General features: G+C 49.4%; 34 protein-coding genes and 1 non-coding gene across 35 annotated transcripts; 22 read left to right on the top strand and 13 right to left on the bottom strand.

Moving 5' to 3' along the window:
* Positions 1-6139: 6139 nt before the first annotated feature.
* Positions 6140-9379, top strand: EI90DRAFT_3287335 (uncharacterized protein; the record flags this gene model as incomplete). Its single annotated transcript, XM_039067048.1, has 5 exons — positions 6140-6289; positions 6346-6491; positions 6547-6697; positions 6758-8350; positions 8408-9379. The coding sequence occupies 5 exons, from the start codon at positions 6140-6142 to the stop codon at positions 9377-9379; spliced, it is 3012 nt and encodes a 1003-aa protein (XP_038919693.1).
* Positions 9380-10547: 1168 nt separating this feature from the next.
* On the bottom strand, positions 10548-10797 carry EI90DRAFT_3044610 (uncharacterized protein; the record flags this gene model as incomplete). Its single annotated transcript, XM_039059348.1, has 1 exon — positions 10548-10797. A coding segment is annotated over one exon (221 nt), but the record flags the coding sequence as incomplete, so codon positions are not given.
* A 4709-nt stretch (positions 10798-15506) lies between these two features.
* On the top strand, positions 15507-16146 carry EI90DRAFT_3044595 (uncharacterized protein). Its single transcript, XM_039059347.1, has one exon. It carries the CDS (start codon positions 15674-15676, stop codon positions 15995-15997), a length of 324 nt encoding a protein of 107 aa, XP_038919691.1. The 5' UTR covers positions 15507-15673; the 3' UTR covers positions 15998-16146.
* On the top strand, positions 16120-16799 carry EI90DRAFT_100930 (uncharacterized protein). Its single transcript, XM_039051364.1, has 4 exons — positions 16120-16394; positions 16483-16547; positions 16607-16702; positions 16762-16799. The coding sequence occupies exons 1-3, from the start codon at positions 16242-16244 to the stop codon at positions 16644-16646; spliced, it is 258 nt and encodes an 85-aa protein (XP_038919690.1). The 5' UTR covers positions 16120-16241; the 3' UTR covers positions 16647-16702; positions 16762-16799.
* A 398-nt stretch (positions 16800-17197) lies between these two features.
* Positions 17198-17787, bottom strand: EI90DRAFT_3044590 (uncharacterized protein). Its single transcript, XM_039059346.1, has one exon. It carries the CDS (start codon positions 17657-17659, stop codon positions 17222-17224), a length of 438 nt encoding a protein of 145 aa, XP_038919689.1. The 5' UTR covers positions 17660-17787; the 3' UTR covers positions 17198-17221.
* Positions 17788-18339: 552 nt separating this feature from the next.
* EI90DRAFT_3119362 (uncharacterized protein) lies at positions 18340-18992 on the top strand (the record flags this gene model as incomplete). Its single annotated transcript, XM_039063207.1, has 3 exons — positions 18340-18471; positions 18532-18628; positions 18700-18992. 3 exons carry the CDS (start codon positions 18340-18342, stop codon positions 18990-18992), a joined length of 522 nt encoding a protein of 173 aa, XP_038919688.1.
* A 695-nt stretch (positions 18993-19687) lies between these two features.
* EI90DRAFT_3044585 (uncharacterized protein) lies at positions 19688-20497 on the bottom strand. Its single transcript, XM_039059345.1, has one exon. The coding sequence runs from the start codon at positions 20436-20438 to the stop codon at positions 20085-20087; it is 354 nt and encodes a 117-aa protein (XP_038919687.1). The 5' UTR covers positions 20439-20497; the 3' UTR covers positions 19688-20084.
* Positions 20498-20528: 31 nt separating this feature from the next.
* EI90DRAFT_101526 (uncharacterized protein) lies at positions 20529-21925 on the top strand. Its single transcript, XM_039051376.1, has 5 exons — positions 20529-20586; positions 20649-21303; positions 21365-21504; positions 21559-21800; positions 21847-21925. The coding sequence occupies exons 2-4, from the start codon at positions 20680-20682 to the stop codon at positions 21731-21733; spliced, it is 939 nt and encodes a 312-aa protein (XP_038919686.1). The 5' UTR covers positions 20529-20586; positions 20649-20679; the 3' UTR covers positions 21734-21800; positions 21847-21925.
* Positions 21894-22340, top strand: EI90DRAFT_2832597 (uncharacterized protein; the record flags this gene model as incomplete). The annotated part of the gene is made up of 1 exon (XM_039053629.1): positions 21894-22340. A coding segment is annotated over one exon (447 nt), but the record flags the coding sequence as incomplete, so codon positions are not given.
* Positions 22341-22765: 425 nt separating this feature from the next.
* EI90DRAFT_101528 (uncharacterized protein) lies at positions 22766-25128 on the top strand. The gene is made up of 3 exons (XM_039051377.1): positions 22766-23283; positions 23340-23387; positions 23443-25128. The coding sequence occupies exons 1-3, from the start codon at positions 23224-23226 to the stop codon at positions 24835-24837; spliced, it is 1503 nt and encodes a 500-aa protein (XP_038919684.1). The 5' UTR covers positions 22766-23223; the 3' UTR covers positions 24838-25128.
* A 2587-nt stretch (positions 25129-27715) lies between these two features.
* Positions 27716-28979, bottom strand: EI90DRAFT_3044580 (uncharacterized protein; the record flags this gene model as incomplete). The annotated part of the gene is made up of 2 exons (XM_039059344.1): positions 28579-28979; positions 27716-28527 (listed from the first exon to the last, which is right to left on the bottom strand). Coding segments are annotated over exons 1-2 (1125 nt in total), but the record flags the coding sequence as incomplete, so codon positions are not given.
* Positions 28980-31795: 2816 nt separating this feature from the next.
* On the bottom strand, positions 31796-32431 carry EI90DRAFT_3013978 (uncharacterized protein; the record flags this gene model as incomplete). Its single annotated transcript, XM_039056721.1, has 2 exons — positions 31796-32090; positions 32151-32431. The coding sequence occupies 2 exons, from the start codon at positions 32429-32431 to the stop codon at positions 31796-31798; spliced, it is 576 nt and encodes a 191-aa protein (XP_038919682.1).
* Positions 32432-32748: 317 nt separating this feature from the next.
* EI90DRAFT_2968768 (uncharacterized protein) lies at positions 32749-33194 on the top strand (the record flags this gene model as incomplete). The annotated part of the gene is made up of 3 exons (XM_039055630.1): positions 32749-32792; positions 32847-32898; positions 32947-33194. The coding sequence occupies exon 3, from the start codon at positions 33033-33035 to the stop codon at positions 33192-33194; it is 162 nt and encodes a 53-aa protein (XP_038919681.1). The 5' UTR covers positions 32749-32792; positions 32847-32898; positions 32947-33032.
* Positions 33195-36247: 3053 nt separating this feature from the next.
* On the bottom strand, positions 36248-37118 carry EI90DRAFT_100664 (uncharacterized protein). The gene is made up of 2 exons (XM_039051361.1): positions 36982-37118; positions 36248-36928 (listed from the first exon to the last, which is right to left on the bottom strand). The coding sequence occupies exon 2, from the start codon at positions 36893-36895 to the stop codon at positions 36434-36436; it is 462 nt and encodes a 153-aa protein (XP_038919680.1). The 5' UTR covers positions 36896-36928; positions 36982-37118; the 3' UTR covers positions 36248-36433.
* A 1808-nt stretch (positions 37119-38926) lies between these two features.
* Positions 38927-43078, bottom strand: EI90DRAFT_3119358 (uncharacterized protein; the record flags this gene model as incomplete). The annotated part of the gene is made up of 5 exons (XM_039063206.1): positions 38927-40813; positions 40871-42466; positions 42527-42677; positions 42736-42872; positions 42929-43078. 5 exons carry the CDS (start codon positions 43076-43078, stop codon positions 38927-38929), a joined length of 3921 nt encoding a protein of 1306 aa, XP_038919679.1.
* Positions 43079-53478: 10400 nt separating this feature from the next.
* On the top strand, positions 53479-54805 carry EI90DRAFT_3044538 (uncharacterized protein; the record flags this gene model as incomplete). The annotated part of the gene is made up of 4 exons (XM_039059343.1): positions 53479-53963; positions 54014-54440; positions 54625-54686; positions 54739-54805. The coding sequence occupies 2 exons, from the start codon at positions 53479-53481 to the stop codon at positions 54438-54440; spliced, it is 912 nt and encodes a 303-aa protein (XP_038919678.1). The 3' UTR covers positions 54625-54686; positions 54739-54805.
* Positions 54806-55404: 599 nt separating this feature from the next.
* Positions 55405-57471, top strand: EI90DRAFT_3044532 (uncharacterized protein). Its single transcript, XM_039059342.1, has 7 exons — positions 55405-55434; positions 55498-55920; positions 55976-56035; positions 56096-56131; positions 56190-56245; positions 56304-57366; positions 57387-57471. Exons 2-6 carry the CDS (start codon positions 55814-55816, stop codon positions 57251-57253), a joined length of 1209 nt encoding a protein of 402 aa, XP_038919677.1. The 5' UTR covers positions 55405-55434; positions 55498-55813; the 3' UTR covers positions 57254-57366; positions 57387-57471.
* Positions 57472-57622: 151 nt separating this feature from the next.
* Positions 57623-60368, bottom strand: EI90DRAFT_2992207 (uncharacterized protein). The gene is made up of 4 exons (XM_039056130.1): positions 59931-60368; positions 59826-59873; positions 59706-59760; positions 57623-59642 (listed from the first exon to the last, which is right to left on the bottom strand). Exons 1-4 carry the CDS (start codon positions 60000-60002, stop codon positions 57739-57741), a joined length of 2079 nt encoding a protein of 692 aa, XP_038919676.1. The 5' UTR covers positions 60003-60368; the 3' UTR covers positions 57623-57738.
* A 1779-nt stretch (positions 60369-62147) lies between these two features.
* Positions 62148-62958, top strand: EI90DRAFT_99380 (uncharacterized protein). Its single transcript, XM_039068314.1, has 3 exons — positions 62148-62259; positions 62344-62557; positions 62616-62958. The coding sequence occupies exons 2-3, from the start codon at positions 62370-62372 to the stop codon at positions 62875-62877; spliced, it is 450 nt and encodes a 149-aa protein (XP_038919675.1). The 5' UTR covers positions 62148-62259; positions 62344-62369; the 3' UTR covers positions 62878-62958.
* A 2354-nt stretch (positions 62959-65312) lies between these two features.
* On the bottom strand, positions 65313-66139 carry EI90DRAFT_3044521 (uncharacterized protein). The gene is made up of 3 exons (XM_039059341.1): positions 66008-66139; positions 65848-65851; positions 65313-65561 (listed from the first exon to the last, which is right to left on the bottom strand). The coding sequence occupies exons 1-3, from the start codon at positions 66012-66014 to the stop codon at positions 65414-65416; spliced, it is 159 nt and encodes a 52-aa protein (XP_038919674.1). The 5' UTR covers positions 66015-66139; the 3' UTR covers positions 65313-65413.
* A 293-nt stretch (positions 66140-66432) lies between these two features.
* On the top strand, positions 66433-68384 carry EI90DRAFT_3144623 (FAD dependent oxidoreductase; the record flags this gene model as incomplete). The annotated part of the gene is made up of 9 exons (XM_039065169.1): positions 66433-66711; positions 66770-66805; positions 66866-67094; positions 67150-67283; positions 67342-67359; positions 67412-67462; positions 67527-67813; positions 67875-67947; positions 68007-68384. 9 exons carry the CDS (start codon positions 66433-66435, stop codon positions 68382-68384), a joined length of 1485 nt encoding a protein of 494 aa, XP_038919673.1.
* A 2404-nt stretch (positions 68385-70788) lies between these two features.
* On the top strand, positions 70789-71883 carry EI90DRAFT_3144622 (Cupredoxin; the record flags this gene model as incomplete). Its single annotated transcript, XM_039065168.1, has 4 exons — positions 70789-70863; positions 70922-70969; positions 71033-71087; positions 71150-71883. 4 exons carry the CDS (start codon positions 70789-70791, stop codon positions 71881-71883), a joined length of 912 nt encoding a protein of 303 aa, XP_038919672.1.
* A 2752-nt stretch (positions 71884-74635) lies between these two features.
* On the bottom strand, positions 74636-76647 carry EI90DRAFT_3144624 (FAD-binding domain-containing protein; the record flags this gene model as incomplete). Its single annotated transcript, XM_039065170.1, has 10 exons — positions 74636-74648; positions 74701-75074; positions 75145-75259; positions 75292-75578; positions 75653-75703; positions 75759-75776; positions 75847-75980; positions 76046-76274; positions 76341-76376; positions 76444-76647. 10 exons carry the CDS (start codon positions 76645-76647, stop codon positions 74636-74638), a joined length of 1461 nt encoding a protein of 486 aa, XP_038919671.1.
* Positions 76648-77819: 1172 nt separating this feature from the next.
* On the bottom strand, positions 77820-78510 carry EI90DRAFT_3119350 (Cupredoxin; the record flags this gene model as incomplete). Its single annotated transcript, XM_039063205.1, has 4 exons — positions 77820-78118; positions 78198-78252; positions 78330-78377; positions 78436-78510. 4 exons carry the CDS (start codon positions 78508-78510, stop codon positions 77820-77822), a joined length of 477 nt encoding a protein of 158 aa, XP_038919670.1.
* Positions 78511-80531: 2021 nt separating this feature from the next.
* On the top strand, positions 80532-82429 carry EI90DRAFT_3152407 (uncharacterized protein). Its single transcript, XM_039065788.1, has 3 exons — positions 80532-80645; positions 80709-81504; positions 81556-82429. Exons 2-3 carry the CDS (start codon positions 80789-80791, stop codon positions 82265-82267), a joined length of 1428 nt encoding a protein of 475 aa, XP_038919669.1. The 5' UTR covers positions 80532-80645; positions 80709-80788; the 3' UTR covers positions 82268-82429.
* Positions 82430-83158: 729 nt separating this feature from the next.
* Positions 83159-84497, top strand: EI90DRAFT_3152406 (uncharacterized protein; the record flags this gene model as incomplete). The annotated part of the gene is made up of 5 exons (XM_039065787.1): positions 83159-83418; positions 83481-83516; positions 83572-83651; positions 83706-83786; positions 83870-84497. 5 exons carry the CDS (start codon positions 83159-83161, stop codon positions 84001-84003), a joined length of 591 nt encoding a protein of 196 aa, XP_038919668.1. The 3' UTR covers positions 84004-84497.
* Positions 84498-86545: 2048 nt separating this feature from the next.
* EI90DRAFT_2968735 (uncharacterized protein) lies at positions 86546-87180 on the bottom strand (the record flags this gene model as incomplete). Its single annotated transcript, XM_039055629.1, has 2 exons — positions 87126-87180; positions 86546-87065 (listed from the first exon to the last, which is right to left on the bottom strand). The coding sequence occupies exon 2, from the start codon at positions 86921-86923 to the stop codon at positions 86546-86548; it is 378 nt and encodes a 125-aa protein (XP_038919667.1). The 5' UTR covers positions 86924-87065; positions 87126-87180.
* A 1555-nt stretch (positions 87181-88735) lies between these two features.
* On the top strand, positions 88736-89619 carry EI90DRAFT_3119346 (putative polysaccharide biosynthesis protein; the record flags this gene model as incomplete). Its single annotated transcript, XM_039063204.1, has 8 exons — positions 88736-88792; positions 88839-88880; positions 88948-88997; positions 89056-89193; positions 89250-89338; positions 89394-89407; positions 89488-89502; positions 89554-89619. The coding sequence occupies 8 exons, from the start codon at positions 88736-88738 to the stop codon at positions 89617-89619; spliced, it is 471 nt and encodes a 156-aa protein (XP_038919666.1).
* A 293-nt stretch (positions 89620-89912) lies between these two features.
* EI90DRAFT_3119345 (superoxide dismutase [Mn], mitochondrial) lies at positions 89913-90874 on the top strand (the record flags this gene model as incomplete). Its single annotated transcript, XM_039063203.1, has 5 exons — positions 89913-89918; positions 89979-90174; positions 90336-90572; positions 90649-90722; positions 90788-90874. The coding sequence occupies 5 exons, from the start codon at positions 89913-89915 to the stop codon at positions 90872-90874; spliced, it is 600 nt and encodes a 199-aa protein (XP_038919665.1).
* A 363-nt stretch (positions 90875-91237) lies between these two features.
* On the top strand, positions 91238-93039 carry EI90DRAFT_3119344 (ribosome biogenesis protein Nop53/GLTSCR2; the record flags this gene model as incomplete). Its single annotated transcript, XM_039063202.1, has 7 exons — positions 91238-91443; positions 91503-91567; positions 91640-91974; positions 92035-92409; positions 92513-92764; positions 92832-92908; positions 92970-93039. The coding sequence occupies 7 exons, from the start codon at positions 91238-91240 to the stop codon at positions 93037-93039; spliced, it is 1380 nt and encodes a 459-aa protein (XP_038919664.1).
* A 1598-nt stretch (positions 93040-94637) lies between these two features.
* EI90DRAFT_3013961 (Cupredoxin) lies at positions 94638-95359 on the top strand (the record flags this gene model as incomplete). Its single annotated transcript, XM_039056720.1, has 4 exons — positions 94638-94718; positions 94774-94821; positions 94901-94955; positions 95031-95359. The coding sequence occupies 4 exons, from the start codon at positions 94638-94640 to the stop codon at positions 95357-95359; spliced, it is 513 nt and encodes a 170-aa protein (XP_038919663.1).
* Positions 95360-95709: 350 nt separating this feature from the next.
* Positions 95710-96920, top strand: EI90DRAFT_98796 (uncharacterized protein). The gene is made up of 2 exons (XM_039068313.1): positions 95710-96263; positions 96683-96920. The coding sequence occupies exons 1-2, from the start codon at positions 95769-95771 to the stop codon at positions 96806-96808; spliced, it is 621 nt and encodes a 206-aa protein (XP_038919662.1). The 5' UTR covers positions 95710-95768; the 3' UTR covers positions 96809-96920.
* On the top strand, positions 96740-98940 carry EI90DRAFT_2968723 (concanavalin A-like lectin/glucanase domain-containing protein). Its single transcript, XM_039055628.1, has 11 exons — positions 96740-97051; positions 97131-97184; positions 97245-97342; positions 97500-97603; positions 97671-97710; positions 97764-97793; positions 97885-97986; positions 98092-98240; positions 98325-98453; positions 98544-98695; positions 98756-98940. The coding sequence occupies exons 1-11, from the start codon at positions 96948-96950 to the stop codon at positions 98919-98921; spliced, it is 1128 nt and encodes a 375-aa protein (XP_038919661.1). The 5' UTR covers positions 96740-96947; the 3' UTR covers positions 98922-98940.
* Positions 98941-99307: 367 nt separating this feature from the next.
* Positions 99308-100749, top strand: EI90DRAFT_2968719 (uncharacterized protein; the record flags this gene model as incomplete). Its single annotated transcript, XM_039055627.1, has 9 exons — positions 99308-99432; positions 99492-99737; positions 99816-99842; positions 99907-99930; positions 100043-100049; positions 100095-100145; positions 100229-100339; positions 100415-100477; positions 100627-100749. Exons 2-9 carry the CDS (start codon positions 99580-99582, stop codon positions 100747-100749), a joined length of 564 nt encoding a protein of 187 aa, XP_038919660.1. The 5' UTR covers positions 99308-99432; positions 99492-99579.
* A 908-nt stretch (positions 100750-101657) lies between these two features.
* Positions 101658-101730, bottom strand: EI90DRAFT_t72. Its single transcript has one exon. It is a non-coding gene; the product is annotated as a tRNA-Thr (tRNA).
* Positions 101731-121896: the final 20166 nt, after the last annotated feature.

The raw sequence follows: 121896 nt of genomic DNA, 5'->3' as shown, positions 1-121896 counted from the left end.
CAAACACGTACACCCTCCAAAACGAGTTGATGCGGTCCATGTCTCCCATCAGTAACACCAAACGGCTATCCGTCATCGGCGACTACAGGAAAGAACATTGAGCACAGTACGGTCACTTAGCGTTGGCTACCAAGACCTATGAAGCACTCTAAAAGTAACGTGTACGCGTCCAGTGACGGACAATGCTAACGATCCGCAGATATGAAGCCTCCCCAGAGCGTGCCCCGGTGTCCATTCCCGTATTCCTAACGGTATGAAGAATGACAGCCACAGCACAACGAAATTTCACGACAGCGGAGCATGGTAACGATCCGTTTGATCAGTGCTAAGAGGGTATTCGAGGCATCATCATTAATCGATTGCACAGAACGGGTTTCCTGGAGTGGAAAAGTCATCCAGGAGAGTCCTTGATTCCTTACAGGTCCAAGCGTCCCTGAGCCATCCTTTATAACTTCGGGAGAATGGCATGGGGTGGGGTGTGGCAGCGAAGTGAAATCCCGGTTAATATGATGAGAGTGTGAACGTGCTAGGTCAGGAGATGGGCAGCTGGATGAAAGGTTTCGGGAGTGGGTGAAACTGGTTCTGGAAGGCATTTGGATGGAAGCTAAGGACAGTGACACGATAGGGTCGTTGTTGGAATATCAACGCTCATCGACAACAGCCGAGCTGCAGCGTGGATTGGGGAGTCTTTATTTTAACTTAATATCGTCGTGACTAACAACGACTATACCTTTTTGTTTCAGAGTCGCGGTACCACGCGCTCCCAATTTACTTTGTCTTATATCGCTAGTTGTCACAGACAATCGCTTTAAGCGATATTGGCTCCAGTTGTATAAGTTACGCTGGACGCCGTAATTTTTCTCCCTCCCTCAGTTCTCTATTTCGAGACTGAGGTGATACCATTTCTTTCCTATCTGTGTTTGCGCATAACTCATTGTATTTTCATGTTATAGTTACGCGCGATAGGTAAACATCTTAATACTAGTTCTCTATTTCGAGACTGAGTTACGCGCGATAGCTCCTATTTCATTAGGTTGTGATCCCAGCCATGGCCACCTCAAACGATAGTTCTAAGAATATTTACAACATCGAGAAATTAAAGAACGATGGTCGTAACTATCGAATGTGGTCTATTCGCTGCCGCATGATTCTCGTCGACAGAGCACTCTGGGAATTTGTCGATCCCAGTTCCAAAACCTCCGACAAACCTTCCTCATCTTCCTCTTCCTCATCTTCCTCCTCATCGTCCTCTAGCTCTTCTGGCAAAGCGGCTGCTACTTCCCCTGATCCTGCTGTTGTCGAATGGGATAAGAAAAACAGCAACGCCCTTACCCAGATTGCACTCACCATTGAAGACACCCCTCTATCTATGATTGAAGGGAAAGACTCCGCTAAAGAAGCCTGGGTTGCCCTGTCGAAACGTTACAATGGAGTCGGTGCACAAGATGCAGCTAGAGTGATGACTCAACTTCATCATTACCAACTAGACGATTCCAAACCTCTTGAGCCTCAGCTGATCGAGATGCGGGGACTTCGCGACCGACTGACTAGTCTTGGCAATACTTATACTGACGCCAAGTTTGCTATGATAGTGTCCGAAGCACTACCAGAGTCGTATGATACCCTTAAAACGATAACGTTGGCGGATCTCGACGATGCATCCACGATTGCCTGTGACAAACTCATCGCTCAGATTCTCCAAGAAGAGAAACGGAAATCCAAACCTAGGTCGTCTACCGCTCTAATTGCCAAATCTGGAAAGGTTGCTAGCAAAGAGTCAGATAAGTCGGACGGGAAGAAATCTAAAAAGACTAAAGATCGCCCACGTTGTACAAACACTAACTGTAAATGGAGGTTGGGACACACCTTCAAACAGTGTTGGGCGGAAGGTGGTGGATCTGAAGGCCAACGGCCGGCAAAGTCGAGTGATAAACAAGCCGTGAAGGATAAGAAGAAGGACGCCAAGATCGACCTTTTTCTGGTAGAAGAACAGGTGGCGGTTGCAGGGAGCGATCGTGCACGGATGACTGAATGGGTTATAGACTCTGGGGCGTCATCACATATCTGCGCTAATCGCAATTGGTTCTCTTCATACTCACCTTTACATCCTCCTCGTCCTGTCTACCTCGGCGACAAACGTGCCCTTTTTGCCACTGGTCAGGGCCAGATCGAAGTCATCCTCCACAATGGGACCGAAGATCGTTGCGTCATCATCACTAACGTTCTCTATTGTCCGAAAATCGGTACTAACCTTCTCTCCGTGGCACGCTTGACCTCAGTTGGGATACAAGTTCATTTCTCCGTCCACAGTTGCCGGATCCTCAATCCAAACGACGAAATACTCGGCATTGCCAAGACTTCTGGTGGCCTTTATAGGCTACCTTGTATCGTAACCGGTTTAGATTGTGCGTACATCAGTAGAGATGTCGAGGACGGGAATGTCGAAGCCGCGCTGGTTGCTCGAACAACCACAGCGACAGCGTCTCTTGATGTTTGGCATGCCCGACTCGGACACATCTCGACGCAGTTGATTCTGAAGATGGTCCGGAGTGGAATGGCCAGGGGAATGGAAGTGATCGGGGATGGGAAGGGAAGTTCTACCTACTGTGAAGAGTGTGAAGCGTCAGGCCATACACGTTCCCCCATTCCAAAGTCGACACTTACCCGTTCTGACGAAGTTCTTGGACGCGTTTTTTCAGACGTATGTGAGGTACAGACCGTGACACGCGAAGGGTATCGATACTTCATCACGTTCGTTGACGACCACTCGCGATATCTCACTGTCTACCCTATCAAGAAGAAGAGCGACGCCCTCGAGAAGTTCAAGGAGTTCCTGGCTCAAGCTGAACGTCAATGCGGGAAAAAGCTGAAAATCTTACGTACCGATGGTGGTGGTGAGTACTTCTCTAACGACTTCACCCAATACCTCAAAGACATCGGCATCGTCCACGAGAAAACCAATCCCCACACCCCCCAAGAGAATGGCGTAGCCGAGCGTGTTAACCGGACTCTCGTTACAATGGTGATTGCGATGCTTGAAAGCGTCAAATCCCTTGTTGGACGGACCGCTTGGCCATACGCGCTCAGGCACGCTGCACTCGTCAAAAACGTCGTTCCCCATTCCACCCTTCCTGATGATGTTTCTCCCTTCGAGCTATGGACAGGCAACAAACCATCAGTATCCACGATACGCACCTTTGGATGCAAGGCTACTCTTGCTGTTCCTGAAGGTCAACGGGATAAACTTGCTGCCCGGTCCATTACGGGAATCCATCTAGGTCTCGCCGTCGGCAAAAAGGCCTTTGTAATATACGACCCCGACGCTCGAAAAATCCACGAGTCTCGCGACGTCCACTTCTTCGAGGGTTCACCTGATTCTGAACGTGTTACGATCGAATCTCCTGTGGTGGATTCTCTCTCGCATGTGGTTGACAGGGGGAGTATGGTTGGATCTGGTAACGGGGAGGTAGAGAGGGAAGATGATGATCACAGAAGTTGCATGGATGGTGACGAGAACGGTGGGGAAAGGGACAATGATGATGATGGACAAGTGGATGGATTGAATAGTGTGATCGGTGGAGATGTCGGGGAAGAATCCGTACCGGAGGGACCGCGACGATCGAGACGCGAACGACGCGCGCACACGAGAGATGATGATGATCGATATTTCGTGAGTTCCTATAGCCGATCCAATCAGCCCCATTCCACAGACACCCAACCAGTGGGCGAATCCCACGCCTACGTCGCCCAATCCGATATTCCACTCACCTACAAAAGCGCCATGAACCGCCCCGACTCTGACGCCTGGCTCGAAGCTTGCCAAGACGAACTATTGTCCTTGAAGGAAACCCGGACCTATGTTCCGGTTAGTACTGACGAAGTTGATGTTCGAAATGTCATCGGTTGTCGTTGGGTATTCGCCTTGAAGAAGGGAGCGGACGGCTCCGTTGAACGTTACAAGGCAAGGATTGTTGCTAAAGGTTTTGGTCAAATCTTTCAAGTTGACTATGATGAAACTTTCGCACCTGTGGTCAAATGGGTCTCTATCCGGATCCTACTCGCCATCGCCGCGCGACTCGATCTCGAGGTCCACCAAATGGATGTGAAGACCGCCTTTTTGAATGGCGATCTCCAACATACTATCTACATGGATCCACCAGCGGGGAGCGCGGACTATGGGAAGGAGAATGTGGTATGGAAGTTAGAGAGGAGCCTGTACGGTTTGAAGCAGGCCTCGCGGGAATGGTACAAAAAGGCTAAGAAAGAATTCGCGAAACTCGGCTTTCTCCGGTGTGATTCGGATCATGCCGTGTTCATCCATCGTGGGAAGGGACATGTCTTCTGCATTATCGCGCTATACGTCGATGATCTGATGATCTTATCCAACAATGTCAAGGTTCTTAACGCCAAGAAGTCTCAACTCATGATGGCCTTCAAGATGAAGGATCTCGGGGACATTCATTGGTTTTTAGGACTTGAGATCACACGCGATCGATCCCGGCGCCTAATCTCAATATCCCAGACCCGCTACGTAAAAGACATTCTCTCACGTTTTGGTTTTGCTGACTCTCGTCCGATTTCCACTCCCATCGCATCCAACTTCAAACTACCCCGTCTCGATGCCCCTGAAGTCAATGTACGCGATTATCAATCCCGAATCGGTAGCATCATGTACGCGATGCTCGGTACACGTCCTGATATTGCGTATTCAGTGGGCGCGCTGAGCCAATACTCCGCCAATCCTGGGAAGGAACATCTCGCCGCCGTTAATCGTGTATTCAGATACTTGAATTATTCACGGAACTACAAGCTAGTCTATAACGGTAAAGTTCCCGATGATGATTTTACAGGCTATTCCGACTCCGATTGGGCGGGTGACTCGCGCGATCATCGATCCATTTCCGGCTTTGTGTTCAAGATTGCCGGCGCTGCCGTCTCTTGGAGTTCAAAGAAACAATCGTCAACGGCTCTTTCCAGCACAGAAGGTGAATACATGGCATTGACTCACGCGTCTAAGGAAGCCATTTGGATTCAGCAATTTCTTGGCGACATCCTCAAACCCCCTTCTATTCCTCACACCATCCTCGGCGACAATCAGGGTGCTCTTGCCCTTGCCGCTAATCCCACCTTCCATGCGCGGACTAAACACATTCGCGTCAGACAACATTTCATTCGAGAATGCGTCGACAATGGAGACGTAGAGCTCGATTACGTCCTGACGGCCGATCAGGTGGCCGACGTTCTTACTAAAGGACTTGCGCTGGCTAAACACGACAAGTTCACCAGAGGTATGGGAATTATCGATGGTCATGATCGTTGAGTGGGCGTGTTGGAATATCAACGCTCATCGACAACAGCCGAGCTGCAGCGTGGATTGGGGAGTCTTTATTTTAACTTAATATCGTCGTGACTAACAACGACTATACCTTTTTGTTTCAGAGTCGCGGTACCACGCGCTCCCAATTTACTTTGTCTTATATCGCTAGTTGTCACAGACAATCGCTTTAAGCGATATTGGCTCCAGTCGTATAAGTTACGCTGGACGCCGTAATTTTTCTCCCTCCCTCAGTTCTCTATTTCGAGACTGAGGTGATACCATTTCTTTCCTATCTGTGTTTGCGCATAACTCATTGTATTTTCATGTTATAGTTACGCGCGATAGGTAAACATCTTAATACTAGTTCTCTATTTCGAGACTGAGTTACGCGCGATAGCTCCTATTTCATTAGTCGTTAGCCGCCGTGGTAATGCCAAATACTCCCATTCCACTGTGTTCTTGCATGTTGCTTCTGGGGTGCATCACTATACATTTCGCGAACATGGAACAGTCCATCTGCGCCTGGCGCTGGCCTTCCTGCAAGATCGGGGAGTGTTCGTTCCTGCTGCCGAACTTTACATCAAATCTCACGTAAGGAACCTAGAGCTGAACCAAGATATCTGGATGGGTGTCAGCAACTAGGGTGATTTCTCTGCATAAGAGGGTGGAATCTGCCGCAAGACTTTCCAATAAGTGCGCAATGGGATGAATTACGCTTTGCGGCGATCTCTGGCTGTGAACTGCGCAGCCTCTACTTGAGTGTCACCACCCACTGCGCGGCCGACCTTTGCTCCCTATCCTTCCACCCACCCATTATTGACCATGTCGCTGAAGCAGAGGGTCAATAATCTCCTCGCCGTGGGGGGTGATGTTGCAATTCCAGTTCTCGCCACCGTCAATTCCGCGTCAGGCGTGTTCCCTCCCCTACAGGCTGCCACTAATGCTGCACTCTTCATCCTCACTGAAATCAGAGTTAGTAGCAATTTACTCCGATCCTGGAACGGATGTTGACAATCTGCATTGTGTAGAAGTTCAGGGGAAATAAGGAAGAATGGGAGCGTTTTGGGAAGTATATCGGGGACGCCATGATGAATGTGGTTAAAGCCATCGATTCGTATGATGGATCCAACGAAGAGCCTAAGCCATGGATGGAAGGCGTCAAGAAACTGAGCGAGTTAGTATCTGCTCTACGCAGGCCATAATCCTTCTATAACGTAGGTACTTTGTAGGGCGCTGGAGCGCATTCGGATTGACATCGGTCGATTGCGTGGGAAGATGGAAAGGCAGTCTGGTATCCGCAACCTCTTCTCTCATATGAAGAACCCTAGTAGGATCGATGATTTAAAGAAAGATTTTAGCGAAGCCTTGGCAATGTTCCAGGTAATTCCATTTGATCCCCGGTTATGTTTCTGCTCTGATTTCATTATCGAAACCACATAGCTGCAGACAAACTTGACGGTTGGCGCAATAGCAAACAATCAAGATCGGTTAACTCGTGGAGTAGAAGCCTCAATTCTGAATGAACTCAAATATCCCATTGTCCCCCATCACGATTCAACTCAGCCGTGCCTGAAAGACACTAGGATTGATCTGATTGAGCGTATCATGGCGTGGTGTCGTACCACGGAGGATAGCAAGAATCGTGTATTACTGCTAACGGCCGTGGCTGGTGCCGGCAAGACATCTGTTGCGCTCTCAATCGCAGAGGAGTGTAAAAGAGAAAAGATATCATCGTCAAGCTTCTTTTTCAAAGCAGGCGAGCAGTCACGGCCGGACCATCTGTTCAGCGGCATGGCTCGATCTCTGGCAACCCACGACCCTGCATACCGTACCTCGCTCATATCGACTCTTCAGAAGGACCCAGCCCTCTCGACTGCCCCGTTCGCGACGCAATTCGAGAAACTAGTGGCTGAGCCTCTCCTTCTCACGACAGCACCATCTAGCCATCCTATGGTGATCATCATTGACGCGTTAGACGAGTGCGACATAGAGGCATTCCCACATCTTGCCGACATACTTCGAAAAGAAGTGCCGAAACTACCGCCCAACATCAAATTCTTTGTCACTTCCAGGCACTTCGACCTTGTTGACCGTTTTCTATCGTTGAATTACCCCATCAATCGCCTCACCATCAATCTGTCCGACGATACTAACATGCATGACTGTGCTATCTACATCCGATCGCAACTGCGTGCACTGGAGGATGTGCATGATGATTTGAAGATCGGAATGGGGGAGAAAGATGAATTGGTCCAATGCATATTAGAGCGAGCAGGTGGCTTGTTCATTTGGATCCGTACTGTGTTTGGTTACATGAAGGTCACCGGTGGAGATGCCGCGAAGATGCTAAAGAAATTGCTCGATGATGATTCCAGCCGATCAAAGACCTCTGCAGAGGAAAAAATGGATAGGCTGTATGCGAGCATTCTGGAGAAGTGTAACTGGACGAACGACGATTTCGTGCATGACTACCCGATTGTGATGGGAGCAATCTTAGTTGCACAGCAACCACTATCTGTTGCGGCTTGGGATGTTATTCTGTCACCTCTCCTGGAGTCGGACATCAGACATACATTAGCTCAACTTGCACCCCTTGTCTCAGGAGTAAGGGAACCTAACAAGCCGATTCGTATTCTGCACCAATCTTTTCGCGATTTTCTCACGGACCGAGTCGATCCACAATCACCCATACTTGGTCGGTTTGCAGTGGATGCAAGGAGGGGGGATGCCAGAGTAGCCTTGCGCTGCATTGAAATATTGAATAAAGATCTTCCCACTATGACAGATTTAGGGCTGATTGAGGACTTATCCGAAACGGCTAAGCTGCCACCCATTCCTCAAGAGGTGCTGTCCGAACACGTCCATTATGCATGTCGGCATTTCGTGCATCATCTCAGCCAATTTCAGGAGCCGCTGGAGGCGCCCAATGGGCATATTCACGCATTTCTCAATGAGCAGATATTGCGCTGGGTGGAAGTCTGTGTGAGGACGGAAGGGTACATTAGTATATCATCATTCCCTGAATGGGCCAAGGTGCGTATCATGAGTAGTGATCATTTGGGGCTCTTGTTGAGTCTCATGTTCCTTCAGTTGAACATTGATCGGGCCTCCAAAGAAGTCATTCACATGTTGGTCAAAGCGTTTGGCAATGTGAGGGGAAATCTTGTGTTCTTTTTAAGATTGCAGGAGGCATATGAGTTGGCAAGTGATTCAGTTGCACTGTGCCGTTGCCTTGTGTATATGGACTCAGATTCCTACACCCCGGATTTGGCTCGAGCGCTCCTGAATCTTTTTGTATCACTTAACAAAGCTGGACGCCATTCCGAGGCACTCATGGTGATCGAAGAAAGTGTGAAACTCCGGCGCGAGCTAGTTGCCACCCATCCAACATCATACACCCCAGATTTGGGTCGAGCGCTCCAGAATCTTACAGTGTCACTCTCCAACGTTGGACGCCATTCCGAGGCGCTCATGGTGATCGAAGAAAGTGTGAAACTCTGGCGCGAGCTAGTTGCCACCCATCCAATATCATACACCCCGCATTTGGCTGGAGCACTCCAGAATCTTAAAGTATTGCTCTCCAAAGTTGGACGCCATTCCGAGGCGCTCACGGTGATCGAAGAAAGTGTGAAACTCTGGCGTGAGCTAGTTGCCACACATCCAACATCATACACCCCGCGTTTGGCTCGAGCGCTCTGGAATCTTAACGTATCACTCGACAATGTTGGACGCCATTCTGAGGCGCTCACCGTGATTGAAGAAAGTGTGAAGCTCTGGCATGAGCTAGTTGCCATCCAACCGACATCGTACACCCCGGATTTGGCTGGAGCGCTTGGGAATCTAGATGCATCGCTCACCAACCTTGGACGACATTCCGAGGCACTCCTTGTGAATGAAGAAAGTGTGAAGCTCTGGCGCGAGCTAGTTGCCATCCAACCGACATCGTACACCCCGGATTTGGCTCGAGCGCTCCAGAATCTTAAAATATCACTTGACAATCTCGGACGCCGTTCCGAGGCGCTGCTCGTAAATGAAGAAAGGCTCAGACTCCTGCACCAGTAGTGGTCATTTATCTCATCTCATCCACTCCGAGTTCGGCACAATCATTCTACAGCCTCACCAGCTCATGCAAAGCCATCGTTATGCCAAGCCCCTTACTTTCATTGAAGATTTCGTTGCTATTTGTCGTTCGCTGTGTTACTTGCCCACCATCGTGTGTGTTTGGTGTAGCCTTGGCACTGCAGACTCCATGCCTTGGGCACCGTGTCGACGCACTTGTGTGGCTCCGGAGTCATTATTATACGATCACTAGCTTGATTCCCAATACTCTGATACAAGTCTTCATATTCCCGCGTTGCTCGTGCACCAGATGTATCCATGTCTTGGAAGACGCAAAAAAGCGAGCATGTCTGCAAGCGTCCAGAGCAATATCACGAGGTGTGTTCAGGGCAATCACCCATTCCCCCAAGCTCAAATACAGGCCCGCAAGGCTGAACTCTCCATCGCCATTGTCACATCGCCATCACTCCTCCCAGAAATATACTTGATCAGCCAGAAGACCGACAATCATTCGCCGCATTGAGTGGAACTGGGAGTGCCAAGTTGGCAACCTTTAGTCCTGCCGCGAAGAGGATTGTCCCAGCAACAAAGAGAATTGCATTGCCTAGTTGTGATGTGAGGTGTATCAGCCCAGACGTATGGCAGAGCAGTCCCTACCGTCCTTGTTAACTTCATACTCCATTAATCATGTAGGACTTCAGTCTCGATCTCCATGCACATCTTATTGTCACATCTATAACTACCTGCTCTAAGCCTCAGCTGGTAGGGTTTTCGCGATGATGCTACAGCCCCGAGAGGGCTCCGCATGTCTGCGTATGTGTCTGTGCGGCGTCTAGCTCCACGGTTAAAGATTGGCCACAAGCATCGGTCCAGAGGCCATGTGAAATTCGCGGTGCGACCTCAACGTGATGTCATCAATTGTTGGCCATCTATCAACTAAGCAACCTGGAACTGTGAGGTAGCGTGGCGACGACCCCGATGAAAGTCGAAGCCTCTCAATATGAAGCGACCCGGTTAAGTACAAGTACAGTAATTTTAGGTGGTACAGGGGATGGTGGCGGGTGAGGCAAAAAATACAGAAGATAGCAACAGACGAAGAGAGAACAAAGAGAAGTTACAAGCAACAAGGAAGAAACCGAGAGGGCAAGGGCACCTTCAGTAAGACCGAATACTTACATTCGGAAACAAACGGTTGAACTGTTAACAAAAAAAAGGCAAAGAGTCAGAAAGAAGAAATAGCAGCACACAACCAGCGAACGGAATAAGCATACGGCGGATGCCAGAAAAGATAGGCTGATGCATGCCATAGATGCAAAGCGCTAACATGAACGCAGGCACAGAGGCCGAAGCGCAAGTAAGCGCGAAGGCACGAAGGCCGAAGCATCCAATAGGACACGAACAAAGAAAAAAGAACAACATACCCAATCAAAGAAGCAAGGAAAAACACCTGAAAATGATAAGAGACACAAGCAAGGTCTAATTAAAAAACCCAGGTGTGCGGCGGACACGAGGGAAACCGAGGTGAGCGGGTTAAGCAAACATCAGTTCATCAACAACCAAAAGTCTAGGCAAGATTACGCTTTCGATCAATATACTACCATCACATTTTCTGGAACTACTTCATTCAAGAATGGCCATCCAGGATTTCGGCGCTTCTCCCTGAAGGTAGCCCTGGCCTGACACCCACAAAGTGGCTTACGCAGCGAAAGACATGGAGTCCCGCTTTCATCTGTACGCGTATACGATCAATTTGGCCAGCGACGAACCATTCTTTAGACAAAATTCTTGCTGTTTTCCCTCATCCGATGCTGTCCTTCTGCGGTAAGTACGAACCCGTGAGGGGTGCTTAAAATTTCAACTTTCCGTTTCCTCGGGAAGTTTCTGGCCTGATGACGTATGTCAGACTGAAGGAAGAACGGACAGTCTGCTGACTAACTCGCGCGGAAATCCTCGATTTTCTATGTCGAAGAAGGGATACGCACCAGCGCCTGTGGAGGTCTCCATACATCGTGAGGGCTGGATCCCGACTTTGTCTGAATCGACAGGACATCACCAAGTTAACCGATGCTGCGCACTTGATGACTCATTTCTCGAGGCTGGCGTCAGATCATGAGCTATCGATAATACAGTCATCACCAACAATAGGGATATCATTTAAACCCCGTGATTAGACCGGATTCTCCATGGTCATGCACGGAAATTGGGGATCTTGAAGGTGCCAAGAAAGAAAGGTTCCAAATTTGGACAAGGATGATTGTTTGGCCAACGATACGAGTGGTGTATCTTCGGCCACAATCATGTCAACAGCATTTGTTTTGACCAAGGTCACGCAATGGTTGTCTGTCCCGGCCAACACGTAATACTCGTCCTGAGACCACCAGATATTTACAGGATTGACTAAGACAGCGAAGACAAGGCGTCTCATCATGAGTAGATGGTCTCCTATTGAATTGTTCGGGTACTGCCTTGCTACGCGCTTGAGGCTCCAACGACATCACTTGTAACTTGGAGCCTGAAGAATCATTACACTCGTGCTCTGTCAGACTGTGCTTTCACACTCTCGGATCATTCGTTGCGCTACCCTGTATCTACTTCCTGGTTAGGTCGCCATAATCGCTATTCCCAAGACGAGAACAGCATATTTTCGTTGCTGGTTACCAGTAGGCTGAGTAAACCAGGGGAGGAAGTGCCTCAGACTTCACAGTATATAATACGTTCTTGGTTGCCGCAGTTGCATTGAGCCTCGCGGTGACAGCACATTCTTCGACAAAGGTTTTTTTTGCATGGGGTTCCGCAAATGCAGAGACACGCTTCTTGGACGTGCGCGGAGACACCGTCCGTTCCGAGGATGGGAGTATGGGAATCTGTTCCCTGGCTCCATGAACTTGGACCAAAAATTGCGTAATGGCCACTCCTCACCGTGAAGCCGTCCCACTGGGCATCATCTGTTCAGGGACCGATTTTTCAACAGAGTGCTGACCTCTCGTCTTGGTCCCATTGGGAAATCGGCTCCGGTCTTTAGCTGTAGTTGTGGAGGCTACTCGGTAAGGCCTATGTGCTAGCTGCCTCTCTTGTTCTATCATTGGCTGACGTTCGTGCTTGTGGTGCAGCTCGTTACTATGATCCTTCCCCAGTGCGTCCCATCAATCGTTTCATTTTCCCCGGGGATCATGACTTGAACTGGGACGTTGACCAGTGACAAGAATGAAAGCGTTTCCGGAACTCAGTCCCATTTCTGCCTTTTTTCCGTCTTCTGATTTGTATACGCTTTGTGATGGATTGCGGGTAAAGACGGTGATAGCTCTGACATGGGTTTTATGGTGGAAGGGTCTTCCTTCGAGTCAAGCGATGCTTCACAACAATCCTCGGTCTCCCCCTCATCTGTCTTGACCACGACTTGAAGATTTTTCATGGTGCTTCAGCCTGCCTCACAATAGTTAATCCAATCGACGCTGTTTCTCAGGTAGTGCCTGCGAGATTAATATTACTTTGTCTATCGTTCGCTGTCGGTGTAACCGCTTCATGGCGTAATGCACTGTGTGATGTGTTGTGAGTCCGTACCACGAGATTTGGTTCGAACATTTTCCGTCCGTTACTGATGAGTCCCCAGGTGCAATTCCTTCATTCATTGCTGTGTATTCCGTTACCAACTGCCTTTTTTCGAGAGCGATGCAGGGGGGAGCACATAACTATTGCCTGAACACATCGCGACCGAGTCTTCTCCAACAGTGGCCACCTTCGTCGGGAGGTGATCTTGAATTCCGATCAATGTGTCTGTTGCCAAGCCGGATCCTAATGGCAAGGCAAACGTGCCAACTGGGCCAGTTCTTCCCTCTCCCATCAATGTACGATTTCCGGGTTCCAATGCCCTCCTTCCCGGTTACTTACCTGCAGTTGTTACTGCACTGCCACGGGGGACAGTGAGGGACATCGACATGATGTTTTCCGCCGCAACTTGTTGTTTGGATGAGTTTCTCTCGTGTCGGCCAACACATTCGTCCCCGGGGCGCTTCACCTGCGGATTCCTGTTTTCATGTATGACTCTGAAAATTCCGGTCTAATCTATCTGATGCCCCGAAGTCAGAATCCGTCCTCTACAAGTTGTGTTGCCTTCACAACGAATGGAGACTTCACAATTCAATACCTCAGTGAAGTCACTCTCGCATCGGCTAGAAGATTGACTCTGTAACAGTCCAGCAAGTGCAAAAGAGGCTGATGCGGACGTCTCTCACTCGGTCTTGGCTCTGATCAATTATATGTGACAATTCAAAGGACTCCCCAATAACGAGTCACATTCGATCATTTAAACCATCTGTTCACCCGCTCTCTCACTGTGGCCTCTATATATAGTTTCTCCAGGCGCCGATCCTCTGTTCATGCGCCATGTTGGACGTCAAACCATGACCACGTCAAGGTACGGATATCACTTGTACCCTTTTCCATATGCTATATGTTTCGTCATTTCACTGCACTACCACGTCCGACGTGTAGCGCTTGTTTCCATCTTATTTCCTTCATTCCTTATGCCTGACATTCTCTTTGTTGTTAGCTACACAAACCGGGTCCACGGTTACATGCTATCTATCGGTCCATTTTCCCTCTTCCTCCATCTCGAGTATCCTGATTGAGTACCACGTATCAAGTCACCATGTGCTGCATACATCACTACCCAAGTGTTGGGTTTATATTTTTCCCTATTCGTTGGCTCATACACAACGTGATCTTTGTTGTTGATGTTTGCGTTCAACCGAATAGAGCCTGAGGTGGAGTGCCCCTACCGCAATTAGCGTTGGGCACGCGCGCTTCTCCAACATAGTTTAATTCACCGAACTGACAACCTCAAAAAAAATGACCTCCGAGTCAGCACGAGCTTAAGACGTCTGCCATCTGCCCGACCTCCAACCTGTAGGTCCATCCTCAGTGCAAGGTTCGGGCCAAATGCCACCAACCCCCTCTGTGGCACATCTGAGGCTGAATTTTCTTACGTGTGAGCGGCAGCCGAGCTGTAATAATATGTGGAGAATGCAAGGAGGACCGGCCCTGGTCGACTTCACCTCAGGGCCAGTGATCTGGGAGGCCTCGGAGATTTGCTTGCACGCCATATACTCGGATGCCATACTTGACTACGGTGGTCATGCCCAGGTGGTATGAGTGCGTTCGTCTTTGTGCACGCTCTGTATAGGCTCGCACCCCCCTTGATCGAATCATCATTGAATTTTAGTAGGAAACTAAAGTGCAGAAAAGGAGACATGATCGAATTGATCAAAGGCAGGGCAGAATTGGACGGCTTGTCCTAAGATTTTATAACAATGATCATCAACACAGATGATCTTCCTAGCGGAAACTCGTGCTTGGACCCAAAATCCTACTGGCATCTCCGCGGACTATTCCTATTGAAGAGCTTCTGCATTCAAGGCAATGTAAGCGCGAAGACTGATCTATGCGCTCGACCTTTTTACGTGATACGAAGATATATTACTGATGACATTTCAAGGTTATCTTTCTTTGATCAAGTCGGATCATGGCTAAGACATCCAGGGTCCACCCACAGCTTCTTGAGGTTCTGAGGAGTTCGGATTAGCAGTCGATGAGGAGATGAAAAAAGCACGAGTAGCCGATTGACCAACATCGGCCAAGCCCGACCCGGGCCGGAAACACTAAACGTGTACTGGCTAACTGTCCTTGCTCGCGCAGTGGTACTCGACTGGGATATTTCTGGGACTGATTCCAGATAGATATTCATAACTAGTTCCAGTAATTGATCATGATCTGCGCCTGGAGATAGCAAATCCGGGACAGCAAATGTGGACTGGGTCAGCACAGTTCTGTGCTTCTGTTTCAGCCGCCGGTCTCGCAGCCCCACCAATAACAGACCACGTTACAGTGAGAGGCGCTGCGACAAGGGTCAGGGTACATGACTGTGGAGGCAGTGGCAAAATAACTAAGTGATCTGTCTGCAATGCACCCGGGAATGCGAAGGTTAGGCTAACTCAAAGGGGTCCTACCTCCTTGGATACCACGTCACGGGAACGCCGGACAAAAGCAAACCAGTGACATGTGTTAGAATGGCCATGAACTCGTGGACGTGCGGGTAAAACGATATACAAACAACCTGCGCGACCCGGCCTATATATTGTTCGAGTTGTCTCACCGAAGCGTTTATCTTTCCTCAATGCCGGGACAGAGTTCACACATATAGTAATAATGGACCTCTGTCACGGCTCGGGAAACGCAAAATGGCAGGTGTGAGCCACATGAATGAAATTGCAAATTTGCCCCATGCCTTGCGTATGATGGATGCGAGGAACAATGCGAGGCCCATTCGAGAAATATTGTGTGGGACGTTTCGTTTTGATGTTGCGTGGAGTCGCAAGAGTGATCCCTTGGTTGGGAGAGCAACTCGCCGGTTTGGTCGCTGCTGCCATTGCGATCATAGTGGGAAATCATTGGTGTATATATTTTCCGATAACGTCTTCGAAAATTTGCTATGCGAATCAACTCAAAGTTAGATATGGAAAAAATGCTTATAATCTGCTTGGAAATGGAGGGGATAGCGGTGCGAGGGAGTCATCTCTTCTTCCGCTACTAGCACCATACTCACATCTGCTACGGACATTATAACGTTAGATCTTCTTTCTCCCTTGTCTCCATTTCATCCAACTTTGCTTTCCTCTCTTCACTGCCCCTGGATTCTCAGCGTACAAGTAACATCTGGAACAGATGACGCCTCACGGCTCGCACCTCCTTAACCCCAGCATAGACTGCGATCGTATCAACGTTCGAGTGAGCATATATTTCATCTTTCTAACTTATTTAGTTTTTGAGATATTAAATCAAATCCTTGTCCTATTGTACTTTCCCTCCCATGCTCTCGATTCCAAATCCGCTGGTACCTGTCACTTGGTTCCCCTGCCCCACTCTGGTCATTCTGTTCGTGGACACACAGGTTGGAAGTCACGTTGCATTCTCTGAAGGCGAAGCCCTCATACAGGGCTTCGTCGATCGTATATGCCGAAAGGTGTGCAACGTTTCTTCCTTGCTCCATTTCCATGAACAAACTTTCACCATACTGGATTCTTCGTCTTTACTCTTGTTCGTTCCTGCAGCCGGAGGTCGTCACCCCGTGTGCATGGGTGTATGTGCCGCCAAAAGGGCACTTCAAGATGGTCCCGTGCGTCCTCCTGCCCTAAATTAATCCCCTTCAGTTTCCATAGCACTGATTTTCAATAGGCTGTGTTGCCTCATGGACCCATCGGGACGCCCACTCTAGCGGGGCCTCACCCTGGCGCTGAGAATCCATCTGCCAGTTTGATGAGTCAAGTGGTCGTAAGTAATTCCCAATCGATGTGCAAGAACACAGCGGACAGATCCTTTCAAATGTGCAGATGCAATGGTGCCTGGGGCGTTCGGAGCCATTCGGTTGTTTCCATCCTGCCACTCGCCAATTCGCTCGTCTGTCGACGGACGGGCGCTTCCATCTTACCTGAAACGGGGAAGTGAGTGTTAGGCAGGTGGAATGAGGATGGTGAAAGGATTAATGGGGCCCGTTTCCGTTCTTAAGCACCTCATCTCGGATCATTCCGGGTATGTAGCCGACCCAAGATTGTTCTTCCCCTGATCGCATCGCTCGCTTCACTTCAGCATGTGCATTACCCGCGTTGATCATGCAACGTGCCCCTCCTGCATAGATCCCGAGCTCGAGCCGCTGTTTCTCCCAGCACCCATGTCTTATGGATGGTGAAGGTGACAATATTGACCTTCGGGAACATACACGTCTCGGTTATATATAGCCGATTCCAATTTCTCTTCATATCTTTTCGTCAGTTTTTCTGTTGTGTCGCTCTGCTACCCGGCTCTATCCCCGGTTTCTTCCTTCTCCGCATGTGGTGTTTTCTGCTGTTCGTTCGATGTCCCCGCGGCCGTGTATGTTTCTACCCCCACAATCTGAATGAGCTCAATCCAGAAGTGCCAGTGCTCTTTCACACTACAACAGCCTCCGTACAATGCAACAGCGTTTGCTTGACATCCCACTATGTAACTCTGCGATCCTCCTCTTGTGTCTAAATGTCGAACCCTCGCCCCTGCTTCAGAAGTTGCGCCATATTCCATTCCCAACGATACCTCACCATTCTCAGGTATGGTATGCGACCTGTGAAGATGATCGCTCTCCTCGGTGGGAGTTAACCTGCTTGCAGTATTGGACAACGGTCCGATGTGTGTAAGGGTCACGCGGGATCGTGACAACCATTGGCACAATGCTCGTTTGGCGTCTTGCCTGTCCATCCTCTCCTTCCTCCGTTCAACTCCATTCCATATCCTCTTCCCTATTTACCACTGATTCTCTCCGGGAGCACGATACGTTGACGCTTTGACAGAGGCAACCCTTTCACTCAATCACCCGAGTGGTGTGAGCATGTTCCGCATTATCGTGTGGGGGGCGTTTCAGGATTCAAATTCTCAATCCCCGTGTTTCTTCTCACTCGCAATTTGTCCCCGTCTCTGTGCCCACTCGACCTTGCTCCTCTGAAAAGTAACGTGTAACATTCCAGGGCGGACCTTAGGCATGACCCAGACAAGACGCTGCTTCACGATCAGCAAATAAGTGACATAGGAACTGTCTGAATGATGCTATCTATCGCTTTCGGGTTTGAGAACTATCCAGGTAGTTGAGTCCTGACTGACTACCTTCTCTGGAGCTAAAGTCGCCGGCCTTCGCACTGAGCATTCATCGGTGTCCTTATTGCTTTAGACTCAATCACCGCTACTCGTTGCTGAATCCTCAAGACTTCCGCGAGCCCCAGCCGAGTATACGTGCGTGGCAGGCAAGTCAGATTGCCATCCTGGCACGCAGGTCGGGATGCAAGAATCGATACTTGATCATTTAAAGAACCGGTTTGTTTGGCTGCATGGTTCTCCAGTGACTGCGATCTTTATGAGCGTGGCATCTAGTCTAGAGAAACAGGATGCCCTGGCGGCGTTCTTCTTTTGAGATAAGAACCGAACGGGCACACGCCTTGATTCCATTATTTAACCAGTTCCCCTCTACCCTTGCGCACCAACTTACAGCCCTCAACGATGACTTCAAGATATCGCTTGTCAGATAGCTTTGCCAATCAGGCTTGGCCTTAGTCCAACATCTCCCTCTGGATCGACAGATGAAGGCTCCCACCGTTGAGCCTGTGCGGAACTTGATGGAGACTCTGCCTCCGGGGGTAGACCACCTCATTATCGTCTTGGATTGCTTAGATAAATGTGAGAACCAGGAGGTGCTCAAGACCTTGTATTCGCGCTTCATCACCTACTGACCACGTTTGCGGCACTAGCGAGTTATCGGCCGGAGCCTCGAGCCGTTCCGGCTCTTGCCCAAGCTAACTACGTCATCCCATGTGAAGACGTGGGTCTAATCGACAAGGATGAGGCTTCTTCACTATCCGTATGGTCGAGGAAGGGCTCCGGGATTGCAGCAAAAAATCCGGGTGGAAACCATCTGAGGAAGATCTCGACGCCTCTGTTTCGGCTTGTCGTGAACTACCCATTACCGTCTCAGGAGTCGGGAAGTGTGCTTTCAGACTCAGCGTGGCCGTGCTCTGCAACTGGAGTCCCAACATTACCGTGATCTCACGGATACAACTCAGAGCACCTGCGGATACTGCTTCCACGAGCCCACACGGTTGATTCGTCCAGAATTCATCCAGACGTAGACCAAGGAGTATCGACTAGTGATTAGGATGATTGTGGCCGCTCGCAAGCCACTCGGTGTGTTATTCATTGTCTAAGCGTCTCAAGATTCCCAAGGGTAAGGTTCATGCGATATTAGACCCAGTTAGTTTCATCGTTGACCACCCAAAGAGGTCAAGTTCTGCCTTGCAAAAAGAATTACTCATTACTGGCCCTCCAATCGGCAATGAAAATGACCGTGTGTTCTTGATAGTTTAGGATACCGACTTGGCGTGCCAAAGTTTGTGTGTCATGATGAAAGCATCGACGCAGGAGATGGACTGCTGGGCTGAACGGTAAAATGTAAAGGTCTTGGGGAGTTGGAGAAATTGGTTATAGGAGTTTAACTCGAGCTTCGTGCTAAGGACAAATGTAGGGGCAGTATGAAGAATTTGGGCCTGCCCGATAACTAATGGTGGGATCAACCAGTTCAAGTGGACCTTGCCACCCTGTGGGCCGAGAGTCAGGCGGCAAGTTGGAGATCATCATGGGATCGTGCTCGCGGTTCTTAGCGTTGCGCTACGAATGTTTCCTGACGGACCAGGATGAAAAGGTGGGGCTTGGTTTAGTCGATCAAACTATATTATGACAAAGCCTGCACCTATGGATCCCGGATAAGTTCAAGGGGAGTCGGGATGCTCAACCTCAATTCTCGTCGAGAGCACACTTCTATGGCAAATAATCCATGTGGGTTAACGAATAGAAAAAGATGTGAACTCAAGACTTGGGTAGGGGGACGTATTAAATGGCGAGCGATTAGAGAATCGGTGCCAGGGCCCATCCGTAGTAGAGACCACAGCAGAGGACCGGGTGAGGAGATGATCTAAATGAATACGATTCATAATTGGGTCAGCGCGAGGGTGCTGTCAGTGACTAGTGGAATCCTCCTTGGCGTGCCGATCTGGAAGAAAGCCCAAAGATGTGGGTATCCACTGTTATCAAGGATCGACAAGGGGTGCATGGATAGAGGAACAGGAGCATTTTATCTTTGTTATAAAACTTGCGGTAAGCTGGTTGTGTTGACGTCAGGTGGAATGCTCCGGTGCCCAGTGAATACCATTATCATTCTCGACAGCAGCGTTCCACCCACGATGATCCCAATCCCTCCAGCGTTGGAGAAATGAGCCATCAGTGCACCGTTCATGGCTTGGTGATGTCCTGTCGATTCAGGCGAAGGTGGGGTTCGTCGTTGTGTGACCCTCACTCCACAAGCATATGTATCCCCTTTTCGATAAGATGTTCGGTACAATATAGTGACCGCGAACGTCACGGGTGATGCCGCATGTGTATCGATCACAAAGCCGCCGACATGAGTGCCAATTAGCAAGCTTTGCTGGGGATACATGAAACAAACCCGATATCTCTCTAGGTGTTAGGGGCTAGGACCAAAGGTTGTCCTTACACTTTATATCTTATCGTTCACACTCGTAGGCAGCCCGACACTGTTTTGTCTACGTTGCAATCCACCCGTCAAAAGGCTTGCTCAATAGCTAGTAGGATTGTCTTGGTGCATATTACTTAAATGGGCTTTTGAATACTTATTCTGTTTCCCAAGATGGAAACATGTTGCCGACTGCACTGGTGCCATGCCTCGCAAAAGAAAAGCCCCACAACCTGTGGCTACACCCCATCACAGTGGCGAGGAGTTGCTACAGCCCTCGACTTCCTCACCTCGGGTTCCTGAGATTCGTGTCGTCAGAGCTCGGACAGCCCAACCCGACGACGAAAGTGGTCATGATGAACCGGGTGGATCTTATCTTGAGCCTCCCGGGGCTCGTTCCCGTTCCAAGGTTTCAAGGTGGTATATGAGGAAGCTTTCACGCAAAAGCTCGGGTCCCGACCGACCGGGCACACTGGATCCGCAAGATTCTGTTCTTCCATCACTTGAGGACTCGGAGCTATCGGAGTCTCAGTGTTCGTCACCACAGAACATCGATAGTTCTCCTTCAGCGCCTAGCACACACTTAGTCCTTGATGCGAATACGAGCCTGCGAACACGACTTGAGCACGCAGGTATGGGGACAGCTCTGCCTCCCCCATCGAACTCGACGTCATCATCATCAGCGGGGCCAGCTGGTGATGGAAAGAAACCTACCGTTAGCGCCATAAAATTCATACTCCAAATCGCAACCTCTGCTCTCAAGATTTCCCCCGTTCCATACCTCAATGAAATTCCGGGCCTCCTTCTCACACTACTCCAGGCTTGCGAGGTTCGGTTTTCTTTTGAGACCAGCGGTGGCATGTTCTCTGACTTTCGCTCCATCTTTCCAGACAGTTGATAGCAATAACGAGAACCTTAAGGGTCTAAATGATGAAGTTCGGAGCGCTTACACCACCATCTTGCGGCCCCTCCAGCTGTGTACAGGCCAAATCCCTTCTGAAGTCGTTTTTCTACTGAAAGAATTTCACTCGTACGTTGCCTGTCCCTCTTTGATCACTTGTTGAATTCCCAAACCCCTTGACAGCACGCTGGAGGAACAGATCAAGCATATTGACTCACTGAGGGCTCAAGGGCTTATGAAGAGAATAATACTGGCCTCAAATATAGCCCAGAGCATAAGCAATGTGAACGCGTGCATTAATAAGGCTATCGCTTCATTCTCAGTCTGTTTATTGGTCTTCAAGTTGGATGCTAGCTGATTGAGTAATTGACAGACGGAAGCAACGACGTTGACACTCCTCCAGACCATACAGTCGTCGATGCAATGTATGTCTCGATTCCCAAACTGGGGCTCTTCTAATCGTGCTTTCAGCTGAGCTCTCGAGACTGGGCCGAGTGCCTGCCGAGCACACCTATGTACAGAGCAAGTCAGAATGTCATCCCGGCACTCGAGTTGGGATGCATCAATCCGTACTTGGTCACTTGAAGGAAAGCACGAATCGATTTGTCTGGCTGCGTGGATCTCCCGGAACCGGGAAGACTGCAATATGCATGAGTGTTACATCCACTCTTGAAAGCCAGGGTACCCTGGCAGCATCATTTTTCTGGGATAAGAACCAAGCGGGAACAGGCCTTGATTCTATTGACCAATTCCCCTCTACCCTTGCACATCAACTTGCAGCCTTCAACGAAGACTTCAAGATATCGCTTGTCAGACACCTTCGGCAACCATCCCTGGCGATGGCCCAACATCTTCCCCTGAAAAAACAGATGAGGGCTCTTATTATCGAACCTATGCGTAACCTGATGGAAGGACTGCTTGCGGGAGAACATCGCTTCATCATCGTTTTGGATGGCTTAGATGAATGTGGGAGTCAGACGAAACTCGACACCTTGATGGACCTTGTCTTTATGCTTCGCGACCTACCGACTACATTTGCCATATTAGTGAGTTGTCGGCCAGAGCCGCAAGTTGTTTCGGCCTTCGCTGAAGCTAAAGATTCGGGTTACGTAATACCATGCGAAGACGTGGATCTAATTGAGAAGAGTGAGACTTTCTTCACTGTCCGTTGCATGATCGAGGAAGGGCTCCGGGATCGCATCAAAAAATCCAAGTGGAAACCATCCGAGGAGGATCTCGACGCTTTTGCTTCAGCGTGTCGCGAGTTACCTGTTATCGCCTCGATCCGGGTTCGGGATGTAGGCTTTCAGACTCAGCATGGCCGTACTCTTCAATCGGAGTTCCTATATTACCGTGATCTGACCGATGCACCTGCTGACCTTAACTCGGAGTACCTGCGCATATTACGACGTGCCTATATGGCTGATTCGTCTGTAATTCATCCAGACGTGGCTAAGAAGTATCGCCTAGTGGTTGGGATGATTCTGGCCGCTCGCAGGCAACTTAGCTTGTATTCATTGTCGCAACTCCTCAGGATCACTGAGGATGAGGTTTGCGCGATATTGGAGCCAATTAGCTCCATAATTGATCTTCCCTCGAAGAGCGGGGAAAAAATCAAGTTCTACCATGCAACCACAAAAGAATTCATCACTGGTCCCCCAATTGGCAATGAAAATGACCATGTGTTCTTTATAAACGATCCGAAAGGGTATTCCTTTGGATTACCACTCCTTCAGTATTTCAACGACCTTTGTGAGCAGAATTGGTTTCGCATGCCTAGTCCTCCATTAGGAGACGAGGAGAAATGGGGTGATTTTCGGAAGCACAGAGATTCTCCACCCGTCAAATATGTTGTCAAATACTTATTCTGGCACTTGGACCCCTCGAAACTCTTTTCACAGGAGTCCAGTGAGTTGGAGAAAGAGTTCCATCATTTTCTTTCGCAAAATCTTCTTACATTCAAGATGGTGTCAAGCTCGCCCCCCGCGCCGAGCGAATTGCTTCGGGTCAGTGTATGTCAAAGTCAATCTCGTCTGTACAACGTTTATGTGATGTCACTTTTGACAGAATCGTACAACTGAACTTCTGAAAGAAGTCAACCGAGCCCCAGGCAATCCATGGGATCTCTATCGATCATTCCTCCCCTTCACCCCATCCTCATCACCCCTCCGCAAAGTATGTGGGCATCGTTTCGATCCCATCCGCATCTTCAGCATTTCCGGCGAGTTTTCCGGACACATGATTCCCTTAAGTGAGAAGGCTCTCGGTGCTCGAAAGCTCATGGAGGCGAAGCTGGACGAATGGCAAAAGAAGTCTGGTCAGGGGAAAAAAGGAGGGATTGATTATGAATCCGCATTTTGCGAACCTGATGTCCGCAATGGCGTTGTCACATGTGCAGCAATCTCTCCAAATGGTCATTATATTGCACTTGCCTTTGGTAGTGGTATCATCGAGATTTCCGATATTGATAAACAGCATGCAATCACCCGGTTTGAATGCGATCCACCTTGTTCTCCAGCCTGGGTGGAGTTCATCCACGGTAACCTTCGCATCGCTACCGAGGATATCAACGGTAACATCACCATCCTTGACCGTGGTATGGAGCCCATTATACTTGGCACTCTTGCCAGTGGGCACTATCCAGCTGTCACTGTAGTGTCGGACAATGGACTGTTAATAGCACGAGCTCCGCAAGATCTTGACGGGAGTTGGTACAATGCTATGACACTCTTACACGTTTCGGGCGATCCCCGTATTCAACTGCTTGCCCCTCCCAATGTTCCTATTCTTCCCCCAGATTTCCGTCTACCCGTTCCTCACCGTCACACAATTGGGTTCTCGCCCGGAGCGCGATATATCGGTGCTTTTGATGGGGCCAGTGCCTTCACCTGGTCGACAGAGTCATGCGATTCCATTGCATACTATCATGTTACGAATTTTTCGACATGGTTTCTCAACCCTGGAATTGACCCCCCTTGCTCATACTTCATCCCTGATCTCGCGTCCATTCAACGCCCGAGTGAGACAGATTACTTACAACATCCCGCGACGGACCGAGAGTATGACTCAGATGAGTCCTGGATCAAGTGCCCATTTTACGACCTCCAACGAAGTCTACAGGAGCCTGTTGAAGCGAATTATTCGTCTGCAACAGGAAGAGCCCTACTACACGGACGTTTTTCCGAAGGCGAGCATTTGATGCACTCGTTTGTATGGTTCAATGGCAAGCGTACACTCGAGATTCCAACAAATTATGTACCGATCGCCTGCAAACTGCCAGCCAATTCAAATGAGCCGGTAGCCTGGTATGGCGACCGAGTGCCGGGACGCTGGCTTGGTGATCAATTGCCATTTAGATTTGAAAGTCCGTACTGTCCTAGGTCCAGCAGGGATGGGACTCGATTTGTGCTCCAGGGCCGGATGAAAGCCCCAATTGTCGTCGACATTAGTCAAGTCATTTAGTGTATCTGCATAAGCTTGTTAATTTTGATTCTTCCACACCGGTCTCCGGGTTTGGGTGTGCTTGTGTCTCATGAGAACATCACAACAAGCACGTCGCTAACGTAAATTAGTCGTAACGATTGTTATATTATGACGTTGAACGAGATTACTATTCACAACTAGAGGGGGAGAGCATACTATGGAGGTTCGGTGGTAAAGCGCGGGGAGGGAAGTGTGCCGAACCGTGTGTCGAACAACGATTCGAGCATATCCATCCCGAGAGTCGAGAGTCAGGCGGCAGGCCAGATATCGCCGAAGGGTTTCGCTCAGGGCTCTTAGAATTGCGTCACGAATGTTTGAAAAGTTGGGGCCTAGTTTGGCCAATCAAGCTATATTAGATAAAAGCGTGCATCTATCGCTCCCTCACCCAAGAGTAGTCAGACTTTAATTCGTGTCGAACACGCCTCCACCACGGAGATTGCATTGTGTGTGGGTCAACGAATAGAATTATATACGACCCAGTGTGTAGGACATGAGAGACCGACACCGGGGGTGGCTATAGCAAAAGCCACAGCAGGGAAACACGCGAACAGATGGTTTAAATGGATATGGTTCGTCACAAAGTCGAGGTAAGAGTGCTTTGCTTACTAATAAAATCCTGGGCGCCGGAAGGACTTTTCCTCTGGGCGATCAGAATCCTGCTTAGCATGTCGATTCAGAAGCAAGCTCAAGAGTGCAGACTGCACGGCACCATCAAGAATCGACAAGAGACCGACGTACGGAAAGAGGAACGAGAGCGTTTTATCCTTACCACAGCCACGAGTAAGCCGACCCGATGGGGAAGTTGCTCCAGAGTTAATGTTGATGTCAGATGGAAAGACTGAACACACTGTAATATGACAAAACAGTGAGGAACGTTCCTCCCGAGACAGGTGCGGAATTTGGTTAAGATTGCTCTCATGCCGTGGTTGTCTTGGCTGACAAGAACCCTAATTGGAGACGAAGTAGACACAGGGAAGCACAAATAGTGATTTGGGCCAATAGCGACAACTGGGAGTCAGAGGCTGGTCGTTACAGATTAATGTTGCGCTGAAGAAGTTCGTTCGCTTGCACGGCTTCTTCCATAGGGCGTTCGAGAGTTGGGGTGTTTGGCAGTCTGTCCATCAAGTGCCATAGGGTGTAGCAGCCATGGCATAAATTCTGGAGGAGGCAGAGCCTTGCCTCTCCCGTTACAGTGGCCGGGAGGGTGGCGATCCTTGGCCCGGTCGCGTCCCGTCGGCGCGTCGCATGGTGGACAGATGAAATGGCCCCACCAGGAAGGCACGAAAGATTCAAGTCAAGCCAAGGTGCCTAAGGAGCAAATCTTGGAAGTACAATTTGGCAGGACTTTTATAGCTACCAGGAACTTACAGTTAGGTGCGAATGCTAATCTCAGGGATTGTGACTGTCAGGGGTGCTGCCTAAGTTATGGGGCCAAATATTTCCCGATCACCGAGGGAGTCACTGCGTCCGATCAAATCCCCAGGGGATATATGATACGGTTCAAAACGCAAGAGAGAGCAGGAACGACTCTCGGAGAGAGAGAGAAGAGTCTCCCCTACCCATGGACATTAAACAATCCGGCCGCAGAGGATCACCGAGAAGGGACCATCCTTAAAGCATGGATAGGTGTTACCAAAGCGCTTGAGCAGCCATCCTCCCGAGGGCGCTTTGAGCATTCAGCTAACTATGCCAGTCACACGGCTCCATCCCTGGCCGGATCCAGTGTTCAAACCAGTGCTTCCTCACATTTTCTGGGTCACCCTATAATTGTGCATGGGCGGCTCTCTTTATTGCCGGGACATTAAATGGTCTGAGCCTTCGGATTCCCCGTTTTAGTAGGAATGAAGATGGCTGATGATGAGAGGTATGCCAAACTAGAGATTCGCGCAAGCGTGATCATCATTCGTGTCAAGCGCTCGCTCAACCAGCCCGTTTGGCGCGGAGCAGAGAAGGGATGGAAGGTCGAATTGCAGAAATAACGGCTTCAGAGTTAATACGTTTCACCCCAAAGAAACCCTCAGCCAGAAGTGAGTAGGGTACCCAATAATTCTGGACCCGGGAAATGACATGCGCGGCTATATGCGTTAAGATCCGAAGTTCAGAATCTTTAGTGTTGAAGGAGAATTTGACATCCACCCTCATCTCCCCGCAACTTGTATCCAAATCCTGCTCAATGCAAAAGTCTCGGTACCTGCGTGAAGCCGTGTGCGCGCTGCTACGCCAAGAGACCTTGGCCTGGCACAAGGTGGAACTCGACTCCTTGCGGTTCAAGGGCAGCGGGCATTACCAGACATGCAATGCATGAAATAAGGCGCGTGCAGGCGACCTCGGTCGTCGTGGCACGGCTGTGGCTAGAAATGTCTTGGTGCCACCGAGGTCATTGTGACGACAGCCAGCTTCTGCGAGGACAAGGCATTCTTTCGTCAACAACTTGTCTTGCAAAATTACAAAGATCTTCAAACACTTCTTGCTGGAAATAAATTACACGACGTTGAATTCCATGATCAGAGACAGTGTCAACAGTGACTTTGAAAAAAAATCGCGAGTTAGCGTCACAGCCAACTGAGTGGGATCATGGGGAAGAACAAGACGAAATCTATACTCACTCGCGATGAGAAACAGCAAGAAAAATAGAAATATTGCTCACACAGCTCAACGGGGACCCTTCGTCCTAACACTGCCCCCCAACCCCAGCTTTTTCTGTCGCTAACGACTTTTCATATAATTTCTCCAGACTGTCTACACCAAAGCCTCCTGGTGCGCGGGCGCGCCTGAAACGGCTGGAGAAGGAAGCCTCGAGTCCCGCAAAAGGCATCTCATTAGAAGGCTCATCGATGCTTGTATTGCAATAATCTACCCGTAATTCGAGTTTGTGAGTTAAGATGCGTTCGATCCAGTCCGCTGCCACCACAGTCTGAGCGTCGTCAAGCGGCCGGCCATCATAACTGATACGGAAGTACGATAGCCGTTCGAAAGCTCCCTGACCCCCAGGTAGAACACTTCCAATAAAATCAAGTAATCTGTTGAGCGTCTCGCAGGTTGTCTGGCACTCTAACATGACAACATTCATGCATACGAAGAGGATTGCAATGGCAGGGATGGCGCTCAGCAAAGTACTCGCTGATACGGAGAGAGTGCAGAGAGGTGGTCCATGTCCATCTGATAACCACTGTGGTGGGCGCCGTATCAGGTCAAGAGAAGGGTGGCGATCTGTTCGAAGAGAGAGGTGGCGAAGCGAAGGGAAAGATAAACAATCAAAGAAATACTTGTGCGAAGAGGAGCAAAGTTTGACGCTGGTGAGTGCTGGCAGTGTCACAGGGGAACCGGCCGCGAGGGCGACGGATCGGCCACGGGATGTGACCAGAAATTTATACCCTAATTCCAAGTGTTTAATATTGACGGCGTTATTGAAGAATTCGTTACAGGCATCCAAGGAGTCTACCACGCCGTCAAGCACGCAAGTGCGAATTGACGATGCCATAGACTTGCTGAAATCTGAAATAGCACTCAGTCGACTGACCGGTGTTTGGATTTCCAATGTGTCAAGCTGGATCTCAGGATCATCCTCTTCGAAGAGATGACCGTCCCAACAGTAGTCGATGCCAAACACCTTCAGCTTCTTCAAATTCCGAAGCTTCCCTGGAAGAGGGAAAAAAATGTTTATGCATCCTGGCCGTAACGTGAGTAGGGTGAAATCCTCGCATGTCTCTAACGCAGGACCAATAGCTTCCTGGAATGCGGATACAGGAATCTGATCCCGCGGGAAGGGGGGTGGGAGGCAAATGAAAATGGTTGTCTTCTTCGTCTTTGCACGCTGAAAAAACAGCTTGGCGATATTGAGTGAATTGAGGCAACTCGCTTTATCAGTGCGGCCTGGCCTGATGAGGACCCGAAACCACAAGGCAGGAGTCTCGATCGCCACATTACGGAGCCCAATGGATACCGATGTGATAGTCAAGAGCGACCTCAGCAGCCTCTTCCAATTGTCCAACCTGAGTAGGATATCGGTGTCACAGCCGTAGGTAAGAATCATGGAGACAAGCTCGATGCTAAGCTTATATAGGGGGAGTGACGAGTTGGGGCTGCTACTTCTAGCAGACGCGAAGGTGCTCATATTCCGGTTGAAGCACTGGATTCTATGGGACGGTGCAACTGCAACTTGCTGGTTGCTGGGGTTGACGCTGGGCAGCCTCTAGAAGTTGACGCCGACTGCCTTCCCGCGGAATTAGCCGAGTATCAGTAATCTTGCATTCATTTCATCGTCGGAACCATCCAACGACGAATAACAGTGTTGAGCCATGTGAAGAGGTCCACTAGTGCTGAGCATGTTATGCCGAGTCCACTATTAGAATTAGAGTCGACGTACCACCTATCAGAGGAACTAGCGTCGTTTATGTAAGCGCTCAGTTGCAGTCACTGTGTGAACTAACTGTAATCGTAGTTACCTAGCGTCGTATAAGCGCTAGGAAAATATGTACAAAATGTTGAGCTATGCAAACACACGCCTCAAGAGAAAAGCTGTCTCGCCTCAGTTCCTGTTATGTGAACTGAGGAGAGCGGAGCGAAAAATTGGTCGAGGTGGCTTTTAATCCACAACTGAGTCCATCAATGCGGATTGCAAGAAAGAAATCACGATGCAAATGTGCGTGCGCAGCAACTGTGGTACGTGGACCCCTACTCCATCTGTGAGCATAGAATTCTCGATCTCGATGTGCAATGCCTTTTCATTCTGTTCTGTCTGGAAACATTAGCTGCACGACTACGTAGTTTCTGATTGAATTGTTCAAGTGTGGCCATATTGCATAGTCTCAACCATACCCACAGCAGCTTCCCCTTGAGCGTTTGGCTGGTGATATAATCATCATCCCGGGCTTCAGTCGTTACCTCGCCCAAGTCGTCTTGTATCGGCCAATACATTCACCCTTGTCAGATTTGGAACCCTTCTTTCTTGGCACTTTAAGATTCCGTATTTTCATGCATAACTCTGGAGGTTCTATATCCGATACTCCTCTCTGGATCGACGATATTCGATGAATAGCCTTCTCATTGTGTTGCTGATGACGGTCGTCGACAGCAGCGGTACCACTCGTAATCCTACCCGACCTTTCCAGCGTCGAGTCGTTGGGTTATAACTCTTGGTTACGTCCCGCCGACCCAGTCGAAGTCGAAATCCGTCCTCTGCAAGTTGTTTGGTCCACGTCGCGCGTAATGGAGCCTGCCGCACGTGGATGCCATAAAGCTGACATGACTCTGAGCACAGGGACCGAGTGGCGGGCTTTGTCGATCGAGCGCATGATGGCTGCTCTCTGCTGCGGAAAACCTATGGTCTGGTGAATAAATCTTTTGATTAAGGAAGAAATTTCCAACATCACCGGCTTGTTATCATGACTCGCGCACCAAACTCGCGTCCTGGGTGAAACAAGCTCAGTATTTTTCTAGATAATCAGCGCCGAGGCCAAAGGTCGTCTGATTGCCTACACATTACACCTTCTCGTTCGCAGTCGAAGTGTTGCTCGACACTTGATTGCTTTCTCGCAATCGACACACTTGGATTTTCACAGGATAGTACGCAGTGGAAATGAGTGAGACCGATAGTTATTTAACGCTCATCCGTGCATTAATACTGGGGTGTTGTGACCTGTTCAATAATGGGGTCATCTGGTCCTCGGTTCATTTCCTCCTACGCCCAACCTATTATTGCTTTCGATTTCTTTGCCAACAATGGTGCACTTCAAGCTGTAATCTCGCGTCAAGAAAGTATCAGCTTGACATTGTGGCACATAAGCGTGAAATAGCCAACGGTTTCTCCGACGATGGTCTCCAGGCCACCTCTGTTTTAATCCTTTGGGTGCTTCTGATGATATAACTTATCCATACACGCGAGTCCCGTTGGCCGAGTTGCCTACCATTACATAGCTCTTACGAGAGACCATGTCAGTTTTATGTACATCTCACCGTCGCTGGGATGTGTCGTCCAGCGGTCTGCGTTGCGAAACATCCAAGCTTTTTGCATATACGTGCACATAGGCCCCCATGTGTGATTTTGTCTCATTCAATGCTTGCCCTGTCTGTCTATCCAGCTACCGACTTCATTTATCTCCACAACAATCCAGCACTTACTCCCCCGTTTGTCGGACCATCAGCGTCACACCCATACAAGAGTTTCTCGATAGTGTGGGCCTTTGACCTGGCACATCGACACTCTACCTCCTCTTGATATTGCCCTGGGTGCCTTTCCAGGAACCTTCGAGCTTTTCGCTGGACGGTGAACTCCCCCAATGCAGAGTAGTGTTAGGCGTAGCTGACGGAACCTCGGCGTCCATAGACTGAATTACTTCTGTCGTGCCAATTCTGCTCCAAGCATCATAACGTCTGACACATTTGCTTCTGAACCGTGCGTCACTAAATATGCACTATCTATCTACCATTCACTGCCAAACGGCCACAGCGCTTTTCTCCAAAGCCGTCATCACTTGCCAGACGCTCTTCCCCTTTGCTTGGAACCCTGGCTAGAACGCAATACTCTCACCCCCCGGACGTAGCATAGCCGAGGTCTGTGAGATGAATTAGCTACACAGCACTATGCACGCTTGGACTCCGCTGAGTGGCTCTTCAGCTGCGGCCCAGGGCTGGAGACCTTAAAGCACAGCACAGCATACGCGCATATCAAATAGATTTCTGAATGTTCGATTTCTAAAGATGGGACATGCTACCAGCACCGCTTCACCCCATTTTCTCTCCATTGAACTCCCACTATATCCAATGCAAGGGCGCTTAGTGGAGCTCCACACCGGTACTGCTATTTGATATAGATCATGTGAGCGCAGCAGAGCTCCCCTCCACTCCTGCCGCTGCCGACTACACTAGTGTCATGCCTTGCAAGAGAAAGTCTCCACCCCCCCTCTCAACATGCAACCCTCGCGCTCCATTCGAGCCGTCAGCATCTGTCACAGCCCCCGACTTCTCCACTTCGGATTCCCGAGATTCGTGTCGTCAGAGCTCGGACAGCAGAGTCCCATGGACCAGGAGGATTCCAGCTTCGGCCTCCCAGGACTCGGGCTAGTTTGGGGCCCTCTAGCCGTTCCGAGGCTTCAAACCAGCGGGCGTCCCTAGGGCAACATATGGGAAGGCCTTTACGCGAAAGCCCTGATCCCAACCCATCAAGCGCGTCAGGTCCGGGGGGATATGTGCCGAGCCCGTCCGTTCCTTCATCACCTGAGGATTTGCCGTCGCTATCCCGGCCATCGTCACCCGAGTGCATCGATCACTCTCATTCGGCGCCTAGCACACACACAGTCCACGATACGAACTCGATCCTCCAAACGCGACTCAGGCGTGCAGGTATGGAGATAGATCCGCCCCCCCCGTCAGACTCGATGTCACCAACACCAGCTGGCTCGGCTGGTGATGAACGAAGCCGACCATTGGCGCCATAAAACTTGTACTCCAAACTGCATCTTCTGCTCTCAAGATTTCCCCCATTCCATATCTCGGTCAAATTCCGGACCTCCTCACGCTGCTCCAGGCTTACGAGGTTCGAGCAGTGCTTTGTTTTTGCGATCAGTGATGACATGTTTCATGACGTTCCGCTCCCTCTTTTCAGACTGTTAACAGCAATAACGAGGAATCTCAAGAGTCTTATCGGCGAGGTTCGGAGCGCCTACACTACAATTTTGCGGCCACTTCAGCTATGCACCGGTCAAATTCCTTCTGAAGTTATTTTTCTACTGAAAGAATTTCACTCGTACGTTGCCTCCTTCGTTGGTCGCTTGCTGAACCCCCGTACCTCCTGACAGCACGCTGGAAGAACAAATCAAGCATATTGAGTCCCTTAAGAATCAAAAGCATATCGTGAGAATGTTATCAGCTTCAAACATAACCCAAACGTAAGGAATGTGAAGGCGTGCATTAATAAGGCGATTACTTCGTTCTCGGTTTGTTTATCAATCTTCGAGGCATTGGATGGTAGCTGATTGAACACTCCACAGACGGAAGCAACAACGTTGACGCTCCTTCAGAAAATTCAGTCGTCGATACAATGTACGTCTCGGTGCACATGTTGAGGTTCTTTTTTAATTGTGCTTTCAGCTGAGCTCTCAAGACTTGGCCGAGTGCCCGCGGAGCACACCTACGTACAGAGCAAGTCGAAATGTCATCCCGGCACTCGAGTCAGGATGCTGGAATCGATACTCGATCACTTAAAGGAACCCAAGAACCGATTTGTCTGGCTGCGTGAATCCCCTGGAACCGGGAAGACTGCGATATCTATGAGTGTCGCGTCCACTGTTGAAAGTCAGGGTACCCTGGCAGCATCATTCTTCTGGGATAAGAATTAGACAGGAAGAGGCCTCGATTGGTTTCCCTCTACCCTCGCACATCAACTGGCAGCCTTCAATGAAGACTTCAAGATATCGCTTGTCAGACACCTTCGGCAGCCATCTTTGGCATTGGCCCGACATCTTCCCTTGAAAAACCAGATGAGGGCTCTTATTATCGAACCTATGCGTAACCTGACGGGCCGCTCACGGGAGAAGACCGCTTCATCATCGTTCTCGATGACTTAGATGAATGTGGGGACCAAGAGAGGCTCGACACCTTGATGGGCCTCGTCTTTATGCTTCATGACCTACCAACCACATTTGCCGTATTAGTGAGTTGTCGGCCGGAGACGCAAGTTGTTTCGGCTTTTACTGCAGCTAGAGACGTGGGTTACGTGATACCATATGAAGATATGGATCTAAACGAGAAAAGCGAAACTTACTTCACTATCCGCCGCATGATCGAGGAAAGCCTCCAGGATCACATCAAAAGATCCAAGTAGGAACCGTCGAAGGCTGGTCTTGACGCCTTCGCTTCAGCTTGTCGTGAATTACCTGCTATCGCCTCGATCCGGATTCGGGAACTGTGCATTCAGACTCGGCGTGGTCGTACTCTGCAATCGGAGTTCCAATATTACCGTGATCTCACCGATGCGCCTGCTGACCTCAACTCAGAGTTCCTATGCATATCGCGACAAGCCTATATGGCTGATTCGTCTGGAATCCATCCGGACCTAACCAAAAAATATCACCTAGTCATTGGGATATTGTGGCCGCTCGCGAGCCACTCAACGTGTCTTCGTCAACCCTTCTCAAACTTTCCGAAGATGAGGCTCATGCGATATTGGAACCAACCAGCTGCATAGTTGACCACCCCTTCAGAAACACAAAATGCCAATTTCTATCATGCAACCGCAAAAAAACTCATCACTGGTCTTCCAATCGACAACGAAAATGACCAGGCATTCTTTATAACTGATGTGAAGGGGCATTTCTTTAAATTACCACTCCTGCAACTTTTCAATTATCTTTGTAGGTAGAATTAGTTTAGCATGTCGACAACACCTCCTTTAGGGCGTGAAAGCAAATGTGGTGTTTTTTTGCAGAAGAGACAACAGCATCCAGTTTATGGCCGATATGTTACTACTGCAACACTTAGGAGTTCAAATCTTCTTACATGGGGCGTGCCGAATGAATTGCTTCGAATCAATGTAAGTCTGAGTCAATACTGACGCTTGTTTGAATTACATGATGTCAGCACTCACCCCATCCGCATCCTCAGCATTTCTGGCGAGTTTTCTGGATACATAATTCCATTAAGTGAGAGAGCTCTCAGCTCATGGAGGCGAAGCTCAAGGAATGACCAACGAAGGTTGATGATGAAGAGATTAAGTAATTACGAAGCTGAGTTTCGTGAACGTGATGTTCGTAATGGTGTTGTAACAAAGTCGTGAGGGGAGGCAAGTGGTCGAATATATATATGGATCACCCCAAACACACATGAATGCGATAAAATTGTACCAATCCCTGTCAACATCTGGCGGAACTCGTGCTATCAACGATCCATCGTCCGACGCCACAGTAACAGCTGGGTAGCGGCCACCAGCGAGAGTGCCAAGTCTGATAGGCGTCATATCATGGTCAAAGGCGGTGATGTTTCCCTTGGTGTCCCCGGTAGCGATTCGGTGCTTGCTATGGATGAAATCGACCCATGCTAGACGATCGCATTCGAACCGAGTGACCGCTCGCTGTGATCAATGTCGGCGATCTCAACTACACCGCTATCAAAGGGAAGTGCGATGTAGTCCCCGTCCAGGATAGTTATTTAGTGATTCCTCATCATCACATGATCAGTTTCTCGCTCGGAGCATGGTATATTGGCGCTTTCGATGGAGAACCCAGTCGCGCGATCTCATTGCACACTATCGCGTTACAAGTTTTTCGACAATCCTGGAATTCCTCTCTCATATTCTCTCAACCCATTCCCATTCTTCCCTCGAGGGGCGGCATGGTCCAACAAACCAAGAGCACGACTTAGATGACTCCTGGATCAGGCGCCCATTTTACGACCTCTCACCAAACGCAAGAAAGCCCGCCGGAGCCCAATCATCTGCAATAGGAAGAACCCTACTGGGATGCGATTACCGGGAGGATAAAGGTTTCCGCAGGTCGGTCATATGGTTTAATGGTGGATGAGTGCTCGGACCCCCAGAAAACTGTGATCCGATCGCCTGTAAACTGTTCGCCAACAGTGTGCCTGTGCCGGTAGCCTGGTATGGCGATCGAGTGCTGGTAGGTTGGCATGGTAGTCGAGCGTCATATGAGGCTTGCTCTTTCCACACTGGCTCCGAGTACAATGGAGAACTTAATTTGACTATGCGTAAAATTATCTGTTATCAGCGTCTACAATAATTACGATGAGCGCGTAGTATGATGAAATTAAACCGTTTGTGGAAAGTAACCACGCCAGATGGCATCAAATCCTTTTTTTTAGAATATATTTGAGCTTGACACAAGAGAAGGACAGCTTCTACCTGAACGACCAGAGGGGGGTGCATCACTGATCTCGTAGGTTGGACAGTAAGGAATGGAAAAGGAATTGTGCTGAAGCACGGGCGTGCCTTGCACTGACGCAGGAGATGGACAGCTGGCTGAACGGTAAAATTTTGCGCAAAGGTCGATGGAGGGGGTTGGAAATTGGTTTTGAAAGGCGTTTGGCCCGTCTGGACTAAGGGCAGAAGCTGGGGACTCCATGAGAATGTACACGTATATAATGGTAGGGCCAATAGTTCGAGCAGATCTCGCTATCCTGAGGATCGGGGTCGGGCGGCATCCCAGATGTTGTCGTAGGATCCTACTCCGAGTTCTTAGCGCTGCGCTGCCCATATTTTCAGACAGGACAGGATGAACAAGTTCGACCAAACTACATTGGAAAGAAGCGTGTAGCTATCACTTCGCCATTCAAGGGCAGTCGGACACTCCACCGCAATTCGTGTCAAACACACACCTCTACGACGGAGATTGCATCGTGTTTGGGCGAACGAATATGAACGCAAGACTGATTTAGCACGGTGCATGAGCGGAGAACCAGCACCGAGAGGCAGCTATGGTAGAAGCTACAACAGAGGAGCGGGTGAACCGATGGTTAAAATGAATATGATCTATGGGAATCCTGAGTGGTGGAAGAATTTTGTCTCTTGGCAGTAGAAATTGTCCTTGGCGCGTTGATCCGGAAGAAAGCAAGCTCAGGAATGCAGTTATAAAGAGTCGAAAAGGGACGGACATATGTCAAAGAGCGTTCCATATTTGTAATAAAGCTCTGTGAGGCCACCCCATGACCTTCCGATGTAACGCAACGGAGAAGTTGCTTCAGAGTTGATGTTGACGCCAGACGGAAAGACTGAACACACTGCAATATGACAAAACGTCGGAACGCATGTCAACTCCTGAAACAGGTGCACATCTTGATTAGCGTCCCTAAGACTGTTCTCATGCTGTGTTTGTCTGGATTGATAAGAAGTGGAAAGCTCCCTCAAAACTGTTCGAGGACACCGTGTTGAAATTGAATCTAGCAACGAAATCCTGTTCTCGTAGCAGCAAAGGCGACCCGGCCAGAAAGTGGGTGGCACAGGGTAGCGCAAATAGCAATTCAGGCCGAACCGTGACGATATCCTAGTCGGCGGGAGGAGATAGTTGTTGCTATGGGGATTAGCTCGCATCTCCAGTCCGCAGTGTCAAGCGATCAGCTTAGGCTTTCGCTAAGTTAGTGAACCAGAGTTAATGAATTACAATTTTAAATACCTACCCGGGCCCCGAAGGTGTCTGTGCTACAAGGTTCCGCTTCTCCCAGTTCATCAGGGGCGACGGGGACCGTGGACCGTCAGACCAACGCATCAACCCTATCGCAGAAAGGCACGAGGATGGTTTCGGCGCATCTGACTTGAAAGTGACGGGAGAATAATACAAAGGTTCACATGCGTCTAACAGAACGCGAGCACCTCACAACGATTCTTCAGGGAAACGCAAGATCGACGCGGGTCCAAGTTTCGGTGATGTTCCAGTCAATGCAAGAGGACAGGGTGAGCACTTGTGAGGATTGTGGTGCGTAGCACTATGACTGGAAAGCAATTTGACGAAACGGAGATCGAAGAGGTGCCAAGGAGGTCGAGACGCTGTAGTAAGTTGAGCGGTTCGCCATTTTGTACGCGAGTGGAAAGGCCTGGAACAAGTGAAATAACCTCCGGGCCAGAGCTGATCTTCATGGGGGTGCTGCGTATCAGAGCGACGTCCAAAACTCCGGGGAGAAGCCGTTGGTTGCTCCAGTCTATCTGCCAAACTGTACTGGTCAGAACTCATGTAGAAGCCAGATGTCGACAACGCGGAGCATGGCGGTGTCCGAACAATTCAAAATCGGAAACCGAATTCTGGCCAGACTTAGAACAAGAAATGCGATTGCCTACAGCGTTGCGTCGATCTCTGGATGGTCTGATACCATGTTACTTGACCTTCTCCTTCATGTTGTAACCTACTCGGATCGTTGACTATGTCGACATCTTTCTGATGAGTGTCTCGGTAGATGCTGATCGTGGACATGCCGCCGTTTGGGAATGGACATATGTCCGGTTTATGCGGAGGATCTTTTGAACTGTGGCATGCCTTGTTTAGAGGCACTTAATCGTTTTAAGTGTCACTAAATGGGCGCTCCCTCCCGCTGTGAATGGCCCACGCAGAATGGAAGGGAATAGGGAATCAGAATGTATCCCGAGCCCTTAAGTGAGAGAAGAGGAAACTCATGAGCAACTTTAATATACAGTGCACCGCCAGCCAATAGCAGTGGATTCCGCATGAAAAGCTCAGTAGGATCCCCTGGTGGAACAGTGTCACGCTCCGGAGACCAGCGCCTTCAGCGTACGAAGAAGAGGGAGGCCGAAAACACCCTCCAAAACGAGTTGATGCCGTCCATGTCTCTCAACAGTGACACCAAACGGCCTTCCATTACAGGAAAGACATTGAGCACGGAGCGGTCACTTAGCGTCGGTTACCAACATCCATGAGATCAATGAAGCGCTCTCACAGTAACGTGTACGCGCCCAGTGACGGACAACGCTGACGATTTGCAGATGAAGGGCTTTCCTAGAGTGTGCTCTGGGAATTTCCTTATTCAACAGTATGAAGAATGCCGCAGCACACGAAATTTCACGATGGCGGAGCAGGGCAACGATCGGTCTGATCAGCGCTGGGAGGGTATTCGGGGTCAGCACTGAGCGATTGCACAGGACAGGTTTCCTGGAGTGGATAAGTCTTCCGGAAAAGTGCTTAAGTGTCCCTGAGCCATCCTTTTCTTTTTTTATAATCTCGGGAGAATGGGATGGGATGGGGTGGGGTGGCAAAGTGAAGTTCCGGTTGATGCTAGACAAACAGAGGGAGACGTGAACCAGTCACTTCCGAGAATCCTTCGTCATAATTTAGTCAGCTCGTGAGCTAGATGCAACCTAAATAAGAATTGGGGAAAGACTCGCTGCCACAAATTGGCCGACGTAGGAACTACCGACTAAGTTTGGGCTTTACCCGACATGCGAACAATATCATGACTGGGGCAGGAGTCTGAGCCTTCATTTACGAGGAGCGCCTCGGAATGGTGTCCGAGATTGTCAAGTGATATTTTGGGATTGCGGGGCGCTTGAGCCAGATCCGGGGTGTACGATGTCGGTTGGATAACAACTAGGTCGCGCCGGGGCTCCACACTTCCTTCATTCACGAATGTTGGTGAGCGATGCATCTAGGCTCCCAAGCGCTAAAGCCAAATCCGGAATGTATGGTGTCGGATGGGTGGCAACCAGCTCGCGCGAGAGCTGTACACTTTCTTTGATCACTGTGAGCGCCTCGGAATGGCGTCCAACTTTGTCGAGTGATACAAAAAGGTTCCGAAGGGCTAGAGCCAAATCCAGGGTGTATGATGTTGGATGGGTGGCAACTAGCTCACGGCAGAGTTTCACACTTTCTTCGACCACCATGAGCGCCTCGGAATGGCGTCCAACTTTGTCAAGTGATACAAAAAGATTCAGGAGCGCTCGAGCCAAATCCAGGGTGTATGATGTGGGGCGGGTGGCAACTAGCTTGCGCCAGAGTTCCACACTTTCTTCAATCACTGTGAGGGCCTCGGAATGGTGCCCAACTTTGTCAAGTGACACTTTAAGATTCAAGAGCGCACCAGCCAAATCTGGGGTGTATGATGTTGGATGGGTGGAAACTAGCTCGCGCCAGAGTTTCACACTTTCCTCAATCACTGAGAGCGCCTCAGAATGGCGTCCAGCGTTGTCGAGTGATACTTTAAGATTCTGGAGCGCTCGAGCCAAATCTGGGATATATAATGCTGGATGAGTGGCAACTAGCTCGCGCCAGAGTTTCACACTTTCTTCGATTGCCATGAGCGCCTCGGAATGGCGTCCAAGTTGGTCGAGTGATACTTTAAGATTCCGAAGTACTCCAGCCAGATCCGGGGTGTATGATGTTGGATGGGTGGCAACTAGCTCACGCCAGAGTTTCACACTTTCTTTGATCACCGTGAGCGCCTCGGAATGGCGTCCAACTTTGTCCAGTGATACAAAAAGATTCCAGAGTGCTCCAGCCAAACCCGGGGTGTATGATGTTGGATGGGTGGCAACTAGCTCGCGCCAGAGTTTCACACTTTCTTCGATCACCATGAGCGCTTCAGAATGGCATCCAACGTTGTTGAGTGATACCTCAAGATCCCGGAGCGCTCGAGCCAAATCTGGGGTGTATGATGTTGGATGGGTGGTAACTAGCTCGCGCCACAGTTTCACGCTTTCTTCGACCACTGTGAGCGCCTCAGAATGGCGTCCAACTTGGTCGAGTGATGCTTTAAGATTCTGGAGCACTCCAGCTAAATCCGGGGTGTATGATGTTGGATGGGTGGCAACTAGCTTGCGCCAGAGTTTCAGACTTTCTTCAATCACTGTGAGCGCCTCGGAATGGCGTCCAACTGTGTTAAGTGATACAGAAAGATTCCGGAGCACTCCAGCTAAGTCCGGGGTGTATGATGTTGGATGGTTGGCAACTAGCTTGCGCCAGAGTTTCACACTTTCTTCAATCACTGTGAGCGCCTCGAAATGGCGTCCAACTGTGTTGAGTGATACAGAAAGATTCCGGAGCGCCCCAGCCAAATCCGGGGTGTATGATGTTGGATGAGTGGCAACTAGCTTGCGCCAGAGTTTCACACTTTCTTCAATCACTGTGAGTGCCTCGGAATGGCGTCCAACTTTGTCAAGTGATACAAAAAGACTCCGGAGCGCTCCAGCCAGATCTGGGGTGTATGATGTTGGATGGGTGGCAACAAGCTCACGCCAGAGTTGGACACTTTCTTCGATCACCATGAACGCCTCGGAATGGCACCCAACTTTGGAGAGTGATACATAAAGATGCCGAAGCGCTCGAGCCAAATCCGGAGTGTAGGACTCTGAGTCCGTAGACACAAGGCAATGGCACAGTGCAACTGAATCACTTGCCATCTCATATGCCTCCTGCAATCTTAAAAAGAACCCAAGATTTCCACTCACATTGCCAAACACTTTGACCAACAGGTGAATGACCTCTTTGGAGGCCCAATCAAGGTTCAACTGAAGGAACATGAGACCGAACAAGAGTCCCAAATGATCGCTACTGATGATTCATACCTTGGCCCATTCAGGGAACGATGATATACTAATATACCCTTCCGTCCTCACACAGACTTCCACCCAGCGCGATATTTGCCCACCGAGAAATGCGTCAATATGCCCGCTGGGCGCCTCCAGCGGCCCCTGAAATTGGCTGAGATGGTGCACGAAATGCCGACATGCATAATGAACGTGTTCGGACAGCGCCTCTTGAGGAATGGATGGCAGCTTAGCCATTTCGGATAAGTCCTCAATCAGTCCCAACCCTTTCACAGTGGGAAGATCTTTATTCAAGATTTCAATGCAGCGCAAGGCTACTCTGGCATCCTCCCTCCTTGCATCCACTGCAAACCGACCAAGTATGGGTGATTGTGGACCGACTCGGTCCGTGAGAAAATCGCGGAAAGATTGGTGCAGAATACGAATTGGCTTGTTAGAATCCCCTACTCCTGAGACGAGGGGCGCAAGTTGAGCTAACGTATATCTGATGTCCGACTCTAGGAGAGGCGACAGAATGGCATTCCAAGCCGCAACAGATAGTGGCTGCCGTGCAACTAAGATTGCTCCCATCACAATCGGGTAGTCATGCACGAAATCGTCGTTCTTCCAGTTACACTTCTCCAGAATGTTCGCATACAGCTTATCCATCATTTCCTCTGCAGAAGCCTTTGATCGGCTGAGATCATCATCGAGCAATTTCTTTAGCATCTTCGTGGCATCTCCACCGGTGACCTTCATGTAGCGAAACACAGTACTGATCCAAATGAACAGGCCACCTGCTCGCTCTAATATGCACTGGACCAATTCATCTTCCTCCCCCATTCCGACTTTCATATCATTATGCACATCCTTCAGTTCACGCAGTTGCGACCGGATGTAGATAGCGCAGTCATGCATGTTAATATCGTCCGAAAGATTTATGGTGAGGCGATTGATGGGGTAATTAAGCGATAGAAAACGGTCAACAAGGTCGAATTGCCTAGAAGTGACAAAGAATTTGATGTTGATCGGTAGTTTTGGCACTTCTTTTCGAAGTATGTTGGCAAGAAGTGGGAACGCCTCTGTGTCGCACTCATCTAACGCGTCAATGATGATCACCATAGGACGACCAGACGAGGATGTCCTGAGACGGAGAGGTTCAGCCACTAGTTTCTCGAATTGCGTCGCGAACGGGGCAGTCGAGAGGGCTGGGTCCTCCTGAAGAGTCGATATGAGTGAGGCACGGTATGCAGGGTCATTGGTTGCCAGAGATCGAGCCATGCCGCTGAACAGATGGTCCGGCCGTGACTGCTCGCCTGCTTTGAAAAAGAAGCTTGACGATGATATCTTTTCTCTTTTACACTCCTCTGCGATTGAGAGCGCAACAGATGTCTTGCCGGCACCAGCCACGGCCGTTAGCAGTAATATACGATTCTTGCTATCCTCCGTGGTACGACACCACGCCATAATGCGCTCGATCAGATCAATCCTGGTGTCTTTCAAGCACGGCTGAGTTGAACCGTGATGGGCGACAATGGGATATTTGAGTTCATTCAGAACTGAGGAATCTTCTACTCCACGAGTGAACCGATCTTGATTGTTTGCTATTGCACCAACCGTCATATTTGTCTGCAGCTACGTGGTTTCGATAATGAAATCATAACAGAAACATAACCGAGGATCGAACGGAATTACCTGGAACATTGCCAACGCTTCGCTAAAATCTTTCTTTAAATCATCGATCCTACTGGGGTTCTTCATATGAGAGAGGAAGTTGCGGATACCAGACTGCCTTTCCATCTTTCCACGCAACCGATTGATCTCAATTCGAATGCGCTCCAGCGCCCTACAAAGTACTTACGTTATAGAACGGTTATGACCTGCATAGAGCAGATACTACTTACTCGCTCAGCTTCTTGACGCTTTCCACCCACGGCTTAGGCTCTTCGTCATACGAATCGATGGCTGTAAGGACATCGACCATGGCGTCCCCGATATATTTCCCAAAACGCCCCCATTCTTCCTTGTTTCCCCTGAACTTCTACACAATGCACATTGTCAACTTCCGTTCCAGGATCGGTATAAATTGTTACTAACTCTGATTTCAGTGAGGATGAAGAGTGCGGCATTGGTGGCAGCCTGTAGGGGGGGGAACACGCCCGATGCAGTATTGACGGCGGTGAGAACTGGAATTGCGACATCGCCTCCCATAGCGAGGAGATTATTGACCGCCTGCTTCAACGGCATGGTTAATGATGGGTGGATGAAAGGATAGGGAGCGACCGCAAAGTCGTTAAACTACCCCCGGGAGGACACGAAACATCACATAAATGAGAGCGAGAAAGAACTTAGATCTTTTTGAAAAAAACAAAAAACAAAAAACAAAAACAAAAACACAAACAAAGCCAAAACAGCGCCGGCAACGGCGAGCACCTGGCCGCGTCATTGGGCCCCTCAGGGTGTCACCAGAAGACGGCTGAGCCGAATGTGCTGAAGGGTGGGTGCGCCTGAACGGAACCTGCCTACTTGGAGCCAGTGTTCCTCGGCACCCGGGTAACTCCATCACGGAGTTAGGTCGGTCGAACCACGAGAAACTCCCTCGAAGTTTCCTCGTCCCACCAAGTTACAATATGGAGACTTACCCCTCTGGTAAGCAACTCCCTAACCCTTCCTAACCAAGAATCCCGCGGTGTCCCTGGCGGCAAAACCCCTGGGACTAAGACCCATATATGAAAAGGTCACATTTGTAACTGTACAGCAGAGGCCGTGGGAATACCACTTGCCTTGACCACAGGACTGTGAAAACGAGTAAGACCTTCCCGGAGTTGTCCGAATTGACTGCTATATTGTTATATTCCCACGCACCCGAGCTCACGTGCATACACAATAGTACATGTTAACACGGCCCCAGCGCAAGCGCAAAGTTGACCCATTTTGAAACTAACATTCTAGACATAGTGCTGGGCCCAAATATACTGGGCCTACGGGCAACAGGAAAGCCCGGCACTGACCCATCCACCCAACCAACACTCTCACAAAGGCCGGCAACCCGTGAGAGGACCATCCTAAATGCCACAGAAAACTACACAACCACAAAGCCCAATCCCACGGAATGTTCTAAACCGGTTTATGACCCTGTGCCCTTGGCTCCCGGAGGGCAGGAAGCTTATCCCGTTTTGCCAATGCCCAATGATGGCTGCCAAGTCCTGGAAAACGGACACCCCCCCAATAAAAAGAAAAATAAAGTCCTCCGTCTGAGGGGTGGCGACCCCACCCCCCAAAACCACCCCCCTAGCTTAAAAATAGGTGCTCTAAACATCAAGGGTGCCAACAGCCCCACTACCAAGTACAAATGGACAACAATCACACGAAAAATGAAACAGGAGAGATTTGGGATCATGTGCCTCTCAGAAACACACTCCGACCAGCTACAGCAAAACCACCTAAACAATATTTATAGTGCTGAGTGGTCAATCTTCCACTCCTACAACCCAGAACACACCCGCGCGGGCGGAGTAGCAATAATCATTAACAAAAGTATAATAAAAACTTGTCCCAGATCAGTAAAGGACATCATCCCGGGCCGCGCTCTCCTCATAGAAATAGAATGGCCACCAAATATCCCCATCAAAATCCTAGCTATATATGCCCCCAACCCCCAGAACGCCAACTCCCGATTCTGGAAGGACATCCGCCAGGAACTTAACAGTACCCCTATAGACATTATGCTCGGGGACTTCAATATGGTAGAAGAAGCCATGGACAGACTTCCCCCTCACCCCGACCCAGAACCCACTGTGACCGCCCTCCGTGACCTCACTTCTCATAACAGCCTCACGGACGGATGGAGAGAGTCACACCCAGCCCCTGAAAGAAACTTCACCTTCGGCCATGCTACAGGGGCGTCCCTCTCCAGACTAGACAGAATATACGCAAATGATATCATAAGAAATAGAGCCTACACATGGGAAATAACAAATCCCGGCCTACCTACAGCTGACCACCAACTTGTCTCGGTTGAGTTAAGGGATGACCGCGCAACTGCAATCGGGAAAGGGCGATGGGCCATCCCTCTATACCTAACCAATGACCAAAGCTTCCTAAAGGAAGTCGAAGCCATTGGCAATGAGACCCTCAAAAAAATGATCAGAAACAATAATGTACAAAACACCTTCATTGAATTTGTATCTGCCGTGACCCACCTAGCCAGGAAAACCGCAAAAGTAAAAGCCGGCAAACTCAACTCCGAGATGAGGCGCCTCACACACAGACGTGACAGAGCCATGTTGAGACTAACATCCGCGGACGAGACCCTTGTTGAAATGACCCAAGTCCAAGTCCAAAACCTAACAAAAAGAATCAATGAAATAGAGAAACTAAAACTAGCCAAATCGAAAGCGCGCACCGGAGCAAATAAAAGAATCCTAAGTGAAACAACCAACAAATACTGGTGTAGATGGGGAAAGGAAAACAAACCCCGCGACACAATACCCGAGCTGAGAATCCCAGAGTCCAGCCCCCCTGCCTACACAACTGACTCAACCGAGATGTCAAACATAGCGGCCAACCACTACAACTCCGTCCAGTACAGAGACCTGTCTACCCACCAAGAGGAGAGGGAGACCCACATTACAAACTCCATAAACAAGATCCGGAACCACGTCCCACCAGAAGCCCTTGCGGACCTGGCCACCCCACTAAGCCTTGCGGACATAGAGAAAGCCCTAAACCAGTCTCCCCTAGGAAAGTCCCCTGGCCTCAACGGCATACCCACCGAGTTATTCAAAAACCTAAACACGAGGTGGAAGGAAGGAAGGAATGAGAATCGCGGTTTACATATAGTAAAACTCCTAACCTACCTAGCCAATGATATTGAAATGAACGGCATCTCCTGCCCACTTATCTCAGAAGGGTGGCTCTGCCCACTCTACAAAAAAAAAGATAAAAGAGAAATTGAGAATTACAGACCTATAACCGTGCTAAACGCGGAGTACAAAATCATCACAACAGCCATTATGAACAAACTATCCCCCATAGCCCCCCTCCTGGTCCATAAATGCCAAGCGGCCTTCATCAAAGGCCGCAGTATTTTCGACCAAATAGATCTTGTCAACCGTATGACCGACTTATGTGAATTAACCGGACAAGATGGTGCAATTATCGCCCTCGACCAAGAGAAGGCATATGACCGCATTCGGCACGATTACCTCTGGAGAGCCATGGAGTCCATGGGAATCCCCCCTAACCTCATATTGACAATCAAAAATCTCTACACCGATGCTAAAACAAAAGTAATCCTAAACGGCATGATCAGCCATGAATTCCCAATAACAAGAGGGGTCCGCCAAGGCGACCCCCTGTCCTGCCTCCTCTTCAATATCGCCATAGAACCTCTATCAATCGCCCTCAGAGAATCCCCATCCCTCCGAGGCCTAGAGATCAACACCCCCACTCTCTCACAGAGAGTTATAATATCCCTCTTCGCTGACGATGCCGCTGTCTTCCTTGCCAAGGACGATGACCTGAATACCCTACTCTCAACTCTAAACTGCTGGTGCATCGCATCAGGGGCCAAATTCAACCAAGAAAAAACCATCGTCCTCCCTGTCGGCTCACCGGAATACCGCGAGAGGGTACATAACGAGAGAACTATTAATCCCTCCTCCGATGTTAGCCTAAATGAATCGATAACCATTCTAAAAGACGGACAAACAATGAAATACTTAGGGGCCCAATGCGGGAACAAGCCCAGTCATAAAGACCCCTGGCCCTCAATCACAACAAACATTGAAAAGTCGCTTACCCAATGGAACAGAACCCACCCCTCCCTCGAAGGCAGACGCCTGATCGCCCAAATGACCATCGGTGGAATGACCCAGTTCCATACCCGTGCCCAAGGAATGCCAAAAGACGTGGAAAAATGCCTAAACAGAAGAATACGTGAGTTTATTTGGAACTCCGACTCCCCCCCCCTATGAGCATGGACCAGCTAAACAGACCAAAAGCCCAAGGCGGAAAAAATGTCCTGAACTTACGAGACAGAAACGAGGCGATCCACCTCATCAAACTCCAAAAAATCCTCGATAGATCCCCCAATAGGCCCCCGGCCTCAGACGCCGCCGAAGCCATCCTACTAGCCGTTCTCCCAAAAAACCAACTGCCCCAAGACCCGGCACACCCCTTCATCACAAACATCTTCACCCAAAAACCCTTCCTCAACGCCCGAACCCATCATAGGAATATCCCAGCTGAACTCCGAAACACCTTGAACGTCGGAGCTAAATACAACCTCAGATTGGAGAACCCGACAATTGATCTTAGCACAAAGCTTAACCTACCAGCCTGGGCCCACCCGGGTCTTGAAAACAACCTGAGAATCAGCGACCGCTCAAAAACGGCATCCTGCCTAAGAGCGTCCCATAGTTGCAAACACGTCGGTGACCTTGTCGCCCAAGTCGACCACCAAGAAAACCCGGCCCATGACCCCACAAAAAGAAAGTGCCCCTGCCCCCCCTGCACGACCTACAGACTGGCTGGCTGTAAAAACCCGGAAGGATGTTACCAAACGGCAATGAAAATTGCCACGAACCTCGACCTCCATTACAGCCCATACAGCGACTCGCACCTTCTTCCCCTACCGGACCGCCCCCCTGAGGAAACAGCCAGGCAACATGCCATTGGAAACCCAAACGACATCAAAATCTTCCTCCCATCCCCCCAATTATGTTCCCCACTCCACCACCACTACAGAGTATTCGGCAGAACCCCCCCGGAAACCCCAAGGGACCTGACCCCCCAATCCCAACAAACCAGCAATGTGGTGGCATTCACGGATGGATCCTGTCCTCAAAATGGAGACACTAACGCGAAAGCCGGCTTTGGAGTATGGTACGGCCCAAACAACCCCTGGAACATTAGCAAAAGAGTCAACCCACGCTACCCACAATCCAACAACACAGCGGAAATACTTGCCATACACCATGCTGCCACCTCCACACCCCTATCATCGAACCTCCACATCAAGTCCGACTCGGAGTGGTGCATCAACACCCTCTGTGACAACCTTGAATCCCACGAAGACTCGGATTACGCCTACATAAAAAACCAATACATCATTAAACTGGCCGTAAGCGCCCTAAGATCCAGACTCACCCCAACTTCATTCGAATGGCTAAAGGGCCACGCAGGAATCCACGGAAACGAAGAAGCGGACAACCTGGCCGCAACAGGCGTCCTCCTAGATCCGGATCCTCTCCCACCCGTCATGCCCCCCCTCCCCCACATACCGAGCGGAGCCCGCCTCTACGCCCTGAACCAATCTACAGCAACGAGACTGATCCGCAGAACCAGGTTAACTAAGAAACTCGATGTTAGAACAACAACGTCTAACAACATCGCTAAGATCCAGTCAACCCTGGAGAACCTGGGCAATGCCTCCCCCTCACAAGAGAGAATCTGGGAATGCCTGGGGAAAACCCGCAAAGAAATCTCCCCTGAGATCCGAAACTTCCTTTGGAAGCTAACCCACGGCTGCCTCAAGATCGGTGAGTACTGGAAGAAAATCCCAGGCTTCGAACACCGGGGAGAGTGCAACCAATGCCAACAAACTGAAACAATGACTCACATTCTATTTGAGTGCCCCCTCAATCATAGCGAATGGGTGTGGTCGACTGCCAAGAAAATGTGCCACCGAAGGAAAATTGCATGGCCCCCAACGTTAGACACTTCACATGTGATGGCCGCCCCGATCACTAAGATAATGAACAGTAAAGGAAACCCGAGTAAAGGAGAAACCAGACTGTACCAAATAGTAATCCCCGAGTGCGCGTGGCAAATCTGGAAGGCCAGATGCCGGAGAGTCATTGACCCCGACCACCCGCGAACCACTCCGAGCGAAATCAGAAACGCCCTCCGAGCCGGTCTCAACGACAAACTCCAACAAGATATTGCCCTGACAAATCGTAAGAAATACGGCCGAAAGGCCCTGCCGGCCAAGCTAGTCCTGCTCACCTGGAGCGGGAACCTCCATGAAGAAGGGAAACTGCCGGACAACTGGCTTAACAGCCCCGGGGTTTTAGTGGGTATACCGGACCCCCCATGACCGGGGCCGGGAGTCCCACACAGCGCCGATAACCGGCCAGTGCGCAACGCATTTCCCCGCGGTGGCAGACCGGCACAGACCACTCTATGGGATCCTATCTCCCTACACAAACCCCAAACACATGACCATGTATCGCGAAAGCTACTGGGGTTCCACCAAAAAAAAAAAAAAAAAAAAAAAAAAGGATAGGGAGAAAAGGTCGGCCGCGCAGTGGGTGGTGAACACTCAAGTAGAGGCTGCGCAGTTCACAGCCATGAGATTGCCGCAAGGCGCAATTCATCCCATTGCGCACTTATTGGAAAGTCTTGCGGCAGATTCCATCCTCTTATGCAGAATCAACTGAGAAATCGTTGCTGACACCCATCTATCTTGGTTCAGCTCTAGGTGAGATTTGACGCAAAGTCCGGCAACAGGAACGAAGATCCTTGGATCCTGCAGGAAGGCCAGCACCAGGAGCAGATGGACTATTGCATGTTTATGGTGATGCACCCCGGAAGTAACAAGAACATAGCGGAATGGGAGTATTTGGCATTACCACGGCGGTTAACGACCTTATCGTGTCACTGTGACCCGAACGAAGCACCTAAGTGGTTTTGCAATGGTGCCCTAACACTGGCGAGCGAATTTGAATGCTCATTCCCAGATCAGGGCTCTAAGTGTGGACCTCGGTCGGTTGTACTGAATTTGAACACACCGCCGAACCTCGCTACCGAAAACTTTGTCTATGGGCTCACCACGGAACGATGATGTCGAAGTAGAATATAAGATCACCCCTACAGCGAGGATGAGCCTTCACTTGAACAAGTGGGTCAGAATGGAGGGACTGAGTAACACGCCTGGCTCTGTTCCAAAGTACATTACCTAATTCCCAGTGACCAACAATCTTCGGATCCAGCTCGATTAAACTGTCGGGGCACTCAAAGCAATCGAACTGCAGCCCAGGTTGATTTCCTTGTCACGAGTCATGATCGTATGCAACAAGCCGAAAACTCACTTTACAAATACAAACGACTGTCAATAGGCAGGATCCCAGCCTCTACTAAAGGATTGTCAACCACGCCGCAGTCCAACCCAAGAACCACCTATCACCCCCGAAGCTTCTTTACATAAGTCCGAAACCTTACGAGATAGGATAACTACTTCCTCGGTAAGATCCCACGTTGGCTCGATTGCAATCGCCAAATAATTCCTGCATCTTCTACACCGTTAATTATCATAGTTTTTTCGACACGCAATTGGAGAACATTCGACTGTTCATGAACCTCGGGGATGGGTTGCGTTGCAAATTTTATTCGCTCCTGTCTCTTGCGCATGTCCGGTAACAGGCGGAAGTGGGCCGCGGGCTAGTTGAGATCGCCGACATTGATCAACACCGAACGGTCACTCGGTTCGATCGCGATCCACTTTGTCATTTAGCATGGGTCAGGTTCATCCATGGCAAGCACCGAATTGCTACCGGGAATACCAAGGAAGCATGACCGTCTTGACCATGATATGAAGCCTATCAGACTTGGCACTCTCGCTGGCCGGTGGGCGCTACCAAGCTGTTACTATGGTTTCAGATGATGGATCGTTAATGGCACGAGTTCCACAAGATGTTGGCAGGGAACGGCACTCATGTTTGATATATTCGACCGCTTGCCTCTCCTTATGTTCCCACCGTCCCCCAGGATAGTTGTTCAGTGATCACTCATCGTCACACGATCAGTTTCTCGCCCGGAGCACGACATATTGGCGTTTTCGACGGGGCCAACGCCCTCACCTGGTCAACCCAGTCGCGCGATCTCATCGCACACTATCGCGTTACACGTTTTTCAACATGGACTCTCAATCCTGGAATTGAGCCCCCTCTCTCATACTCCGTCCCTAAACCCATATTCTCTCAACTCATTCTTCCTTCGAGGGGCAGCATGGTCCAACAGACCAAGAGCACGACTTAGATGAGTCCTGGATCAGGCGTTCATTTTACGACCTCCCACCAAACGCAAAAAAGCCCCGCCGAAGCCCATTCATCTGCAGCAGGAAGAGGGATGCGATTACCGGGATAAAGGTTTCCAAAGGTCGGACATATGGTCTAATAGTGGATGGGTGCTCGGACTCCCAAAAACTGCGCCTGTAAACTGTTCGCCAGCAGTGCGCGTGTGCCGGTAGCCTGGTATGGCGATCGAGTGCTGGTAGGCCGACATGGTAGTTGAGCGCCATATGAGACTTTGTATGTACCTACCTCTATCATCCTAGGTCCAGCAGGGATGGGACTCGGTTTCTGCTCCAGGGTCGAATGAAACCTTTAATTGTCGTTGATATCAGCCGAGTTATCTAGTGTATCCGCATAAGCTTGTTGAGTCTGACTCTTTCCACACTGGTTCCGTGTCCCATGGAGAACTAAATTTGTGCATCACTACGCGTAAAATTATCTGTAATCAACATCTACAATAATTACGATGAGCACGCAGTATGATGAAATGTAGCGTAATTGAACCGTTTATGGAAAGTAACCAGTAGAAGGAGCCTGTAGCCACCACTCCGTCATTCAAGGACAGTTGCCACAATTCGTGTCAAACACACACCTCTAGGACGGAGATTGCATCGTGTGTGGGCGGACGAATATGAACGCAAGACTGGTTTAGCATGGTACATGAGTGGAGAACCAGCACCGAGGGGCGGCTATGGCAGAAGTTACAACAGGGGAGCGGGTGAACAGATGGTTTAAATGAATATGAGCCATGACAGGATGAAGGTGAAAGTATCCTGCTGATTAGTAGAATCCTGAGTGGTGGAAGAATTTTGCTTCTTGGCAGTAGGAATTGTCCTTGGCGCGTTGATACGGAAGTAAGTAAGCCCAGAAATGCAGGTATACAACATTATCAAGAGTCGACATGGGACGGATACATGACGAGAGGAACAAGAGCGTTCCATACTTGTTATAAAGGTTTGTGAGGCTACCCCACGACCTTCTGATGTAACCCAACGGAGAAGTTGCTTCAGAGTTAATGTTGACGCCAGATGAACACGCTGTAATATGGCAAAACGTCGGAACGCATATCAACTCCTGAGACAGGTGCACATCCCGATTAGCGTCCCTAAGACTGTTCTCATGCCGTGTTTGTCTGGGTTGACAAGAAGTGGAAAAATCCCTCAAAACTGTTCGATGACACTATGGTGAAATTGAATCTAGCAACGAAATCCTGTTCTCGTTTCAGGGACAGCAGTAAAGGCGACCCGGCCAGAAAGTGGGTGGTACAGGGTAGCGATTCAGGCCGATACCCTAGTCTGCGGGGGAAGAGTTGTTACTGTGGGGATTAGCTCGCATCTCCAGTCCGCACTGTCAAGCGATCAGCTCAGGCTTTCGCTAAGGTAGTTGATGAATTATGACTTTGAATACGGCACCCAGGTGTCTGTGCTACGATTTTCCACCTCCCCCAGCTCATCAGGAGTGAGGGACCGTGGTCCATCAGACCAACGCGTCAACTTTATAGCAGAAAGGTACGAGGATGGTTTTCGGCGTGAATTGGTTCAAGACAATGAGAAGAATACAAGGATCAGATTTGAGGCTGCGTCTGACGAAACGCGAGCACCTCACGACGATCCTTCAGGGAAACGCAAGATCGACGCGTGTCCAAGTTTCGGTGATGTTCCAGTCAATGTAAGAGGACAGCATGCACACTTCTGAGGATTGTGGTGCGTAGCATTATGACCGGAAAAAGAAACTTGTAGCAAAATGCGACGAAACATGTATTGCAATAGGCCAGTGCAAGAAGGTCGTCTATGCCTAATAGTGACTGAAGCGCCAAGCAGTAATTGACTGGGAAACGAAAGAAACCAACAAGAATTTGAAGAAATGGAGATCGAAGATGTGCCAGGGGGGTCCGAGTAAACCTCCGGGCCCAGAGCTGATCTTCATGGGGGGTGCTGCGTATCAGAGCAACATCCGGAACTCCGGGGAGAAGCCTTTCAGTCTATCTGCCAAACTGTACTGGTCGAAACTTTTGTAGAAGCCAGATAACAATTCAAAATCGGGAACCAAATTCTGGACAGATTCGTGATCAAGAAATGCATTTGATGGCCTGATACTCGGCTAACTCCGCGGGAAGGTTGCAGCTGTGCGGAATATGAACACCTTCGCGTCTGCTAGATGCAGCAGCCCTAACTCGTCACTCCCCCTATATAAGCTCAGCATCGAGCTTGTCTCCATGATTCTTACCTGCTGCTGTGACACCTTATGCCGTACAGTTGGAAGAGACTGCTGAGGTCCCTTCTTGACTGTCACATCGGTATCCATTAGGCTCCGTAATGCGGCAATTGAAACTCCTGCGTTGTGGTTTCAGATCTTCATCATGCCAGGCCGCACTGATAAAGCGAGTTGCCTCAATTCGCTCAATATCGCCAAGCTGTTTTTTCAGCGTGCAAAGAAGAAGACAACCATTTTTATTTGCCTCCCACCCCCCTTCCCGGGGGACCAGATCCCTGTATCCACATTCCAGGAAGCTATTGGTCCTGCGTTAGAGACATGCGAGATTTCACCCTGCTCACGTCACGACAAGAATGCATGAACGCTATTTTCCCTCTTCCCGGGAAGCTCCGGAATTTGAAGAAGCTGAAGGTGTTTGGCGTCGACCACTGTTGGGACGGTCATCTCTTTGAAGAGGATGATCCTGAAGTTCGGCTTGACACATTGGAAATCCGAACACCAATCAATGAACTGAGCGCTCTTTCAGAGTTCCGCAAGTCTATGGCATATTCAATTCGCACTTGCACGCTCGATGGCATGGTAGACTCCTTGTATGCGTGTACCGGGTTCTTCAATAACACCATCAATATTAAACACTCGGGATTAGGGGATAGATTTTTGCTCACATGCCATCACCAATACGTCGCCCTCACCCCTGTGACACTGCTAGCACTCACCAGCGTCGAACTTGGCTCCTCTTCACACAGGTTTTTCTTTGAATGTTTATCTTGCCCTTCGCTTCGCCACCTCTCTCTTCAAACAGATCGCCATCCTCATGACCTGACACCGCGCCCACCGCATTGGTCACAGATGGAGATGGACCACCTCTCTGCACTCTCTCGGTATCAGCCAGTACTTTTCTGAGCGCCATCCCTGCCCTCACAATGATCTTCATATGCATGAATGTTGTCATGTTAGAGTGCCAGACAACCTGCGAGGCGCTCAACAAATTACTTGATTTTATTGGAGGTGTCCTCATTCTACCTGGCAGAGGGCGGCAGGGAGCTTTCGAACGGCTATCGTACTTCCGGATCAGTTATGATGGCCGGCCGCTTGACGACGCTCAGACTATGGTGGCAGCAAACTGGATCGAACGCATCTTGACTCACAAACCCCACTTACGTGTAGATTATTACGACACAAACATCAATGAGCCTTTTAGTGAGATGCCTTTTGCGGGACTCGAGACATCCTTCCGAGGCTTTGGTGTAGAAAGTGTGGAGAAATTATACGACGAGTCATTAGCTGCGGAAAAAGCTGGGGTTGGGGAGCAGCGTTAGGACGTAGGAACCCGATGAGCTGCTGTGTGAGCGATATTTCTATTTCTATTGCTGTTCTCCGTCGCGGGTGAGTACAGATTTTGCCTTGTTCTTCCCCATGATCCCGCCAAGCACGGCTATGGACATTCAGACAGCTGTGACACTGACTCGCGATTTCCTTTTGAAGTTGTTATGGCTGCTGACGACTGATGCACTGTCTCTGATCACAGGATTTCACGTCGTATAACTTGTCTCCAGCGGGAAGCGCTTCAAGATCTCTGATAAGACAAGTTCTGACGAAAGAATACATTGTCCTCACAGAAGCTCGCTGTCACCACGATACCTTCAGCGGTATTGAAGCATTTTGGGCACACCCGTGTCACGATGTTGACCAAGGGCGCGTCCCACGCAGTGCATTTCCGCAGTGCCTGTTGCTCTTTGGAGTTGGCTCCCAATGCCATCTTGTGTTAGGATAAGGTCTCTTGGCATAGCAGTTGCGCAGGCAGCTTCACACAGGTACCGAGATTGGGTTGATGAAAGATACAAGATGCAGGGAGATGAGGATGGATGTCAAAGAGAGCTACACACAATAGGAGGAATCCTTGATGGAACCTCAACGAGCGGGCCTGGATTCTTCCAGGGATGAAGTCATGTGACTAGCGCAAGCGCTCAAAGCGCCCTCGGGAGGACGGCTGCTCAAAGCACCTATCCGTGCTTTAAGGATGGTCCCCTCCCCTAGGTGGCTTTTTCGGCCGGAATGTTTAATATCCCTACCCTCTGTGGGCACCTCGTTCTGGGAAGACTCTGCTCTCCCGAAATGCGCTCTCTTGCGTTTTGAACTGTATCATCTGGCCCCTGGGGATTTAATTGGACGCAGCAATTTCCTGCGATCGGTGATCGGGAAATATTTGGCCCCATAACTTAGGCGGCACCCCTGACAGTCACAATCCCTGAGATTAGACATTCGCAACATCGGCCCTTGTACAATTACTCACTTCTGTCACAATATACAATTGTCGAGTGAGAATAATGGATTAAGTCCCTGGTGACTATAATTCCGCTGAATTGTACTTCCCAGATTTGCTCCCTAAGTACTTTGTCTCTGGCCTTGTCAGATTCCTACCCAAGAGACTCCTATTCATTGGCAACCAAGTTATTTGATGCCCTAACAGTGGACCTCAAGGGTCACCTAAATTGACGTTGATGAAACGCTTTGCAAGCGGATCGCCGGAACACCCCTTACTCCCTGGATTCAGGATGCATGCTTTGGGAGCCTTTTGTTCGAAGGGCCATTTGTTTATATCGAAGGCAGGTAGACCACTTGCCGGGCTTTGCGAACATCTTAAAAACTCCGACCCACCACTGAGGCAACCCTCATCACCCTAAACTTCGACATGTTTGAGCAATTTTTCGATTTCTTTCGAGGGGCGGAGGACACATTTGTTTTCGGAGAAGACCTCGGCATGGCCAACTCCACCATTCCTCCTCCATTGCCTGACACGTATGGGAGTTCATCGCTCAAAAAAACGATGGCTTGCTGAGTTACTTCTGGATAGGACACACGGCCTCCTTTTCCCAAAATACGAAGATATCATCATCCCAGAGCAATCAGAATAGTAAGCCAGAAACCGTCCTTGTTTCGTCGTAGCCAACTCTTAAGTGCGTTACAACATTAGTCCACCTACTCTTTGGGACTTTTACTCCAATACAATGTACGCAAGAAATGCCTTCATCTGCACGGAGCTGTGTGCTAAATTTCGTTGTTACCAGACTACCGGATGCACTATATTTATTCTCAGGCGCGATGTCGATGGAACAAAACGAAGGTAGGAGGCTCTTGGGATGACAGTCACGAATCATTGTCAATGCTCTCCACCCCCTTAGGCAGCAGTTCCGGTCTGGTGCAAAACACACAACCAGAATACCTTGAAGACCGTGATGCTGAGGGTGAGCCAGATCCTTGGTATGAGCTGTCATGCTCCGTGCCCGCGCCCATTCCATTGTCCCAAGGGACCCAAAAGACCCCAGTGACATCCTATGAGCGTTCAGACGCGAGCCTCCCAATTCCCTCCAGTTCGTCAACTCCTCCAGACAACATGCTGAACGGTCCTTCGCCAACTTTCTCCGACCTGCCTTCCATTCCTCGAGCGCTATATGCCTATGGTGTTAAAAGAGATGCGAGATCCAAAAAGGTTATGGGAATAAGCTCAAACGAACGCCGACCATGCCCCTTATGTTCTGATGATTTCCATAAATCGAGATCAACGTCGTCGTCGAAGGAAAACGATTGGTGGAGGCATCTCCAGCAGGTGCACCTCAAGAACGATGTGATCTCATATATTGCGAAAGGTCATCACATTGACATCATTGCACTCCTATTTTTCACAACTCTCCGATTTCGTTTTGAGGAGCATCATGATGAACGATGGTTCGAGCCAACCCGCGAAGAGTACAGCGAGATAAGGGCTTTCCACTCGGTGTACGGCGAAGACCGAACGAATGGACCAATCATCTTTACGATCGAGGGAGGAGAGGTGCGTTACCCTAGGTTAATGGCTCGGCTTGAATCTTTCGCCCCTTCCTGGTGGGGCCATTTCATCTGTCCATCGTGCGACACGCCGATAGGACGGGATCGGGCCAAAGATCGCCACCCTCCCGGCCATTGTAACGGGAGAGGCGAGGCTCTTCCCCCTCCAGAATTTACACCATGGCCGCTGCACCCTATAGCGATCGATGGACAGACTGCCAAACGCCCCCACGCCTCTCCAACTCTCGATAGTGATGATTACGCTCCCCCACGGAAGAAGCCGTGCAAGCGAAAGCGTGGGGATTGAACCTCAGCGTCACCGCAACATTCATTTCCCGTTGCCGCGCAAGGATCTCTCGAAAAGTACCTCTTAAAAGTTAAGCATAGAGCGAAGTATTCTCTTGGATATCAGTTGTGTAGAGTTTTTCATGATACTTCGTACTTGTTGCTGGAATCATGATCGATCGTACCAATAAGATCAGACAATGTTAATTTCTTATAACTTTGTAGCACTATAGTACTAGCTGTTTCATAAAATGTTTTGAATATGTAGCGCACCGCTATTTCGCTATCGAGTTGTCTCGCCAAGTGACAGGCTAAATAAGATAATGAAAACCGTAGTACGGCTTAATTGAAGGCAAACATCCCAGCAACGTATAGATGAATTAACTTATGTGTCACGTATATACTTGGAACTAAGCAATTAACATACAATGTTGAAATATAGTTATGTGTGGAATCAGACGAAATGTGATAACCAAGAACAAGCAGGGAAAGTTCTTAACCTGGCTTTTAAATAGCCCCCGATGGCGCATCGTATGGATCACGGTAGGGCGACGAATGGCTGACCATGCGACTCCTTTCATCATGATCGTGATCTTTCACTTCATCGCTGTAACCGAGAGGTCCAACGTGTTCACTGGCCGGAGGTGCACCGGGCACCTTCCCTCCTGTAAGGTCCGGGGCCGCGTACATGCTGCCGTAATGCACGTCCTTATCATCAAGTGAGGTTGGAACATACTCCCCCTTTCTCGGACCGGAGCGTCGCATGAAAAAGGCAAGTGCGCCCAGCGCAAGAACGAGCAGTAACCCCGTCACACCGAGGAGGATGGAAAGGATGGTTCGCGTATTCTTAAGCGATTCGAGCTCCGCCCAATCACCTCCAGATTTCGTCGAGTTATTCTCCCCCAGCGCTCCGCCCAGCAGACCCGTCTTTGTACCGCCCCCGTCAGCTCCCGACTCCTTGGCTTTCTGCTGGAAAGCCTGGAAGGTATGTCCATAAGACGGTGGATTCACTGCAAATACCATTCCAGCAGCGCAGTGCGATGACGGTACCTTCTGTCGGCAATAGAACCAAAGCGGATTATTACCTTGAGGTACAGTAAAAGTCGATTGGAGGAAGTTATTACTGGTTCCGACAAATTTGAAACCGGAGTCGAAACCTCCTTGCCAAGGAGAACATGGATTTTCGAATGACGACTGCGTCGCGGTGTGGTTCTTGGACACGAAAGTGAATCGAACTTGGTCGCCAGGTTTGGCATTCACGTAGGGGGGTGTATAAGTGAGTTGTCCGTCTTTGCCTACTGTCACATCGATCATCTTCCCTCCACCTCCGCCGCCTTCAGTCGCGATAGCCTTCGCCTTGAATGCATCAAAAGTATTTCCGCTACTCGGAGGATTGATCGCGAAAACCATCCCCTTCCCACAATGCGATACGGGAACCTTCTGTCGACAGTAGAACCAGAGTGGATTGTTGCCTTCAGGTACAGTGAAAGTCGATTGGAGGGGATGATTACTCGTTCCAACGAATTGGAAACCTGAGTCGAAGCCTCCTTGGAGAGGAGAACAAGGGCTATCGAACGAAGACTGCGACGCGGTGTGATTTTTAGAAACAAAGGTGAATCGGACCTGGTCCCCGGGGGATGCGTGGACGGAAGGTGGTGTGTAAGCGAGCTGACCATCTTTGCCCACCGTGACATCGATGATCTTTGCAGTTGTTTTTGCACCTCCCGTCGCAATAGCCTTCTGCCTGAAAGCATCGAACGAATGGTCCCCCCAGGGAGGAGGGTTAATGGCGAAGACCATGCCTTTCGCACAATGCCCAGTCTGGCGGCAGTAGAACCACAAAGGTTTGTCAGTTTGGGGCATGATGAAGGAGGCTTGGCGAGGAGCGGAACCACTAGCGACGGGCTGGAATCCGGTGTCAAATCCGGTGATGGTATGACCGTCGGGAGAGATTTGAGGCGAACAAGGTTGATCGAAAGAAGACTGAGTTGCCGTATGATTCTTCGAGACGAAAGTAAAACGAATCTCATCACCGGTTTTCGCTTGGACATGAGGCGGGGTATAGCTAAGTTGACCGTCCTTGCCCACGGTAACATCGATGACATTCCCAGTCACTCCAAGTTTGGAACCACCCCCTGCATCACCAGCCGTAGCAAGCGCCTTCTTCTTAAAATTATCGAAGGTTTCATCTCCACTGCTGGGAGGATTGATCGCGAACACCATGCCTTTTCCGCAGTGACCCGTCTGTCGGCAGTAGAACCATAATGGATCCTGCGTCTGGACGTGAAAGGAAACGGTCTTATCGACAGGATGGCTGGCGTCTATGGGCTGGAAGCCTGAGTCGAACCCTGGGTGCCGCCCATACAGGTTTGTAAGTCTCGAACATGGGAAGTCGAATGAAGATTGGGTCGCTTAGATGGCCAACCGACACCGATTAGACGAAATTCGAAGAGAGGAAACGGCACAAATCGCACCTGTATGGTTTTTGGCTTTGAATATGAACTCTACTATATCTCCGTTGTGCGCATGCTGCCGTGGGTGATGAGCGTCAGGAAAGTGCAACCACTGTGGCGACGCAGTGACCTGATACGCACAATATAAGGAGGATCATATCTAAGTTGGCCATCAGCTCCGACATCGACCTTCAGGGAGCAGGTGGTCAGCAATGCACACGAGTTGCTCTACGAGTCTTCGCCTACATAGTGCGTCTTTGTCGCGAGTGCCAAACCGAGAACGGCCAGTCCCGTGCAGGCGTAGATAAAATACTTCATCCACGTCCGGATTCGTAGGGGAACGCAAAGTGAGGATGGGTGTGGGCCAAGAAGCTAGTTTATAGGTTGCCCTGATCCAGGTCGCGATTGCCATTTGCAGGAATGTCCAATAACGCTGTGCATATAATTTCGGGGCCGAGGAGCACACGGCGATCAGCCACGAGAAAAGGCAGAGCTTTCTCGGGTTCAAGACCGGGGTACGAACCCCGCCTTGTGTCCGTGTCGGTCTCAGCGCCCTGACTACTGTGCCTCAAGTAATTAACAAGAAACATATTTATGACAGTTCAAATCCCTCCATACAGAGCAGCATGGAAAACGCAACGAATGCTGACCATAGGTGGAGAGGCGGGTACGGTTGCCGAGCAGGGCCAGGTCTAAGTTTGCATCCGACTCAAGCGCCGCGCGTCACGACCTCATCGCTACGCGTCTATACATAAGTCAATTTGCGTTTTAACGGCTCCAGCGCTGTTGCGGACATACTAGGCACCACACCAACACTTTTTCTCGCTTTTTCCGAGCGAAATTCATGCCTTACATACCTGCGCTTTGAACTCACCGCTACGCGTCTCTACAAAAGTTAACTGCGTTTTAAGCGACTCTGGCGCTGTTGTGGACATACTAGGCACCACACAATCACTTTTTTTCGGCTTCTCTTCTCTGGTTAAAATTTGGATATTCTTCGAGTCTCTTTGGTCCGCAAACCGCTGATTGATCAAGCTATGTGTCACATAGGTTATGTATTACATAGTTTTGTATGTATACTGGTAATATCCCTGACTACTATCACCCACTTACGGTTGCCCAGCAGGCCAGGTTGAACGTTAACGTTCGCATCATGATCACAAGTCACGTGATTTTCTTTTCTTTTTTTCTGTTGAGCTCACCGCTACGCGTGTTTACACTGCTACAAACACCACATCAGACTCGTACCCAATTGTTTTCACTCTGTGGATGTGCGCGCGACACTGCAATGTGGAAATGCAACTAAGTAGTTTTGTATTCAATGTAAAGTCACGTTCTGCTTTCAATACAAAGAGTCACATGCTACTCCGAAAATTTGTGCAGACACTTTTCGCATGGGGAACCTCATGTGTTCCAGAATTGTTTTCTGAGAGGATCGCGTCGAATTTGGCAAATGCGTAAGTGAACTGCCACTGCTAATGTGTGAGGTGTTGCCGCGCGGAGTAGCATGTGACTCTTTGTATTGAATGCAGAACGTGACTTTACATTGAATACAAAACTACTTAGTTACATTTCCACATTGCAGTGTCGCGCGCACATCCACAGAGTGAAAACAATTGGGTACGAGTCTGATGTGGTGTTTGTAGCAGTGTAAACACGCGTAGCGGTGAGCTCAACAGAAAAAAAGAAAAGAAAATCACGTGACTTGTGATCATGATGCGAACGTTAACGTTCAACCTGGCCTGCTGGGCAACCGTAAGTGGGTGATAGTAGTCAGGGATATTACCAGTATACATACAAAACTATGTAATACATAACCTATGTGACACATAGCTTGATCAATCAGCGGTTTGCGGACCAAAGAGACTCGAAGAATATCCAAATTTTAACCAGAGAAGAGAAGCCGAAAAAAAGTGATTGTGTGGTGCCTAGTATGTCCACAACAGCGCCAGAGTCGCTTAAAACGCAGTTAACTTTTGTAGAGACGCGTAGCGGTGAGTTCAAAGCGCAGGTATGTAAGGCATGAATTTCGCTCGGAAAAAGCGAGAAAAAGTGTTGGTGTGGTGCCTAGTATGTCCGCAACAGCGCTGGAGCCGTTAAAACGCAAATTGACTTATGTATAGACGCGTAGCGATGAGGTCGTGACGCGCGGCGCTTGAGTCGGATGCAAACTTAGACCTGGCCCTGCTCGGCAACCGTAGGCGGGTCACCTGCCTGGAGCCAAAGTCAGGTGTAAGCCTAATCCAATTCAATTCAAATTTGAAATTTGCGCGTTCGTGTTGGCTGAGCAATGGCTGTCCAGCATCGCACTCTGAGAATGGCATGATCCCATCAGATACGCATTCATGTGTTTTCAAATGATCGCCGGTGAAAGTTGGCAAGCCAAGCAAACTCAAAGCACGGTTCGATTATGTACAGGGATTGAGAGTCGCGGAGGGAGAGTCGACGCGGTCTAGTGACGAAAGGGGCTGCACAATCGACAATCGAGCTGTGCCAGGAGAATGCTTAAAATGAATCCGTCACCCGGCGCTGGTGTCCCTGGGGAGGGCGATACTCGCTAGAGCTCTTGTGTTGGGTGAGCAGGCCTAAACGACTTCCCAGCCCACTCCTCTCTGTCTTATTTCTTTGTTACTCTTGTCTGATATTTGTTCGGCCCTAGCTGTCATATAAACACTTACACCGTACATGCCGTCACAATATCTTTCCCGCTCACGCTCGAGTATCCCGGCTCTAGGCAGGACTCCAGCCGCTATGACAAACAAACAATATATAGATCCCGGCTCAGTGCTACCGAACAAGACCTTGCTGAGAAGAACAGCAGATCGCTTGCTCTCAAGCAGCACCCCGATATTTCTAACGAGATTATCAACTCAGTTGAGTCGAATAGCCTACCTTCCTGAATGTGCAGTTTACGCGGTGTTGATATCCCAGCGTCTTGCTAGCGGGCCAATTACGGCGGGGCCATTCCTATACGGGGCGAGCATTTCTCCGACCTATATATTTCCATCCCCTAAGTAATCATCTATGCATTTTGTTGAGCCGATCGATTATTCTTACGAGGCTTTCCATGCATGCACGAGTTCAGATCTGGCCCTCATTATCCTCCATATCCCGCGTGATGTGTCAAGAGACTCCGAAGCAAGATTGTAGCTCAAAGTCCGAGTCATTCGTCCCTTTGCTACCAACACCCTAACCCTACATTCATATCACAGCAACTAGAGCGCGGTAGTACGTTCAGACCTCCATTAAAGGTACGCCGGGTTTAGCTGCCACGTACCTAACACTACCTGATTGTAACTAACGCTCATTGGATGAATGGGTGAATAGAGGCACCCGATGTCAAAATGCAACTGTGCACGCGCAAACGAGAGCAGCGACGCGGGAATACTGAGACCAATTGGCAACACGACGCCGTAGGGCAAATATACAATATTGAAGCCAAGGCAGGGTACGGAACTCAAACCATCTATATCTATCCACACAACGCTTCATCTCCACTGCTGACTGAACCTGTGCAAACACACAATCCTCACACCCCACACTCCAACCACTTTTTTTCGAGCCACGCTCTATGCGTGATCGGCTCACTATCGATTCATTGCGCCCCCAACAACGCGAAAATGCATTGTAACAATGGACGACGAACGCGCTAGATGCCAGCCAACAAGATAGTTACAATCATTACAAGGTTCCAACGAACGTGGACTGGGGGCAAAAAAAAGGGACAGTATAACAGAATCCTCGTCAATTACACGCGCGATGTCCTGTGGCCTCGCGCAAAAGAAGCACCTACCTGAATGCTTGTCATGGCACCGATCACGTTTATTTGAAATTTGGTCACATCGTTCGTCAACAGAATCCGCGGGATACTCAGCCTGATGCAGGTTGAACAGGTCGTCTCGGACTGCACACACGCAAAAGCTTAATCCAGGAGCTTGCAGTTAAGGATGCCGTACACCCCGTTTTGCGTGCTCGAGAGATATGGTCGTATGAACCATGACAAAGTGGCGGCACGATTGACGTCCGACACCGGTGAAGCAGCGCTCCGGATGAGCAACGAGTCCAACGCACCATCGTCGGAAATGTTCCCAAAGGGCCTCTAACTCCATGCAAGTCCTGGAGGACATAAGACGTCGATAACGGCACTCAGCTCCCACACTCAAGGCCGCATCGTTGTGCTTGTCCCTGAGATCGCCGCGTCTCCGGTGGCACTCCGGGCATATGAGGTAGGGGTTTCAGCAACCGTCCGAAACAGTCAAGCACAGCTCCGCTACTCGTGCAAGTCGAACTTGTGCACCGGAACTGCAACAGTAAGAGTTGTCCGCCAACCCCCCGCACCCACAGCATGCCCCCGAACCCTGAGACCACAGCACGCACGGCGTGTAGTTCCAACCGGAAGTGCTGGGAAGAACTCCTTCACCCTGACAAACGGTCGAGTCTGCGGGCCCGGGGTCGGGCTGGACTCTTATCAACTGCTGCAGACTCACCCCTTCAGATTAGTAGACAAACGGCCAAGGAGAACGGCTAGTGCGAATGTTCTCACTTCTATCTCCGACACGTTTAATATTACTAAAATTTGAACAAGATGAGGACAACCTTTGGTGCAGAAAGTGACACGACTTGCCGAGATGGCGTCAAGGCAATTGCATAGTGGCCCAAGAATAGCAGTGTCAACCATCACCTGGGGTAAAAGGGATGTCATGAATACCATGGAAATTCAGATGCATAAATTCGTGTGCGGGCGGGGATCTACGTTCGTCCTTGAGCTTGCCTCCTGCCACCAGTCGTTTGGGGACGGGCCTACAACAACCCGTTTTGACCAAACATAATTCGAAATAGAAACAGGCAATTGACGCCTTTGACGCTCTGGATCCATAAAGAGAAAGAAGGTGGAATGAAGGGAGGGGGTGGCGCGGCCATCGAGAAGGGTGAAATTCGATTTGACCAGCAGCTGCATTGTTTCTTGCCAAATATTCGGAAGTTGGATGGGGCAATGGGGATGCAAGTTCATGTCCCAACAATCTAATTATGTACGACATAATTCCAGAAACTGGACATGGAATCTACAGCCCCTGAAACAATAACGGCCATGGATCTGATTAAATAGAATAAAAAGTAATAGCCGAGACTTTGCTTCAATTGCGAAGTCCGCCGCATTCCCTCAACCTCCGATCTTCCTCGTCCCGCAACTCACAACGTGATGTTGAGCTTGCGGCGCTGTATTCCCTTTCTTGGTATTCCTGCTACCAAAGTCAGTGCGCCATTGAGGCGACTGCTTATAAAAGCAGTGAACAATTTTTCTCTTTCGTCTCCCTCAGTTCAACAACGATTGACTGTGAGACTCCGCTTGTTCTTTTGTCTTAGTGACTTACTTACGCACTTTCATGTATCCTAGCGTAAGTAACACGCTAGGTAACTAGTTTTAATTCTATTAGTTCAACAACGATTGACTGAGCGTAACACGCTAGCGTAAATCGCTACCATTTTAATAAGAGAATGATATAAGTGACAAACCTCAACCATGAGGAAAAGAAATTGAATTGAATGGACGGACGCGGACAAGTCCGAAGTACTTGAAAGGAATGTGACCATGTGATGAAACATGTGGTAATACAATAGCACGTGCGCCGAACGAATAGAACCACAAAGCTCGGTCGTGCCCATGATGAAGGCAGCACCGACAGCGACGAGTCGGAATCTGGTGTCAGGCCTAGGCAGGTCACCAGCCTCTATGCCATGGTGTGGCTGTCGGGCGAGATTAGAGGAAAACAAAGTTCTTCAAAAGAAGACCGAGTGACCGTATGATTCTTCGCCACAAAGGTGAAATGGATCTCATCACCAGGCTCCGCGTGCACAAAAGGCGGAGTGTCGTCCTTACTCGTGGCCACATAGATGGCTTTCCTGGACATTTCAAGTTCGGTATCATCCCGTTTTACCCCCCAGCCGTAGCAAGCGCCTTCTTCTTGAAAGCATCGAAAGTATGAGGTCCCCTCTTGGGGGGATTGGTCGTGAATGCCATCCCGTTGCTGCGGTGTTAGCAAGAGTGCAATGCCCCAGAAGATTTAGCAGGGAAAATTGATTTACACAAGGGGAAGATCAAGAAGGTTGTGGGAGCGGCCGGATAGTCATAACTTGTAAAGTCAAGCCTTTTGACAAACCATAAGAACGTACGTCATGCTCATATCAGTTATTGATATTATACATGTTCAACTATTTCTTTACGCTGCTACATTCTGCTTATTTGCGCAATCGCAATATTGCATCTCTTTATCACTTACGTTTGATATCTTGTTATTACTTGATCTACTTATATTGTTATGCAGAGATCATCTTTCCCCTCGTCCGCCCAGTGCTACGTAATAATACACTTGTATTGGTTTTCAATCAGTACTTGTCCCAGGAGCACTACCAGTCATCCCATATGTAGAAGTTCAATATGGGAAATAGCCCGTGCGTTGTGGCGCCGAATACTTATCGGCATGCCCATGCCTTTCGTTCAAATATTCACACACCAAAAGGAATCACCTCCCTTCGTTCCATGGAATTAACATGCTTCAGTCGGAACCCTCTCCGTCGTCAACCTCGATGAATGCAGAATTGAGTTGCTTGCGCGAAAATGATGGCCATCATATTTCTAACATCTTAATGTACGGGGCCCGAAGCAGTAGGACTGGGATGTGGATAAATGGCAATGGCAAAGTCCAAGTTATCTGAGACGCATTTTCATCTTCCACGCCTCTCCTGACAGATGCGGCGCGCACTTGACACCGTCGTTGTTTTTCTACTCCTCCCGAGTGTTTTGGCCTTTACACCACTGCCAGCGGTTGATCTAGCCATTGGTGCACGAGGTGTTGCCACAAACGACTCCACATGCCTCGCTATTCAGCAAGCTATCTCAAGTGCTTCTTCCGTCTATTACCCCTCAGATCCTCAATATTCTCAAGATATCTGGCATTTCATGAATTCGAGCATTCAGTACCCGAAGTGCACCGTTGAACCAGGGACTGTTCAAGATGTGTCGAAAATTGTGAGTTGAATGCTTGCATTGTAATGTTCAACGAACTCAGGGCCTATCCTTTGTCTAGATGAAAATCCTGGCCAACTCTACTTCTCCTTTTGCTGTGAGTGTCGGGTTGCAGAACAACAGGTGGAGCAAGTTTTGGATCGTTGATGTGGCATAGGTGAAATGTGGTGGCCATGCTTCCAACCAGGGCTTCAGCTCTACGACTGGCGTTCTTATTGCCATGACTCGTTTTAACAAAGTTATCTACCACCCCGAGACGAGCACCGCGGATATCCCGACAGGCGTCATTTGGGATGATGTGTACGCAGCTCTTGAGCCTCATGGTGTCAATGTCGTTGGCGGACGTGTGTCTGGAGTTGGCGCGACTGGAGTAACGCTTGGTGGAGGTAAGACACATTATTCAGACTGTCGGCATCTAACTGATCCGTCTGTCGCTGAGAGGGTATTCATGGTTGACAAACCTCTATGGGTTGACGGTGGATTCTGTCACCGCATTCGAACTCGTCCTACCTAGTGGGGAAGTCGTCGAAGTCACGAATGATAATAAGTTCCGTGATCTTTTCTTTGCCTTAAAGGTGAGTATACTGCTTGTCCTCGAGAACATACCCACTGAGGCGTTGGGGTTGACTTCAGGGTGGTTTCAATAATTTTGTGAGACTTTTCTGGTTTCGCCCGGCAGTCTCATAATCAACACTCTCCACAGGGGATTGTGACGAAATTTACTTTGACGACCTATCCTCAAGGCCAAATTTGGGCGCGTATCTCCTTCACTTAACTTGTACAACGCATTGCTTGTATTGATACAATCACCGCTACAGGCAGGGTTAATTCTTTACTCCGGGTCACACTGGGACAAGCTCGCAGACGCAACGGTTGACTTCCAAAATTCAAATACCGATCCCAACGCCAACGTTCTCCCCTCGTTCAATCAGTATCCAAACGGAACACAAGTCGCGGCTGTGCTCGTATTCTACAATAAGCCTACTGCTCCACCTGGACTGTTCGACAAATTTTTGAACGTTCCGAGTATTTCTCAAAATGTCACAACGAGGAGCTTTCGGGATTTCATTCTGAGTATCCCGAGTAACGCAGAGGCCGGTTTCCGGTGGGTTATTTTGTTTTCAGTCATTTATGTGATCGAGCCAAATCCATTGCATGAACTCTAGTGGAGCTTTCAAGGGGGTATCTTTAGCAGAATTCTCGCCCGGTATTCTAAAGACAATCCTTGCAGAAATTCCAGTAGGTCCCAGCCCGTGGGCCACACAAATCCCAAAAAATTGATGTTATTTTTATATCAGACTTGGAGTGCCTACAATGGAGCGAATTCTGGAGTGTTCGTTTCGTACGACATGGAGCCATTCCTAACTAGCATCCCAAAGCACGCTACTCCGAGTGCATTCCCACACGACAAATTCGCTTCCCCCATGAACATCTACTTTGCTTGGACATCTCCTGACTCCGACGGTGCCCAGATGCAGGGAATCGAGCAAACTGCGGCGAATATCGCTGCCGCCGCCAAGGCCGAAGGACAAGACATTGACTCGTTAACTTTATACCCAAATTATTGTCTTGCTGACACTCCGTTGGAGAAGATGTACGGGAATAATGTACAGAGGTTGAAGAGCATCAAGGAGGAGTATGACCCTCTCAATGTTATGGGTCGTACAGGCGGGTGAGTCCTGTTGCTTTAACGTGCTATGATGCACTAAAGGTTGCTCTGGTCTTCTCGCAGGTTCAAATTTTAGTAATATTCACTGAATCAGAAATCGGAGGCAAGAACATTGCGTTGATTATGTACCTGCTTTCTTTTCGCGTTGCATCAATGAACACACACCCCAATACCGGCTGGCTGTGGAGCCGGCAATACACTATGGCACATGCATGTCATGCGCCAAAGTTACGCGCGAGAGCCTTGAGCTGATATATTGGTTATTAATCTTGCTGTGCGTGAGTGCACAGGGTGACGCTATGGTGTATAATGTGGCTACTAATTAGCCGCATGGACCTTTGAGTAAATTATCTTGAATGTGGGAGTTCGAAGCTGAGGTGCGATCATCCAGAAGATTGCCTCCAACGGGGGGCTGAAATTGAGGACCAAGCGGAAGAAGGTACTTACAAGCGAGGATTTTATGGGCAATCCCATGCGGTGGCTTCTCTGGTGTCTATTTCCCAGCCCAATTGCAGCATACAGGCAGTTCGTCGTGAAGAGAAGATGACCACCTGCCATTGGAATCTTCTACTCGACAAAGAATAATTGGCTGGTGGAACCAAGAAACTCGTGCGCTCGTTGTATCCAGCGCATACCTGCACAAACACCTGCGCCAGTATCTAAACCAATAGCTCTAATCCGAAGATTAATTCCGTAGGAGTCTGATAATCCGGGTCGACGTAGCCGACTCTATCGCTCTCGGTGTGAAAGCTCCCGGCACTGCAGAGATGGATGTTGGGCACCTAAGCACGCGTGCCCCTCTCTTAGGAATGGGGGAGTCAGGCGGGCAGCGATCCCAATCAGGCAGCAGTTCTAGCGCACGCGTTAGACTTGTAAGAACAGACGGGCTGTGTTCGGCCATCCAGATTTCTTATAATTCTCCTGAGGGGTGTGGCTCCCCGGGCGCCGCTGGCGAGACGGTGAACCTAAGAGCGAGCACATGATACGGCCTGAGTGTGGTGAATGATGATTCAATGAAAATGGATTTATGATAGTCCGGGGCGCTATTTTATGCCATCACGAGGTGTTACGATTTGTACGACTGTGTCCGTCGAGCACACACATAACGAGGGATGAGTAGGGCCTTGACTACAAGGTACTAGGTTAAGCTTTTGTATATACGCATTAGGACAGCTTGTTCAGCCTGCATTGGCCCTTGCCCTTAATTCTCCATTCATGTTGAAAGTCGACGAGCGATTGCAGCCCTGCGTCCTAATCTTAAACAAATGAGACCAATCACTGGTCACTACAATACAAAGAGAGCCGGATGAGCAGCATCGTCAAGTCCATCAAGCCTGCAACGGGTTTAATAATGAGGTGGCCTAGACATGGGCGGAAGTTGCACGCCTCGTGTGGCTGTGATTCACAGCCTGTGACAGTTACGGAAATTCGGGGATTATCAAATGCGATACATACTCCATATTCAACGCATGGAGAGATGAGTGGTCGATCAACTCAGCAGGATGGACAGTGAGTTGGAAGATAAGCTCATCATAGGACTATGCGTCGCCTTGCTGTGATTGGCCAAAAGATCAAGACCTGAGTTTGTTCCCGCTGGGGTGCTGATGCTTGTGCTGATAAGTTACCCTGAGACCCCATATACGCTCAGGGGATCCAGCTATTCGGCGAAGAATCCCTATCTGATTCGAAGCCTCAAAGGTGCTGCTCGAGAGCGAGTTGGTCTTGCTTGCATGTTCTTCTCGGCAACGCTCTGGAGAAGTACAGCTCTCATCAGACATATGTGCAATGCACATTCAGTCGTCGGTTTGATTTTTTTTCGTAATTTCCACGCTCCCTTACATAGTCCGAGTTGCAGCATTCAACTTTGGGAGATTACCGACGGTCATCTGAAAGAAAGATCGTGAGTGAAACGTTCCCGTGTCTGATGACACACTAGGCTGTGCTAGAGTTGGTGGAACAGCCAAGTGCCCGAATTGTGCGCCCCGGCCGACTCGGAAATTCAGCCACGGGAGTTATGTAACGCCGCCACAACTCACGCGAAACGAGCGTTGACTGCCATTAGGGGAAAGCTTCGATTGTTACAGTTGCCGTTATTCCTCATGGAAGAATTTATTGACCTGTCACAGATAGGCCTCCTTGCGGTGCCAGCCACCCCGGAAGGCATTGAGATCGACACGAATACAAAGCAGAGGGGATGCCTCCTCTCGGCCGCGTGGCTCCGCCCCTCCGCTTTCTGACTGGCATTCGGGATGCCCGTGTATTCCTCGGTTCCTTATGAGCACTGGTTATTCGATTATCCCGTGCAGTCAGTATGTGGGTTACCCTATAAATGGTGGGGCTTCTTTGGAGCTTTCCTGGATCCTACACCCATCTTCACTTCGCACAAACCCAACGCGAATACCAGAAGCATAATGAAGTTCTTTCTTTACGCATTGACGGGCCTGGCTGTTTTCAGTTCGGCACTCGCGAAAAAGAAGACACACATTGTAAGGCGACGAGGTCGTAGAGTGATCTGTGCTTTTGCTGACTACCTCATTCTTCAAGGTCAACGTCGGGCCTGGCGGTCAACTTGTATACGATCCCCCTTTCATTGTCCGTATCATCAAGTCATAGCTTTGCTACAATGTTTCACTTTTCCTGACGTCTCCACTACAGCACGCGAACAAAGGGGATGAGGTGAAATTTGTATTCAATCCGAAGAACCATACAGGTGCGATTTGCGCCGTTTTCTATGCTTGGATGTCGCCTGAAGAGTTTTGTTTGATCGCCTAGCGACCCAATCTTCATTCGACTCCCCATGTTCGAAACTCAAGGACTCGCATGGACGTAACATTGGGTTTGACTCAGGCTTCCAGCCCGTGGACCCCATCCATCCCGTGCACAAGATCGTCACGTTCAAAGTCCGAACGAAAGACCCATTGTGGTTCTACTGCCGACAGACCGGTCACTGCAGCAAAGGGATGGTGTTTGCGATCAATCCTCCCAAGAAGGGACCCCATACCTTTGATGCCTTCAGGAAGAAGGCACTTGCTACAGCTGGTGGTAAACGGGATGATACCGAACCTCGAAGGGTGAAGGTCCACGATGTTATCGTGGGCCAAGGCGGTCAACTTACCTACACCCCGCCTTTTATCCACGCAAAAACTGGTGAAGAGATCCGTTTCACCTTTGTGGCGAAGAACCATACGGCCACTCAGTCTTCCTTCGATGAACCTTGTTCGCCTCAAATCTCGCCCGACGGTCACACTCGTGCCGGATTCGACAGCGGATTCCAGCCTGTCGCTAATGGTCATTTCCGCCGAGCCTCCTTCATCATGCCCAAGACCGACAAGCCTCTGTGGTTCTACTGCCGCCAGAAGGTTCCTGTGTCACACTGTGGGAAGGGGATGGTGTTTGCGATCAATCCTCCGAGCCGCGGAAATACTTTTGCTGCATTCAAGGCGAAGGCTCTCGCGACTGGAGGAAGGAAGCGGGAGGACATGATTGATGGTGAAGAGGAGGAATGATTATAATCAGGGGTGAAGAGAGTGAATGATTAGATGTCCTTCGCTCTGCTGCGACCCATACGATGGGAGATTGGGAGAATGTGATGTACTGGAGGTCATGGTTCTCACGTTTGTAAAGGACATGGACAGTTGTTTCGTCTCCGGGCTGCGAATTTCATACTTTAGTTTTCGAATTGATTCACAGTTACGTCATGTTTGCTCTCTCGGGATCCGTCATTCGGCTCCCGACTTGGCAGGGGAGCTCAATCACGATTGAATGAGGTTTGATCCGGACTCGTTGACACCGGATGTCTCGGCTTGTCCGTTTGGGTCTAACTATCCCTTCAGTAGCATTACATAATCCCATCCCCTTCTTTATTGGGTACGCAGATCACAGTATTATCGGTTATCTACTATGTAGGCCATGGACGCGTGCCGGGAATAAGTACACTACTGTATTGCACATTTCATGTCATGCATGCTTACGTGCTGGGGCCTTGACTGCACTAAGTGACATGTCGGCGTGTGCGATTATATCAGAAATTAGCTGCCGGGATTTTTAGAGTCGATTCTCTTGCACACAGTTCAAGGGTCATTGGAATCGTTTGAGATCATCTAATTGGGTGAGGTTTGATATTAGGATGGCCAAACGGCAAGAAAGGGCTCCGTCGCAACGGAGCATTTGTGAGCAACTCCCATGCAATGGCTTCTCTGCATGGTGGTTCTATTTCTTGGCCCACTTGCAGCCATGCGAACAGTTCATCAGGCTCCCAGTAGGGGTAGAGTTACCCCGGTAAGAGGGGCAAGAAGAAAACATCCTTTGCGATTGGCACCTTTCACTCAATTGAACAAGGGCCGCACCGGTGATTGACGAAGAGCGCAGAAACTCATGCACTCGCTATACCAGGCGCCTGCCCAAACTAACGCCTCCGCTGAATATCTAAATCGATCTTAGAATATGTATGCTAATCGCGAAATAACTCAGCTTCACGTTAGAGTGGACTATAAATGTTATAATACCTAATCGCGAAATAACTATCGTACATGAGTTATTAGTAAGAATCATAACAACTAGTCGAAGTATCGATCTCACCTCAGCTTCACGTTAGAGTGAACTGAGGGGGATGATAATGCGAAAAGGCGAAAGTTTTATAGAAAAAGATAGGGCACCAGCGCGTAGTGCGCCAGGCCAAAGAGTAGTCGGACCCGAGTCAAAGCGGGATGTCAAAGCGAAGAAGAATGAAGGAAAAAGAAGTTACAACCACGCCACCTTAAACCCATGATAGCCGTAGGGCCTAAGCTCCTACTGGGTGCCCGTCGAACCCCAACAATCGACGGCTCTAGAGTCCTGTAGACTTAGCAGTATCGAATCTCCGGATCAGTCATCCAACCCGACCTGGGGGACTCGGTTGTTTTCACGTTCCCGGCGCTGCGAAAATATTGAGTTCCTAGCCCCTCTCTCAATGGTCAGAGGCACACCGCCAAGGAAGAGCAAGGGTGCTGTGTTCGACCGTTTCTGGCTAATCATAAACTTTATGATTCTGCAATAATGGGGCCCCCGGCAAACGTCTTAGTAACGGGCACACGATACAGCTCAAGTGTGGCGAATGATGATTCGATAATTCTCGCCAACCACATTCTGGGCTCGTATCCCTTTGCGAGGAATTAGAGACCCCTTGGATTACTTGCTAATCTAGAGTGTTATTCCACCGCTGTTAATTGGTTCCTTATTGTGCGGCCACTTTTCCATGATCCCTGAGGCTATTGTCAGTCGAGCACGCAGATTGGGCCGCTACTGGATGAAGATTTTGTATACATGCATTTTGGGACGGTCCTGATTCTCTGCTCATGGTGTAGTGTCGTCAGTATCCGGAGAACACTTCATCACTGTACTGACGTAACCTCTGGATAGTGTTCTCTCCCCACGGACTCGGGAACGCTTGCCACCGTTCTACTACTGCCTTGATCCGTGTGATTGGACCTCAATGGCTGAATCCACTTGACTCGGAAAATCTCTGTCAGATAAGTCTTATGGACCAGGGACGGCCTCTATTACTGGCGGCAGTGATTAGGTATTTTCTCTAGGCTTCCATAATTCTGCATGGGAAGAGTTCACTGAAATGTCATAGATGTGCTTTCCTGTTGTGCTCGTCGCCCCGGTGCCACTTGAGACCCAGTGATCGGGGCAACCGGGATCGACACGGGCACGAGGCTAGGTGTCCTCATCTCGGCTGCCTGACTCCAGTTTTCCGTTTGTGACTGGCGGTTAACATTGTGCGTGCGACCCCCCGGCCGCCTACGTCAGTATGTGCACCGCGTTTCCGCGATAACATGTGCGGTTCAGGATGCGAGTAGCCTATAAATGGCAGGCTTCTTTGGAGCTGCCTGGACGCATACTCATCGGCACTCTGAAGACCCCCACGAATCCGGAAGTAAGGAGCTTCTTCCGCTTGATCCTCAATTTGAGCTTCCCCCCCATTGGAGGCAACCTTCTGGATGATCGCACCTCAGCCTCAAACTCTCAAAGGACCCTGCGGCTACACTGTTATACACCATAACGTCACCCCGTGCACTCACGCACAACAAAGATCCATAACCAGACTCTCGCGTGATAATTTGGCGCAATAACATGTAATGTGCCCTACTACGGTGTATTGCCGGCCACGCCAACCGATATTAGGATGCGTGTTCATTGATTCAACGCAAAAAGAAAGCAGGTAATTGAATAACGTAATAGTTCTTGCCTCCGAGATTTCTGATACGGTGAGTATCACTAAAATTTGAACCTGCGAGACGACCAGTCAGTGTATCATCGCACCTTAAAGCAACAGGACTTACCCGCCTGTACGACCCATAACATTAAGAGGGTCATACTTCTCCTTGATCTTCTTCAACCTCTGTACATTATTCCCATACATCTTCTCCAACGGCGTGTCAGCAAGACAATTATTCGGGTATAAAGTTAACGAGTCAATGTCTTGTCCTTCAGCCTTGGCGGCGGCAGCGATATTCGCCGCAGTTTGCTTGATTCCTCGTATCTGGGCATCGTCGGAGTCGGGAGATGTCCAAGCAAAGTAAATGTTCAAGGGGGAAGCGAATTTGTCGTGTGGGAATGCACTCGGAGTAGCGTGCTTTGGGATGCTAGTTAGGAATGGCTCAATGTCGTACGAAACGAGCAGTCCAGAGTTCGCTTGGTTGTAGGCACTCCAAGTCTGATATAAAATAACATCAATTTATTTATCTTTTAGGATTCGTTGTGACCCTGCGAGCTTGGGACCTAACTGGAATTTCTGCAAGGATGGTCTTTAGAATACTGGGCGACAATCTTGCTAAAGATACCCCCATGAAAGCTCCACTAGAGTTACATGAAATGGGTTTAGCTCGATCACGTAAATAACTGAAATAAAAATATATAAAATATAAACCCACCGGAAACCGGCCGCTGTATGACTCGGGACACTCAGGACGAAATCAAGAAAGTTCCTCGTTGTGACATTCTGAGAAATACTCGGAATGTTCAAAAATCTGTCGAACAGTCCAGGTGGGGCAGTAGGCTTGTTGTAGAATACGAGCACAGTCGTAACCTGTGTCCCGCTTGCATACTGGTTGAACACGGGGAGAACGTTGGCATTGGGATCGGTATTTGAATGTTGGAAGTCAACGATTGCGTCTGCGAGCTTGCTCCACTGTGACCCGGAGTAAAGGATTAAGCCTGCCTGTATAAAGCGGTGGGTTTTGTATCAATACAAGGAATATGCTTTTGCGCAAGTTGAGGCAAGAAAGTACGCGCCCAAATTTGACCTTGAGGATAGGTCTTCAAAGTGAATCTTGTTACAATCCCCTGTGGAGGATCAAGTTGATTATGAGACTGTCGGGCGGAACCAGAAAAGTCTCACAAAATTATTGTAACCACCCTGAAGTCAACCCCAACGCCTCAGTAGGTATGTTTTTTGATGACAAGCAGTATACTGAAGAGTAACTCACCTTTAAGCCAAAGAAGAGATCACGGAACTTATTATGATTCGTGACTTCGACGACTTTTCCACTTGGTAGAACGAGCTCGAATGCGGTGACAGAATCCACCGTTAACCCATGGAGGTTCGTCAACCATGAATACCCTCTCAGCGACAGACGGATCAGTCAGGTGTCGACACAATCTGGAACAATCATTGCAGTGTCTTACCTCCACCAAGGGTTACTCCAGTCGCGCCAATTCCAGACACACGTCCGCCAACGACATTGACACCATGAGGCTCTAGAGCCGCGTACACATCATCCCAAATGACACCTGTCGGGATATCTGCGGTGCTCGTCTTGGGGTGGTAGATAACTTTGTTGAAACGAGTCATGGCAATAAGAACGCCAGTCGTAGAGCTGAAGCCTTGGTTGGAAGCATGGCCACCGCATTTCACCTATGCCACAACCAACGATTCAGAATTTGCTTCTTTCACCTGTTATTCTGCAAGCCGACAACTCACAGCAAAAGGAGAAGTAGACTTGGCCAGGATTTTCATCTAGACAAAGGGATAAGACCCCTCATGAGCTCGTTGAACGGTTACAAATGGCAGCCATTCAACTCACAATTTTCGACACATCATCAACAGTTCCTGGTTCAACGGTGCACTTTGGGTACTGCACGCTTGAAGACATGAAATGCCAGATATCTTGAGAATAGTGAGGATCCGAGGGGTAATAGACGGAAGAAGCATTCGAGATAGCTTGCTGAATAGCTAGGCATGTGGAGTCGTTTGTGGCAACGGCAGCACCTCCTCGCCGTGCAACCATGGCTATATCAACCGCTGGCAGCGGTGTAAAGGCCAAAACACTCGGGAAGAGTAGAAAAATACCAACGACGGTGTCAAGTACGCGCCGCATCATCTGTCAGCCTGTTCAAATAAGGAATCGAGAGGCGTGGACCTTGATGAAAATCCAGAAGCATCTCAGATGACTGAGTTTTTGCCTTTTTATCCGCATTCCTGCCCTACTGCTTCGGGCCCCGTACGTGATTAAAATGATGGTCATCATTTTTCCCGGGGTTTGAAACGCAAGTCAATTATGCGTTCATCGAGGTCAGGCACGGACGGACAGGGTTCCCAACTGGGGCATGTGGATGGGATAAAGTTCATTCCTTAGAACGAAGCGAGGGTGATTCCTTCTGGTGTGTGTGTGAATATTTGACCGGAAGGCAAGGGGAAGGACTGCCGATAAGTAAGGCCGTATTCGGGGCTACAACGCACGGGTTGTTTTCCATATTTGAACTCCTACGTATGATGGAATGACTGGTTTGGAAGTATAATACTCCCGGGACATGGTACTGAATACAACTTGGGCTCGATTGACTTGTCGGCAAAGTTGATCCGTTCACTAAGTACTTGGTCGCCAATGCTCGGCCAGGGCGCCGAAATGGACGCTAGAACTGTTCAGCTCCTATGAACTAGTACGTGGTGGGCAGGTAAAAAACCGTACTGCCAAGGTAGGCGACTGAAGTGGTCGTTCACAGGCTTGGCAGACGGAGGCGAGCTGAAGGAGAAATTTGCTTCCGACGCGACGTCAGCACGACGTCAAGCCACAAGTTGCGAACGAGGCGATCAGAAAGTGCGGGAAAATGTGAGGCAAGCCAATAACAATAAGGGAGCGAGAAAAGGCGAGGCAACCTATATTATTCGGACTGCTTCGATCATAACTCACCCCAGCTTTTAAGTGTGTTGTCGCGATATTTCAGTAGGTGGATATTCCATCAAAGCAAAGCATGACGTATATAATAATTGTAAAATCAATTCGGAAGTCGAGCATGAACATTCACAGAGCCGGAGACGAAACAACTGTCCATGCCCCTTATCAACAGTCCACGGAACGAAACAGACAAACGTGAGAACCAAAGACTCGCAAAAGTACATCAATCTCCCATCGAATAGGTCGCAGTAGAGCGAAACCATTCACTCCATGCATCATCATCATCATTCCGCATCTTCACTATCAATCATGTCCCTCTTGCCTCCGTACTGAGAGATAGCCCTGGCCTTGAATGCGGCAAAAGTATGATGTCCGTGCTTTGGTGGATTGATGGCAAAGACCATCCCCTTCCCACAGTGCGATACGGGAACCGTCTGGCGACAGAAGAACCACAATGGGTCTTTCGTTTTGACGTGGTACAAGACTGTCTTCGGCTCGGGATACGAGGGCTTTATGGGCTCAAAGCCCGAGTCGAACCCATGCCTGAGCTTCTTACACGGGTACTCGAATGAGGATTGGCTCGCTAGGTGATCAAACCAAAAAAAAAAACAAAACGAAAAAACTCTTCAGCCCAAAAAATCCAAGGCAGGAAAAAATCGCACCTGTATGGTTCTTTGGATGGAATATAAATTTCACCACATCCCCTTTGTGAGCGGACTGCCGTGGGTGAGGGACGTCAGGAACAAAAGTAAAACATTGTGACGGCGATAGCAGCGCTATGACTTGATACGCACAATGTAAGGGGGATTGTATGCAAGTGTACTGTTAGGCCCGACATTGACCTTGAGAATGAGGTAGTTCAGCAATGCACAGATGATTACTCCACGACTGTTCTCTTACAATATGCGTCTTCGGTTTAGCGAGTGCCGAACTCAGAATGGCCAGCCCCGCGAATGCATAGAGAAAGAGTTTCATTGTGTTCCGAATTTTGTGAGGGGGGGTTGTGTGTGCAAAAGTGAGAGGGTAACGTATGAGTTCAAGGGACCCCCAAGAAAAGCCCGCCATTTATAGCCTGCCCCCACATCCTGACAGCACGTGCTATTGCAAGGAATAACGGCACTGGCGCTTGTTGCACATCAGGGACCGATGAGTACACGGGGCAGCAGCCGTGATATGTAAGGACACCTGAGGCACAGTACTGACTTACTGGCTGAATTTCATCTGATTCCATCTGTACATAACCCTTAGGCAGATGACCAACCTCTATTGGAATACTGTAACCCAACAACAAGTTGGCAGCTCTAGCACCGCCTATGTCATCAGGCACGACGATCTTTCAGGTGACCGTCAAAGTATTTTAGAGTTTTTGACAGCAACTTGGAAAAAGAAGTTAAACGTTTGGGAGTCTAATCACAGGGACCGAGTGAGTGGTATCGCTTGGAGAACGGTGAGGGCAACGAGTGTTTCCATACGTGAGGGTTTGGGGATTGGCGCTGGGAAAAAGCTAGAATACCAATTCGGATCGTTTACGTCAATTGGGGCTGGCTGGTGACGACCCCGTATTGTGACATTTACGTATCAAAAATCAAATGGCTTGGCAACTTGATGAAAGCTACGAACAAGCAGATCTGTGAGAACACCGTTCCGATCATTACATACATAGCACGAATGGGGTTTCTACGCCGAATAGCAATAGCCCCAGCTTTGAACGTGTAACATCCTGCAGGTGCAAACAACTTGTTGGGTGGGTTTTGATCGTTGGCAAAACGACGCACGGTCCTTGAGTTGATTATTTTCGCACATCTGATCCCCAGCTTCTACTTAACGTAGAGTTTGTCCAGCTAGAAACTCGGAGTTCAGTCAATTCAGTAATCAAATTCAACTCACCTGACACGCACGTGCGATTCCTATCTAAGGCTTTGACAGCCCCACACAGCTCATGACAGCAAGCCAGCGGAAAACGCTCGATGTATTTTTTGGATGATCATGATCACAAGATCTCCTGTTGTAATCATTTCTTTCAAATTGACGGGTTCACTGAATTACGATTACTTATTCGCGGTTCTTATTCCTTCGCAAATTCACATTGATGTTTTGTTTCAACAAGCCCCGCGATGGGAGGTGGTCACTTCGGGCGTTCTTACAACCAGTACTGACCGCACATACTGTACTAACACGACCAACAACCGGTCACGCGTCACACGAAGGTCTTGGATTGAATTAAAAATCAACACAACTGAATTGATTGGGTGCCTCCGGCAATTGCCGGAGGCCGTGGGAACCGGTTGTTGGTCGTGTGAGTACAGTACTAGAGAGTTTCATTTCTCCTCAAATTCTGATTCTTTTGTTTTGTTTTCGGGAATTGGAACGAGGCTAACGTGAGAAATGACAACTTGGGAACGGAAGCGTGCCAGGAGGCAGGTGGGTGGCGCCATGTTGGAGTGAGAAAACGTGAGATGAATGCTGCCAACATGAGGCAGTTTTCATCGTCTCTACATGGGCTGGTGGGAGTGACGATGTCGGAAGAGAGCGAGGTAAGCGATGAACGCTGCCGATATCATATCGGGCTGTTTCACTGCGTATCAGTTGCGTCTGAATAAATGGACATGAAAAATGTCAGCAACGAGGGACGCATCCGCTGGTAGCACAACTGTTACTTACCATTTCTCCAGCACCTTCAGCAAATAAACGTTTTAGACATGATTTCCAGGTTCACGATGCCACTGTGGAGCAGCTAACAAGGGACGGTACGGGCGGTTGTGCTGCCATGCCAGGAATGAAGAACTAAGTATCTCGCAACGGGAGTAGCTATTGCCTGGCCTAAGGCAAGACCATCTGTCTGGAAGGGCACGTTGCACGACACAAGGTCACTTACCGAGATCGAGCAGCATCGTTGAACCGCTCGTGCCAGTAGCGCTGAACTCCAACGGCCTGTATAGTCCATAGACACGTGACCCGTAGTTGGTCGCGTGGTAGGCAAAACCTGACTTCGTAACAATATATAGTTGCGTACCCGCCGCTGTGAACCACCGTCTACTTTCTAACTTGGGCGTTTAGCCCCGCTTGACTCCCGTTTACCTTACTTTTCGCACATCCTACTCCCCCATTAGGCAGGTTACCAGCCTCTATTAGTATAGATCCCCCATCACCGCCGCTAACTAAACATTGGTTAGTGACTGGGGAGTGTGTTTGTATCCCTGCCTCACAGTGTCGACTATACTCCTCAAGTACCTGCCTTGCTCTCGCTTCTAGCATGCCAGTGAGGACAAGAAACCAAGTAGCGCTGCATCGTGATCGTTCCGACCACAACGACCATCAGCCTCTTTACAAACTTCCCCCTGAAATCATTTCCGAGATCTTCCTATATGGCCTCCCGGATGTCTTACCAGCTATGATGAAGATGGCCCTGGATTCATTGAGTGATCTGTGGAATGAGCGTATACGCTATCTCACCTTGATCACAGGCGTGTGCGCGCTGGTTCGAGGCGCCATCTTGTGTGATCCTTTATTTTGGAACGTGATAGGATATGCGCATAATCGGGGTCAAGAAACCCTGGTGGAGACGTATCTGGAAGCGATGTCTGTATTCATTCGGCGTTCAAGAAACGTGAACGTGCATCTCGTCTTGGTTGACTCCGACCCGTTTCGCCTGACAATTGGTGTGGAAACATTGCAAAAGCTTCTTTATCCCATCCTTCCCCGGTGCTCTACCCTTGTGTACCGAGCTTATTCTCCTCTTCCCTTCTTCCCCCTCCCTGGGAAGTTGAAGGCCCTAAAAACCCTTGTGATCGCGGCAGTCGGGCTTCATCGTGATGGAACGTATTTCCCAATTTTTGACGACCACAACCCGGGTTGTTCCCTCGAAGACCTCGGTTTAGAGACTTGGTGGTTCGATAAGGATAACAAGACTTTGGGGGGGAGTTCGACCTTTGCTTCTGTGCGTACTCTGACTTGTAGCTTCCAGAATGGGTATGTAGTGGGGCAATTCCGTCGGGTGCTTTCCCTTATGCCCCGGCTCAGGCATCTTGTGGTCGACTTGCATGTTGAGGGCTTTTGGAGCGGCTGGGATTTTGATATCACCACTCAAACACCACGGGAAAAACGTATCATCATTCCATCCCTAATCTCGGCTCAAGTCGCACTCAATGCGTCCCATGGGTTCTTCCAATTGGTGAATGCTCCTCAATTACAACATCTGTGCCTCAGTCCCTTCAGGCCAACCAAGGCATTCCCGTTTATAAGCAGTCGGATTCTCACTCTTCATCCGAGCCTGACGACATTCCCAAGTTTGAAGACGATCCGCATCGATATGTCGACGTGCCCCGCAAAGGTGATGGAGAGATTACTATATAACGGGACCTCGCTTGTGATGATTGAAATGCTATCGGCCAACCTCTTCACTCTCGATACCTTTCTAGACATCCTTTCAAACAGCAACACGGCCCTTCCACTTCTATCCTTTGTTCGAATCGTGTGGACATTTGATTGGCGTGAATCACTCCACTCATATCCTGTTTGGGAAAAGATCGCGAAGATTCTGATGAACTCCAAGGAAAGAAAGAACGTTCGGATAGAGCTTGTTCGAGATCCTGCCCAATGGGATGCCCGTTACATAGACGATTCGTATCCGGCTTCGTTAGCACCGCAGAGAATAGAGAATGTGAAGGGGAATGTTCAAACTGTTGAACCCCTGCACATGAGATATCAAAGGCTCTATGGGTCTGAGGCGTAAATCCATTCGTTCTGATGGTTGTTCGTAGTAGGTTGCGATTTGTAGCTTTGCTCGAGAACGGCTCGTATGTACTGGCCGACATGCCATGTCACGATGACTGTCATCAGCACCCTCGGGGCATTCACTCCGTTTTGAGGCAAAGTATCCAAGCTTGGATATTACCAGAATCCCCATGGAATCCTGGAAGTATCCGACGCTGGATATTGAAGTATTCCACATCGAATACAACCAGTTACCCCCGCTCGGATATAACATGGATACGAGACAGCCCAAGAAGAGTCAACAGGGACATCGCTCACAAACACTCTTGGATAAACCCAGGATATCGCTGACACTGATTGATCACAAATATTGTTCAAAAGTTTCTAAATACAACGTTGTGAGCTTTTCTAAAGCTCACAACCAGCTAGAAACTCGGAATGGCACACAAGGGGAAGGTCAAGTGTGTTGAAAGTTGTGCTGCCGAAGAGAAATTCGCCTGCTGCATCCATGGTAAATCGGGAAAAAATGTCCTGGATGTCTATGGCTTGGGAGCTGTTGAATCGGGCAAGGAAACTTTTTACTGTTCGAAGATATTGAAATCCCGGACACGCTCACGGGGCTGTGTTTCATATAGAGAAAAAAGGTAGGTGGAATGTGAGCATCATTGAGGTGAGGGAGACAAACCAAAGAAGGGGCATGTCAAGGCCCTGTGGGCCTTTGCCTCGACACCGTCCACTCCAAATACCCCATCACCAAACGACCCTTGGTCCTATACACAAGGCAGCCAAAGAAAATTGGTCATAAATAATTAGGCAAAGGCGAAGCGAAGGCTCGGAGGGGAATGTAAAGTGGAGGGACTTTGATATCTCAAAGCTGGCCACATCTCCGACTCCGGGCTGACAATCCCCGATGAGGAGACCCGCCCAGAGGATCTTAAAGTCATCAGCCCCTTACTCCATTCAAGATGCATGCTTTGGGAGCCTTTTGTTAGAAGGGCAAGACCTCAGTATGGCCAACCCCACCGTTCCTCCATCGCCCGACACGTACGAGAGTAAGTTCATTGCTCGAAAACGATGGCCCGCTGAGTCAATTTTGGATACGACACACGGTCTCCCAATGTTTCTTCTCCCAAAATATGAAGATATTATCATCCCAGAGCAGTCAGAATAGTAAGCCGGAAGCTGTCCTTGTTCGTCGTAGCCAGCTCTTAAGTGTGTTACAACTTCATTAGTCCGCCTATTCTTTGGGACTTCTACACCAATATAACGTACGCAGGAAACTCCATCCGCACAGCGCTGTTTGCTAATTTGCCTTGTTACCAGACGACCGGATGCACTATATGATAACGTAGGGGACTCTCATGTATTCTCCTCACGCGCGATGTTGATGGAACAAAACGAAAGTAGGCTCTTGGGATGACAGTCACAGATCATTGCCAATGTTCTCTCCCTCTTAGGCAGCAGTCCCAGTCCGATGCAAAGTATACAACCAGAGTACCTGGAAGACTGTGACACTGAGGGAGAGCCAGATCCTTGGTGTGAGCCGTCATGCTCCGTGCCCGGCCCATTCCATTAGCCCAAGGGACCCAAGGGACCCCAGTAAGCTCCTATGGGCGTTCAGACGCGAGCTTCCAGTTCGTCAACCCTCCAGACAACAGGCTGAACGGTCCTTCCGCAGATTTCTCTGACCTACCTTCCATTCCTCGAGCGCTATATGCCTATGGTGTTAAGAGAGATACAAGGCTACGGGAATAAGCTCAAACGATCGCCGGCCATGCCCATTATGCTCTGGCGATTTCCATAAATCGAGATCAACGTCATCGTCGAAGGAACACGATTGGAGGCATCTCCAGCAGGTACATCTCAAGAACGATGCAATCTCGTACATTGCAAGAAGCCAGCCAACTCGCGAAGAGCATAGCGAGATAAGGGCTTTCTACTGGGTGTACGGCGAACATCGATCGGATGAACCAATCATCAGCACGATCGAGGAAAGCAAGGTGCATTACCCTAGGTTGATGGCATGACTTGAATCTTTCGCCCCCCGGTGGGGCCATTTTATCTGTCCATCATGCGACGCGCCCATAGGGCGCGATCGGGCCAAGGATCGCCACCCTTCCGGCCATTGTAACGGGAGAGGCTCAGCTCCGCCTCCTCCATAACTTACGCCATGGCCCCTGCACCCTATGGAACTCGATGGACAAACTGCCAAACGTCCCCGCCCCTCTCCAACCCTCGATGGTGACGGTTACGCCCCCCTCACGGAAGAAGCCGTGCAAGCGAAATTGAACTTCCACGTCACCGCAACATTAACTTCCCGTTGCCGGGTATAAGCGAGCTTGTGTAACAAAGAGACAGATATATCCACCCCCAGACCCCTAGCTGATAGGATAGCGATCTCTTTGTTACATAAGCTCCCTTATACCGGGCAAGGATCTCTCGAAAAGCACTTCTTAAAGTTAATCATAGAGCGAAGTATTCTCTTGGGCAGTTGTGTAGATTTGTTCATGACGCTTCGTACTTATTGGTGGAATCATGATCTTACCACTGGCACTTCACGCTGTGCGAAACCTTCGTCTTTGTGTAGTTGCGACCGCCCATGCGAGTTTCAGTTCAAAAGCAACTTAATCAAGTTGCATATGCGCAAGCGCGCGTCCACCAGCGACGGCAATCGAGTACGAGTCTGACCGCGCCGGTTTAGGATCACCCTCCAGAAACGGTCGAACACAGCCCCTCTTCTCTTGCAGTTCTGCCTAATTTGAATCGCTGCTCGCATGCTCTCCCACTGACGCCGTGCTTCTGAGTCCTCAGATAGGGGCACGCGTGCCTAGGTGCTCAACATCCATCTCTGCGGTGTCCAGAGCTTCACGCTAAGAATGCCTGGTCGATCTGGAGAATCACACTCCTACAAAATTCCTATATTGAAATCTTCAGATCAGAGGCATCTGTTTAGACACCAGCCCAGGTGTTTACGCAGGCACGCGCTGAGTATAACGAGTGCATGAGTTTTTGTTCCCCTGGTATTTTTTGTCGAGCAGCAGATTTCTTTGGCATTACTTTTCTTCGCCTCTCTTATTACTCAGTTCTGGAGCTGTCCCTATGTTGCAATTGGGCCGGGGCCCAGAGGAGCTATTGCATGCAGGAAAGCCAGGAACCGCCCATAAAATTCTCGTCGCTTGGTCACCAATCTGAGCTCCCCTCCCCCCTTGAAAGTCTGTGGCTAAATAGTGGCAGCATTGTACTGGCATCACTCCATACACTCACGCGCAGCAAAGATTAATCTCAAGGCCCCCATGCGTCCACATCCCACTTATATCAACCATTGACACCCATGGAAGAAATTAACGGAATGTTCTTGCCTCCAATTCCTGATACGGTTAATATCACTAAATTCCGAACCTGCCAGAAGACCAGAACAGCCCTCAGTACACCATAACGTATGTTATTGGAGCTTCAGGAACGACTTACCTGCCTGTGCTGCCCATAACGTTAAAAGGGACATAATATTATTCCCGTACAGCTTCAATGGCGTGTCAGCGCGACGATCATTTGAGTACTGAGTCAATGAGTCAAATGTCCTGTCCTTCAGCCCTGGCTGCAGCAGCGGTATTCGCCGCAGTTTGTTTGTTTCCTTATATCTGGGCCCAGTCGAAGCCGGGAGATGTCCAAGAAATGTAAATGTTCAAGGGAAAGTGTCGTGTGGGAATGCACTCGGAATAGTGTGATTTGGGATGCTCGTTCGGAATGGTTCAATGTCATACGAAACGAGCAGTCCCAAATGTGCGTGGCAGTAGATGACAGCTCTGCTAAAGATACCCCCATGAAAGTTCCACTAGATCGGCTCAGTTCAATCATGTTGAAAACAGAATAACCCGCCAGATACCAGCTCCTCCGTGACTCGGGACGCTCAAGACGAGATCCAGGAAGCTCCTCGTCGTGACAATACTCGGAATGTTCAAAGGTGTAGTAGGTTCATTGTAGAATACGAGCACAGTGGCGGCCTGTGTTCTGCCTGCATATTTATTGGACACAGGGAGAACGTTGGCATTAGGATCGGTATGAGAATCGACTATGGCGTCTGCGAGCCTGTTCCGGAGTAAAGGATTGACCCTGTGGCGGCGGTTTGTATCAATACAAGGAATCCCTTGCACAAGCTGAGTCAGCAAGATAGGCGCCCAAATTTGGCCTCGAGGATAGGTCGTCAAAGTAAAAATTCCTTGTGGAGAATGTTAATCATGAGACTGATGTTGGGGCGAAACCAGAAGAGTCTCATGAAATTATTGTAACCACCCCGAAGTCAGACCAACGCCTCGATGGGAATGCAGTATAGTAACTCATCCTTTAAGCCGAAGAAAAGATCAGAGAACGTATAATCCGTGACCTCGATGACTCTTCCACTCGGTGGAATGTGCTCGAATGCGGCGACAGAATACACCGTTAACCCATGAATATCCCTCACAACAACAGACGGATCGGTTAGGTATCCACAGTCTAAACAACGTGTCGTATTCCCACCGAGCGTTAACCCAGTTGCGCCAATTCCAGATACACGTCCGCCAACGACATTGACATGATAAGGCTCAAGAGCCGCGTACAGATCATCCCAAATGACGCGTGTCGGGACATCCACAGAGCTCGTCTCGGGGTGATAAATAACTTTATTGAAACACGTCATGGAAACGAGAACGCTGGTCGTAGACCTGAAGTTTGGAGGAATGGCCACCACATTTCACCGATGCCACACCAACGATCCAGAATTTGCTTCACCAGATGTTGTTCTGCAACACGACACTCACAGAAAAAGGAGATGTAGTCATCTAAATAAGAGGGATAGGCCCTGAGCTTGTTGAATATGACAATGCAAGCATTCAACTCACAAACTCGTACTAAGGAGTTCCGTGTCAAAGAGATATTGACGGCGACCATCATTTTCGGGTAAGTGCAGCTCAATTTTGTGTCCATCGAGGTCAGGCACGACGGTCAGGGTGCCAACTGACGTTCATTGTTTTTCCCCTTTCGGAACGAAGCGAGGAGATTTCTTGGTGTGTGAATTGTTGGACGAATGGCAAGGGCACAACGGACGATTTGTTTCCCGTATTGGACTTGCACATATGGGACGGATACAGTACTCTCGGGACAGGTACTGATTCGAAACCATCAAGAAACCATTACCCCGATTGATCCGTCGGCAAAGTTATACCACCCACTGGTGGCAAGGTCATTTGCCTGCCTCACCACTAGCCTACAAGAGTGGAACGCCCCTAGGGTCTATTCGGTACCCAGAGACTAGTTTGTTGAGAGGCAAAGCAAGGGATCTCGCTAGTTGGTCTTGTTTCTTAGGTGAGCGATTCGGTTGTGACGAATAGCTGGTGCTGCAGGCTGACTCAGATGTCGGGCTAGAGCCATTGTGTACAACCGCTAGGACGCACATTATGAGTGTCAGTCGAGAAATAGTCGAAGTACTGCAAGCTCTGACGCATTTAGCTCTTTTGCTTTTGGGTGCTTACGCCGCAGGTAGGTGTATCCGTGGTCATAGGACTCTGAAAGCACCGCATCCCGTTCGATCTGCGAAGTTAAGTGGGGTACCGCTTGGTTAGTACCATGGTAGGGGACTACATGGGAATCCCGAGTACCGCGGTTCTCTTCCTCTTTTTTCTTTTTCCTCTTCGTATTATCATCTTCACCAATACTACAGTGGATTAGGGTGCCGGGAACGCTACAATTTTGGTGTATTCTCAACCGCGATTCAATCCGCCCGAGAACTGCGGAAGCCAAACCCACGAAACAGTTGAGTTCACGCAGCACATGTACAGCCAAATCCCCTCAGCTGCATATTGAGTTATGACGGAGCATGTGCATGATGCAGGTAATGCTGTTTTCTATTCCAAAATTACATGAGCATTATCGCGTCATACGCCAGTCTCCAATCCTCTCCCCAGTGGGTTGCAATTGAGCGTATCCACAGTCCGCGGAGCGATGGTGGAGTGAGAAATGTGAAAAAAAAATCACAGCAACTGCTTGAAGAATGACAAACTCAGGCGGGGTCTCAGCCAATGGCAACGTTGATGGTGAACAAGCATGCAAGGCGAGAGAATAGCGGGATCTTCAGGCGGCGTTCCCCAATTATTGATACTGGAAGAAGGGCCCCAACATGGTCGAGGCGCCGAGGGCGCTTGCTGCCAACAGAATCCTCTAATCTGTTCCCAAGCAGTGCGAGCTCTTCTGGCTTGTTCATGCCTCGAGTTTACGGTTCCATGAACTCCAGCATACAAGTCAGGATTTCTTCCTGGCTCATGATGCATCCTGTCTGGCTAACTAGTAGGCTTGGATGGACAGATGAGCGCGAGTACTATCCCAGTGATTTCCCACGGGGAACACAGTCTGAAGCGAAGCGCTGCGTCATGAGGAAGGCTTCGGTATTGAATGTCACGAATCATGTCACCACATTCACTCTGTCACTTCAATCCCAGAATTTCCAACATCGACGATGACCACTGTACCACTCGATAAGTTTGATCCTAACAAAGCCGAGAATTTGGATGAGGTATGGCGCCACTCCCTTGTGTGGTAACTGAAATAACTCTATCTAGATCGAAAAACAATTCGCTGTCGTTGCGGTCCAGCATGCTGAAGTATGATCGATATTCAACAAGCTGCCTTTGGCCACCCTGAAAGCTTCTGACCGACGCAGCGATTTAGATATACTGGAGGATCTTGAGGAAGCCACCCCAGTCAATACGTTTGACAAAGTGAGCCAAGTCGCAGTGCAAAGTGTGACCAATGAGTCATGTTTCTGCAACTTGTCAGGATCGACGATGCTATATTCGAAGCATTCAGAGAGGGGTTCCCAGAGTTATTCGCTGATACGAAGCAGATTGAGGTCGTAGACGAGGACTCGATGAAGAGCCCAGGTAATAAGACGCGATGGAGAAAATGGATCGAACAGTGAGTGGTGATATAACTTCATTCCTCGCCCAGCTTGAGTGCTTTTGACGACTCAGGTTTAAAGACAAGGTGCAGGACTACAATTTTGGGACACTGTTACGTAGGGACGCTCGCGTCGAATATACCGAGGACAACACAATATTCGGTGATACACTCCTTCAGAACACATCTGATCTTTTTTTACTTATCCCCTTTTTCAGTCGTTCGCATGCAGGTTGGGATATTACATCCTATTAGTTATCTCCCGTATGCTAACAGCTTCGATCCTCCCGACAATCCACTGATTTACTAAAGTTCCTGGCATTCGAGGTATGGCGCTGTAAAGACATTTCATTACGATAACTTACTTCCCTGTCACAGATCGCTCGGAATCGCATGACTCTGAACGATGAAGCACACTCCAAGGCAAAGGCGGAGGCATCGTAAATGACTTATTCTGGCATCTCCAGCTCTTCCCGCATGCCACATAATTGTTTCTTTACACGTCACTCGTGGCCTTTTTGTATTGAACAGTGATGTTACTCTCGTGTACTCCGCACACGCTCTATGAAAGTGGGATGGTTGCCTAGTTATTCGCATTGACTAGGAAGTTCACGACACCGGTGTGATCTTGTGTGACCGATGACGTGAGCAAGAGTCAGATTGCGATAAATACCCAAAGCTCACGCACTTCCTGCGAGCACTCGCCTTCCTCAGCTTCCTCAACAGCAGTGGTAACCATGGCTGTATGTTATATCCACTAAAGAGCTGCTCTTGGTGGTGTTGGACACTAACTGCTTGTCTAGTACAAGCTCCCAGATCTTCCTTACCCATACAATGCTCTCGAGCCTTTCATCAGCGAGGAGATTATGACCTTGCACCATAAAAAGCATCACCAGACCTATGTCAACGGCCTCAACGCCGCAGAGGTGTCGATCGCCACCGCTCCTTCATTCAAGGAGCGTATCGCTCTCCTTAATGCTCTGAAGTTCAACGGAGGAGGTGAGAGCCCCAAAACTTCAAAGGGAAAGGCTCTACTTGACGTTTTATTATTTCCTCCTGCCTCCCTTCAACTCTCCTTGTATCCACTGCACCCAATGGCAACTCATCGGCCGATCGGCGATCTACTCGTCTCGATCGTTGAAATGAATCATGACAAACAGGCCACATCAACCACTCCTTGTTCTGGAAGAATCTTGCGCCAGCTAACCAAAGTGCTCTCAAACCAGGCCCTCTGAAGGACGCAATCGACCGTGACTTTGGCGGTCTTCAAAACCTTCAGAAGGAATTTAATGCCACTACTGCCGGTATTCAAGGTTCCGGATGGGGGTGGCTAGGATACAATGCTAAGACCCAGAGGTTGGAAATCGTTACAACGGCGAATCAGGACCCACTTTTGTGTGAGTATGGAGTCGTCTTTATATTTGTCTGCCATTCGATCGGTGGCAGAGCTGACATCGTTGTCTGGCTGTTTAGCCCACGCCCCGATTATTGGAGTTGATATCTGGGAGCATGCGTTCTACCTCCAATACAAGAACGTTAAGGCAGACGTGCGTGAACTCGATCGTCAACTCCCCCATCATCTTCAAATTCCTGATTCATTTTCCGCACTCAGTATTTGGTTGCCATTTGGAACGTCATCAACTTTGATGAGGCGGAGAAGCGTTTCATTGATGCTATCAAGGCTGGTGCTAAAATCTAAGTTTTTGCGAACACTTAGCTGCTCCTGGTTCCTTCACTTCCTTCGAATCTTATTCCTCACGCGTGAAGGTTGGCCAGTACGAATGAACTATATTTGTAGCCACTTCGTATGCTTGAAAACCAGCTCTGTTGTACTAACATGTCAAAATGAAAATACGTTTTTGGTTGATTTGCTGATCCAGTAGCTAGTCTGGCGATTCAAGCCATGGTTTGCTTTGATGTCTCCTGGTTGGGGAGAAACATCAAAGGTTGTAGTTATAGGGCTGTAAACACCGACTGCGGGTCCAGTAGGGGTGGTTGTTGACATCGACGTCGTCGACGGCAAACTCCAGGCCACCCACTACTCGTCTGCATTTCAGCCGATATGGACGAACCACCCGTCCCTCAGCTCTTAACAACACTGAGTGCGCCCGCCGCCGATGGAACAAAACGCAAAGCCATGGAAATTGGTGCACCAGTACAGTACGCTCAATCCTCTCGGAAGGGAAAGAAAGCATGGAGGAAAAACATAGACCTTAACGACATCGAGGTCGGTCTGGAAAGCATGCGGGAAGAGGAGAGAGTAACAGGGTATGTACAAATGAATGGTCTGGGGTTATTCTCCTCGCGCTAATTCACCCTCCTCGCAGAGGGATGCTGCAACACCGCACAGACAATGAGTTATTTACTGTGGACGTGACGGGAGATGAACAAGGTGCTTTTCTATTCGGATATTTTATATTTCGCTTGAAATGTTCTTACGCGAGCCCCCCCCCCTCCAATGCAGTCCGGGAGCGAGTGCAGAGAGTTAAGAAGCCCTTGCGATCTCTGCAAATCCTTCGACAGCGTTCAGCTGTGCCTGCCGTTAAGCTTCCCAAAAGGGGTTCCAATTCGAAGGGCTCGCGGCTGACAAAATCGGAAAAAGGGAAGATATCAAAAAAGGCACAATGGATTCGTGGTGCTACGGGGGAGAGTGGGGATTTGGTCATCGAGGCGCCGGCCATCGTAAAATATGATCTTTGGGCAACGGCGAAGAGTGGTGAAGAGAAGTTGGAAGGAAATATCCCAACGGACGAAGCTCGTGATTACGTGATCCCAGTTGTGATACCGAAGGCACTAAAGGTTGGTTTGGAGACACCGTTACACTATTCCCCTTTTTTCTGTACTTATGGGCGTGTCCAGATGCCAGGCTCTATTCTTCCCTCGAGATACATTCAAGCCAAAGCGGTAGAGATGCCCCACCCTGGCGCCTCTTACAATCCTACTCCTGACGCGCACCAGTCCCTCCTTCAAAGTGCGCACAACATTGAGCTGGCACGCCTAGCGACCGAGGAGAAAGCCCGTGCACAGAACGAGAAAGCACGGGCGATGCACGGCCTTCGGGCTGAGAAGGAAGATGGTGTGACTGTGTTCAGAGGCATGAAGATTGATGTCCCAGGGGAAGGGAACACTGAGCAGGAGGAGGAGGCCGTGGAGAGAAGCGATGCTCCAGTTCAGAAAGTTACAAAGCGAAAGACAAAGGCTCAGCGAATCAAACAGTCCCGTGCTTTGTCGAGGGTGAGTTGGATCGTACATTTCTTGATGTATCGTCTGTTCGCTCATCACTGATTACTCCATGTCGCGATTGGCCATGTCGATCGTTTGGGTCAACCTGCACTAGAGACTACTTGTAGCGGAAGAAACTCGCAGGAAACAACTGGAGAAGGGGTTCCGCGAGCTATCGGGTGTTGCTCAGGCAGCCGACAAGGCTGTCGCTGCTCATCGGAAAGAGGTTATTGAGTGGATGAGGACGAAGCGCTTGGAACGGCCAAAACCTCTCATTGGGAAGATGGTGGGGGGACATAAAGTCAAGGCACCCGAAGTGGATGTAAAGTTGACTGAGGAAATCCCAGAGAATCTTAGGACTTTAGAGGTATTTCTGACTGTCCCTATCTCCTCCCCCCCCCTTTGCACCGACTTACATTTTTATCGCCTGTTAGCCCGAAGGGAACTTGTTCCGGGATCGCATCCTCAGCTTGCAAGCTCGATCGCTGCTCGAGCCAACCGGACGAGCCTCGTACGTCTATTTTCCATGGTTTACGGTATCATTTGATTGATCGCTCTCCTCTTTCGTCCAGGCTGAGAACCCGTGTGAAACATCCGAAGCTCAAGCTGTTCGAAAAGCGTGCTTGGAGGGACTTCAAGTGACGACACCTTTCATTTATTGAATTTTGTATTAGAATTTTCGCATCAAGCCATACTTATCATTATTCACTATCGCGTCGTGCATGCATTGCGGCCTTTTCCTGCTGGGCGTCAGTCCTAGGAAGGCCATCGATGTTATTATAGGCAAGGGCGGCCAACTTAAACCTCCCATGCAAAAATTGGTGATGGGAGCTGTTTCACCTTTTGTTGCGAAGAACCATACGGCCAGTCTTCTTTGGGGACCTTGTTCGCCTCGAGCCTGGCCTGACGGTCAGACTATCGCTGGATTTAACACAGGACTCCAGCCCGTCACTAATGACCATCCCCGCCGTGCTTCCCTCATTATGCCCAAGACCGGCCAGCTTCTTGGGGTTTCCCTGCTGCCAGACTGGGGATTGCGCGAAGGGTATGGTGTTTGGTGTTAAACCCCCCTCACTCAGGGGATCATTCGTTTGGCGCTTTTAGGAAGAGGGCTATTGCGACAGGAAACTCAAAGAAGATCAGCGATGTAACTGTGGATTGCTCAGCAGGAGCGATCGATCTGCTATTTTTTCACAGCAAGGATGCTGGGAACTATACCTTTCCTCAGGCACATGCGATTTGCCTGCACTGGACATTTGATTTTGGTTTCAGGGTTGCTTTTATATTTCGGTCTTCTTCTGCCACAGGTCGATCGCGCTCCTGTGAAGCTGCACGGGGTGGGAAAGGACCGGGGTTCTCTCCCATCCCAACAACACCCCATTGCCGTCACCGTCCTCCAAGCTATACGACTCTCTCGATCCGCGTGATCGAACCCCAGTACCCCTAGCACTACCGATTGAGTCCACTTGACTTGCAGAAACTTTTTCGAGTCCCGTCAAGTTAGTATTACAATCCAACCTCTAAACCCGGTCTCCGGGAATGATCGACGGTCATCTGAAAGATCGTGAATGAGATATCTCCGTGTCTGATGGCATCAGCTGGGTTACATGGGGTCAGGGTGCGGTGCTCACTGGACAGCCAGTGGGGGCTGCGTCAGACGTCACGGGAGCGCTTCGGTCATGTTTGGTTAGCACCGCCATACTTGACCTTGCTCAATGCGAAACAGGCTAAGCCAAGCATTGATCGTCACTGTGGCAGGAACAGCCTCTGTTATCAGTGGCCAGTACTGTATTATACATTTTCTCTGTGCTGCTATCATTTTGTCTAAGTGGGAGGAATTTACTCAAGTGTCAGATGTGCCTCCTGTGGTTACCCGTCGCCTCATGATCATTTGAGACCCAGCGGCCAGGGGCACCGAAATTGACACGGACATGAAGCAAGGGGTCCTCATCTTGGCTGCCTGGTATCACTCTTCCGTTTGTGACTGACAGTTGGCATGCTGTGTGCACCCGCCCTCATCTCGGCGTTTGATACTGCCCCTTTGCTTTTCGAGTGGCAGGCAGTTGGCATGCCCGTGTACCTCCCGGTCCCTTGTGTGCACTGCGTTGTCGATCATTTCTGCAATGACACGTGCAGGATGTGGGGGGGGAGCCTATAAATGGCGGGCTTGTTTGGAGCTCCCTGGACCCATACTCATACTCCATACTCACCTCGCACACTCACACTCATCCAGAAGCACAATGAAGTTCCTTCTCTTTGCATACACTGGGTTGGCTGTTTTCAGTTCGGCACTCGCTGCTGTGGTACCGAAGACGCACTTGGTAGGCGAAGAGTTGTGGAGTAATCTGTGCAATTGCTGACTATCCCATTCTTAAGGTCAATGTTGGGCCTAACGGTCAACTTGTCTACGATCCCCCTTTTATCGTGCGTGTCAAGTCATAGCTTCGCTACGGCAGCTAGAATGTTTTACTTTTTTTTCCTGACGTCCATTCACCTACGACAGTTCACGAACAAAGGAGATGTAGTGAAATTCATCTTCCATCCGAAGAACCATACAGGTACGGTTTGCACGCTACTTTCTCCCAACTTGGATTTTTCGCCTGAAGAAGTTTCGTTTTGTCCACGCCACGTAGTGACCGAATCGTCGTTCGACTCCCCCTGTTCGAAACTCAAGGACTCGCATGGACGCAACATTGGGTTTGACTCAGGCTTCCAGCCCGTGAGCCCCATCCATCCCGTGGAGAAGGTCGTCTCGGTCCGTGTCTTGACGAAACAACCATTGTGGTTCTACTGTCGCCAGACCGGCCATTGCAGCAAAGGCATGGTGTTCGCGATCAACCCTCCCACGAGGGGAGCTCATACCTTCGATGCGTTCAAGAAGAAGGCGCTCGCTACGGCTGGTGGTAAACGGGATGACGAAGATGCCGATCTTGAAACACCTCATTTGGACCCCATTGACTGAAATTCGTGGCCGCATCCTTCCAGTACTGATGGTTTCTGAGCTTAACGCTCCACGTGTCAAGAGCAGTTACGGACGCATTTTTTTTTGATGTACTATAAGCTTGTTAGACTTGTTTGATTGACAATTTATGTCTCTGCTCGGGGGGTATCAACATCATCCCGAAGCACCCTGAAGTTTTAAAAGAATTTGTGTGTGATCTTTAGATCCAACTGCTCAGTCGAGCGGGAGAGATGAGCGTTGTGATTTTCATTCCTTTGCGCATATCGATGGTCCTAATTCACTCACCGCCGCCCAGGGTCACTCAGAATCACTGATATTGGGCCTGGAGAGTGTATATTAGTCGCTGCATGAGATCAGGAGTGCCCCTCAAGCCGTTCCGCCTGCTGGCGGTGATTTGATTGTCATTGTTATGTACATGCTTCATGATCGAGGGTGGGTCAAGTTGGCTGTGGACCAGGCGATGCCTCACAAATGCGGTACACTTAGCGCATGTCCCAGAACGGACCCACCTGGGCGACGCCAAGAGAATAACATTAGAGGGTGCAAGCCTGTAATACGCCTGGTTGAAATTACAGTAACTCGATCAAAGTTTCGAACCCTGATCAAGGCGAGAATTATCCTGTTGCGTCAATTAGGGTTGGGGTTGCCGAACTTCGGCGATCGCCGGCTCAGTCTCTTTGTGTCCGCTTCTGTCTGGGAAATTGTTGGGAAAGCTGCCAGCTCCCTTTTATGTAGTAGAGCGAATAGCGAGCTATGCGTGCCTTACCGAAGTTACGTAAAAAGTGTCACTTTGGATGACGTGTTCCTTCTCATTACTCATGTGGCCTGCTTCTCACTTTCGTCCTTTCGTTCAACCATACAAGTCTTTCATCTGTGCTTCACATGGAGTCTTTATGTAAAAGGAGTAAGGCTTCCTCTCAACGGAGTTCCCCTCTACATAGTATAAGACGAAATGTTGGACTAGCGAGTTTATCGCTCAGTCCCGTTGTACGTGAACTAGAATAGATTAGAAAGTAATCACCTAGCGAGTTTATCGCTGGTGGACTAATGTTTAATACATGATTTATCAAAGACAAACATGATATAACCAACATACCTCAGTCCCGTTGTACGTGAACTGAGGAAAGGTTGGGTTGTCCAAAAATTGGGGTTTTATAGTCAGGCGCTATGAATGCGCACTGACTTTGGCACGGATGTCACCAAGAAAGGTAATAGGTGTAAATCTAAACGCCACACGACTCAACATCACCAAACGTGAGTTGGTCATAGCGAACACCATAATACCAAGAATTCTAACACATAGCAGATGCGAAAGCACTCTAGTTGCCGAATTTTGAGTTGGTGAATGTAATTGAGTGGCAAGCACAGCCGGGTCGGATGCAGAAGCGGTGGAGCAAATATTGTTGTTTGCATCATTCAGTTCAGTGCCACCGTTGCATATATTGCTGACTGCGCTCGTTGTTTCTATTCTGCCTGAGACTGCATACCCCTTGGACACCACGTTCTTTCCTCTCTGCATCGTCTTTAAGTACTACTGCCATAACCTATCAGTGGCCTCTATACATTGCCTCATTATCGTCGTATCTTAATGCACTCCGTCCTCACTCTTGCTGCCCTTGCCTTGGGGTTCCATCCTCTCGCTGCTCGTGCGGCAACTTACTCTCTTGCACAGTCATATCAAGGGAACTCCTTGTACGTCTTTTTCTTCTTCTTACGCATTGTCGTACCCCGGCGAACTGCAGGTGGTGACCTTCCTTGACGTCTCGTGTAGCTTCCAAGGTTGGAATTTCTCGACAGCTCCCGATCAGAATTACGGTTATGTCACGTACGGAACCACCCTCTCTACTTGTACAAATGCCGGGACTTATTTGATCTCGCTACGCAGTTTCCAGAGCCAGGCCAACGCCGAGGCTCAAAAACTCGTCTATCTTAACGACAAAGGGAACGCTGTGATCAAAGTCGACAATGTTACCGTTGGTCAACGTACGTCTCATTCAGTTCTCACACCTCATCTCCTATCTGATCCCCGCATCACGCTCCCATCCTCATGCACACCGTGATCTCCTGTCGTCATTCAACGCTGTCTCCAACACGTGTATCGTGGTCGTCTGGGTAATTGGGTCATCGTGGCCGCGTTCAGCTGCGGACACGACCTTTGGTCGTAATTCGGTTCTTATGACCTCTCTGGCCCAGATTCAGGTTGGGTCCTTGGTTTTATTCGACGCTCTACATATGCCATATGGGGTAAGTAGCGATCAAAGCACTAGATAGTTACGATTTGCTGACCCTAATTCCCTCCCGGTAATGTTAGTGTTCCGTTTGGCCTGCATTCTACCTCTTAGGTCAAAATTGTACGTCTCACACTTCATGTGGAACTGTTATTAAAAAACTGAACACCCTGAAGGGCCTAATAATGGAGAGATCGATATCGTCGGTAAGGTTCCTTCTCGAGTGACCCGAACGAACTTTATATTATGCGGTTGAAACTAATTCATCCTCCAATGGTGATGGAATATCATTTTCAGAGAATGTGAACCTTGCGACATCGGCTCAATATTCTTTGCACACGCTATCTGGGTGCCAACACCCGAGCGGAAAAGGCAACGAGACGGGCGTTATCGTCAGCAGTGAGTGGCCATCTCTGACTTCCAGCCCAACGTTCTTTATCGTTGTTGAACTCTTTCTTTCTTTTTATTTTTTTTTCCCATCCCTTGTATATATTTGTCCTTTAGCCGACTGTTTCAACGCGACGAACGGAAATCAGGGTTGCATCGTTCGCGAGAGCCAGCAGAATAGCTTTGGTCAGGGTTTCGCTACCGTCGGTGGGGGAGGATTCGCGACAGAATTTACTTCGCAAGGGATCAAAGTGTGGTTCTTCCCTGTGAGTCAAATCTTATCTTATCTTTGGCTTTCCTTGGGGGGCAAAGGGACTTACGCGTGGACTACATGGATGTCGGTATTTTAGCGCTCAACTTTGCCCAGCGATTGGAATAGCACGTCACCCAACCCTGATAATTGGCCTACTCCTTCTGCTTATTATCCTAGTTCGTCATGCAACATCACGCAGTTCTTCGGACCTCAATCTATCGTGCTCGTGCGTTAATGTATTTCGTCCACCAGAAGGTTGAGAAGCTGACAGAATTTTTTTTTACTCATTGGACGTTATTCAATAACATACATTTAGGATATTGATATTTGTGGTGCCTTTGCTGGAGCTTCAAACGTCTACAATGCGGGCGGACTTTGCCCTGGTCAATGTGTGGATGTCATCAAGGATCCTAACACGTATAACAGCGCGTACTTTGAGATTCAATTTTTAAAAGTGTTCGCGCAGCCGTACGTCTCTTCTCTTCCTCTTCGTCTTTTTACCTCATGGTTTCTTTACTGCGTGTGTAGTGGAACGAGCACGGTCTCCAGTAAACCCACGTCAACTGATTCGTCGACCCCCTCCAAGAGTGGAAACGGTGGAGGTGCAGCAGGGAAGAATTGGGGTCATGTCGCTGGTGTGGCTACGTTATCGCTCGTCTTTGGTCTTGCTGGGATGTTTGCAACCTTGTTCTGAGTACGGAGGGGGGGGGGGGAGGAGAGAATGAGATAAGGGAGAGAGACTGGGAAGTACGATACAGTTGGAACTGGTCTACCGAGTCTCCGCAAGTATAATTGTTGATGGGTTAGAGAGATGGTACCGATAGCTTTTTACAATGTCTTGGACTTTTCCCTCTTTTTCCTTTTGTCGCGCGTGGCGGTCGGGGGGGTGGCCGGCTGAAGTCTATTCATTTCACCCTAATCGTTACTGTGTTGGACTCGTTTTTTGGATTTCCATCTGTAGCGGTATATAGCTAAGAACTGGACAATGCGATTTAAATAACAGCACCATTTTAATTTTAATTTTTTTGCGCTGATGAATACGGACGCAGTATGGTGTCAATCGATTGAATTGTCTGACAACTTACATAAGCATCTCCCCGCCGTCTTGATCAGTAGTTGGACGGTCTCTACTGCGATTGGCTCCGATTTTTGACCCTGTACGTACGAACCTTGTACGGTTGTTGTGGCACTGAAATCCACACGATGTGAGCCTTGAATTCGACACGGGAGATGGGCACTTAACTAACCGCTGGGGCCAAGCTAGCCCACAATCCATTCTGCTAGGGGCTGGGACTGTCTATATACTTTGTTTTCAGGCTGGGACGTTTGTTTTTTTGGTTTGGTTTGGTTCGATGTCGCGACGTTTTATACACGCTTTCAACGTGTTCACATTGCGAAGACCGTTCCTTGCACCTGTGATCACTACTTTTACTCTGTTTGGTGCGGGGGATGTCCTGGCTCAGCAAGGGGTCGAGAGGAAAGGAAAGGATCACGATTTTTTGCGGACAGCGTGAGCCTTTTTCTTTGTTTTTTTTTTTTTCTCATCGCATAGTACCTTGCTGAAATTTACCGACCATGTATATTGTAGACGGCTTGCTAGCTATGGTGGATTCATGTAAGGAGCAAAAAAAAACTATGTTGCTGGGGCCAGCTGGAACTTTCGATGAAAACTCTCCTAGATTTGCACCCATTGCTTCGAAATGGTAAAAATAACCGCGTCAACCCTCAGCAGCCGTATCATTCTCATCATGTGTTCTTCTCTCCCCCACCTATATGTATCAGGTATAGAGTAAGTGGGTACTACGCTGTGTAAAGTCTCCGAGTCGCGAGTTAGCTCATCTGCCTTTCTCCGCTGCAACTGGAATAGCTCCTAGAGCATTTACCTGTCAGGAGCAAACCGGCATTGATTGCTAGTCGAGTGAGTGTCCCCCCCCTCTGCTCTGATCTTGAACTCGCCCTTTTCATTTAAGTATTTCTTAATTTGCACCCTCTTCTCATCAGGTCGCTCTTGATCAATTTGTCTTTTCACCTATTATTGTTGGTGTATTCTTTACGTGCACAACATTGATGGAGGGGAAGACACTCAAGGATGCAGAAATGAAACTAGAAACGGTGAGTTTGTGACGCAGGTTTGGCTTGGGGGTTCACTTTGATCCTGTGGTTTTCTGTTTTCTATCTTTTTTTTAGACATATAAACGGACCCTTGTTGCCAACTGGAAACTCTTTATCCCTTTCCAAATGCTAAATTTGGTAATGCCTCAGTTCCTTTTATGCGCTTCGTGCACTCGTACTGATCATAGCATGTCCTTTTCTGCGATTTGCCTGCTCTTTCTCAGTCAGTAAGTACAAATGCCACATTATAGCGGTTGTGCTCTTTTCAGCTAAGTACCGTATCATAGCTGGTCCCGATGCATCACAGGCTATTGGCTGTTAATGTCGTCTCTTTATTTTGGAACGCTTATCTTTCTCTCATGGCATCAAGTTCGCACATATCTGCCGCGAAACCTGAAGCATTGGCATAGGTGGCCGGATTTCATTAACATACAGACACTTCTCTGTGTAACCAACCGTTATGAATATGGATCTAGATTCTTATGACCCTTGCACACAGGTAAGGAGCCCTAGGTCATTTCCCTATTTGTAAGGTGCAAGCACGATCAGCCCTTACAAACACTGCTAGGTGGAATTCATATGACCCTTTATCTTCCAATGGAGAGCTGGGTCCTGCCTAAGCGCCAACCGTGTTTGCGATTTGGGACCTCCGGTTCCGCTCTCGGAACCGAACCACGGCAGCCCTTGGCATGACAGATGTCACACCATTGCCGAGGACTTGTGAAGATAGCCAGGCAGGCCTCCTTAAGTCTCATCAATGGACATGCGCGCCCAATATATAGAAACAATACATTGATGGCATGAATACTGAGCGGCCACCCGTAAGGTGGTCACGGTGGTGCCTTTGTGGGTTATGGCGAACATCCTGGATGATGCGTAGAGGCACTTGGTTGCTGCCAAGATATCGGTAGCGGTGAATGTGGTTGAACGGCCTAATCTCCATTTTTGGCGGTGCCACTTCGACACGATGATGGGCGCTCGTTTTTTGCTTGAATCATCGAGCAATTGTGTCCGATATGTCCATTAAAATTGGATGCACAGTTTTTTTTTTTGACGGCGGCTGTAATATGCACACAAGGATACGATAATTGGTGCGCGGCATATATAATTAATTAATGTCTTACATAGAACCACTTTTCTCAGTGCTTCCCAAAACCAGGCTAGTCAGCCAATTAACCCACCCTATCAAGGGGTGTTTTTTATGCATTGCGAGGCTGGCATCTCTGTCAAATCTCCACCGATTTGGAAAATCCATTGCTTACAAGTACATACTGTTGGAATTTGTACACGTGGTCTTGGGAACCTTAATGCTAAAATATGGACATTCTGGGAGTCGAACCACAGAACCCTGCATAGGTACCAAGAGTGTGTTACCATTACACTAAATGCCCGCATTAGGTGGAGGTGGTTTCTAACACATACAAGCTCTGGCTAACATTCTGTAAGGAAATGTATAACCTTATAGCTAGGTATCAGAATGAAGAACACACATGTTATGTCGCATGTAAGCATATATATTACCACATTCAAGTTCTAACATGTGTTGTCATGAATATTCACCGAACATGGATTGCGTGGGAAAAGGGAAAAAGTCGACATTCAGAGTCTCTCAGGGGCCTTAAAAATATGACTAATCAGGGCTATCAGGCATTGGTAGCGGGAAACGGCCACAAAGGGCCAGGTGGAATTGGCAGCATGTGCGTGACGCATGACCCGGACCCGTGCTTGTACATACAAAGAGGAAAAAGAAAACAGACGAACGTTAATGGGAGTGACGATAAGAGTTAAGTTGGAAGCAGTGAAAGATAAAAAAGCAAAATACAACACAGAGCTAATGTACAAAGACAATGTAAAAAGATAAACATCAGAACAAAATACAGGACACAGCTAATGTACAAAGACGATGTACAAAGATGTATCAAAAGGAGGAGTGTCGGGGAGGAGGTGGGAGACAAGAAAAGGTAAGGGCTGAAAGCTGAGGCAAATGGGAGTGAAGTCACACCGTGAAAAGTGTTGGCAGTAGCAAGTTCAGGGAGAACAGAGTGTTGGTAGCGGCAGCGGCAGTGGGTCAAAGGAGTAAGCCTGGAACAAACAGGTGGCGAGTTGGATCTCACTCACCGAGGGAGCACGAGATACCAGGTGATAGGGGGGAGGAGAAGGGCCATCAGGGTCCCTTTATAAGCATGGCCAAAGCAAATGAGTGCTCTCCTCAATAGTGAAAGTTCAGTATGTACCTCCACTGAATGGTCCGCTTCACGCATCTGCGCCGAAACATCCAGCATACGTCTGAGGCAGCGTCCCCTGACCCATTCAGGCTAAGTTGCGCGAGAAATCATGAGAGATCACTGCGATCAGTGCTGGGAGGCATGTGAATGCCAGAGCGGTCCCGACAGGATGCAGCCAGGTTTCCCAGCTAGTGGCGAGCGGAAGCGGGAACCTGAGATCAGCTGATGGTAAGTTGCTATCCCATGATTAGTCTCGTGAAATGGAGACATTAAACAACAAAAAAATACCCTGAGTGTCCGTAGAGAATATTATTCCTATAGTACCAAGTTTGAGAGAAATCGATGGCATTTTTGTCAATATATTTGCAAGTTATGCTGATTGATGGCAACACAATGAATAAAGTTGACAATCTCCACAACGGCTGAACAAAATCTCTCCGCTACAGACTAGTTCGACTCATTTTAATAACAGCTTTCCAATGATACAAAATATGTGTAAATCGATGAAGAAATGGGGGAGAAATGGGGGAAATACTGCTGGAGCAGCCTGATATGAAAGAAGGTCGAACTAACTTCTCCTCTCCTCCAGCTTTCCAACAAGCTCAATTTTATTCAAATTGGCCCTGTGGTTCTTGAGGTACCACCATTGACAGGTGCTGTCAAGTTGTCAGGGCACACCCGCCTGACCCGGCTCCACCCGGCCCAACCTGACCCGGTACCCCACTGGTCCACCCCTCCTTACCTCCTCCCCCTTTCCCTTCTTTCCCTCTCATCCTTCCCTCCTCAGCTTCTCCTTATCCTACTCCTTCTTTATTCTCTCTTTATTCTACATGGACGACTTTCTCTGTATCAATGTACCATTGACCCATCTGCAGCGCGCCCACCATGCACCCGGCCCAGGCACCTCGGGCGACTTCCCGCTGTGCCCAGCACGCGCGCCTGCACTGGATGCCCTCGGGATCTCCCACGGAGATACCCGGGTGGTTATGGCTGTGTGCGAGGGTGACGTGGCACCCGTCATGTGATCCAAGCCGCATGTATATAAACGAACCTGAAGTGGGAACCGAAGAAGTAGCCTTCTTCTCAACTTTCCACTTCAGGTAAGTAGTACAATATCCCTCCTTTAATGATAATAACAACTTTCCACTTCAGTCTAAGTGGTCAGGGACCATTGTCCCACATCGGGCCTGTCAGTACGCACGCCCGATCCGCCCCCCGCCAGGCTCTCAGTCCTGGACGCTACACCCGGGCCCCCTCGACCCCGGACGAGTCCCTGACACAAGTCCACATGAGATTCAGCATGGTGTTGAATCAGAATCTCTACTAATATTTGTCCATTCAGCACGAAAATTGGCATGGTAGGAGAGCTAATTGTGCTCTATCGATCGAGCATAAGAACGTTGGGTATAAATATGTAGTTGTGGAGACCGTTGAGTAAGAAGTTGAAAGTTATGCTGTGCATGAGAATCCTGCTTAGGAACTGAAAATGGTTTCAGAAAAATAGAAAAAAATTGGAAAGAGCGAGTAATGTGGGTCGTAAATGGATGTGCGAATGGAGGCAAGACTGGGCCTGTGTGCTGTGTGGGCTACAGTGTAAAATCTATAAAAATAGTTATTTTGTGGTGTATGAACCTTTCCCTGCAGAAACAAACAGAAATAATATACTATGGTAGCTTCAAGAACATTCCAATTGGGTTTAAGAAATGGAAAACATTAATAAAAGAAATTGAAAAGACAGAACAATAAGAAAGTGGCCTGGAAACCCAAACTTGTGTTGGAAGCCTCAACTGCTCCCCATAATGATAACCATTCTAACTTTACACCATTCAACTATACTAATCCTTAGCTTTACAATGCAGTTGGTCTCATTCCAAATGGTGGAGAAATGAGCAAGATAGTATGGGAGGAGCAGGGAATACATTGTGCATTTCCCCTATCTCACTGAATAGTAGTCCAAATGTCCTGAAAGTTTGTGCACTACAATACATGTCCTCAAAGTAGACTTGACATATTTTCTCGTATTTTTTTTTGACATCTGAGAGGCACTGAACTTTGACCTTGCATGTCATTTCCCATGCATGCCACTCCTGAGCAGTGTTGAGTGAACCGAGAATCACACATTTCTCCATCAGTTCTCAACCATTTGCCATCGGGCTTTTTGCGATAAATTCCTCTCAATCGCCTCTTTATTTCGTATTATTACTCCAACTCATGATTCTGCATGCACACAGCTCCAGAAGTGGATTGTGGATTAAGGACATCATTACTTCAACATTTGAATTGAAAGTGAATTGTCAGGACGTCTCAGGACGTCCTAGGATGTTCCCATACAAAAGAGGCCTCTAGGCCCTCTTCAAACATCCTGAGAACCCCCCTCTATAGGTCTAGATATCGGTTGTCCAAGGTGCCCAAAACATCAGTCAGCCAAGCCTGGATCCCCAGGATGCTCAAGCAAATCAGATCCACTCAAAAGGACTTCAAGTGTACTGGCTACTGGACACTTTCTAAAGCTTTATAATAGATGGAATTAATTATATCGTGAAAGTGTAATATAACATGGAAAGCATGTGTGAATGGGCATTGAATTGTTGGACTGTGGATAAAGTCCAGAGATGTAGAGTGAAGATGGGATAGGAGGATGCAAGATGATAATGCGTGAATATTGAATGATGAAATAATGTTAGGTCGGCTTTGTGGAGTTTGCAACGTCCCTGACATCAACTACCCCTCGATTCTGTATCTATGATACACTCTCCTCCTTCGACAAAACCTTACCTGGCTGGTACCTTGAGTGTCTGCTCCGGACCTCTGGACCTCTCATACCATGCCACGGTACTCCTTCTCAAGCCTTCAGCTTGCTCACCAAACAACTCTGATCCCCATACACCTATGGAACTCCACTCCTTGTGTTGTCAAACCTTGAGTTCCTCCCCATGTCAACTCCGAAAGGGATCCTGAGTCTGTTCTCTGACTGTGAGGTCTTAGCAGGTTGCTCAGCACACCAGACTGTAAGTGTTACAATGGTGTGTAATTTATGGTGGTGTTGAGTGGTAACCGGAAGTTGCCGCTTAGCCATGTGACTCTATGTACACCGTTGTTACATCAGACTCGGGGTTCAGGGCTATTGCCCTGACATTCTCCCCCTTTGCATTACATGTGTGATGCATACATGGTTTTAGGAAGGAAGAAAAGAAATTGAATTCAAGGTAAAAAAAATTTTTTCTTTAATGAAAGTTTGTTATTGCCACTTTAAAGTGGGCGATGTGTACATTTGGGAAGAGGATGGGGAATAAGGATGAGGAAGAAAGGAAAATGAAGGGGTGTGGGGCCATTACTTTAAAGTAAACAGCGATACACAGATATCACAGGAAAGGGAGGGAAATAAAAGAAGAAGAGTGTTTTGAAAGTAGATTTCGACCCAAAGATTGTATATCTTTGGTATTCCTCCTCACTTGTTCTGTGAGGAGTCATGTGTAAATGGTGTTCACACATGAGTGGTGGTGGATTTGGGTTAGATGGAGTAGAAATTTCCGCAATTGTTACTTGTGGTTCCTTGCATACAATATTGTGTGCAGGGCCTCAAGTTGGGGGAAGGTGTTTTCACAGGCACCTCAATGGCGTATTACCATGTCACTTTCCCTTTCTTCAAGGGTAGAGTTATTGCCCTGGAGGAGGGTTTTCCTCTGGGTTGTTCATCTGGACATCCGATTGCTGCATCAGATGTGATGATGTAGCCTGGGCTATGGTGTTGAGCTGTGGGCTCGATGAAGTGGGCACTTCCTGGGTGGGAGTGGGTTGTTGTGTTCCCGAGCCACTTGGCTCAGGTGTAGAGTATGGTAAGTTTACCGTTCTTCCCATGGGGAAGGATGGTCGCTGGCTCGTCTGTCCAGTGCGGAGACTTGCATCTCTCTCTCGGTATTTGGAAGCTTTCGCTTCCTGCCCCACAGCTTTTGCAGCGCATTCCTCAGGAGTCCTGAGTGGTTTAAACTGGGACTTCACATAGGCAGCTTTGCCTAGACTTTCCCAGGAGATTTGTCCCCTGTTCTCCAGGGAGCTGTAATCCTCCACGAGTTTTGCAATACTTGGGAGTTCCAAGAAATATTTCTCAGTTTCCTTCACTTTTTTGTGAAGGACTCTGTGTACCTTGCCGCTTTTAAAGGTGGCTTCGGCCTGTTTGTACCAATGTACAAATGCTTTTCCACTCACACTTGTCCACCAAGCGTATGCAGCATTGTGCACCACTTCTGACCCCACTGTTCTCCTCATGGGGAAGTTGGGGTCGATTGTTACATTGATGGGGGCTTCAACTTTGCTGAACTCGTTGAGTTCGGCAGCCTCATATAACATGTGGACACTTCCCTGCAGGGTATCTTGCCCATAGGGTGCTGAGGTACTCAGCAGCCCACCGCCTCTGGCGGTGGTCCCTGCTTTGGGGTCTGCTGTCGGTTGCCCACCACTCTCCCTCTTCCCCTTGACATGGGTTTGCCCTCCTGAGGGTGGGCCCTTATGCAACCCAGACAGGGTTGCCTGCCCATGGGGTGGCAGGATAATCAGTGCCCTGTGTCAAAGACACAGCGAGGAGGGGCAGTGTCCCTGGACCTTTCCCTGGAAGGGAGGCTGGAGGTAGAGAACAGGCAGGAGGACCTTGGCCTCAGTGACTTGGAGAGGAGCACTTGCCTATGTTCAGTAACGCTTAAGAGTCTGGTCCTTAACTTCAGAACAAGGGGCACAAACTCTGGGGGATAGTTGTTTGTTGATTTTGCACTAAGGTGCCATCAACTACAGTACAGGACTTATATACATAATAAGAGACAAATGGGAACAAAGGGAAAACCCAAGAGGGACTTACCCACTTGCCAGGTCAGCAAGCTCGTGAGCCTTATCGAGCATTGTGGAGTGGGTAGGTGAAGGGTGGAATTAGCGACAGCTATTGGGGAGTGGGAAAACCTTTGTGGGGGTGGCGGAGGTCCTAGGAGGTCTGTCATAATATTGGGTAGGTAGAAATATTAATAAACGTTTAAGGTGAGGATAAGAGGTACCGGAGAAGGTACTGGAGATTGGAGGTGCAGGTGCAGGGGGAGGACAGACCGGAGGTGGACTGGAATGGTGGCGGAGTAGGGTGGATGAAAGGTTGTCTTACTGGTTTGGGGACGGTAATGTTCCGTTCCCCCGTTCGCCTCAGGCCTCAGTAATCCGTCTAAGTATACGCTTGATTTGGCTGTATATTGACGGGGTAGAAGTAAAGGCTAATCTGCCTTTTACAGCTACCCCGAGGGTTTATATACAATCTTATACATTCTCGGCACAAATAAATAGAGAAGCTTCCGCGACGCTAAATTAGCGTCGCGACATAATTATTACACAACACAACATCAACTGATGTTGTGGGCGGAATATAGACATGGGCCGGGGCCTCACATCCTCCTCCCTTGCGATACTAGATCGCAGACAGGGTACTAGCCATATATACACAAGGGGAAAGCAAGCATTTTTAAAGAAATAAAAAAAAAACGTTCTACATACGAAGAATGTATGCAAACGGGGGCACACTCATTGCAGGAGGCTATAATAGTATTTTGTAGGCGAAGCCCACTTAGAGTTTCTCCTGGAACATATGCACCCAGATCTCGACGACAGTGTTGTCGACGATGGAACGACTTTCTCGTCGTTGTGAGTTTATTAAATACCATCGTCCACCGTGACGATGTTGACAGTGTAGGTCGTCGACGGCAGAGTTGTCGCCGACGAGGAAATGAATAATCAACGACGATTGCGTTGACGAAGGACGAAGGGTACAGAGTAGACAATCAACGACAGCATTGTCGTTGACGAAGGTATGGATGAGGGGGGGTCAGTTCCTCATTCGTTTACGCGGCGCTGACCCGGACGGGCCAGAGCCGGATGGGCGATTCGACGTAGTCCTACGAGTCGTCGTGGACCTAGCCGCGTCGACAGCGACATCGTCACTCAGATAGTTGTCGTCGTAGTGACGAGTCTCGACATCAGCGTCGTTCATGGACGAATCCTCGTCTTGACGACGGTGTGAATAATGGACATGGTGCGCGGGATGGCCACGTCCATGAGAAGAGGGAGCACGCCCTCGCACTGGTGGTGCGTGGGCGGATTCGTACACCGACGAGTGTGCATACGTCGGAGGGGGGTATTGCGGCGGAGGTGGGGCGTTTGAATACGCCACAGGGTGTGGGCTCGCGTACATCATAGGCGGGTTTGAGTACGATGTTGGGGGAGGGTTCGAGTACATAAGTGCTCGTTCCTGTCGTTGAATTTTACGACGCTCACGAGCGTCGTCAGTCATTGGTTTTATCCATCGACACGCGAGGATGTACATCCGTGCAATACGAGCCGGGGGGTACTGGTCGGGAAGTCTTTTCGCCTCCGTCTCAATGTCGTCGCGCGACATACGCATTCGTGAGGCGCGGTTGTTTGTAGCCACCCTGTACCAATCGGTACAGGTGTCGACGTCCTCTTGCGAGGGCTTGCCCGTCTTGAACGACCAGGCAAGATGGTACATTGTAGCATAGAACCTCACACCCTCTTCGGTGTGTATGTAGTTACGAACCAACTCGAACCACTTAGGTTCTTTGTCGCGGACGAGCGCAGCCGCGTCTGGGAATTCGATTCTATCGACATGGTCGATGTCGTAGAAGCGGGTAGGAAGGGCCACCGATCGACAATATGTCGGTGGGGGTAGGGGTTCGCCATGCACTTCAGTGAGTTTGGCGTCGTAGTACTCGTAGTAATGGTAGCCGGGTGGACGGTTCGCGACGAATTCTTCGAACGGGGCATCAGGGTCGACGACCCATTCGCCTTCCATCTCGTCATCGTCGGACGTGGGGGCCCATCTCTTGGAAGAGGTGGTTTTTTTCGACGGCGCAGACTTGGCCGACGCAGGATCCACCGGGCCAACCCCGGGGATAACGATGGTTTGGGGAACAGTGGGCCATGACGACGAGGGAGCAGAAGATGTGATCGGGGCGGGTTTGGGAGACGCAGGGCGTCCCCTCGCCGTGCGCGCGACTCTAAAGACGTCCTCGTTGAGTTCGTCGTTGGCCTTTCGGAGGGATTCGACCCGTCGATGAAGACGGTCGTTTTCAGAACGCAGGTCGTCGGCCTCGTTCTGCAGCATCTCATACTTGTTCCTGAGCTCATCGAGCTCATCACTCCTACGTTCGTCTTCGAACGTAGTCTCTTTGCGTTTCTCGAGTTTCTTTTCGATACGGGCCCACACGACTTCTGTAATCATTTCGAGTTGATCGAGCCCTGTCTGCGTGGAACGCGGCAGGTGGGGGTATTTCTCACTCGCGCTTACGCGAGTGGGCAGGACCAAATGGTCCTGTTTTGGGGTTAAAACGCCCGTGCTGGGCGTTCCAGGGGTGACAGTCTGAGCGACTGTGGAGTTGTCGTCCATTGACGACATGGCAGCATCCGTGGTGGGACTTACAGGTGGGGAGTTTGGACTGGAGTCTACGAGGGCCTCCTTGATGGGGGAAAGGTCGAGGGAGGAATCAGCGAGGGGGGATTCAGTAGCGTTCATTTGAGCGATTTCAAATTTGATGGTAGGAAGCAGGATTTGATCCCGCTTTCGTCGCATTTATCCGATATTATTCGGATATTCCCGGACTTGCCAGTTTAGGCAACTCATGGTTTCAACGCCATAGTTGGCCGTGATAAGGCATTGATATCCGCTGGTATCGGACCGGTAGGCGACGTTCACGCCGTGGTCGTGATGGTCCGCTGGATCTATTGTCCGGTGTCTGATCCCGTCGTTGACGGTTCAGTTCCTCGACGTTCTCTACCCCTTGTACTGTTAGGTAGTCATCCAACGCAATTAGATCGTTTACGTTGGCCAAGGGTTCCCAAGTAAGGTCACCAAGTCCCCATCGGACACGGAACCATAAAGACTTATCGTCGTCCCATCGATGGTCGACGATCTCCTTAACCTGGTATTCCCGTTCTGGGTCGTCGCCAAAGTCGTAAAACACTTCTACGGCGCGCCCAGGGAACAGCACAGAATCATTCGGCTCATGAGGTGCGAGCCGTGAGACGTGGAACTTCGCAAAGATATTTCTTTGCGTCAACACTGGGGGAAGCCTGAGGACGTAGTTTGATGAGTCCTCAAATACCTCCAGTATTTCGTAGGGGCCAATATAAGTTGGCAACAACTTATGTGCCCTCCCCTTGGGGAGGTTCAGATCTTTCGTTGAAAGATATGCGTAGTCCCCTTTCTTCAGTTTTGGGGAATCAGGGCGCCGATGTCGGTTCGCCTGGATAGCCTGTTCTACACGACTCTTAATAATAGCGTCGTGAGCGGCCTGGATGTTGTCCAGGGCCCGCTGGGCAAAGGATTTCACCCCCGGCAATTCGGATGACGGCAGAGACACGGTCATTTGTGGGAGGTATCCGTATACCAACTCAAACGGGGCGAATCCCGTTGATTTGTTCGCACTTGAGTTCAATGCGAATTCTACCATGGGTATATGCACGGCCCAATCTCGCTGATCGGGTCGGACGAATGACCGAAGGATCTGGACCACCGTCTGGATCGCTCGTTCTGCTTGGCCATCCCCTTGAGGATGGAATGCGGTAGTTAACTTGAGTTTAACACCCATGAGTCGGTGTAACTCAGTCCAAAATTGAGACATAAACTTCGTGTCACGGTCTGACACGATGGATGTTGGCATGCCGTGCAAGCGCACGACATGTTGCAGGAACAGATGCGCCAGTTCAATAGTCTTGACCTGGGTCGTCACAGGCACTAGGTGAACCTGGCACGTTAGTCGGCACAGAACTACCCAGAGGTAGTTATAACTCAGGCTCGTCGGGAATGGTCCGACGAAATCCATGGCGATTGACTCCCAAGGTTTCTCAGGGACCGGGAGCTGGTGAAGCAGTCCCGGATATCTGAGTTTGCTTTTCTTGGTCGTCTGGCACGTCCCGCAGGACGTGCAGAATTTCTCGATGTCTTTTGACATCGAAGACCACCAGTAGTGTTTGCGTATGTACTCGAGCGTCTTCTTGGCGCCGAGGTGACCAAGGATGCGGTGTGCGTGCTCGATCGCGATGCCCGTTATCCTCTCCCCTTTATGAATAGATTCAGGGAGGACAAGTCGTGGCTCGCCTGAATCATTCAGACGGAAAATCAGGCCATCGACGATCGAGAACCTAGGGAAATCCCCAGGTTTTGCCAGGATCCCTCTCCAAGCATTGTGTTTGGAGTAGCCGTCTTTCACACTTGCGATGAAAGCTTTGTCCTCTACATGAGGACGTAGCTCTGCCAATGGCGGCAGTACATCTTCGAGGGAAAGCTCCCTCCTCCCTTGACGATCGTCAGGGGGATCGAGCACGGATGCCTCGAGATCTTGTGGCTCTTGAGCGTCTCCGATAGAGTGGGACGCGCCCAGCCGTATGCACTGCAGTCTCAACCTGTGCAGGTGTAGTAATTCCCGTGCTTCCTCAGCACGCGCCAAGGGCAGATCGTCGCCCTCTTTATCAATTCGTATGTCTGCGGATACGTAATCGTCGTAGTGGACATCCTCGTCTGACGAGGACTCATAGTATCGCGACAGGGCGTCAGCCACTTTGTTTGTGTGGCCTTGTACATACACGATGTCACAATTGAAACCGTGAAAGAAATTATGCCAACGAATGTGACGCGGCGCAGTGTGATTCTTCTCTTTGAAGTAAGTAAGCGCCTTGTGGTCAGTGACCACAGTGAATTTCCGCCCACCAGTCAGCTCGTCGAGCCATTTGGTGAGCGCTTCCAGAACGCCTAGAGCTTCTAGCTCATAGGCGAAATACGCCCGTTGAGTCGGGGTGAACTTCTTCGACATAAACGCAGCAGGGTTAGAGGTTTGCCATTCTGCACCCTGTGCGAGCACGGCCCCGACGCCAGCGGGGCAGGCGTCCGTGATCACCCAGACACGGTACTTGTTCTGGTCTTCTGAATCCGGTATATCCCAGATTATGGGCTTTAGAATCGGCGTCTTGCACGCGATTATTTTGATCTGCGCGAAACATTTTTCGTGTAGGGCGCTCCAGCGGAACGGCATATGGCTGGTGCATATGGATTGCAACGGTCCAGTGTATGCACTGACGTTGGGTAGGAATTTCGCTAGGTACTCAATGAGCCCTAGGAATCGCAGAACCTCGGTGTGGTTCTCTGGCGTTCGCCAGTTCCTTATTTTCTCTAGTTTGTCGGAATCTGCGTGGATTCCGTTTGAGTCCACTTTACACCCCAGTATGTCGAGTACAGGGGCGAATGGCTCAAATTTTCTTGGGCTTACATAGAGCTTCTCGTCCCTTAGACGAGTATATATCCACAAGAATTTCTCGTTGTGTTGCTTCACTGACGTAGTTCCAGTGAAGATGTCGTCGAACCATACGTGGACGGCTCGACCGATTTGGTCCCTTAGGATCCAAGTCAAAACGCGCTGGAACGTGGAAGGGCCGTTACAGTCCCCTTGTTGCAGCACGTTCGATATGAAAGTACCGTACGGGGTACTCATCCCCGTGTATTGTACGCAGTCCAGTTCGATACGAATCTGTTCGTACGCGTCTGTCATATCGATCTTTGATCGATAAGTTACCCAAGCCATACTATCCATGATGAAATGCATGTCAGGCATGGGCGTGACATCGAGAATGGAGTTCGCGTTGCGATTTCTCGCATCGATTACAGTCCGTAAAGAACCGTCCTTCTTTGCAAGACAAAGAAGTGGAGCCGCCGTTGCGACCGCCTTGCGTTCCCACCATTGGGCTCGCTCATAACGAGCGATCTTTTCTCGAAGCTGCGGTTCGAGAGCCTGAGGGCACGTAGCCCTTCTTTCTATATATTTTTTATTCGGATCAATCAAGTTGATCCGGTGGTTAACCTCCCTGAACGGAGGTAGGACCTCAGGGGCTGGCGCCATGACGTCTTTGAAACGTTCACGCCACCAATTCCTGAGTGGCACGAATTCAGGGTCTGTCATTGGCAGACCTTCTAAATGGGAACAGTCGGGAAGCCTGAGATCTTTCGACCTCGGGCTTGGCCAGTGATTGGGCCACTGGGAGGTATCCGCGTCTTTTTGAGCGGAGATGGCAAGGATGCGTGGCGAAGGGTTTCCAGCCTTCGCCGTATTGCGTCATGCCGTCTGTTTAGATGACAGTTCGGATCTCGGTGCACGGGGAAGTTTGGGGCGACCGCGTGCAGCAGCCCCCACTGAGGTTTTACCCCGTTCCGTCAGGACATCAAACGTTTTGATGTCGCCCGTCTTTATGTGGACGGTGTGAGTTTCGAAATTGAGGGACGCTCCGTTGGCATTCAGCCACGGAGCCCTGAGAATGGCGTCGTAGCGGTCAATGTTGACGACGTCAAAGTAGTGAGTAGACGTAACCCCGTGAATGGTTACGGGAGTATTCGTGCCGTACATTATGCACGAACGACTGTTTTTGGTCCCCATCTGGAGAACCAAGGGGTTTGGCAACTCGAGCAGTGGAATGTGAACTGCTCGGACAAAATCTGGAGATAGGGCGTCTGTTTCAGCGCCACTATCAAATAGGACAAAGGCGTTTACCCCAGCGATGTTAACCTCGCCGGTGAGCGTCCGCCTTAAGTCGGCGCTGCGGTTTTCAGGGTATTTACCCGCCTCTCGTGAGATTCTAAACTTCGCATCGAATATTGGCGGGATTTTCTTCAGAAGCTTGTTAGGCACTGAAGAACTCGTCACACTTTGCGTTGACGGTTTCCCCGATGAAGATTTTGGGACCAGTATAACACCGTCCCTTTTGTAGGTCTTTACCGCGTCGTCGACAAGCTCAGCTACTATCTGCTCATCAGATGGCAGTTTGTCTGCTTGCCGAGCAGACGCTAATTTAATGGAGAAGTTTTCGTCCGTGGGATCCACGAACGTCATAGCACCGACGAACATGTCGGCGTCCACTTCTACGTACTCCTCCTCCGCCTCAGCGAGGAGGTTGGGATCGTATGGGTCGTCCACGAGTTTATCGTCGAACGCCTCATCGTCGGCCATATAGTCCTGCACCTCTGCAGGATCTTCAACATCTTCTGGTTCTTCTACAGGCACCGAGTCCTGTAGGTCTCGTTCGTCAGACTCGACCGCTATGTTGTACATGCGCGGTTTGGGCTTGTCGTGATTTGGGCAATCACGTTGATAGCCTATTTTCCCGCATTTAAAACAACGCGGTTTCCCATCCTTATCCAAGGATGGCGTCGATTTCGTCGCTGGAGACGACGTCGATTTCTCTGTTTTTGGAGCCGGCGAATAGCTCGCACGGAAGGTTGGGCGTTGTCCGCTCTTCAGAGCTGACGTGTTTCCCCCGAATGTGTTTTTGTACACTTTCTTGGCGGACGAAGAATCAGCAGCTTTTTTGGGTGCTGCTGCGGCGTTGGCTTGTTTTTGCGTCGTTTTTGATGCGGCCGGCACCTGCGAGTCGTTACGATACGCAGAGATCGCCTTAATTGAATCGTATGCGTGGTCCAGGCGGAGCACGGCGGTCCACAACTCGTCTTTCGTTGTGTAGTCCACGGAAATGTCGTGGCGCATAACCATCTCCCGACGCATTTCGCCAGGGATGGCGTTCAGGAAACGTTCATTGAACGTTGCCTGGTCAGGAGGCGTGATCATCTCCCCAGCTGCACGATACAGCTGGTTATAGAAGTGTTTGATTCCCTTCGCGGAATCGTATGAAAGCGTTTTGAACGCTTTCGTGGATGCTACTGCTGCAGACTTCTTGATGAAGGTGCAGATAAGGATCTCTAGTAGATCCCAGAATGGGGGGGTTACCCCGTTCTGCACTCCAATGCGTATATAGTGCATCAGGAGGTCTTGTGCCTCGCCTTCAACGGCGGTTGTCAAAGTGTGGACGTGAAACTCGTTGTAAGCTTCACCCTTCCACCCACACGACGACATATATGCTAGCCAGGAGTGCAGCCAGTTGTGGAATATCTTCGAGTTATTCTCTCCAGACCATTTGATGGTCGGAGTCAGTCCCTGCATCTTCTTGAGCAGTTCTGGGCGTACATCTGCAGGCAGTGGCTGCAGGATTCGGACCTCCACACTTCGGCGTGCAGATTCAAGAAGCTGAGTCATGAACTCAGATGGATCAGGCACTACTCGTGCCGCCGGTGCTGCGTATGAACGCATGGTTGAGTCAAACAAACCGGGTCGTACAGACGAGCGGTTTGGAAAGTTGGATGAAGGCTCCCGTTTTGCTTCGGTGCCAAATAGGTCAGGAAATGGTGGGTTGGGCCAGGACGAGCCACCCTCGCCACCATCCTCGTCATCACCATCGCCACTCGGACGGCGGGGCCTTCTTCCCGAGTTAGACCTAACTTGGTCTACACGCCTCTTGCCCCCTTCTGGAGCCGCAGGCGGTTGTGAGAATCGGTGGTAGTTATCCAGCACTCGTCTGAGTGCTGTGCCGTGGGACAGTCTTTCGGGGTCTTCACCGTTTGCCCCACGACCCACGTTGTATACGAATGCTGCGTCTGCATCCAGACGGGCGTTAAAGTCAAAAGTGGATTCGCTGAGACTACGCTTAGCGAAGATAGGTCTGACCTTGGCGGGCTGTCCGCCAATGTCATCTACACGATCCTGGACGTAGATCGGGCGTTTTTTCCGTGCGTAGTAATCGTACGGAACACTGGTGGCTTCCGCGTCACCGTCTTCCTCTTGTATCGTCTCCACAGTGGCCTTCATTGGCACTGCTTTCTTTCTCCCGTGGTCGGGAGGGAAATTACGCGTTTGAGTAGCGTCAACGCTTGGTATCTTCACCCCACTGTTCGTGGGTTGGGACGACAGAATGAACGGCGTGGGCACGAAGCCTGGCCTGAAATGGAATGGAGAAGTTCCACTCTCCCCTGTAATCGATGATCCAGCCAGTTGTCCTGGGTCGATCTCCCTACCCTTTCCTTTGGCGTCAGTGGTTACTGGCGCCATCGACGGGGTAGGTGGCTTAGTTCCACTAAAGATAGGAACAAAACGTCCGTCAGATTCTTGTACCTCGACAGACGCGCGTGAACTTGTCGCCTCTGTGACGACGGCAGAGACAGTGGGGATCCCTCCAGGTATGGGGACCCCACTGATTGGTTGACCCGTTGGATTAACGGGAACTACAGGGACCTCCTGGGGCGCTTGCGCCTCCACAGCGGGTTTAGTGATTTGTTGACCCGTTTGATTAACGGGGACTACAGGGACCTCTTGGGGCGCTTGCGCCTCAACAGCGGTTTTTTTCGTCTGGTCAGAGACGACGATGGGGTTTCCACCCGTTGTTGGGTTCACTGGAGGGTTTGCAGATGGGTTATCCACCGTTGCTGCAGGTGGCTTTGGCTCGTCGCGTCGAGAGAGCGCGAGGAGAATTTCGTTAAGTTTCTCATTAAGTCTTTCCTCCACCTTAATGATGTTACGATCTAGACGAGCGATGTTGTCGCTATTCCCAGAGATCTGGGTATTCATGTTACGGACATCGCCTCTCAAGTCGGCGATGTCATCGTCAACTTGGTCGACGCGATTTCTTAGTACTCGCGCCGTTTCAGACGCGAGGGAGTGGGTTGGGGATGGAGGACGCGACGCGCGCATTGGGACGAATGCCGCGAGAGTCTCCGCTGCGAGGGCTTCAGACGTTGTGACTTCGTCAACGTCTCTCATATAGGTGGGACGCGTCTGAGACGCGTCCCTGGGCCCTTGCAGGCCCAGATCGCCACCATCACTTGAGGTGGTGTCGTCTTCCGCCCTACGGCTAGTGGAGGGGCCAGCCGTGTTGGCGGGAGCGTTGGACGTGCTCCTGGTGTTGTATCTCCACGACATCCAGAAGAGGTGTCGAGTTGTTCAACAAGTTCGCGTGAGAACTTGATCGAAGTCGCGCGTTGTCAGGGGCCGACGACGCGCGCGTTGCCAAATGGGGTTTCGGCGCCGGTAACGCGGTGCCGAGAATGGAAAGAGAATAAGAGCGTAAAAAAGTGAAAGGTTGTCTTACTGGTTTGGGGACGGTAATGTTCCGTTCCCCCGTTCGCCTCAGGCCTCAGTAATCCGTCTAAGTATACGCTTGATTTGGCTGTATATTGACGGGGTAGAAGTAAAGGCTAATCTGCCTTTTACAGCTACCCGAGGGTTTATATACAATCTTATACATTCTCGGCACAAATAAATAGAGAAGCTTCCGCGACGCTAAATTAGCGTCGCGACATAATTATTACACAACACAACATCAACTGATGTTGTGGGCGGAATATAGACATGGGCCGGGGCCTCACAGTGGAGGTGAGGCAGAGTTGGTATGGATATGACACCCTGCCCCTTGGTGTGCTAGTCCCCACATGGGGTCATGCCTCATGAGGCCCGGCACTGTATCCCCTCCCCCTGACCTGGGAGGCCCCCATCATAATGGGTTTGGCAGCAAGATCTGTCAGCATGCGTGCCTCTTTGAGCTCGCGTTTTAATAATTTGATCCCCCTCTTCTGGAGATCGACTTCTCTCTCTGTATCTCTCAGGGAGGCAAAGATGCCTTTGGCATCTCTGCATGCTCTATTGTATTTGTGCCTCCACATCAGCAAAAGTCCGTTATGCTCCGGAGCATCAGGAGTGGCTGGAGCATGTGGGAGACAAAACAGCAGATTGGGCACTCCTGGAGCCAATAGTGTTCTCCTGGGAGGGGGTTCAGGAGCAGCTGGGAGTGGTGAGGAGTATGCAATGTGCCAGGAGCAGTGGGAGGAAAATTTTAGTCTCTAAAAAGTTGAAAAAAAAAATTTAGGGAAAAAAATCAAAAAAATTCAGGAACTATAGTGCCTTTAAAGTGCTTTCAGGACATATAATTATTTGCGAAATTGAGGAAGAAATGATGGAGAAAAATGGAAAATACTTTCGGAGACCCGAGAAGTAATGAGAACTGAATTGATGGGAAAGTCTGAAAATTGAATAGGAAAGTGAGGGGAAGCCTTGTAGCATTGTTATTTTCTGCTGTTGTGATTTTTCCTGATTGTTCTTGGTCTCACTCCCAGCTGCTCCTGGACCCTCCCAGGAACTTTCAGGAGCTTCCAGGAGTATTGAGGAGCAGCTGGGAATGAGACCAAGAAGAATCAGGAAAAATCACAACAGCAGAAAATAACAATGCTACAAGGCTTCCCCTCACTTTCCTATTCAATTTTCAGACTTTCCCATCAATTCAGTTCTCATTATTTCTTGGGTCCCTGAAAGTATTTTCCATTAGCTGCTCCTGGACCCTCCCAGGAGCTTCCAGGAGTATCCAGGAGTATCCAGGAGCAGCTGGGAGTGAGACCAAGAAGAATCAGGAAAAATTAGAACAGCAGAAAATAACAATGCTACAAGGCTTCCCCTCACTTTCCTATTCAATTTTCAGACTTTCCCATCAATTCAGTTCTCATTATTTCTCGGGTCTCTGAAAGTATTTTCCATTTTTCTCCATCATTTCTTCCTCAATTTCGCAAATAATTATATATCCTGAAAGCACTTCAAAGGCACTACAGTTCCTGAATTTTTTTTGATTTTTTCCCTAATTATTTTTTCAACTTTTTAGAAGTCCCTATTTTTCAAATTTTCCTCATTTCCCTCTGTATTCCCCCCTCATTCTCCCCCTCATTTCCCCCCTCATTTCCCCCCTCATTTCCCCCCTCATTTCCCCCCTCATTTCCCCCCTCATTTCCCCCCTCATTTCCCCCCTCATTTCCCCCCTCATTCTCCCCCATTTCCCCTTCCTCCGTATTCTGCAAGTCCGAAAGTGATTAAGTTGCCAGATTAATCATATATCAGGCCATAAATTTTGACTGTGTATTGGTGAGTCTCAGTGTCCTTGATGTATAGTATAGTGTTTGACCTAAATGTTAAGTAGTGTCTTGTTGTGTTAGTCTTGTGGTAGGAGGAGGAGGTATTCATGGGGAGTCTTCCCTCTTTTTTTTTCCTTTTCATTTTCAAATGCTCCAGGAGCTCCCAGAAGCTTCTCACCCCTATACATTTTGAAGCATTAAATTGTATTTACTGGATATGTTTGTGCACAAAGCAATGCTCCATGCCCTCCTGGGAGTGCCCTGGAGTACCTGACCAACTCCGGAGGAAATGAGCTGTTCCTGGACCGGCCAATCTCCTCCTGATTCTCCCAGTGCTCCCCATACTCCGGAGCACTCAGGAGCATAACAATTTTTTGCTGATGCAATGGGTGTAATTATCACAGGCATCATCTGACACCCTTGAATTGTCAGACCATGCTCGTTTGGATGGCCTGGACAAGGAGCCACTGTTGCTCCCTCATCTCCCTCCTACGAGGGACTTCATCTCTTTCAACTCCTGACGGAGTTGACCTGTCTGGGCAGCTACTGCTGATGCGATAGTGTTAGAGACCGGATGTGAGACAAAGGAGATGTCTCCATGGTGGAGGGCTTCAGTCTGTCAGGGTTCAGCACCCTGCCTTAGGGTGCCCCAGACTCCCCACCTACTTTACTCCCTTTATTCTTTGATTGTTGCCTTGTTGTTGCCTTTGTGTGTTGTGTACACACACACACGGGATAGTGTGGGAACTTCCTGAGTGAGCAGCTCACCCAGAATGTTCCCATGGGTCACAGCCACAATTCTGGGCAAGTAACTTGCCCAGAACGTTCCCACGCTTACTGGGCACTGCCACCTGGATGTTCCCTCCCACACTACACAACTCTAGGAGCTGTATAGTTGTGGGCATGTGACCCATTCCTTTATATAGCAACCATGTGGGGAGATGAGACTTCTACCCTTCTTCTCATCTCATGCCCTGCATAGTGTGAGGACAGGTTAGATGGGGGTTGAGGTCAGGGAGCTTCCGAGTCCGAGGCCGGGCCCTGACACAACCTCAGCGACTCAGACCAGGAGCGCTGTGCCTAGTTACACATCTGTGCCCTAATTTACTTACTGGCAGCGAGAACTAAAGGGGGATTAACTCTAGTTGATTTTATCACTAGGGTGTAATCTATCTACAAGTTAAGTATATATAGTTACAGCGAGGGCAGGCCCGTGAATGGCGGGACTGAGTGGAGCGGAGCTAATGGAGTTAAACATTAGCCAACTGAATATTACCGACAAGTCAGGTTACGGGGTTAGTGGAATGGCAGGCTATAACCCAGAAACAGAAAGGAGGGATAGGCCTGAAGGTAGACTTGCAGGGCAAGCAAGTGAATTGCCCAGTGGGGGCAGGAGTGCGCTAGCGGACGTTGGAGCTGTCCGGAGGCCTTTGGGGCTCCATACTTAGGGAGGCATAGGTAATATATTGAAAAGGGGGGGTGGTGACCATCGAGGGAGTCGGAGGTGATTGCAGAATACAGGGGCTCTGGGGTTGGTGAAGAAGGAGTGGAGGTAATCCAGAAGGGTTGGAGGTAGTGGAAGATGATGGCCATGGATGGATATGACATCAGGTACCCAATGCATCAGGATGGGAGTGGACATGAAGGCTTCTTTCAGAGTGTTGAAAGCAGAACGACAGTCATCGGAGAATAACCAGGGGGCTCCTTTATGCATGAGGCATGTCAAAGGGACCACAATGTCGGAGTATTGGTGGATGAAATGCCGATAGAAGTTAGCGAAGCCAAGGAAGGACTGGACATCCTTGACTTTACAGGGCTCAGGCCAATCTTGGATGGCTTTGACCTTCTTGATGGACATGGTGAGTCCAGAGGGAGAAAGGCAGTATCCAAGATATTCCATAGTGTCCATATGAAATTCGCATTTCTTTGGATTGGCATATAGGATGTGTTTGCGGAGTCTCCTAAGAACTTCTCAGACATGCTCCTGGTGTGAAGCCATGTCTTCTGAGTAGGTAAGGATGTCGTCTAGGTAGACTACCACAGAAATGTCCAAGAGGTTGGCAAAGATTGTGTTGACAAATCGCTGGAAGGCCACAGGTGCATTTGTGAGACCGAATGGCATGATGAGCCACTCATAGGAACCATAGTGCATGTGGAAGGAAGTCTTCCACTTGTTGCCTGCTGCAATGCGAACCAGATGGTAAGCATGCTGGAGGTCGAGTCTGGTATGGACAGTGGCATGGTGTCAGGGACAGCTCCGAAAGCGGCGAGGTCCCAGCGCAAGGGACTCGATGGGACAGGTGTCGACTATGCGTAGCGATGGTCCTGTTGCGGGGTGAGCGTCCCCGACCACTTAGTCTGAAGTGGGAAGTTGAGAAGAAGGCTGCTTCTTCTGTTCCCACCCCAGGTGCTATTATATACATGTGGTCAGGGTCACGTGGGAGGAGCCACGTCATCCCTGCACACAGCCGCACTCCCCTGGGTATCTCTGTGGGAGATCCTGGAGGTGTGCCGCTCTGTGAGTGGGAATG

This window comes from Cantharellus anzutake (genome assembly GCF_015039405.1).
Source record: "Cantharellus anzutake strain C23 chromosome Unknown EI90scaffold_10, whole genome shotgun sequence".
In the NCBI taxonomy this organism is placed as follows: domain Eukaryota; kingdom Fungi; phylum Basidiomycota; class Agaricomycetes; order Cantharellales; family Hydnaceae; genus Cantharellus; species Cantharellus anzutake.
The sequence above is the reverse complement of the archived record's forward strand: the minus strand, read 5'-3'. Positions and strand labels throughout refer to the sequence as shown.

Excerpts from the sequence above, each read along its gene's own strand:
- EI90DRAFT_2992207 (XM_039056130.1), bottom strand. The coding sequence starts at position 60,002 with ATGAAGTATTTTATCTACGCCTGCACGGGACTGGCCGTTCTCGGTTTG. Across the intron at positions 59,874-59,930 it reads TCGCGACAAAGACGCACTAT|GTCGATGTCGGAGCTGATGG; the intron begins GTAGGCGAAGAC and ends TGCTCCCTGAAG. Across the intron at positions 59,761-59,825 it reads GATATGATCCTCCTTATATT|CATGCGCACAACGGAGATAT; the intron begins GTGCGTATCAGG and ends CACCCACGGCAG.
- EI90DRAFT_3044585 (XM_039059345.1), bottom strand. The coding sequence starts at position 20,438 with ATGTATCCCCAGCAAAGCTTGCTAATTGGCACTCATGTCGGCGGCTTT.
- EI90DRAFT_101526 (XM_039051376.1), top strand. The coding sequence starts at position 20,680 with ATGCCTCGCAAAAGAAAAGCCCCACAACCTGTGGCTACACCCCATCAC. Across the intron at positions 21,304-21,364 it reads CACTACTCCAGGCTTGCGAG|ACAGTTGATAGCAATAACGA; the intron begins GTTCGGTTTTCT and ends CCATCTTTCCAG. Across the intron at positions 21,505-21,558 it reads CTACTGAAAGAATTTCACTC|CACGCTGGAGGAACAGATCA; the intron begins GTACGTTGCCTG and ends ACCCCTTGACAG.
- EI90DRAFT_2968723 (XM_039055628.1), top strand. The coding sequence starts at position 96,948 with ATGCACTCCGTCCTCACTCTTGCTGCCCTTGCCTTGGGGTTCCATCCT. Across the intron at positions 97,343-97,499 it reads CAATGTTACCGTTGGTCAAC|CTGCGGACACGACCTTTGGT; the intron begins GTACGTCTCATT and ends GGCCGCGTTCAG. Across the intron at positions 98,454-98,543 it reads GACCTCAATCTATCGTGCTC|GATATTGATATTTGTGGTGC; the intron begins GTGCGTTAATGT and ends ACATACATTTAG.
- EI90DRAFT_3044590 (XM_039059346.1), bottom strand. The coding sequence starts at position 17,659 with ATGGACAGGCAAGACGCCAAACGAGCATTGTGCCAATGGTTGTCACGA.
- EI90DRAFT_99380 (XM_039068314.1), top strand. The coding sequence starts at position 62,370 with ATGCCGTCACAATATCTTTCCCGCTCACGCTCGAGTATCCCGGCTCTA. Across the intron at positions 62,558-62,615 it reads CTAACGAGATTATCAACTCA|CGTCTTGCTAGCGGGCCAAT; the intron begins GTTGAGTCGAAT and ends TTGATATCCCAG.
- EI90DRAFT_3044532 (XM_039059342.1), top strand. The coding sequence starts at position 55,814 with ATGTTTGAGCAATTTTTCGATTTCTTTCGAGGGGCGGAGGACACATTT. Across the intron at positions 55,921-55,975 it reads CCTCCTCCATTGCCTGACAC|GACACACGGCCTCCTTTTCC; the intron begins GTATGGGAGTTC and ends ACTTCTGGATAG. Across the intron at positions 56,036-56,095 it reads ATCCCAGAGCAATCAGAATA|TCCACCTACTCTTTGGGACT; the intron begins GTAAGCCAGAAA and ends TTACAACATTAG.
- EI90DRAFT_3044595 (XM_039059347.1), top strand. The coding sequence starts at position 15,674 with ATGCGAGGAACAATGCGAGGCCCATTCGAGAAATATTGTGTGGGACGT.
- EI90DRAFT_98796 (XM_039068313.1), top strand. The coding sequence starts at position 95,769 with ATGTACATGCTTCATGATCGAGGGTGGGTCAAGTTGGCTGTGGACCAG. Across the intron at positions 96,264-96,682 it reads GGAGTCTTTATGTAAAAGGA|TTGCCGAATTTTGAGTTGGT; the intron begins GTAAGGCTTCCT and ends AAAGCACTCTAG.
- EI90DRAFT_101528 (XM_039051377.1), top strand. The coding sequence starts at position 23,224 with ATGTTGTCAAATACTTATTCTGGCACTTGGACCCCTCGAAACTCTTTT. Across the intron at positions 23,284-23,339 it reads ACTCTTTTCACAGGAGTCCA|ATGGTGTCAAGCTCGCCCCC; the intron begins GTGAGTTGGAGA and ends CTTACATTCAAG. Across the intron at positions 23,388-23,442 it reads GCGAATTGCTTCGGGTCAGT|AATCGTACAACTGAACTTCT; the intron begins GTATGTCAAAGT and ends CACTTTTGACAG.
- EI90DRAFT_100930 (XM_039051364.1), top strand. The coding sequence starts at position 16,242 with ATGCTCTCGATTCCAAATCCGCTGGTACCTGTCACTTGGTTCCCCTGC. Across the intron at positions 16,395-16,482 it reads TCGATCGTATATGCCGAAAG|CCGGAGGTCGTCACCCCGTG; the intron begins GTGTGCAACGTT and ends TCGTTCCTGCAG. Across the intron at positions 16,548-16,606 it reads GGGCACTTCAAGATGGTCCC|GCTGTGTTGCCTCATGGACC; the intron begins GTGCGTCCTCCT and ends GATTTTCAATAG.
- EI90DRAFT_100664 (XM_039051361.1), bottom strand. The coding sequence starts at position 36,895 with ATGCGAGCTAATCCCCATAGCAACAACTATCTCCTCCCGCCGACTAGG.
- EI90DRAFT_3152407 (XM_039065788.1), top strand. The coding sequence starts at position 80,789 with ATGCCAGTGAGGACAAGAAACCAAGTAGCGCTGCATCGTGATCGTTCC. Across the intron at positions 81,505-81,555 it reads ACTTGTAGCTTCCAGAATGG|GCATCTTGTGGTCGACTTGC; the intron begins GTATGTAGTGGG and ends GCCCCGGCTCAG.